Source organism: Phyllobates terribilis, unplaced genomic scaffold, assembly GCF_046119375.1.
Source record: "Phyllobates terribilis strain yellow unplaced genomic scaffold, ASM4611937v1 Scaffold_85__1_contigs__length_6476398, whole genome shotgun sequence".
Taxonomy (NCBI): Eukaryota; Metazoa; Chordata; class Amphibia; order Anura; family Dendrobatidae; genus Phyllobates; species Phyllobates terribilis.
In genome coordinates this window covers 4,834,160-4,978,338 of record NW_027362845.1, presented here as the reverse complement: position 1 = coordinate 4,978,338, position 144,179 = coordinate 4,834,160, and the positions used below count along the sequence as shown (strand labels likewise).

The following is a 144,179-nucleotide window of genomic DNA, read 5'->3' as shown; positions in this document are numbered from 1 at the left end:
GGATCGGGACAAGGCATCAGCTTTGACATTTTTGTCCGCCGGGCGGAAATGAAGGATGAAATCGAAGCGGGCAAAGAACAAAGACCACCGGGCTTGACGTGGATTAAGTCCCTGGGCATTTTGGAGATATGCCAGGTTCTTGTGATCCGTATAGATGATCACCGCATATAGGGCCCCTTCAAGCAGGTAACGTCACTCCTCCAGCGCCAATTTAACGGCAAGCAGTTCTCGGTCTCCTATGGAGTAATTGCGCTCAGAGGAGGAGAAGATTTTAGAGAAAAAGCCACAGGTTACCATTCTCCCGGAGGAAGACTTCTGGGTGAGCACCGCTCCGGCTCCAGAGGAGGAGGCATCAACCTCCAGGTAGAACTGTTTGTTGCAGTCCGGACGGTGCAGCACAGGGGCAGAGGAGAAGGCTTGTTTCAGGGAAAGGAAGGCCTCCTCAGCTTCGGATGACCATACCTTGGGATTTGCTCCCTTACGGGTGAGCGCAGATATGGGCGCAGTCCGTGACGAGAAGTGAGGAATGAAGAGACGATAGTAATTAGCGAAGCCCAGGAATCGCTGTATCGCCTTCAAGCCCTCCGGACGGGGCCACTTTAGGACAGCAGAGAGCTTCTCGGGATCCATTCACAAGCCTATCTGGGAGATAACATAGCCCAGGAAAGGAAGAGAGGTCTGCTCAAAAAGGCACTTCTCGTATTTAGCATAGAGGTGGTTCTGCCTGAGCCTAAGCAGGACCTGACGAACATCCCTCCGGTGTGTGGGAAGATCCGGAGAGAAGACCAAGATGTCTTCCAGGTATACCACCACGCAGGAGTAAAGAAGGTCACGGAAGATGTCGTTGACCAGTTCTTGGAAGACGGCGGGAGCATTGCAGAGACCGAAGGGCATCACACGGTACTCATAGTGTCCGTCCCGGGTATTAAATGCTGTTTTCCACTCGTCTCCCTGACGGATACGGACCAGGTTATAAGCTCCACGTAGATCCAGCTTGGAGAAGATCCTGGCGCCTTTAAGACGATCAAATAACTCAGAGATGAGCGGAAGGGGGTATTTATTTTTAACCGTGATCTGATTGAGTCCTCTATAGTCAATACAGGGGCGTAGCGAGCCGTCTTTCTTTTTGACAAAGAAGAATCCGGCTCCAGCCGGGGAGGTAGATTTCCGGATAAATCCCCTAGCCAGATTCTCTTCAATGTACTCAGACATGGCCCGGGTCTCGGCTGCAGACAACGGGTAGATACGCCCACGGGGAGGAGTGGTGCCAGGTACCAGGTCGATCGGGCAGTCATATGGCCTATGGGGTGGCAACGTCTCTGCTTCCTTCTTACCGAAGACGTCCGCATAGGGCCAGTAAGGAGCCGGGAGACCTGGTAAATTAGCTGGAGTAGGCGGAGGGCGAACTGGGCGGACCGGAACCAGGCAGGTCCTATGGCAGTCTGGACCCCATCGGAGTACTTCACCGGATCGCCAGTTCAATACGGGTTCGTGTGTCTGGAGCCAAGGTAGACCTAGCAACAGGGAGTGAGAAAGTCCGGACAACACATGGAATGAGATTTCCTCAGAGTGCAGCATTCCCACCTGCAGGGTTATGGGTTCAGTGACGAGCAGGATGGTCTCCGAGAGAAGTCTTCCATCCACGGAGGCGACTGATAATGGTTCAGCCAGGGAGTTGGTGGGAATACGGTATCTCTACCAGAGACTGGGAGATGAGGTTTCCAGCAGCTCCAGAATCCAGGTGGGCAAGTTCAAAGTGACGGTTTTCTCCCCAAGCAATAGAGACAGGTAAAGTCAGAGACGGAGAGGGCTTACTTTTGTCTAGGACGACCTCTGCGAGCGGTCCTAGACACTGGCGTTTCCCGGCTTCTCCGGGCAGGAAGAAGTGCTCCATACTGCCACAATAGAAACAGCTTCCCTCGGCTCGGCGAGATTCTTGGCGAGATTTGACCATCTTGGTCTGGTCGATCTGCATAGGTTCAGGCGAGGGCGCCCGCGGAGTGACTGATTGAGAGGCAGGTCTCAGGGAAGTAGGAGCAGAGCAAGAAAAGTCTTTCTCCCAGGTAGTCTCTTTGGCACGTTCTTGGAACCGGATGCCAATCCGGGTAGCTAGTGACACCAGGTCATCCAGAGTGATAGGAATGTCCCGACCAGCTAACTCGTCCTTAATCCGACCGGAAAGACCCTCCCAGAAGACGGACACCAGAGCCTCATTTTCCCAGGCAAGCTCAGAAGCGAGGGTGCGGAACCGTATGGCATATTGGCCCACGGTGAGACTCCCTTGGCGGAGACGTAGCAGTGAGGAGGCAGAAGAGGTTTTCCGTCCAGGTTCATCGAAGACTTTCCGGAAAGCAGCGAGGAAAGACGGCAGGTCGGACACCAGGGGATCCCCTCTCTCCCACAGGGGATTTAGCCATGCCAGTGCCTCCCCAGTAAGATGGGACATGATGAAGACCACCTTGGCCCGGTCGGAGATGAACTGGTATGCCAATAGCTCAAAGTGCAGGGTGCACTGGTTTATGAAACCCCGAGCTAAAGTAGGTTCGCCGGCAAAGCGTGGAGGTGCCAGAAGCCGAGGTCCATAGTCGGGTACCATGAAGGGACTGGATTGCGGTACCGCAGGAATGGGCACGGCTGGACCAGAGGTAGACATAGACAAGTCACACAATGCGCCTAGACGAGAGTTAACGGACCGTAGATAGGACAGTACCACCTCCTGCTGAGTTTTCTGACGTAAGACTTCCTGGTGCAGATCAGAGATCTGGGGGCCACCGGGTTCCATGGCCCGAGCAAACTGTAACGGGTCTGGGAGGTGGAACCTCTGTGCAACTATACAAGGGGGCAGTCCTTGTAAGGAAGCGGGTGGCTCCCAGGGAAGATGGGCAGGTAGTCACGGCAAGTGACAGGGACAGTCTCTGGGTAGAGGGGCAGGTAGTCACGGCAAGTGACAGGGACAGTCTTTGGGTAGAGGGGCAGGTAGTCACGGCAAGTGACAGGGACAGTCTCTGGGTAAAAGGACGGGTACTCACGGCAAGTGACAGGGACAGTCTCTGGGTAGAAGGACAGCAGGCAGGTGGCTGGTGAGCGCTCCCAGGTGAGCGGGCGAGAGTCTCTGGACGGGCAGGTGGTCACGGCAAGTGACGGCAGAGCCTCCAGGTAGGCTAGCAGGCAGGTAGCAGATGAGCGCTCCCAGGTGAGCGGGCAGGCTGGTCCATAGACAGACTGACAGGTGTCGGAAAGCAGACCGTCGGACCGCAGGCTTGCAAGCAGGTAAACGGATATCAGGCAGGAATCAAGCAGGAATCTGGCAGGTAACAGGCAGGAATCCGGCAGGTGACTGGCAGGTAACAAGCAGGAATCTGGCAGGTAACTGGCTGGTAACTGGTAACGGGACCTGAGGGCTGAAGCAGAGTGAAGGCTTTGCAACAACATTGCTCGGGCACCTCCATTTTGGAGGAGGTGCCTTAAATAATAATAAAATAAAATATTACTGGGGGTCTGCTATAAGCCACCAAATATAACAGAGGAGAATGAGAATCTGCTATTAGGACAAATAGACAAAGTAGCAAAACATAATGAAGTGATTGTAATGGGGGATTTCAACTACCTGGATATTGACTGGGAAACAGAAACCTGTAGATCTCAGAAAGGAAAAAGGTTCTTGACAAATATTAAGGATAATTATCTCTCCCAACTAGTGCAGGAACCAACGAGAGGGAAGGCCGTGTTGGACTTAATATTGACTAATAGGCCTGATAGAATAACTGAGGTACAGATAGGGGGGCACCTAGGTAATAGCGACCATAATATTATCGACTTCAAAATGCCCTTCAGTAGGGTTATCAATAAGGGAACAACAAAAACATTAAACTTTAGGAGGGCGAAGTTTGATCAGCTGAAAGAAAGCCTTCAACTTATTGACTGGGACAAAGTTCTTAATCAAAGGAATACGAATAGTAAATGGGAAACCTTCAAAAGAATTCTGAATACTCAGTGCGAGAGGTATATACCGTATGGGAATAAAAGGGCCAGAAATAAGAGGAAACCAATATGGTTGAACAAGAACGTAAAAGGGGCGTTAAATAGCAAAAAAGAGGCATTCAAGAGATTAAAACAGGAAAACAGTAAGGAGTCACTAATGTGTTACAAGGAAAAAACGAGAACCTGTAAAAAACAAATAAAAATAGCGAAGGAGGAAACAGAGAGACGTATTGCTAGGGAAAGTAGATCAAATCCCAAACTGTTCTTTACGTATATAAATAGTAAAAGGATTAAATCGGATAATATTGGACCGATAAAAAGTGAGGAAGGCAAAATCATAGAGAAAGATGAGGATAAAGCTAATCTATTAAATAATTTTTTTTCGACAACTTTCACAAAGGAAAAAGAACTAACAGGCGAAATGAGAAGGGACAAGCTTAATCCTCCACTAAGTATGACAAATCTAACCCAAGCTGGGGTACAGAAACGCCTCAGTAACATTAAAATAAACAAATCACCAGGACCTGATGGCATACACCCATGGGTACTAAGGGAACTAAGTAATGTGATAGACAGACCGTTATATCTTATATTTAAGGACTCTGTTGAGACTGGGTCTGTGCCACTTGATTGGCGACAGGCGAATGTAGTGCCAATATTCAAAAAGGGAGCGAAAAGTGACGCCGGAAACTATCGGCCGGTGAGTCTGACGTCCGTTGTGGGCAAAATTTTTGAAAGCTTCATTAAAGAGGCAATTACGGAGCATCTTGATGCTAATAATCTTTTAATCCCGAACCAACATGGATTCATGAGGAATCGCTCCTGCCAAACAAACCTGATTGACTTCTACGAGGAGGTTAGCTCTCGAGTAGATCAGGGGGAACCAGTGGATGTCGTGTATCTCGACTTCTCAAAAGCGTTCGATAGCGTGCCACATAATAGGTTGGTATACAAAATGAGAATGATGGGGCTGGGGGAAAATGTCTGCAAGTGGGTAGCTAACTGGCTAAAGGATAGAAGGCAGAGGGTGGTTATAAATGGAATATACTCAGATTGGGTAAGCGTCACTAGTGGGGTACCACAGGGGTCTGTACTAGGCCCAATGTTATTTAATATCTTTATTAACGACATAGTCAACGGGATAAATAGTAAAATATCAATATTTGCAGATGACACAAAGTTATGTAAAACAATTAATACAAAAGAGGACAGTGCAGACCTACAGAGGGATTTGGATAAGCTGGGTAGGTGGAGCATTAAATGGCAAATGAGGTTTAACGAGGAGAAATGTAAGGTCATACATATGGGAAGGAAAAATGGAAGTCACCAGTACTCACTGAATGGGAAATCATTGGGGAATTCAGAGATGGAGAAGGACTTGGGCATCTTGATTGATAGCAAACTAAATTGGAGTGCCCAAAGTCAGGCGGCTGCTGTAAGGGCAAACAGGGTAATGGGATGTATCAGAAGAGGTATAGCTGCAAAGGATGAGAACATTGTTCTTCCACTGTACAAAGCTCTGGTCAGACCACACTTGGAATACTGTGCTCAGTTATGGGCCCCAATATATAGAAAGGATATAAATGAGCTGGAAAAGGTACAAAGGAGGGCAACAAAATTAATAAAGGGAATGGAGGGACTGCAATACCCAGAGAGGTTGGCAAAACTAGGACTATTCAGCCTGGAAAAGAGAAGGTTGAGGGGGGACATAATAAATGTGTACAAATATGTTAGGGGACAGTATAGAGACCTTGCCCAGGATTTGTTCAAAAGGAGGGATATTACGGTAACAAGAGGGCACTCACTAAGACTGGAAGAGAAAAGGTTTCAGCACCAGCATAGGAAGGGGTTCTTTACGGTAAGAGCAGTGAGAATATGGAATTCACTGAGTGAGGAGACGGTAATGTCGGATTCACTAAACCAGTTCAAGCGGGGACTGGATGCTTTTCTAGATACCAGGCAGATTTCTGCATATACTTAACAATAGAATAAAATAGTAGGTTGATACAGGGATTTATTCTGACTGCTGGTTTCAGAGTCGGGAGGGAATTTTTCCTCAGGTGAAGATTGGCTAAATCATTTGGGGTTTTTGCCCTCCTCTGGATCAACTTTAGCAATTACAGAACTAACAGGTCGAACTTGATGGACGCAAGTCTTTATTCGGCTTTACTAACTATGTAACTATGTAACTATGGCTGAATACATACAAACATGTATATAACCATAGTGAGGTAAGTGAAGGTGCAGAGAAACTGACAGCTTCCTTCATGCACATACACTCCCATCATCATTCATCTTAATGACCCAGAACTCGCTCTATTCAGAGGGTGCAGATAGATAACTCGGGATACTCCTCTCCGTACACCTCGTACACACACGGCTCTGCTCCGTATACCTCGTATACACGCGGCTCTGCTCCGTATACCTCGTATACACGCGGCTCTGCTCCGTACACCTCGTACACACGCGGCTCTGCTCCGTACACCTCGTACACACGCGGCTCCGCTCCGTACACCTCGTACACACACGGCTCCGCTCCGTACACCTCGTACACACGCGGCTCCGCTCCGTACACCTCGTACACACGGCTCTGCTCCGTACACCTCGTACACACGCGGCTCTGCTCTGTACACCTCGTACACACGCGGCTCCGCTCCGTACGCCTCGTACACACGCGGCTCCGCTCCGTACACTTCGTACACACGCGGCTCTGCTCCGTACACCTCGTACACGCGCGGCTCCGCTCCGTACACCTCCCGTACACCTCGTACACACGCGGCTCTGCTAAAGTTGACGCGCCCCTGGGCCTGTGTCGCGCTGCGTTGCGCATGCGGGAGCTTACCCGGAGCCGGATCTCTTGAGGGTTGTAGTCTCGTGGCGGTGATCCGGTCCGTGCCCAGGGAGTCAGACTAAGTGGCGCTGTATTAGCGGTAGATGTTGGACAACTACGCCACCCGTTGAGTACAGCTAAGGAGCTGCTGCTGCAGGGCAGACCGCTGAGGCCGGTGGTAGGATTGTGCAGCGTGATAGTATAACCCCCAACGGGAGGGGTATGGCCTCAGGGCAGCCGACGTGGATGATGGGGGTAGCAGGAACCACTCAGAGACGGTACGGTGTAGTTCAGGGTCTTTACTGGTGACAACGATAGACCCTCCCGGAGTACTGGCTAGCGATTGGGGCCTGGTCAGTCCTTGAGCAGATGGGATCTCCCCTGGCCAGGCGGAGTTGTAGGCCTCCCAAACTAACGATACTCTTCTGGCTACCTTGCTAGAGGCGGGTATAAGTAGCCCACGTCCCTGAGTGTACCGTGTGGTGCTCACCCGTATGGCCGGTGACTCGGGGCCTTCTAGTAGCTTCCGCTCCACGACGGCGGTGCTGGTCCCACGCGTGTGACCGTGCCTTCGAGTTTCTGGGCCAGAGGACCTGCAATCCCCTGCCGGTCGGTTTCTGCTGCTGGATAGGAGTTAGTCCCCACAGCCTCGGACTCCGGGTCCGGTGATAACTTCTCAGTCAGGGCGAGCTCTGCAGCTGCCAGCCCCTGACTCCTTGTAGCACTGCTCCCACAGAGCTCCTGATGTTCTTTCCTATATCTGCTTCTCTTCTCTGTCTCTACTTCTTCTCTACTCACTAACCCTGCCTCAGCCCTAGGTTTATATAGGGGAAGTTCTTCCCCTCCCAGGACTGGGCAGGAGGTGTGGCATGCACAGGATCCCTGACCAAGAGACCTCCCACCTGCTCTCAGACATAACATTGCCGTTACTGTGGAAACCAGACCCCTGGGGTGCCACATTCCCCCCTAGTGAAATTTAGTACTCCGGGACTAAACATATTTTTAGAAAAACATAACAAGGTATAAACAATAATAATACAATAAGAAAAACACATAAAGATGGTCACGGCGTGTCCGCAACCGGGTGCAGTTTTTGAAGAAAAGCAAGGTGTCCATTTCACCAAAACAGGGAGACGTAACCAGGTAGGGGTCTGTCCTGCCCCGAGTCCTTAACAGTCTTTAGTCCATTCCTAGGTTACGCTCCAACCATGTACAAAGGATTCCCGGTAAATCCACCAAGGACTCCTATAAATAACTAGAAACACATAATTATACACAAGCAACAAGAAAAACAGGTAACCACAAATAAAACAATTTATACATTTCAAATCCTCCAACGTGCGGGTAACTGGCCTCTAGTGGCCCTAGTGGACCTACGGAGCTGACTGTCTAGCCCTGAACTACAGGGTGTAGGAGCTGTCAAGGGTAAACTGGGCAGCTGTCTACTGGCTCTTTGGCTCACTAGGGGTATGGCAGGCTCACTATAAGCAGAGGGTTGATCCTCCTGTTCTGCTTGTGTGGAGTCTTCTGCCTCCTGGACCGGCTGTTCTTCCAGCTGTACCTGTTGCTCCGTAGGTGCTTGGGATGCTGGTTGGAGGAAGGTGAGTACGGGTACCACAACTGCGCCATTGACTTGAGTCCAAGACCGAGGGAAGTCTCCGAACACAGTACTAACCATGTCTTCCCTTTCCTCTATGGGTCGAGGGTCTTCTTGTTCCTCTTCAGGGTTCCGTAGCTGTTCGGGACACTTCTTCAGGTGATCCCGGGATACAATGGTTGTGGTTTCCCCTTCGTCTTTACTGATGGTACAGACCTTTGGGTTGTCGTGGCTTGAGGGCAGTACGATGTACGGGTCCTTCTCCCACTGGTCGTCCAACTTGTGGAGCCGCCTTTTCCTCTTCAAGACCTGCTCTCCGGGTACCAGGGGAACAGCGGGAGCATACTGGTTGTAAGTTTTCTCTTGTCTTTCCCTAGCTTGACAGAGACTTCGCTCCATGCTCTCCTGTACTTTCCGGTACTGCTGCTGCCTCTCTGTGTCCCAGTCTGCTTCTGGTGAAGTGTCCTCGGGTGTCAGGACTCCCATCTCCAGGTCAACAGGTAGCTTACCAGGCCTTGCCCTCATCAGGTAAGCCGGGGTACAGTTGGTGGAACCTACCGGGATGTGGTTGTATAGGTCCACCAGATCGGGCAGCTTCTCAGGCCACAGACTGCGTTCTTCCAGGGGCAACGTTTTCAGAAGATCCATTACCACCTGGTTCATTTTCTCACAAAGTCCATTAGTTTGCGGATGATAGGGTGTCGTCCTTATCTTCCGGCAGCCATACAGATTGCAGAATTCCTGGAAGACCTCCGCTTCAAAGGCAGGTCCCTGGTCCGTCAGCACTTGGTCCGGGTACCCGTGTGGACGGCAGAAGTGCTGCTGGAAGGCTCTAGCTGCTGTTCGAGCTGTTAAGTCCTTGACGGGGACGACAACCAAGAACCGGCAGTAGTGATCCACGATGGTTAGTGCGTAAACGTAGCCACTTCTGCTTGGGGTCAGTTTTACATGATCCAAGGCTACCAGTTCCAACGGCTGCCGGGTGACGATGGACTGCAGGGGAGTCTTCTGGCTGGCACGGTCCTTCCTTCTTAGGTTGCACGGGCCACAGTCTCTGCACCACCTCTCGATGGTTCCCCTCATGCCTACCCAGTGGAACCGCCCGCGCAGCAGGAACTCCAGCTTCTTCCATCCGAAGTGTCCAGCCCCGTCGTGGTATGCCTCCATCACCATGGCTGCGTCTCTCCGTGGCACCACTACTTGCCAGATTAGTTCATGCGTCCGGGAGTTAACCATTCTGCGGCACAACTTCCCCTTGTAAAGGAACAGTCGACTCTTCTCAGCCCACAGTTGCTTGGCTTCCTCCGGAGCGTCTGGGTCAAGGCGAGCCTCTGGCCGAGTCAGCATCTCCTTCACCAGTCGGACGGCAGGGTCACTGTCTTGCGTTTCCTCCCAGTTGTAGTGAGGCAAGGGGTTAAACGTAGCGGCTTGCTTACTCCTTACCCGATGGGAATACTGGATAGTCCCATGACGGTGGAACGCGGGGAGTTCAACTTCTTCCAGTCCCTCTGGATCTTCTCCTACGTCCGGTAGGTTTGGCATCCTGGACAGGGCGTCCGCGTTGGTATTGGAGCGTCCTGCCCGGTATTTGATTGTGAACTCGTAGTTGGACAGACGGGCCATCCATCTCTGCTCTAGGGCACCGAGTCTTGCCGTGTCCAGGTGTGTCAACGGGTTGTTATCCGTGTACACGGTGAACCGGGAAGAAGCGAGGTAGTGCTTAAAGCGTTCGGTGACTGCCCACACCACTGCCAGGAACTCTAGCTTAAATGAGCTGTAATTCTCAGGGTTTCTCTCGGTGGGTCGCAGTTTTCGGCTGGCGTAAGCGATTACTCGTTCTTTCCCCTGCTGGATCTGGGACAGCACGGCTCCTAGCCCGATGTTACTTGCGTCGGTGTAGAGGATAAAGGGCTGGCTGTAATCAGGGTACGCCAGGATTTCATCCCCCGTGAGGGCCATCTTCAGCTGGCGGAAGGACTCTTCTTCTAACTTCTCCCATCTGAAGGGTGGCTTCTGGTTCTTGGCCTTCCGGGACTGGCCTATCAGGAGGTCCTGCATAGGAGCTGCCTTTTTGGTGAAACCGGGGATGAATCTGCCAACCCGAGGAACTGCCGCACTTCCTTTACACTGGAGGGACTTGGCCATTCCTTAATTGCGGTGATCTTATCAGGGTCGGGAGCCACTCCATCAGCGCTCACCACGTGTCCCAGGTACTGCACCTTTGGTTTCAGGAGGTGACACTTGGAGGGTTTCACCTTTAGGCCGTAGCTTGCCAGAGCTTCGAACACTTCCGCCAGGTGTTTCAGGTGGTCCTCATACGTCTTGGAATATACGATGACATCGTCCAGGTACAACAAGACCGTCTCGAAGTTTCTGTGGCCCAGACAGCACTCCATTAATCGTTGGAAGGTCCCTGGTGCGTTGCAGAGTCCGAACGGCATGCAGGTAAACTCGCTAAGTCCCATCGGGGTGGTGAATGCGGTCTTCTCCCGGTCCGCCTCTGCTACAGGAACCTGCCAGTACCCACTAGTGAGATCCAAGGTAGAGAAGAAGTTAGCAGATCTTAAAGCAGCCAAAGACTCCTCTATCCTTGGTAAGGGGTACGCATCCTTGTGTGTGATACGGTTGATTTTCCGGTAATCTACACACATCCTCATGGTGTTGTCTTTCTTTTTGACTAAGACTAGTGGAGCTGCCCAGGGGCTACAGCTATCCCTGATCACCCCAGCCTCCTTCATGTCTCTAAGCATCCCCTTGGCGTGTTGGTAGTGTGCAGGGGGTACGGGTCGATACCTCTCTTTTATGGGAGGATGGTCTCCCGTGGGGATGTGGTGTTCTACCCCCTTGACTCGCCCGAAGTCTAACGGGTGTTTACTAAACACTCTCTCGTACTCTTGCACCACCCGATAGACTCCCTGTTTCTGGTGTGAGGGAGTGGAGTCAGTACCCAAATGTAGTTGCTGACACCAGTCCTCCATTGTTTTCTGAGAGCCGTTACCTTCCTCCGGGGAAGATGGAGGCAAGGGTTCTACGGACTGTATGGAATCTTGATTGATGGTATACAATTTGGCTAGCGTGGCATACCGGGGCAGGTACACTTCCCTCTTCCCGATATTTATTATGCGAACGGGCACCCTCCCATGGCGTACATTGACCACCCCCCGTGCTGTCAAAATGGTGGGCCTACTGTCTGAGTAAACTGGTTCTACCATTGCCTGGTAATCTCTACCTCTCAGACCAATAGCTGCCCGGCACCAAATCATCATTTCACTTTTCGGGGGCATGGCAATAGGGAAAGGGTCACACATTCGCACGCTACCAATCTCACCACCGGAGAGTTCTAGCTGTTGCCGTCGCATCAGTGCCCGGATCTCTTTCTGGAGCACTCGCTGCTGGCCGGAGCTGGCGTTCTTGGCAACCTGCTGTAAAAGGAAAATCACCTCTGCAAGACAATTTTCAATTACATTAGTTCCTAGAGTTATCTTTGGGTGACTCTCGTGTTTGTCAATGTCTACAATGATCAGTCCCTGTGCTGCCAGTTCGACTCTACCGATTTTAATGGTCACCTCTTTAAATCCAATCTGTGGCACGGGCTGACCATTGCTGGCGATGATACTCAAGTCGTCGTCAGGGTAGCGGGTGATATCCGAGTCATTCCAGTACTGCTTGAAGAGCACGTACGGGATGGTGGTGACCTGTGACCCGGTGTCCAGTAGGGCACTCATAGGAATGCCATCCAGTACCACGGGTAAGACTGGACGTCCTCCCACATATTTGTCGCGCCAGTTCGATGGGCCTGGTGATCTTTTTCCTGGGGGTTGGCCCTCTACCCCAGGTTGTGCCAGTTTAAAGGACAGTACCTTGCCATATGTCCGGGTTGATTGCAGCGGCGGCAGATGGGTCGTCCGTCCTCGTTGTATCGGTCGCTGGGTCTTCCTCTGGCCGGTGGGGTCCTCCTTGGTCGACGCCATGGGATGTCCTCCGGTCCGGATGCCAGCTGGATCTTCCCTGGAGTGGAAACCTGTAAAGATTGCACAGTTCGGGTTAGCGCAGCAACGCTTTTAGCTAGCTCTTGGACCTGATGGTGCAGGTCTGGAGCCGGGTCATTGTTCAAAGCCTGTGCATCAGCTCCCACAGGCCCTGCCGACAAGGGCGCCGCCTCCTAGTGGTAAGTGGTAGTGGGGCGTCTGGGGGTCACAACGCCACCTGGTGCCGGTTCTCGAAGCACCCGGATGGCTCTGTCCTTGAACTGTGCAAATCCCAGATGAGGGTCCTGTAAGGCCATTGCCCGCAACTGGGTTCGGTGGGCATTGCAATATAAACCCTCTATAAATTGTTCAGTCAACAGCCTGTCCTCATCTCCCATGCCGTCAGGGTCGGTCTGCTTAATGGCTCTCAGGGCCTCTTGTAGGTTCAGGGCATAGTCCCTTATACTCTCATGTGCCCGCTGTTTGCACCCGTAGAATCTAAGCTTGATCTCGGCTGAGGTGCGGGTATCAAAGGTGTCCCTCAGCCGGGTTAGTATCCCTGCGACAGTCCTCCCCCCAGGTGGCCAGGACTTTACCTCCCTTTGGGCTGCTCCGGTTAATTGGGCCACCAGGATGCTCACTTTTTGCTCCTCTGTGAGGGGGTACACCTGGAAGAGGCTATCCAGCTTTTCTCTAAAGTCATGCAGGGTATGTGACTCCCCTGAGTACTGGGGTAGCCAGGCTGCCCCCGGGATATAGGGCATGGTGAAAGGCATGACCGCAACAGCGGTGGCGCTGGCGGGGGTTGAAGCGGTGAAGCTCTCCTCCGTATCCGACATCCTTCTCCCCCCTAGTGGACCGTGGCCTACCTTGCGATGATCCTCTTCCGTAGGCCGCGGCTCCGCAGTGGATCGTCAGGGTTGAGGACCTTCCGTCGCGCTCCTGTGACGTCGGCGTCTGCTGGGCTCCTTCCAGGACCTTACGCAACGTCCGGACGTGAGGCGGGGCTTCAGTTCTCGCGCGCTTTCGGAGTCCACGCCCCTCTTCTTCCCGCGCGGCGTCCTCAAGATGGCGTCCAATGGCGGGAAAACTCCACGTATGGCGGGAAGAAGGCCGAAGATGGCGCCGGATGGCGGGAAAACTCCACCGATGGCGGGAAGGAAGCGGAAGATGGCGCCGGATGGCGGGAATCTTCACCACAGGTAAGTTTGAACAGTCTTTTTCAGGCACGCAGTACCCGGTGGTTGCGGGCACGAAATCCTGCCGACTACGCCAAAAGTTGACGCGCCCCTGGGCCTGTGTCGCGCTGCGTTGCGCATGCGGGAGCTTACCCGGAGCCGGATCTCTTGAGGGTTGTAGTCTCGTGGCGGTGATCCGGTCCGTGCCCAGGGAGTCAGACTAAGTGGCGCTGTATTAGCGGTAGATGTTGGACGACTACGCCACCCGTTGAGTACAGCTAAGGAGCTGCTGCTGCAGGGCAGACCGCTGAGGCCGGTGGTAGGATTGTGCAGCGTGATAGTATAACCCCCAACGGGAGGGGTATGGCCTCAGGGCAGCCGACGTGGATGATGGGCGTAGCAGGAACCACTCAGAGACGGTACGGTGTAGTTCAGGGTCTTTACTGGTGACAACGATAGACCCTCCCGGAGTACTGGCTAGCGATTGGGGCCTGGTCAGTCCTTGAGCAGATGGGATCTCCCCTGGCCAGGCGGAGTTGTAGGCCTCCCAAACTAACGATACTCTTCTGGCTACCTTGCTAGAGGCGGGTATAAGTAGCCCACGTCCCTGAGTGTACCGTGTGGTGCTCACCCGTATGGCCGGTGACTCGGGGCCTTCTAGTAGCTTCCGCTCCACGACGGCGGTGCTGGTCCCACGCGTGTGACCGTGCCTTCGGGTTTCTGGGCCAGAGGACCTGCAATCCCCTGCCGGTCGGTTTCTGCTGCTGGATAGGAGTTAGTCCCCACAGCCTCGGACTCCGGGTCCGGTGATAACTTCTCAGTCAGGACGAGCTCTGCAGCTGCCAGCCCCTGACTCCTTGTAGCACTGCTCCCACAGAGCTCCTGATGTTCTTTCCTATATCTGCTTCTCTTCTCTGTCTCTACTTCTTCTCTACTCACTAACCCTGCCTCAGCCCTAGGTTTATATAGGGGAAGTTCTTCCCCTCCCAGGACTGGGCAGGAGGTGTGGCATGCACAGGATCCCTGACCAAGAGACCTCCCACCTGCTCTCAGACATAACATTGCCGTTACTGTGGAAACCAGACCCCTGGGGTGCCACACATCCACACTGTAAACCCCTCCTGACCCCACACATAAATTTCAGCTCATCCAGCACCATGACAACCAGCACAGCAGAGTCCTGCATCCACTGAGGCCCCTGATCATGTGACCCCTGACTCCTCCCCTCCTGTGACCTCATCAAAGCTCCTGTGCGCACAGAGCAGCCATCTTCCTTCCATTTAGGATCCTGTAGATTCAGTCGTTCTCATCATTATCTTCCATCTTCTCGAAAATTTACCTTAAACCTTAGTGGATGGAGAAGGACAAGAAGAAGATGGTGGAGAGGATATTCCACCTCACCCTAGAGATCCTCTTCCGGGTTACTGGAGAGGTGAGAGATTCTGGTAACGTCACATTACATCATTCTTATCTATGGGAATAACAGATGGACAGAACTGGAGAGGTGAGGACTCTGGAAATGTCTGTAGTCATATTTATTAATGTGTCTCTACATAACCAGGATTACACAGTAGTGAAGAAGACCTCTAGTGAGCGCTGTCAGGACCCTGTGTCTGAGGGATGGGGAAGACCCCTGAGCCCAATCACGGGGCCTTCACCTCACCCCCTGATACATGAGGACATCAATGACCAGAAGATCCTAGAACTCACCTACAAGATGATTGAGCTGCTGACTGGAGAGGTGACACTGCTGGGAATGCTGGGACATTATACAGTAACGCTATGGAGGGATCGGGGGGATGACGGTATCATTGTATGTGTCAGGTTCCTATAAGGTGTCAGGATGTCGCCATCTATTTCTCCATGGAGGAGTGGGAATATTTAGAAGGACACAAAGATCTGTACAAGGACGTCATGATGGAGGTTCCCCAGCCCCTCACATCACCAGGTAATAGACAGGACTAAATACACACGGCCTATAATTATCTGTATGTAAAGAATGAATTCAGTCCCTGTATGTGATTCCTCCGGATCTATCCAGTAAGAGGACAACACCAGAAAGATGCCCCGTCCTCTTCTTCCACAGGACTGTAAACAAGAAGATCCCAATGTTCCTCAGGATCATCAGGTAGATGGAGAGAAGGTGTCATGAGATCTCCCCTATGATGTGTAGACGGCTGTGAAGGTCTTATGCTCAGTCTTGTTTTATCCACTAGTATTATATGTTTTATACTTGTGTAATGAGAACGGTGGAGATGGCAGGATTAGAGCTGATCATAGATGGGACTTCTCCATCTGTTTGTGACTTTTATAATATTTGTTTCAGGGTGAAGATCTGACCCGTATTGATACTACAGAGACATATGTGAGGGGTGATGAGCGGTGTAAAGAGGAGATTCCTACATATGACCACCCAGGTGAGTAGTAACCACTAAATGCAGAGAAGTCTCAGATTAAAAAAAAATGTATTACATGTAATAATCTGTGTCCTGTCCGGATTTGTAATCTTTATATTAATTGTTTATTAACCCCTTACTGCAGGGGCGGACACAGACTGTAGTGGGCCCCTGTGCAAGAAATTTTGGGGGGCCCCCCCTGCCCTTCATAAGGCAACAAAGTTATGTAAACATAACTCCCCATGTGCATCTCTCACCCCCCCATGTGCAGCTCTCATCCCACCCATGTGCAGCTCTCACCCCCCGTGCATCTCTCATCCCTCCCATGTGCATCTCTCATCCCCCCCATGTGCATCTCTCATCCCCCCATGTGCATCTCTCATCCCCCCCATGTGCATCTCTCACCCCCCATGTGCATCTCTCACCCCCCCATGTGCATCTCTCACCCCCCCATGTGCATCTCTCACCCCCCCATGTGCATCTCTCATCCCCCCCGTGCATCTCTGATTCCCCCCACTCCTAGTTAATTAATTGTATTTAAAAAAAATAAAACTTGTTATACTTACCCCCATGCAATCCCTGCAGAATCCTGGCGCTCGTCCACGTCGCTGCCACCAGGTTCTCCTGACGTTCGGCCATGTGACGGCGCCACATACATAGCCATCAGCTTTTGTTTTGGCCAAAAGATTTTTAAAGCCGCCACCACGATAAGGTAGACTCTTCTGGGCGGGCCCTACTCTAACCTATTAAAATTTTCTTAAAATATCCAATACTCTTTTTAGATATATTTTTATTTAGTTTTCTTTAAGGGAATGTGTCATATACATTTTTTTTTTTAAATGACCAATAATACCACATACAGGGAACACCGCCACACCATGACCAGACCACATATTACCACAACATAGTGACCGAATAATACCACACAGAAGGGAGAAAAACTGCCACACCATGACCAGACCACATATTACCACTACATTACTAATATTACCACCAGTGTCATTATACACGGGAGCTCTATACATGGTATGTATAACGTAAGTGTCCAGGTAATCTAGTGATCACCAGTGAAATTATACACAGGAGCTCTGTATATAGTGTCAGTGTACAGGTAATACAGTGACATTATACACAGGAGCTCTGTATATAGTGTACAGGTAATACAGTGATCATCAGTGACATTATACACAGGAGCTCTGTATATAGTGTCAGTGTACAGGTAATACAGGGATCACCAGTGACATTATACACAGGAGCTCTGTATATAGTGTCAGTGTACAGGTAATACAGTGATCACCAGTGAAATTATACACAGGAGCTCTGTATATAGTGTCAGTGTACAGGTAATACAGTGATCACCAGTGACATTATACACAGGAGCTCTGTATATAGTGTCAGTGTACATGTAATAGACTGACTCACCGGTGACGTCTCTAGGTGAAGTCCTTCATCTTCTCTTTTCTCCTTCATCCAGCACAGACCGCCATCACGTCTTCCAGCCAGGACTCGTCTCTGCATAAAATAACACAGTTATCTAGAGCACATTCCCCAACTTCTACATTACGCAGCTGAATACAGACGTGCATCCACCATCAATATATGGTTAGTTATTAGGCAACCTACCATTCCAAATATAAATTGTAATCCACCACTGTGCCCCCATTAACTGTAAATAGGCACTTAATATATAATTTAATTAGAACCTCTACTCTTTCCGCCAATTTGTTACCAGTCACACTCCTGCATCCGCAACGCCCCCTACTCTATACTTCCTGCTCCCCGCATTCAATATTTACATGCACCCCCTGCCCCAATTCATTATATCATGTCCGTGCTCTCCCCACCCCATCATCATTTATCATTTACTCTCCCCCACCCCACATTCGTTATGTGCAGCTCATTATCCCCCTACTCCCAATTCCCCCATGTGCAGCTCTCATCCCCCTCCATGTGCCCCTCTCTCACCCCCTCCCCCCCACATGTGCCCCTCTCTCACCCCCTCCCCCCCACATGTGCCCCTCTCTCACCCCCTCCCCCCCACATGTGCCCCTCTCTCATCCCCCTCCCCCACATGTGCCCCTCTCTCATCCCCCTCCCCCACATGTGCCCCTCTCTCATCCCCCTCCCCCACATGTGCCCCTCTCTCATCCCCCTCCCCCACATGTGCCCCTCTCTCATCCCCCTCCCCCACATGTGCATCTCCCATCTCCCCCCCACACATGTGCATCTCCCATCTCCCCCCCCACACATGTGCATCTCCCATCTCCCCCCCACACATGTGCATCTCCCATCTCCCCCACACATGTGCATCTCCCATCTCCCCCCCCCACACACGTGCATCTCCCATCTCCCCCCCCCACACACATGTGCATCTCCCATCCCCCCCCCACACACACACATGTGCATCTCCCATCTCCCCCCCACACACACACATGTGCATCTCCCATCTCCCCCCCCACACACATGTGCATCTCCCATCTCCCCCCCACACACACACATGTGCATCTCCCATCTCCCCCCCACACACACACATGTGCATCTCCCATCTCCCCCCCCACACACACACATGTGCATCTCCCCCCCCACACACACACATGTGCATCTCCCATCTCCCCCCCACACACACACATACATACACACACACACACACACACATGTGCATCTCCCATCTCCCCCCCCCACACACATGTGCATCTCCCATCTCCCCCCCACACACACACATGTGCATCTCCCATCTCCCCCCCACACACACACATGTGCATCTCCCATCTCCCCCCCACACACACACATACACACACACACACACACACACACACACATGTGCTTCTCCCATCTCTCCACTCCTAGTTAATTGTATTTTAAAAAAAATAAAACTTGTTATACTTACCCCCATGCGATCCCTGCAGAATCCTGGTGCTCGTCCAAATCGCTGACAGCAGGTTCTCCTGACTTCCGGCCATGTGACGGCGCCGTCACATGACCGGAAGTCAGGGGAATCATGAAGGCGCTGCTGCAACAGCGCAGCTCAGCGCTGAAATGTCCCGGACCCGGCGCATAGCATGGGGCCGGGGGCCCCATGAGGAGAGAGACGCACAAGAGGGGGGCCCCAACCGGCCGGGCCCCATACTGGAGTCAGGGCAGTCATGCCCTGATGGCGGCCCTGCTGGAGGCTGGAGGGGCCCCCTCTCCCTCGGGGCCCCCGTTCAATGAACCGGCTGCACGGGCGGTAGTTCCGCCCCTGCCTTACTGACAATGTCAGTAATAGTACGTCCCTGTGCCCTGGGCCTTATGGCTAACACCCGGTAATATGTGCCAGGAGCGGTCCCACAGTGGCACATTAATCCCCAAAATGCTGCGATCGAAGTCGATTGCAGCATTCCGGGAGCAAGGGGAAGTAACCCCTCTTACCTTGTATCCGGGATCCCGCGCTGTGTCTGCTGGGTCTGTAAGTTGCCATGGTGGCCTGATGTCGTCATGACGACATCCGGGTCACCAGGCATCAGCAAGTTAGTTAGATCGTTCTCAGTGCACGTTCTAACTAACTTGTGCCAGTGCAGGACTGACAGCCTGCATAGCACAGAGATGCTCCTGCATCTCTATGCTATGCAAGTGATCCGGCTGCAAAAAGTGAAAGTCCCATAGTGGGACAAAGTGTAAAAGTAATTAAAAAAAAGTGCTAGAAAGTCGGGAAAATTAAAATAAAAATTGCAAAAATATTAAAAAAAATGAAAAATAATGAAAAAAAAAAATACTTTACCCATAAATAAATATTATAAAAAAACCAAAACATTAAAATTACACACATTTGGTATCGCCACATCCGGAACGACCAGACCTATAAAACTGTCCCACTAGTTACCCCTTTAGTGAACACGGTAAAAAAATAAAAAACGAAGAAAAAAATGATGCTTTATCATCATACCGCCAAACAAAAAATGAAATAAAACGCGATAAAAAAGACGAATGTTATTAAAAATAGTACTGCTGAAAACATCATCTTGTTCTGCAAAAAACAAGCCACCAAACAACTCCATCAGCCGAAAAATAAAAGTTATAGCCCTCAGAATAAAGCGATACAAAAAAATATTTTTTTCTATAAAATAGTTTTTATTGTATAAAAGCCCCAAACCATAAAAAACAATATAAATGTGGTGCCGCTGTAAACGTACTGACCCGAAGAATAAATTTTACCACACGTGGAATGGCATAAAAAAAAAACAAAACCAAAAAGCAATTCCTGAATTGTTGGTTTTTGTTTATTCTGCCTCCCAAAAATCAGAATAGAAAGTGATCAGAAAATGTCACGTGCCCGAAAACGGAACCAAGAAAAGCGTCAACTTGTGCTGCAAAAAAACAAGCCCTTACATGACTCTTCAGCCGAAATATGGAAAAAATATTTTTCTGCCCTTTAGGGTGTGACAGCTGCCAAATATAGAAACTCGATATAAATCTGGTATCGCTGTAATCGCACCGACCTGAAGAATAAAGTTGTGTAATCACTTATACCGCACGAGGAACGGTGAAAAAGATAAACTCTAGAGTTAGGGTTGTGCTAGGGTTAAGGTTGTGCTAGGTTTAGGGTTGTGCTAGGGTTAGGGTTGTGCTAGGGTTAAGGTTGTGCTAGGGTTAGGGTTGTGCTAGGGTTAGGGTTGTGCTAGGGTTAGGGTTGTGCTAGGGTTAGGGTTGGGTTAGGGTTGTGCTAGGGTTAGGTTTGTGTTATGGTTAGGGTTGTGCTAGGGTTAGGGTTGTGTTTTGACTGTGCTAGGCTTAGGGTTAGGGTTGGGGTTGTGTTAGGGTTGGGTAGGGTTGTGTTGGGGTTATGATTTTTTTAAAAATAAAGAAAAAAATGATGACTAGTGTTGAGCACAAGTGCTCGCTACTTGAGTTTGCATCGGGTGCTCGGGTATACACCGAGTATAGCGGGTGCTCTAGTGACATGCTCGAGTTTCTGCCCTATATGCTTCGCGGCCAAAAAAACCTTGCGGGGATTGCCTGCCATGCACGAGCGATCCCCACATGTTTTTTTTGGGTGTCTTAACAACCGTGAAACATGCGGGGCCTTGCACATGTTACTCGAGCACCCGCGATACATGGTGCATACCCGAGTACCCGATGCAAAGTCAAGTAGCGAGCACTTGCACTCAAGACTAATGACAACTTATTCAATATAATGACCTAATGTTATCAAATTCTGTGTCGTACCTCTGGGTTCAAAATGTTCACCATACCCCTTGATAAAATCCTTAAGGGGTCTAGTTTTCAAAATGGGGTCACTTGGGGGGGTTTCCACTATATAGGCGCATCAGGGGTTCCCCAAACACTACATAGCTTCCCCTCTTGATTCCAGCCAATTTTGAGTTCAAAAAGTCACACAGTGGTCCTCTCCTTCTGAACCCTGCCGTGCACCCAGTGTATTTTCCCCATATATGGGGTATCTGCATACTCAGAAGAAATTGCACAACAGTTTTTGGGGTAAATTTTCTCCTCTTACCCTTGTGAAAATAAAAAAATTGGGGCTAAAAGATCATTTTTGTGGAAAAAGTTAATTTTTTTTTCTTTTCACGGCTCCATGTTATAAACTTCTGTGAAGCACCTGGGGGTTCAGGGTGCTCAGCACACATCTAGAGAAGTTCCTTGAGGGGTCTAGTTTCGAAAATAGGGTCCGTTGTGGGCAGTTTCCACTGTTTCGGCACTTCAAGGACTCTCCAAACGCGACATGGCATCTTCTAATTATTTAAGCAAATTTTACATTCAAGAAGTCAAATGGCGCATCTTCCCTTCCGAACCCTGCAGTGCGCCCAAACAGTGGTTTTCCCCCACATATGGGGTATCGGCGTGCTCAGGAAAAATTGCACAACAAATTTTGCGGTCAATTTTTTTCCAGTCACCCTTGCGAAAATAAATAAATTTGGGTCTAAATTAACATTTTTGTGAAAAAAAAGTTAAATGTTCATTGTTTTCTTCCACATTCCAAAAATTCCTGTGAAGCACCTGAAGGGTTAATAAACTTTTTGAATGTGGTTTTGAGCACCTTGAGGGGTGCAGTTTTTAGAATTGTGTCACTTTTAGATATTTTCTGTCATAAAGGCCCCTCAAAATCACTTCAAATGTGATGTGGTCCCTAAAAAAAAAAATGGTTTTGTAAATTTTGTTGGAAAAATTAGAAATCGCTGGTCAACTATTAACCCTTATAACTTCCTAACAAAAAAAAAATTTTGGTTCCAAAATTGCTGATGTAAAGCTGACTTGTGACAAATGTTATTTATTAACTATTTTGTGTAAAATATTTCTCTGATTTAAGGGCATGAAAATTCAAATTTAGAAAATTGCAAAATTTTCAAAATTTTCTGATTTTTTTTTCACAAATAAACGCAAGTCATATCGAATAAATGTTGCCACTATCATGAAGTACAATATGTCATGAAAAAACAGTCTTGGGATCAGGGGGATCCGTTGAAGAGTCCCAGAGTTATTACCTCATAAAGTGACACTGGTCAGAACTGTAAAAATGTTCCCGTGATTAACGTGCAAACAACCTTTGGGGGTAAAGGGGTTAAAAAATACTGCCACTTAAATGACTTTTATGTTACACCGACATGGATACTGTTCTTGTGGCAAGTGCTGCAGGTCAAAAATATCTGGAATGAGTTCGTAAACTTACAGCGCACTTGCCAGCAGGATTGTGCTCCGTAAACTACATACACTGTCTGGTGGGTGACATTACACTGGTTAATACGATACCTTGGTTGATGAAATCTTGTGGTTCTTGTGTAATCTTTACTTTCAGTTTGGAGATAATGATATGTTTCAGGGCGGCCTGTGGGAGGCGCTCTATCTGGTGCTCTGCTTACATATTCATCTGTATGCTCTTATGACAGCTCACTGTGCCTTCACTGACCTGCCTCCTATTTTACCTAGGCCCGCACTACTAGATGTGACACGCCCCCTGGGCCGTGGGGTACACGGTGCTGGGCCGGTCGTTGCTAGGGGAAATGTCACAGTGGCGGTGACCCAGGGCAGTCAATCAAAAGGGGAATATTTATTTACCGGGGATTTATAGTTCTTAGATACAGTTCGTGACGCCACCTGTGGTATGCGGCTAAAGGGAGCCACCCCTGCGGAGCAGGTCCTCTGGAGGTGTTGGTAATGCAGCAGAGTTGGTTCAGCTCTCCACAGGTAGAGCTTAGCTCCAGGGCAGTGTAGATGTTGCTGTTATGGTGTAGTGCAGAGGATGGCGCAGATAATGATCACAGAGACAGTAAGGTGCAGTCCTCAGGGTTTACTCATGGTTTCTTAGACTTCCAGCTACCAGTACTAGAGTAACTTCCCACGGCGTTCTGTGCTTATTCAGGGAGGGGTTCAGCAAACTCCCAGGTCTCTCCGGAGTACGTAACAGGACCCCCTTCTGTGTGTTCCCTCTGGTCGTCTCCCTGCACCTCACACCCAGTGTCTCAGGCCAGTGGCCGTGGACCTTGCCGGGCGATGTCTTCTCTGTCCCCTGGGTCCTCTATGGCCACCTTTCTGGTGATTAGATGTGGCTTGTGGCTACAGTACCTGAAATACTGCAGCCTCCGGTTTCCTAGTTGAGGCTTAAAGAACTCTGCTAGTTTAGGGACCGGTCCTCTCTGTGCGACCTGACCCCTCCACCTCCTGGCAGATTCGGGTGTACGGGTGGCCTCCAGCACTACCCGTACCCCTGGGGTCCCTTCCACGTTCCTGGAGCCTTTCCTGTTCCTCCCTCTCTCTCTCTCTCTCTCTCTCCAGCCTTGTGCTTCTCTGGCTAGGCCCTCCTCCAGAGCAGAGCTTCTACAGAGCTCCTGCTCCTCTCACTGTCCTCCTCTGACTGACCTGATCTCTTCAAGATGGTTTCTCTCTATATACTATCATTAACAAGTGCCCTCCTGAACTTCTTCCTCCACCCACACCCACTACATGGTTCCCCCTCACTTTGGTTCCCCCCACTCCAGCCACGGACAGGGCTCAGCAGGAAGCGACGCATCTTGCCCCTCCTGCCGGTCTGGAGTAGTATAGTGTTGGATGGAGGTGTTAGGGTCCCGGGCAGTACTCCTTCCTTACCTGAGCGTGAGATACCACACCTCTGGGTGAGATGCAGTACCCTTGTGGCGACTGAACCCGCAGGGGCGCCACAGATGCATTATGTAAAATAAAATATAATTGATGAATTATATAAAATGAATTTTATCGATCACCCATGACAGCACCACGAGAGAGGAGATTCGTCCTTCAAGGACAGGATACCCACAGGCTTAAAATGGCAGCACCTCTCCCACAGATCAGTTGTTTTCCTGTCCTTGATGAGTGAACCTTTGTACCGGAAGATCATTTTCCCAGGCCCAGACGGACGGTTCAGGCAGCGGTATTTTCCCTGCCTTGGCCAGTCCAGGGTCCCTAGAAGCGCCACAGTGGGTCCAGGAGGACTTTCACGGTTGTGTGCGGGCGCAGGTGAGCAGCATCCTGGGCGAGGATAGCATGGCTCATCGGGTGTTGGCACGTGCCTGGAAGCGAGATACAGGGCAGCTGCATGTGCAGTGCTTCCTTGGAATTCACGCCAGCTGGCGTTTTCCGGTCTGAAGGCGCGCCTCTCTGATGCAAAGAAGACGTGTTCGATGCCAGGATGCGCCTGAACAGCATGTTAGCAGCGGCCGAGGCGTGCCCAGATAGCGCAACTAGGGCATGCCTGGATGAAGCGTGAGCCGCTTCATCGGAAGTGTGTGGGAACCGGGGGTTCCGGAAGGGCGTGGAGAGGTGGGGAATAGCGTTTCTCCGGCATCTAAAAGACGGCAGGAGCATGGATCGGTGCTTCCTTGCTCATTGTTCCCTCCAGAATAATGGATATCACTGAGCAGCAGCAGCCTGATAAGAAGCCCCAGAAGCAGGCGGAACAGCGTCGACCCCGTAGCAGTAGTTTTGGTGGCAGTGTCTGTGAGAGACAGAGGTCTGCAGGCAGTGGCGAATCCAGACAGAGGAGCTCCAGGAAAGTAGACGAGTTTTCGACCTCTAGAGATGGTCTTTTGGCTGAGGTGGGTTCCCCACTAAATCTCGTACTATTTGATTGCCTCATACTGGTAAGTGATCTTTGTGAAAGTTCGCTCAGTGATGTAGCCTTTCCCTTTTTTGTCAGTTATTGCCAGGGAAAGAAGTGTACAGCAAAGTCTAAGCACAAGGAGTGTGCGCTTTGCAGAAATCTTTTGCCTGACTCCAACCAAAAAAAATCTTTGCCAGTCTTGTATAGAGCAGACAGTAGCGGAGGAGACCACTAACTCTGCCACCGATTTAAGATCAATTATCATGGCAGAAGTCCCTTAAATCCCTTTCCCAGGAAGAGGTTCATAGAGGTAAGAAGAGTAAAAGGGCTAGCCAGTGGTCCCGGGGTTACATGTGTCTAGCGTTTCAAATAATGATGACGAATCCTCCTCAGACGGTAACGCTGGCATTCTTTGTTTTCCTATAGATGAGATGGACAAACTCGTAAAGGCAGTTTGGACCACAATGGGGATAGTCAAGTCCAAACTCTAGAAATCAGTTCAGGACATTATGTTTGGAGGCTTGGACCAAAAAAAGCATAGGTCATTTCCTATGAATGAAAAAATCTGCCCCCTAATTTAGAGGGAATGGAAAAGATCTGAAAAGAGAGGCTCCCTTCCCCCATCAATTAAGAGGCGATATCCCTTGTATGAGCCTTCCTTGTCAAACGGGGACAAAGCCCCAAAACTGGATGCAGCCATAGTAAAGGCGGCTTAGATGTACATTGGAGATGTTGACTGGTGCTCTAGAGCCAACAATGGCTGTTACATGTACAGCCAGATCCTTAATAATCTGGTTGGATCATCTGGAAACCCAGTTAAAAGACACAATGTCAAGACTATGTCAGGACACAATATCTTGGCCACTGTCCCACTTATGCGAGGGGCTGCAGCTTTTCTATCTTTTTTTCGGCTGATTCAAGTTTGTTTAGCGGCAAGGTCAGCAGACATTTCAAACACTTATGGTTAAAATGTTGGCCAGGAAAACTCCAGGCTAGAATGAAACTGTGTGCCATTCCATGTGAGGGGGAAAACCTGTTTGGCCCAGCTTTGGAAAAGGCTGGCGATGCTAAAAGGGGATATCCTAACTTGTCCATCCCAGCCTACAAGCGATCATTCTGGAAAAGAAGGTTCACTCGTTGGAAGACCTCCACAGATCAAGACAAATGGAAAGATCAAAGAAGAAAAGGTAGCAGCTTCATGTTCGGAACCTCCTCCCAGGATTCCGAAAGGTCAGTGATTTCCAGCCCAGGTGGGGGGAGACTTTCGTCCTTCTTCCCGGCCTGGGAAAAAAATATCGGGAAACAGTTAGATTCTCGGCCTGATAAAATCTGGTCTAGAAATGGAGTTCCGCTCAGTCCCGCATGGAAGATTCGTGGTAATACCCTCTAGGTCTTTGTCAGCAGGGCAATGGGTCCCAGAGGCTGAAGTCTCAGCTGGTGCAGAAGGCTGTCCTATTAGAAGTTTCAGTGTCAGAAAGATGGAAGGGGTTTTAATCCCCTCTCTTTCTAATCAAGAAACCAGACTGCTCTTTCAGGATGATAATAAATTTGAAGGGCTTTATTAAATTCCTGAGAATCCTTTCATTCAAAATGGAATGTGTAAAATCTGCAATAAAGTTACTCTTCCCAGAAGAGGTGATGGCCCGTTTCCGGGAGAAGAATGTATTGATTATCCTGTATTTGTATAATTTTCTGGTTCTAGGCAATTCGACCCGGCATTGCACTAGTCAGCTAGAGAAGGTGATATCCACCTAAGAATGTTTAGGTTGGCTATTGAACCTTAAAAAGTCAAAGATAGAGCCCCTAAAAATACAGGACTATTTTGGGCTTCTGCTGGACTCAGAGGTGCGGGAGTATCATTTCCCAGGCGATAAAAAAGAAAAGATCTGAGGCCAGATGTTAAGGGCCCTGAAATTCCCCATCATGTCCCTTAGAAGCGCTATGTCCCTTCTAGGTTTCTAACTTTGTGCCTCCCGGCAGTCTTGTGAGCCCAGTTCCATACTAGAGCCTTGTAGTGGGATGTGTTAAGAAATGACATTTCCTTTAGAGGACACCTGGAATGAAGGTTGACGCTATCCCCAATGTCAATGCAGTCCCTCCTTTGGTGGCTGAATGTCACTAATCTGTCCAGGTGGGCTCCCTGGGTAAATAAAGTCACACGGGTGTTCACCACGGATGCGAGTCACAGGGATTGGGGGGCTCATCTAGAAGACGTAGTAAACCAGGGCTTTTGGACAGGGGACAAGAGAGTTTTTTGTTCCTCAAACTTGAAGGAATTACTTGCAGCTGACTTGGCAGTAAGAAGACTCCTATGAAGACTACCATCATGTCAGGGGCTTTTCATGGTTGAGGACAATGTCTGTCACTGACTCGTGGGTCCTCCCGCAGATTCCAAATCTCCTCTCTGGGGCCAATTCACCATCCACAAGTAGCCAATCTTCATTTGATGGCATGGCCTCACCTTTGAAAGAAGGGTGCTCCAGGCTGTGGTCCCTCCCTAAATTCTTAATTTTCTCTATAATTCTGTCATGGTGCTGTCATGGGTGAGTCTGATGAGTTTTTTCGGAACCCATGACAGCACCCTTATAATCCCTCCTGTCACGTGTGTGTGAGCACTTCTTTCACTAGTGTTATAAGTTCACCTTTTTCGTTGTGATTTGTGGTGCGGGTAAGATTTGTGTTTTGGCAACAACCAATGGAGGTCCTATCGCGCGCTGTAATCCAACTGATGCGGAGGAGAGGTGCCAACCTTTTAAGCCTGTAGGTTTCCTGTCCTTGAAGGGCGGATCCCCTCGCTCATGGTGCGGTCATAATCCTGTTATCGGTAAGACTTTATAATGAAAAATCTGAGAACAAAAATTGAAATGCTGGGTGAAATTTTCTGGTTCCGCACTGTATTATCTCAATAATTAATTATATTATTCTGTAAATAAAGTCTAAAAAAAAGTGTTAAACAATGCAAGAAAAAAATCCCCAAATGGCCAATGCTGCCAATAAAAAATAGCTTAATTTGAAAGAAAAAAAACAAACCTGGCATATTTGGTATCACCATTTCCATAACAACTTGTATGTATAAAACGATTTCAATATTTATGTAGCACGATGAACAGACTTAAAAAAAAAGATGAGAAACTATGTCAGAGTTGCAGCTTTTGCTTATTCTGCATAATAAAAAAAAAAATCAAAAAGTGACCAAAACACAAAAAAAACACCATTAAAGACCACAGCTCGTTATGCAAAAATAATTCCCCATATACAAGTAATAGATCACGTAGGCAGAGACCTGTCAATCTAAGACAGCGGACGGAGAGAAGCCGGCGGGGACCCGCCTGTCCGACTAGTCTATTAAAGTATGAATTTCTCTAAAACGCCGCAGAGTTTCAGAATGAAACGTACCTGGCTGACATCATACAGTCAGTGTCTTCTGTACGCAGTCCGCGCATTGGGAGCCACTGGGGACCAACATGGCAGCCACGGGGGACTTTACCAGACCCACAGCTGCAATAATAACTCATGGGGGGAAGCGATGTGTACTTAACTATTTAAATGCCACTCAGCCACTGCTGCTAAAGGCAGATGCAGCCTGTGTAACAAAATTCCTACTTCGCCTCGACCGCATGACATAATTTTAGATTATGTCATTGCACATAGATTAATAAATTCAGTCTTGCATCTGGTTTATTGGCAGTGCTTCACTGTCCATTACCGTACTGCTCCACCGCGCTGCTCTGCCCCACCGCGCTGCTCTGCCCCATCGCGCTGCCCTGCTCCACCGCGCTGCTCTGCTCCACCGCGCTGCCCTGCTCCACTGCGCTGCCCTGCCCAACCGCACTGCCTTGCTCCACCGTGCTGCCCTGCTCCACCGCGCTGCTCTGCTCCACCGCGCTGCCCTGCTCCACCGCGCTGCTCTGCTCCACCGCGCTGCTCTGCTCCACCGCGCTGCCCTGCTCCACCGCGCTGCTCTGCTCCACCGCGCTGCCCTGCCCAAACGCGCTGCCCTGCCCAAACGCGCTGCCCTGCCCCACCGCGCTGCCCTGCCCCACCGCGCTGCCTTGCTCCACCGCGCTGCCCTGCTCCACCGCGCTGCCCTGCTCCACCGCGCTGCCCTGCCCAACCGCGCTGCCCTGCTCCGCCGCGCTGCCCTGCCCCACCACGCTGCCCTGCCCCGCCACGCTGCCCTGCTCCACCGCGCTGCCCTGCCCCGCCGCGCTGCCCTGCTCCACCGCGCTGCCCTGCTCTCTGCTAAAGTGCATTTAACGGTCAACACTGAAATCAGAAAACTGTGTAGTGTCCTAATATCAGTATCTTGCTCTATCGATAGATTGAGATCTATTTTGGCATCACAATTTTAGTTGGTTAATGACTGAATTTTGCTATTTCATATAGATATCCTAATAAATATAACATTAACAATATAAAGATACAGTTACATTATTACAAATATATTTGTTTTATTCTTGGCAGACATCTTTACCGGGAACTCAGAGAGACTTATGATATCCTCAGATTTGAAAGCAGATGATCATGGTATCACACCAGATACATGTGAAGAGCATGTCATTGCTTCAGATACAACATCAGCCCTTCACAACAAAGAACTATTTTATGATCAACAGGTCCTGTCTTCTGATTCATTACAGAATGCTGAGCACAGAAAGGGAGCTAAGAAGCGGAGAGCTCACTCAGGGGTGAAGCCATTTTCATGTTCAGAATGTTGTAAACGTTTTAATCATAAATCAGATCTTGTTATACATCAGAGAATTCACACAGGGGAGAAGCCATATTCATGTTCAGAATGTGGGAAATGCTTTACAGACAAATCAAATCTTCTCAAACATCAGAGAACCCACACCGGGGAGAAGCCTTTTTCATGTTCAGAATGTGGGAAATGTTTTATTCGGAAAGAGCACCTTGATAACCACCAGAAAACCCACACAGGGGAGAAGCCTTTTTCATGTTCAGAATGTGGGAAATGTTTTATTCAGAAAGAGCATCTTGATAACCACCAGAAAACCCACACAGGGGAGAAGCCTTTTTCATGTTCAGAATGTGGGAAATGTTTTATTCGGAAATCAGATCTTGATCGACACCAGAAAACCCACACATGGGTGAAGCCATTATCATGTTCAGAATGCTGTAAAGTTTTAATTGTAAATCAGATCTTGTTATGCATCAGAGAATTCACACAGGGGAGAAGCCATATTCATGTTCAGAATGTGGGAAATGTTTTATGCGGAAAGCGCATCTTAGTAACCACCAGAAAACCCACACAAGGGAGAAGCCTTTTTCATGTTCAGAATGTGGGAAATGTTTTATAGACAAATCAAATCTTCTCAAACATCAAAGAACCCACACCAGGGAGAAGCCTTTTTCATGTTCAGAATGTGAGAAATGTTTTATTCGGAAAGAGTATCTTGATCGCCACCAGAAAGCCCACACAGGCATGAAGCCTTTTTCATGTTCAGAATGTGGGAAATGTTTTAATTGGAAAGTGCATCTTGATTTCCACCAGAGAACTCACACAGGGATGAAGCCTTTTTCATGTTCAGAATGTGGGAAATGTTTTATTCGGAAAGCGCACCTTGATTACCACCAGAAAACCCACACAGGGGAGAAGCCTTTTTCATGTTCAGAATGTGGGAAATGTTTTATTCAGAAACAGCATCTTGATAACCACCAGAAAACCCACACAGGAGAGAAGCCTTTTTCATGTTCAGAATGTGGGAAATGTTTTATTCGGAAAGCGGATCTTGATCGACACCAGAGAACCCACACAGAGGAGAAGCCTTTTTCATGTTCAGAATGTGGGAAATGTTTTTATCAGAGATCAAATCTTATTGAGCATGTGAAAACTCACACAGGGGAGAAGCCATAGTGATGTTCAGAATGTGGGAAATGTTACAGGGGTAAAGTAGATCTCGTTAGACATCAAAGAAGCCACACAAGGGAAAAGCTATTTTAATGCCCAGATTGTGAGAAATGATTTAGTAGGAGATCAAGTCTTATAGACCATCTTAGACTGCAGGAGTCTAGAGGAACTGAAGAGGAGACGGGCTGGTATTGGAGGGAAGGGGGAGGGCAAACTGGGCAATTTCTCAAGGCTCTCACTCTTTTAGGGGCCCTCAGTATTTCTAGTCTGAGGTTAAGACTGCTAAAGACCTTTGGTGACATCACGGTCATGTTACCTTAATGTCACCAAGGTCCTTTAACAGCAGGAGTCTATAGGAACTGAAGAGGAGATGGGCTGGAATGTGCTGTATGTGTGTACCATGGGGAAAATAAGTATTTGAACCTACTTTAACAACTTCATCATCTTACTGTCCAATAATCCTGAACACCTCTATGACACTTTTCATTCTCTCCTTAATCAAACAACACAGGCCCCGACCACCGACCTCAGCGCTGACAATCTGGCCAACTATTTCAAAGAAAAATTTGACCATATCCGATAGGAAATTTTCTCCCAATCCCCAAATGTTATGCATGCTCCTCCCTCCAACATTGGTTCAAAGTCAGAAAATGAGCAAGATACAGTCACGGAAGAAGAAGTGACCAGGCTCCTTGCATCTTCTCGCCCTACCACCTGCACCAGTGACCCTATTCCCTCACATCTCCTTCAGTCCCTTTCTCCAGCTGTCACCACTCACCTACCTAAAATATTCAACCTCTCCCTCTCATCTGGTATTTTTCCCCTCCTCTTTTAAACACACCAGCATACATCCATTACTTAAAAAACTATCCCTTGACCAGAACTGCGCTGCTATCTACAGACCAGTTGCCAATCTTCCCTTTATCTCTAAACTCCTGGAATGCCTGGTCCACTCCCGTCTAATCCGCTATCTCTCAGATAACTCTCTTCTTGACCCTTAAGGCCCCGTCACACATAGCGACGCTACAACGATCCTGACAACGATATGACCTGTCAGGGATCGTTGCTGCGTCACTATGTGGTCGCTGGTGAGCTGTCAAACAGGCAGGCTCACCAGCGATCAGGGAGCAGCGACATCGTGGAAAGAATCTTTCCACGATGTCCTGCTCCTGGTTAGCAGCCTGCTGCTGAAGCAGGAGCAGGCTGGTAACCATGATAAACATCGGGTTACTAGGGGCACACGCGCTCCTAGTAACCCGCTGTTTATCATGGTTACTACTATGCTACCGTGAGCGGTAACCTGTTATCGGTAAGACTTTATAATGAAAAATCTGAGAACAAAAATTGAAATGCTGGGTGAAATTTTCTGGTTCCGCACTGTATTATCTCAATAATTAATTATATTATTCTGTAAATAAAGTCTAAAAAAAAGTGTTAAACAATGCAAGAAAAAAATCCCCAAATGGCCAATGCTGCCAATAAAAAATAGCTTAATTTGAAAGAAAAAAAACAAACCTGGCATATTTGGTATCACCATTTCCATAACAACTTGTATGTATAAAACGATTTCAATATTTATGTAGCACGATGAACAGACTTAAAAGAAAGATGAGAAACTATGTCAGAGTTGCAGCTTTTGCTTATTCTGCATAATAAAAAAAAAAATCAAAAAGTGACCAAAACACAAAAAAAACACCATTAAAGACCACAGCTCGTTATGCAAAAATAATTCCCCATATACAAGTAATAGATCACGTAGGCAGAGACCTGTCAATCTAAGACAGCGGACGGAGAGAAGCCGCCGGGGACCCGCCTGTCCGACTAGTCTATTAAAGTATGAATTTCTCTAAAACGCCGCAGAGTTTCAGAATGAAACGTACCTGGCTGACATCATACAGTCAGTGTCTTCTGTACACAGTCCGCGCATTGGGAGCCACTGGGGACCAACATGGCAGCCACGGGGGACTTTACCAGACCCACAGCTGCAATAATAACTCATGGGGGGAAGCGATGTGTACTTAACTATTTAAATGCCACTCAGCCACTGCTGCTAAAGGCAGATGCAGCCTGTGTAACAAAATTCCTACTTCGCCTCGACCGCATGACATAATTTTAGATTATGTCATTGCACATAGATTAATAAATTCAGTCTTGCATCTGGTTTATTGGCAGTGCTTCACTGTTCATTACCGTACTGCTCCACCGCGCTGCTCTGCCCCACCGCGCTGCTCTGCCCCATCGTGCTGCCCTGCTCCACCGCGCTGCCCTGCTCCACCGCGCTGCCCTGCCCAACCGCGCTGCCTTGCTCCACTGTGCTGCCCTGCTCCACCGCGCTGCTCTGCTCCACCGCGCTGCCCTGCTCCACCGCGCTGCCCTGCTCCACCGCGCTGCTCTGCTCCACCGCGCTGCCCTGCCCAAACGCGCTGCCCTGCCCCACCGCGCTGCCCTGCCCCACCGCGCTGCCTTGCTCCACCGCGCTGCCCTGCTCCACCGCGCTGCCCTGCTCCACCGCGCTGCCCTGCCCAACCGCGCTGCCCTGCTTCGCCGCGCTGCCCTGCCCAACCGCGCTGCCCTGCCCCGCCACGCTGCCCTGCTCCACCGCGCTGCCCTGCCCCGCCGCGCTGCCCTTCCCCGCCACGCTGCCCTGCTCCACCGCGCTGCCCTGCCCCGCCGCGCTGCGCTGCCCTGCTCCACCGCGCTGCCCTGCTCTCTGCTAAAGTGCATTTAACGGTCAACACTGAAATCAGAAAACTGTGTAGTGTCCTAATATCAGTATCTTGCTCTATCGATAGATTGAGATCTATTTTGGCATCACAATTTTAGTTGGTTAATGACTGAATTTTGCTATTTCATATAGAAATCCTAATAAATATAACATTAACAATATAAAGATACAGTTACATTATTACAAATATATTTGTTTTATTCTTGGCAGACATCTTTACCGGGAACTCAGAGAGACTTATGATATCCTCAGATTTGAAAGCAGATGATCATGGTATCACACCAGATACATGTGAAGAGCATGTCATTGCTTCAGATACAACATCAGCCCTTCACAACAAAGAACTATTTTATGATCAACAGGTCCTGTCTTCTGATTCATTACAGAATGCTGAGCACAGAAAGGGAGCTAAGAAGCGGAGAGCTCACTCAGGGGTGAAGCCATTTTCATGTTCAGAATGTTGTAAACGTTTTAATCATAAATCAGATCTTGTTATACATCAGAGAATTCACACAGGGGAGAAGCCATATTCATGTTCAGAATGTGGGAAATGCTTTACAGACAAATCAAATCTTCTCAAACATCAGAGAACCCACACCGGGGAGAAGCCTTTTTCATGTTCAGAATGTGGGAAATGTTTTATTCGGAAAGAGCACCTTGATAACCACCAGAAAACCCACACAGGGGAGAAGCCTTTTTCATGTTCAGAATGTGGGAAATGTTTTATTCAGAAAGAGCATCTTGATAACCACCAGAAAACCCACACAGGGGAGAAGCCTTTTTCATGTTCAGAATGTGGGAAATGTTTTATTCGGAAATCAGATCTTGATCGACACCAGAAAACCCACACATGGGTGAAGCCATTATCATGTTCAGAATGCTGTAAAGTTTTAATTGTAAATCAGATCTTGTTATGCATCATAGAATTCACACAGGGGAGAAGCCATATTCATGTTCAGAATGTGGGAAATGTTTTATGCGGAAAGCGCATCTTAGTAACCACCAGAAAACCCACACAAGGGAGAAGCCTTTTTCATGTTCAGAATGTGGGAAATGTTTTATAGACAAATCAAATCTTCTCAAATATCAAAGAACCCACACCGGGGAGAAGCCTTTTTCATGTTCAGAATGTGAGAAATGTTTTATTCGGAAAGAGTATCTTGATCGCCACCAGAAAGCCCACACAGGCATGAAGCCTTTTTCATGTTCAGAATGTGGGAAATGTTTTAATTGGAAAGTGCATCTTGATTTCCACCAGAGAACTCACACAGGGATGAAGCCTTTTTCATGTTCAGAATGTGGGAAATGTTTTATTCGGAAAGCGCACCTTGATTACCACCAGAAAACCCACACAGGGGAGAAGCCTTTTTCATGTTCAGAATGTGGGAAATGTTTTATTCAGAAACAGCATCTTGATAACCACCAGAAAACCCACACAGGAGAGAAGCCTTTTTCATGTTCAGAATGTGGGAAATGTTTTATTCGGAAAGCGGATCTTGATCGACACCAGAGAACCCACACAGAGGAGAAGCCTTTTTCATGTTCAGAATGTGGGAAATGTTTTTATCAGAGATCAAATCTTATTGAGCATGTGAAAACTCACACAGGGGAGAAGCCATAGTGATGTTCAGAATGTGGGAAATGTTACAGGGGTAAAGTAGATCTCGTTAGACATCAAAGAAGCCACACAAGGGAAAAGCTATTTTAATGCCCAGATTGTGAGAAATGATTTAGTAGGAGATCAAGTCTTATAGACCATCTTAGACTGCAGGAGTCTAGAGGAACTGAAGAGGAGACGGGCTGGTATTGGAGGGAAGGGGGAGGGCAAACTGGGCAATTTCTCAAGGCTCTCACTCTTTTAGGGGCCCTCAGTATTTCTAGTCTGAGGTTAAGACTGCTAAAGACCTTTGGTGACATCACGGTCATGTTACCTTAATGTCACCAAGGTCCTTTAACAGCAGGAGTCTATAGGAACTGAAGAGGAGATGGGCTGGAATGTGCTGTATGTGTGTACCATGGGGAAAATAAGTATTTGAACCTACTTTAACAACTTCATCATCTTACTGTCCAATAATCCTGAACACCTCTATGACACTTTTCATTCTCTCCTTAATCAAACAACACAGGCCCCGACCACCGACCTCAGCGCTGACAATCTGGCCAACTATTTCAAAGAAAAATTTGACCATATCCGATAGGAAATTTTCTCCCAATCCCCAAATGTTATGCATGCTCCTCCCTCCAACATTGGTTCAAAGTCAGAAAATGAGCATGATACAGTCACGGAAGAAGAAGTGGCCAGGCTCCTTGCATCTTCTCGCCCTACCACCTGCACCAGTGACCCTATTCCCTCACATCTCCTTCAGTCCCTTTCTCCAGCTGTCACCACTCACCTACCTAAAATATTCAACCTCTCCCTCTCATCTGGTATTTTTCCCCTCCTCTTTTAAACACACCAGCATACATCCATTACTTAAAAAACTATCCCTTGACCAGAACTGCGCTGCTATCTACAGACCAGTTGCCAATCTTCCCTTTATCTCTAAACTCCTGGAATGCCTGGTCCACTCCCGTCTAATCCGCTATCTCTCAGATAACTCTCTTCTTGACCCTTAAGGCCCCGTCACACATAGCGACGCTACAACGATCCTGACAACGATATGACCTGTCAGGGATCGTTGCTGCGTCACTATGTGGTCGCTGGTGAGCTGTCAAACAGGCAGGCTCACCAGCGATCAGGGAGCAGCGACATCGTGGAAAGAATCTTTCCACGATGTCCTGCTCCTGGTTAGCAGCCTGCTGCTGAAGCAGGAGCAGGCTGGTAACCATGATAAACATCGGGTTACTAGGGGCACACGCGCTCCTAGTAACCCGCTGTTTATCATGGTTACTACTATGCTACCGTGAGCGGTAACCTCCCGCTCATCGTAGCAGGCTGGTAACGATGTGTGCTGACCAGCGGGAGGGCAACGACCAAAAAATGGTCCAGGGCACTTTGCAGCGATCAGCGACCTCACAGCAGGTGCCTGATCGCTGCAAAGTGTCACACATAGCGACATCGCTGGTGAGGTCGCTGTTGCGTCACCAAAACCTTGACTCAGCAGCGATCTCGCTAGCGATCTCGTTATGTGTGACGGGGCCTTTACCATTCTGGTTTCCGCTCTTTAGACTCTTCTGAAATTGCACTCCCTAAAGTCTCTAATGATCTACTAACAGCTAAATCTAATGGTCACTACTCCCTGCTGATTCTCCTGGATCTCTTTGCAGCATTCAACACTGTGGATCACCAGCTCCTCCTCACTATGCTCCGCTCTATTGGCCTCAACGACACTGTTCTCTCCTGGTTCTCCTCCTACCTCTCTGACCGCTCCTTCTCTGTGTCTTTTGCCGGTTCCTCCTCCTCTCTCCTTCCCCTTACTGTCGGGGTCCCTCAAGGATCAGTCCTAGACCCCCTTCTTTTCTCCTTATACACTGCTCCTATTGGACAAACAATCAGCAGATTCGGTTTTCAGTACCATCTCTATGCTGATGACACCCAATTATACACCTCTTCTCCAGACATCACTTCTGCATTATTACAAAAGACCAGTGATTGTCTTTCTGCTGTCTCTAACAGTATGTCCTCCCTCTATCTAAAACTGAATCTGTTAAAAACTGAACTACTCGTCTTTCCTCCCTCCACTAACCTACCTATGCCCGATATTGCTATTTCCGTTTGTGGCTCTACCATTACTCCCAGCAACAAGCCCGCTGTCTTGGGGTCATATGTGATTCAGATTTTTAGTTCGCTCCTCATATCAAATCACTCGTTCGTTCATGTCATCTACACCTCAAAAACATCTCTAGAATCAGAACTTTTCTTACCTTTGACTTGTCAAAAACTCTTACTGTAGCTCTTATTCATTCTCGCCTGGACTACTGCAACTCTCTACTAATCGGTCTCCCTCTTTCTAAACTTTCCCTTCTCCAATCTGTCCTTAACGCAGCAGCCAGGATCATTTTCCTCTCCAACTGCTACACCGATGCCTGTTCCCTATGCCCATCCAATACAGAGTTCAATATAAACTTATCACGCTTACTCACAATGTGCTCCATGCTTCAGCACCGCCCTACATTTCCTCCTTCGTCGCAGTCTACCACCCTACCCGTGCCCTCGGTTCTGCCAATGACTTTAAACTAAAATCCTCCATAATCCGAACTTCCCACTCTCGTCTCCAAGATTTCTCATGTGCTGCACCAATTCTTTGGAATGCACTACCCAGGACAATTCGATTAATTCCCAATACCCACAGTTTTAAGCGTGCACTAAAAACCCATTTCTTTATACTGGCCTATTGCCTCAATATACTTATCTAACTGTCCTAGTTTAGCACATATTAAAATTTTCTTCAAATTCATGTTCATACCATTCATGCACTTAATAGTCTGTAATGTACACGTACTGACTGGCGAACAGTTCATGTAGTGTTATGTACATAACCTATTTAGTATATTATGGCTATATTATATAACATATGTACATGATACCTTTTGTGTCCCCCCTATGTCCTCATAGACTGTAAGCTTGCGAGCAGGGCCCTCACTCCTTTTGATATGAGTTATGCTTATTCTGTAACGTCTGTATTGTCTGTATAAGTCCCCCCTAAAATTGTAAAGTGCTGCGGAACATGTTGGCGCTATAAAAATAAAAATTATTATTATTATGGCAGTTATCACCAGCTGTAAACATTGCTACATACCCAGACATCGGTTTTGCCTCATTCCTGATAAATCTTAGCCCAGTCTTTATCGTTAGCTCCCTTCGGTTCATTAATATTCTTGTGTTCTCGAGAGTGGTCGAAAAAGTTGTGAAGAGACCATTGCTTATTGGAAACAAGGAAAAGAATACAAAAGGATTGCAAAGACATTGAAGTTGTAAAGACTGCTTCCAGCTGTAACTCTAAGAACATTCAAAGTCCCAGGAACACTGGCTACACTACCTGGACTTGAAGGAAACATGACCCATCTCCAAGCAGTACACCTTCACTGACCCAAAAGCACAAGAGTTGTCTGCTGTAATAGTGTCAAAATCATGTCAATAAGTCACAGAAATTTGGGGATTCTGTCCTGTCGAGCGATGAAACAAAGCTGAACATTTTCAGGCCTATGGATAAAAGTATTATTGAAAGAGGATGAATGAAGCAAATGCTAAAAAGAACACCCTGCCTACAGTGAAGCATGGTGGTGGCTGGGAGGCACTTCCAAAGATTTTACAGTACCAACCTTCAAAAATGATGGACACCTAGAAACTGTTGTGGAGTCATTCCCATTAAACCATCAGGAACTGTATGTGGAATGACTCTTTTGGTTGTACTTCATAAATAGCGGTCTTTGTGGGAGTCTAAGCAGGATTTTGCCAACTCCCTTCTCAGATTCACAGATTTACCATTCCAAATTAATCTGATTCAGGTTTCCTCTCATCCAATGGTACTAGATTTCACCTCTGCGAAGCATCAGTAATGAAAGTTACTATCTTAGCTATGACTACTTTCTGCTCTCTTGTATATGTTCTTGCCTCCTCTTGACGTACCATCCTACTCAAGTGAATGATATACCCATTACTATGAGAGAGAGTTCCACTGTGCAACTGATTCACTTAACCCTAATCAACATCTTCAATGGATATCGCGCTTTTCGCAAGGATTTTATGAACAAGTTTATTCGACCTGTACAGGCATTCGCACAATTTCTCCCTCTACATTTCCTCCCTCTGTCAGTCACTGCAATGGAGCTGAGCTGCTGTGGCCGCAAAGAATAGTAGCCGAGCTTAAGTAGCTGGTGTTATAAAGATTGTAAAGAAAAGACCCCGGTCCATCAAGTTCAACCTTCTTCCACCAGTTATACATTCTCTATCGCTAGATTATGTAAAACCCACAATGCCATTTGTTGTGATAAAAACATCCAGCCATTTTTTAAAAACTGTTCTAGTGTCAGCCATTACTACCTCTTGTGGTCGGTATTCCACAGTCTCACTGCTCTAACTGTAAAGAACCCTTTCCTATTTAGCTGCCGGAATCTCCTTTCCTCCAAACGTAATGAGTGCCCCTGGTTCTTGGAAGGAATAAGCCATGTGCAAGTTGTAGCGCCTGCCCCTCTCCCGCGGCAGAGACGCCGACCCCCTTACTGCCACGGCCCCCGGCTAGAGTGTCCCACTTCTCAGTCATCCTTACACACTGACACTGCTTGGGGTACACACACAACTAACAGATCCCTGAGTACTGTGCTTGGGGGAGCGCACGCACTTCCTGCCTCTTAAGGGGCCGCACGCCATTCTGAAGTGTCCCTGGCCAATGGTTGGATTACACTAAAAGGACAACATCTGCAAGGAGTTTGTGTGGGTTTCCTCCGAGTTCTCTGGTTTCCTCCCACACTCCAAAAAGACATAATGATAGGGAATGTACATTGTGAGCCCCAATGGGGACAGTGCCCATAATGTCTGTAAAGCGCTGTGGAATTAATGGCGCTATGTAAGTGAGTAAAATAAATAAATAAAATAAACTGCTTAAGGCACCTCCTCCAACATGGAGGTTCCTGTGCAACGTTGTAAATTTGTTTGCTAAACACTCTTGTTAGTTCTCAGGTCCCAGTGCATGTATCTCCATTTACCTGCCTGTCGGTCAGCCTGTCTGTCTCCCAGCCGTGCCCGCCTGCCAGTCTACCAGCTGTGCCCACCTGCCAGTCTACCAGCCGTGCCTGCCTGCCAGTCTACCAGCCGTGCCCGCCTGTTCCTGCCTCCTATCCCTTGGGGGTCAGCTGCTATCTTCCCAAGGTCAGACCCGGATTAGCACCTGGTCCACCTTCCTCGTCCCTTCTTGAGTCATGGAGTAGTCAAGCCGTTGTACATCCGAAGTCTGATATGCCCCGAGTCTCTCCTTGCACCACGGCACAGTGGTTCCACCACCCATCCCGTTACACAAGTCCTTTGTATTGATCTCACGTGTTTTATACATATAAGTGAGATCTCCTCTGAGGTTTCGTTTTTCTAAGCTAAAAAAGCCCAACTTTTCCAACCTCTCATCATATGAGAGGCCTCCATCCCTTGTAATAATCTAGCTGCCGCCTTTGAACTGACTCTGTTTTAAAATGTGAAGCCCAAAACTGGATCCCACATTCTAGATGTGGCCTCACAAGTAATTTGTAGTGACTACTACAGATTAAATGCAGCTATACTTTGCAGCTTTCTTCTTAGTGTTTCTAACCTGCAGACACCAAAACAAATAACAGGTGATTACGGGGTTGTTAGATGTTGGACCCTACCGATCTCCTATGGATGACCTATCCAATGAATCAGTATTCTGTGACCAAACAACCACTTTAATCATCTGTACTCCCCAGCATGCTGAGTCTTCACAAGTTGATTCACAAGCTGGTTTATAATGGTGATGAACATCATCTGAGCTTGCCCATCATCTGAAGCCTCAGTTTTACGCCACTGGACACAACTCTGGTAGACTCCATACTAAATAAGGAAGGAGTCACTGACTGTGGTGGCCCCTCCCCGGGCCGTGGCGATTGGTGACCCCCCTTCACTGCCCTTTACTAACCAGTGATCCTGAAGTCCCTGGAAGGGTCCAATAGAGCGGAAGGGATGGCTGCTACAAGCCGTCCCATGGATACATAAACACCGGGACATCCCACCTTCCTCCCTTTCTTTGTTGGTCCCGGAGCTGAACGTCGATATGGACAATCCTGGATCAGGTCAGATTGCTGGGGCCCTCCAGGCTGGGTTTGCACAGGGGGGCGAGCGCTGGTTACAGGCCCTAATGTCTGGGCTCAGCGCTCATCCCCCTGGCCCCAGCTTTAAATCCCCGGATCACCCTGCTCCAGGCCCTCAACCTCTCATGGGACTAGCTTGCTCCCCAGACCCAGTCCCCTCTCCCCTTGGGCCCACTCACCCACTCCAGCAGGAGGAATTACCCACAGTTCGCCGATTCCCACAACTGGGACTTGGGGCTTCATTGCTGCCGCGGCCCGGCCCTGTCCCCCGTTCTCGCCCGGCCACTGTAGCCACACAGCGGCAGAGGTCTCAGGTGGCTGCGCGCCCCGGCGCTGGGGAGCTGGTGGCCGTTTTGAAGCGTCGTGCGCCGCTGGCGCCGATCCGGTGAGCGCATGCCGGCGGGGGGGGGGCGCTCAGCTGCAGCGGTGCGACGGGCGCTGGCTGGCGAGGTGCTGGGGGGGTTTTGCGCAGCTGTCACGCGCAGGAACTGGGAAGCGGGCGCGTGACTCCTCTATGCTTCCTAGGTGAGGCGTGGCTAGAGAGCCTGTAGCGCATCACGTGACTCGGCAGGCCGTGCCCCCCAGTCCAGGATGCTGCGGGGCAGAGGAGGAGGCTGCTCCTCATGCGGCGGTGGGCCCTGCGCCTCACTCACAGCAGGTGCAGGGTTCCGCTGCACTAATACCTGAAGGTGTGCTGTCTGCAGGGTCTGCGGCGGGCGCAGAGCGGATTCAGGGCTCCCGCCTGCCACCGGCTCTGGGGACAGCACAGAGCCCATTGTTCCCCACCCCCAAGACCACTCCTGTCCCACATCCCGCCGAGGAGCGCCCTGGAGAGCAGAAGTCCAGCCGGCACTCCCGCCCTCCAGAGCACTTTAGGCACAGCACCCCGCAGCCTCACAGAAAAAGCTGCCGGCCAGATATTACACAGTCCTCGCCCCCTCAACACACAGCAGGGGCTGTGGTAGAGCAGAGCTCCAGACAGGAATCCTCTGCCGGGGGCTGTGCTCTGCCTACCCCCAAACACTCCCCCGCAGAAACCCCTCTAATAAAAATAACAGAAAAAGTTCCCAAAACAGAACACATGACATTACACAACCAGGGGACATAGCGGCCCCTGTAATCACCGCAGCCCATCTATCGCCCATTCCCGGTATCAATGTCCCCCTGATGGACACTACGCGCAGCTTAAACGCGTCAGCGCCCATCCTCGCCTCCTCCATGTACCCCTATAATAGCGCAGCGACGCACGCGCCTGACACAGCTATAGCATCGCAGCGCCCATTTGATCATTTATCAGTTAATGTTCCCCTGACGCCCTCCAGCTGGCCACAAATAGCACCGACATGTCCCGGCGGGATGCTTGTAAATGGCGCAGAACCCCCCATACACCCTCAGGCACAGAGAGACTCCAGGCATACTCGCTCCAGGCGAACTCGCTGTAGTTCCTCCTCCGACAGATCTACGCCATTGCACACAAGTCACCGGCGAAGGAAGCGGTCGTATCAAACAAAGCGCAGATCGGCATCCCACAGGACGGGTCGCAGGTCAAGGTCCTCAAGGTGGCGCTCACCATCCTCCATTTCAGACATGTCGGGCGCATCGTCGAGCCCCAACAGCCACCTGCACCGATCCCGTCCTCCGTGGGACAGAAATAGTACAATGGCACCCTCCAGAGCTTACAGCCTGCACGGTGCATCGATTTCACGCAGGTCTACGAGCAGAGGCACGCCGCTCACCCCGCTCGAGTCTGGTGCCGGAGTTCCTCCACACATCGGAGACCCTCCTCCAGCCGCAGGAATTGGTGAGTGCAATATGATGATAACTGAAATGGGAAATAGTAACACCAACTTAATAGCAGCCCTTAAGGCCCTGGTCGAACAACTATCCACGCCACCAGGCGCAATACAGAATTCTACGAAAACAAATCCACCATTAGCCAGCGTACACAAGGATGCATTCTTTTGCGGGATTAGCCCATTAGGCTCACATATAGATGAGGAAACTAGAATTAAAATTTGGAATAATGACTACATTGACATTTGGTCACTAATAACCGCTGACCAACATACTATAGACAAAGAGAGAAGGATAGCCGACAGACCATTCGACAGAAACAGGCAAAAGGTCGCAAAGACAATGAGTAACTGGTTACAAGCGTTTTCTGTGCTAGGTTGTATAATGGGCCAAAAGAATCCGGAACGCTGCCCGGAACTATTCATATACCAGGATACAGTGTATAACTCATACAAAGCCCACGGCGGTTCAGCATGGTGGCGCTACGATGAAGAGTTCCGGAGGCGGTTGGCCAACAACCACAGCTAGGCTGGTGGGTAAAAGCTACAGACGTATGGTTGCGATTAATGCTGTCACAGAAACACCACCCCTTTCCAACAACGGCTACTGGACAACCGACAACAGCAGGCCAAAATTCAGTGGTCGTACGTAAACCAGGGGCCTGCTGGCAGTACAACGAGGGACATTGTCGCTTTTACGCCTTATGGAGATACAAGCATGAATGCTCAGCCTGTGGAGGAGCCCACCCTGCAACGAGATGTTCTCGCCCCGCAAGCAAATTATCAATTAAACTCCCACAGTCAGAATCCAAGGACCCCGGTGAGCGTAAACGCGATGGGCCCCTGGCTAGACCAATTTCCTAAGAAAGACGTGGCGGGGCAGTCACGTTTTGGTTTCACATACGTTTTTTTCATCCCCTTCAAACTTAATAAAACGTCCACCTTTGCAAATAACCTTAAATCTGAAAGAGAGCACCCCGAAATACTTAGGAAAAAAATACAAAAAGAAGTAACCCTAGGCAGAGTAGCGGGCCCCTTCCCAACACCACCATTCAGTAACCAAAGAGTTTCCCCTCTGGGAATAATCCCCAAAAAAGAGACAGGTTCATTCCGTCTAATCCATCATTTATCTTACCCGAAAGGAGAGTCTGTGAATGACGTTATTACGTCTGAAGACGCCTCGGTCTCCTACGCATCGTTCGACAGAGCAGTAATGTTAGTACGCGATGCGGGGCCCGGAGCGCTGCTCGCTAAATCAGACATAGAATCCGCCTTTCGCCTACTTCCGGTACACCCAGATTGCTACCACATGTTGGGATGCCAAGTGGACAATGACTACTTCTACGACACTTGACTCCCAATGGGTTGTTCTATATCCTGTTACTACTTTGAGCTATTCAGATCTTTCCTAGAATGGGTGTTGAGGTACGAAACTGGCAGTAGGTCCGTCACACATTACCTAGATGACTTCCTATTCGTCGGACCCAAAAATTCAAATCAATGCCAATCATTACTCGACGAATTCACAAACATCTCGCGACGGTTCGGAGTCCCATTATGCCCAACAAAAACCATAGGCCCCACAACAAAGCTATCGTTCTTAGGCATCGAAATCGACACTACAGCAAGGTTGTTCCGCCTCCCAACAGAAAAAATTCAAAAAACATTTCACCTGATCGAGGGATTTTGCACAGTATGGAAAGTAACACTACAGCAGATGCAAAAGTGTTACTAGGCCTCTGTGTTTGCCAGCCGGGTGATGCCAGTCGGAAGGGTGTTTTCTCGTCGTTTATCCCTCGCAACAAAACGTGCATTAAAACCGAGTCATAGAATCAGAATCAGCAGGCAGCTTCGGGCGGACTTAGAGGTGTGGAAAACCTTCTTATAATCATTCAACGGTCACACGTTATTTATGTCAGCAGAACAGTCCAACATTGAACTAAGATTATTCACCGGGGCGGCAGAAGCGGGCGGAGATGCAGCGATACTAGATAACCAGTGGTGCACAGGCGTATGGCCTTCGTATTAGTCTGAACAAGGGTTTACAAATAACCACACACTACTAGAACTCTTCTCAATAGGGGTAGCAATAGAAATATGGGGCATGCGCCTGACTAACAAAAATATACGCTTCATAACAAGAAACACCAGCCTAGCGCACTGCATTAATAAGATGGCATCATCGTCTCTCCCAGTGCTAGGCCTACTACGCCGGCTAGCATTCCTGTGCCTAAAACACAATATATGGGTCCGCGCGAGCCACGATGCTGAAGGGTCTAATGCTGCTGCTAACGCTTTATCACAATTCAATTGGCAGGTTTTCAGACAGCTCCTCCCCAACGCCCACCCATCGGGTACCAGTTGTCCACCCTCCCTATGGGATCTAGTGGCGAACAGCTGATGCCATTAAACAGAGCGTCAGTCGCCCCGTCGACGTGGCAAGCATACAGTAAGGCATGGGAAGAGTGGCAACGACTAGTGGCAGGCAGACAGGTTGATCAATGTGAACAAGCCAGGTTACAAGTCACCATAGAATTTCTCCACTAGCTAATGATGAGGGTCATATCAGGGGCGTCGGCGCAGCGGTGGCTGACTGGAGTAGCATTTCACTTCCAACTACTGAATTGGGGAGACATGACAAAGAGATTCATTATTACACAAGCCTTAAAAGGGTGGAAAAGGGCTCAGCCAAGCAAGGAGTGCAGACGTCCCATTGAAATTGCTTTCCCGAATCATATCCCTAACACCATTAACATGACACTCACAATTTGAAGCAACACTACTGTCTACTGCATTTGTGATCGCCTTCTTCGGGGCGCTATGCATAAGCGAATTAGTCCCTCAATCCAAAATCATCACCAATGGAGGCTTATTACATCAGGACGTAGTCATAGCCAATAATGCAATACGCCTACGCATACGCAAATCCAAAATGGACGCAGCGGGCAGGGGCACTTGGGTACTTCTACAACCCACAAACAGTACATTGTGTCCGGTAACAATAGTAAAAACATATACAGCCATCAGGCCACAAAGTAATTTCTTCCTATCACACATTGATGGAGCGCCATTATCAAGATACCAGTTCCAAGCTATATTTAATAAATGCATAACATCGGCAGGGAACCACCCCAAAGATTACGGGACACACTCATTCCGCATAGGCGCAGCCACGGAAGCAGCAAGAGCAGGACTGTCAGAGACGGTAGTGCAGAGGATAGGCAGATGGCGATCCACGTGTTTTGCGAGATACATAAGACCGGACTTGTTATCCTAACGTGGTTTGTTTCTTTTACAGGTGACGCTAAGCCAACAGTGTGGGTGATAGGCCACTCGTACATATACTAGGCAGAAAAAAGGGCGAAAGTCCGCCCGGGCGGGAGGAATATGGGGTTTCATAACACATATTTCAACTGGAGAGGTATTAGAGGTCTGCGATGGCCACAGGTGCTAATGGAGGTAATCGACATAGGGAGAGAAGTGACAGGTCCGGTCATATTAGTGATACACGCCGGGGGAAACGACCTCGGTCATTACAAAAGTGCAGAACTAATGGCAATAATGAAGCTAGACACTGAACGCTTCAAATCATTTTTTAGAAAACTAACGATAGTATGGTCGGAGATGGTGCCGAGAGCGGTATGGCAAGGTGCGCGAGACATTACGGCCATCAAACGGACAAGGCGGCTAATAAATAATCGGATGGCAAAATTTGTAAAAGAAATAGGTAGTGTAGTGATACGACACCGAGAGCTGGAAGGAGAAAGAGCAGGCCTCATACGGCCCGATGGGGTTCACCTAACCGATATTGGACTGGATATATTCCTGCCAGGACTCCAGGACGGAGTGAAACAAGCGTTAATGACGATGGGTGGGGGACGGAGTCCTGCCTACGAGTATGCAGGATCCTCCGTGGCCTGGAAATAGAAAGGATATGTTGAACAGTTACACTTGTTGGCCAATTTGCCGGTGTGGAGACACGGGGCATGCTGCAACAAGCGGAATTATTGTGGAATAAAATGCCTTTCTAATGGAATGAGTGTAAAGAGTTAATAAATCTGTGACCGATCCTCACCCATCCAGTTGTAAAAGTTACATTATTGTATTGTTAAAGGGGGGAGAGCGATAGGGGGGCTGAGCGTCGGGGTTTGGCTGGGGGTCCTCACAGTCTCCATACTCACCCCAGTTCTTTTGACACAGAGGTAACTTGAACATTCTTCAGTCTTGTAGACATTGTGCAGGTTTGAGTCCTCTATCGGGGTCATTTCAGGAGAACCACTAAAGCTTATCTGAAGGTTTTATTATGGAAGGTATATGGTACAAGAAAACAAACTGGGACTCTATTGTTTAACCCCTTCTTGTGATGTGTATTACTAGATAAAGGCAGTTTGGCAAAGTACACTGCTCAAAAAAATAAAGGAAACACTTAAACAACACAATGTAACTCCAAGTCAATAACACTTCTGTGAAATCTACCTGTCCAGTTATGAAGCGACACTGATTGTGAATCAATTTCTCCTGCTGTTGTGCAAATGGAACAGACAACTGGTAGAAATGTTCGGCAATTAGCAAGATACCCCCTATAAAGGAGCGGTTCTGCAGGTGGTAACCACAGACCATTTCTCTGTTCTCATCCTTTTTGGCTGTTGTTTTGGTCACTTTTTCATATTGTCATTGCTCTCACCCCTAGAGGTGCAGTAGCATGAGGCGGTGTCTACAGTACAACCCACAGAAGTTGCTCAGGGAGTGCAGTTCATCCAGGATGGCACATCAGTGCGAGCTGTGGCATGTGTCTGCACAAACGGTTAGATACCGACTCCATGAGGGTGGTATGAAGGCTCGACGTCCACAGATGGGGGTTGTGCTCACAGCCCAACACCATGCAGGACACCTGGCATTTACCATAGAACACCAGGATTGGCAAAGTCGCCACTGGCGCCCTGTGCTCTTCATAGATGAAAGCAGGTTCACACTGAGCACATGTAACAGACGTGACAGAGTCTGGAGACGCCGTGGAGAGCGATCTGCTGCCTGCAACATCCTTCAGCATGACCGGTTTGGCAGTGGGTCAGTAATGGTGTGGGGTGGCATTTCTTTGGAGGGCTGCACAGCCCTCCATGTGCTCGCCAGAAGTAGCCTGACTGCCATTAGGTACCAAGATGAGATCCTCAGACCCCTTGTGAGACCATATGCTGGTGCGGTTGGCCCTGGGTTCCTCCTAATGCAGGAAAATGCCAGACCTCATGTGGCTGGAGTGTGTCAGCAGTTCCTGCAAGATGAAGGCATTAAAGCTATGGACTGGCCACCCGTTCCCCAGACCTGAATCCGATTGAGCACATCTGGGACATCATGTCACGCTCCATCCACCAACGTCACGTTGCACCACAGACTGTCCAGGAGTTAGCGGATGTTTTAGTCCAGGTCTGGGAGGAGCTCCCACAGGCGACCACCCGCAACCTCATCAGGAGCATGCCCAGGCGTTGTAGGGAGGTCATACAGGCACATGGAGGCCACACACAATACTCAGCCTCACCAGGAGCATGCCCACGCGTTGTATGGAGGTCATACAGGCACGTGGAGGCCACACACATTACTCAGCCTCATCAGGAGCATGCCCAGGCGTTGTAGGGAGGTCATACAGGCACGTGGAGGACACATACAATACTGAGCCTCATCAGGAGCATGCCCAGGCGTTGTAGGGAGGTCATACAGGCACGTGGAGGCCACACACAATACTCAGCCTCATCAGGAGCATGCCCAGGCGTTGTAGGGAGGTCATACAGACACGTGGAGGCCACACACAATACTCAGCCTCATCAGGAGCATGCCCAGGCATGGTAGGGAGGTCACACAGGCATGTCGAGGCCACACACAATACTCAGCCTCATAAGGAGCATGCCCAGGCGTTGTAGGGAGGTCACACAGGCACGTGGAGGTCACACACAATACTCAGCCTCATCAGGAGCATGCCCAGGCATTGTAGGGAGGTCATACAGGCACGTGGAGTCCACACACAATACTGAGCCTCATCAGGAGCATGCCCAGGCGTTGTAGGGAGGTCATACAGGCACGTGGAGGCCACACACAATACTCAGCCTCATCAGGAACATGCCCAGGCATTGTAGGGAGGTCATACAGGTACGTGGAGGCCACACACAATACTCAGCCTCATCAGGAGCATGCCCAGGCGTTGTAGGGAGGTCATACAGGTACGTGGAGGCCACACACAATACTCAGCCTCATCAGGAGCATGCCCAGGCGTTGTAGGGAGGTCATACAGGCACGTAGAGGCCACACACAATACTCAGCCTCATCAGGAGCATGCCCAGGCGTTGTAGGGAGGTCATACAGGCACGTGGAGGCCACACACAACCTCATCAGGAGCATGCCCAGGCGTTGTAGGGAGGTCATACAGGCACGTGGAGGCCACACACAACCTCATCAGGAGCATGCCCAGGCATTGTAGGGAGGTCATACAGGCACGTGGAGGCCACACACAATACTCAGCCACATCAGGATCATGCCCAGGCGTTGTAGGGAGCTCATACAGGCACGTGGAGGCCACACACAATACTGAGCCTCATCAGGAGCATGCCCAGGCGATGTAGGGAGGTCATACAGGTACGTGGAGGCCACACACAATACTCAGCCTCATCATGAGCATGCCCAGGGGTTGTAGAGAGGTCATACAGGCACGTGGAGGTCACACACAATACTGAGCCTCATCAGGAGCATGCCCAGGCGTTGTAGGGAGGTCATACAGGCACGTGGAGGCCACACACAATACTCAGCCTCATCAGGAGCATGCCCAGGCATTGTAGGGAGATCATACAGGCACGTGGAGGCCACACACAATACTCAGCCTCATCAGGAGCATGCCCAGGTATTGTAGGGAGGTCATACAGGCACGTGGAGGCCACACACAATACTCAGCCTCATCAGGAGCATGCCCAGGCGTTGTAGGGAGGTCATACAGGCACGTGGAGGCCACACACAATACTCAGCCTCATCAGGAGCATGCCCAGGTGTTGTAGGGAGGTCATACAGACACGTGGAGGCCACACACAATACTCAGCCTCATCAGGAGCATGCCCAGGCGTTGTAGGCAGGTCATACAGGCACGTGGAGGCCACACACAATACTCAGCCTCATCAGGAGCATGCCCAGGCGTTGTAGGGAGGTCATACAGGCAAATGGAGGCCACACACAATACTCAGCGTCATCAGGAGCATGCCCAGGCGTTGTAGGGAGGTCATACAGGTACGTGGAGGCCACACACAATACTCAGCCTCATCAGGAGCATGCCCAGGCATTGTAGGGAGGTCATACAGGTACGTGGAGGCCACACACAAAACTCAGCCTCATCAGGAGCATGCCCAGGCGTTGTAGGGAGGTCATACAGGCACGTGGAGGCCACACACAACCTCATCAGGAGCATGCCCAGGCGTTGTAGGGAGGTCATACAGGCACGTGGAGGCCACACACAATACTCAGCCTCATCAGGAGCATGCCCAGGCATTGTAGGGAGGTCATACAGGCACGTGGAGGCCACACACAATACTGAGCCTCATCAGGAGCATGCCCAGGTGTTGTAGGGAGGTCATACAGGCACGTGGAGGCCACACACAATACTCAGCCTCATCAGGAGCATGCCCAGGCGTTGTAGGGAGCTCATACTGGCACGTGGACGCCACACACAATACTCAGCCTCATCAGGAGCATGCCCAGGCGTTGTAGGGAGGTCATACAGGCACGTGGAGGCCACACACAATACTCAGCCTCATCAGGAGCATGCCCAGGCGTTGTAGGGAGGTCATAGAGACACGTGGAGGCCACACACAATACTCAGCCTCATCAGGAGCATGCCCAGGCATTGTAGGGAGGTCATACAGGCACGTGGAGGCCACACACAATACTGAGCCTCATCAGGAGCATGCCCAGGCTTTGTAGGGAGGTCATACAGGCACATGGAGGCCACACACAATACTCAGCCTCATCAGGAGCATGCCCAGGCATTGTAGGGAGGTCATACAGGCACGTGGAGGCCACACATAATACTGAGCCTCATCAGGAGCATGCCCAGGCGTTGTAGGGAGGTCATACAGGCACGTGGAGGCCACACACAACCTCATCAGGAGCATGCCCAGGCGTTGTAAGGAGGTCATACAGGCACGTGGAGGCCACACACAATACTCAGCCTCATCAGGAGCATGCCCAGGCATTGTAGGGAGGTCATACAGGCACGTGGAGGCCACACACAATACTGAGCCTCATCAGGAGCATGCCCAGGCGTTGTAGGGAGGTCATACAGGCACGTGGAGGCCACACACAATACTCAGCCTCATCAGGAGCATGCCCAGGCGTTGTAGGGAGCTCATACTGGCACGTGGAGGCCACACACAATACTCAGCCTCATCAGGAGCATGCCCAGGCGTTGTAGGGAGGTCATACAGGCACGTGGAGGCCACACACAATACTCAGCCTCATCAGGAGCATGCCCAGGCGTTGTAGGGAGGTCATACAGACACGTGGAGGCCACACACAATACTCAGCCTCATCAGGAGCATGCCCAGGCGTTGTAGGGAGGTCATACAGGCACGTGGAGGCCACACACAATACTGAGCCTCATCAGGAGCATGCCCAGGCGTTGTAGGGAGGTCATACAGGCACGTGGAGGCCACACACAATACTCAGCCTCATCAGGAGCATGCCCAGGCATTGTAGGGAGGTCATACAGGCACGTGGAGGCCACACATAATACTGAGCCTCATCAGGAGCATGCCCAGGCGTTGTAGGGAGGTCATACAGGCACGTGGAGGCCACACACAATACTGAACCTCATTTTGACTTGTTTTAAGGACATTACATCAAAGTTGGATCAGCCTGTAGTGTGTTTTTCCACTTTAATTTTGGGGGTGACTCCAAATCCAGACCTCCACTGGTTAATCAATTTGATTTCCATTGATGATTTTTGTGTGATTTTGTTGTCAGCACATTCAACTTTGTACAGAACAAAGTATTCAATGAGAAGATTTCATTCATTCAGATCTAGGATGTGTTATTTCAGTGTTCCCTTTATTTTTTTGAGCAGTGTATATTGGCCACATAGAGGATTAATTAAATACTAAAGGTGTGGTTGTGACGCCTCTACTCAGAAAGCCCGTGTTTTACCCTGGGTGTTGGGGGACTCGGTGTCGGGCCCTGCGTTGAAGAGATGGGATGCAGCCGTGGCCCGGGCCCGACCCGTGCTCAGGGCAGTCACATTAGAAAGAGATGCTGTGGGCTATTCCGGGTTCAGTGGCTGATTTTTACGACTACGCCACCTGTGGTGTCTGGTGAAGGGCCACCAGCGCCGCTAGCAGTCCACTGAGGCTCGATGTCATGGCGGCTAAAGTTATTACTGCTCCCCACAGGCGGCGCAAGGCCTCAGGGCAGGCAAACAGGAAGAAGGGGGGTTGCAGTAGCGCGGGGAATATGGGCACCGCGTCGCGTGGCATGGCGCGTAATGAACAGTCCGGAGGCCATAGGGGTGAACTTCCAAAGCTTTACTCACTCAGAGATGTTAGCGGGAAGGCGACTCCCTGCTCCTCACGGAGTCCTGCGGCCACCAGGGACGGGGGTCCGACTACCTCCGAGGAAGTCCAGTGTTAGGCAGCGACCCTACACCAGAGTGTTCCTGCACTACAGACTTCACCCTTTCCCGTCTGTGCGTGCGTAGATAGGCCGGGTCTCCCTCTGAGCTCCTCTCAGGTGTAGGGGTCAGGTGGCAATTCCTCTCCATCCGACGCCCGGCGGGATCCTCAGGGCCTAAACGGGCTTTCCCGTCCTGGACGTGGAGGAGTACAAGGTCGGGTGTCGGGGGCCGGTACCCCTCTTGCAGCCGGAATCCCTCTGAATAGATCAGGTAGGCGAGGACAGGTGGCGTGCTCCGCTCCGTCTGCATCCTCCCCGGGACCCATTTGCTAGGGAGCCACACTCTAAAGCTCCCGGGCCTTCTTGATCCTGGTCCTCGGCCGGGTTGAGACATTCCTTGTCTGCAACCTACCTCTCGTCCCAAAGATCGGGGTACGAGGGCTGTGTCCCTTGCCGGTGCAGGCCCACACAGGATCTGCGCTCCCGGAGGGAAGTCACATTACACACAGTATTTTGACAGCACAGAGACAGCCGACAGACTAGCAAAGGCTAGACAAAGGACGGACCACTTGACAGGCAGACTGCCAGAGACGAAGGACTAATAAGGACCAAAAAGAACCGAACCGAACCAAGATCAAAGATGGCATTCTATTAAATATGAAATTTGAAGTGTAACTAACTAGTGTTCCTCCACCCACACCCACTAACTGGTTCCTACCATTTTGTGTTCCCCAGTCTCCCTGTAACCAGGGGAGCAGCACCTAGTGCATACTAGCTCCCTCTGGTGGAAATGTGGTGTTGGATGCAAAAGGTTAGGTCACAACCATCACACTGGGCTTACCTCAGAGGAGGAACACTACACTCCATTGGAGAAGTGCAGCATTCCTGTGGCGGTCGAACCCTCAGGGGCGCCACATGCGGGTCCTATTTTTTTTGTATTATCCATTGTACAATATTCCACAGCTACGACTCTCTCATTTCATTCAACAGAAGCCGCCTATGTGGTCAACTTGTTTCATCATTTCTACCTTATTCAGGACATTCTGCAACAACTGGGCGTCGCCTTACTGGAAAGGGACGTGGTCTAGAGCGAGGCACCGCGCACTGAAAGATGCAGCAAAACGGAAGCACACATTCCTGGCACAAAGGAAGCGCCACCTAGTGGTTTGTGTAAACTTAGTCTAAACACGTGCACATTGATCAAACAGCATGAACCCGCGATAAATATGCCCCATCGTCTCCACAGCCTCAATGAAGAGCTCAGCATGGATGAAATAAAGGAGGCGCAGTGTCAGTCCTAGGCCTCGTTCACACCTCTGCTGTTCACGTTCATATTCTATCCATGTTTTTAACAGACAGAATATAAACACACACGGCTCCGCTCCGTACACCTCGTAGACAGCTCCGGTCCATACCTCGTACACACGCGGCTCCGCTCCGTACACCTCATACACACGCGGCTCCGCTCCGTACACCTCGTACACACGCGGCTCCGCTCCGTACACCTCGTACACACGCGGCTCCGCTCCGTACACCTCGTACACACGCGGCTCTGCTCCGTACACCTCGTACACACCCTGCTCCGCTCCATACACCTCGTACACACGCAGCTCCGCTCCGTATACCTTGTACACACACGGCTCTGCTCCATACACCTCATACACGGCTCTGCTCCATACACCTCGTACACACGCGGCTCTGCTCCGTACACCTCGTACACACGACTCTGCTCCGTACGCCTCGCACACGCACGGCTCTGCTCCGTAAGCCTCGTACATGCGCGGCTCCGCTCCATACGCCTCGTACACACGCGGCTCCGCTCCGTACACCTCGTATACGCGCGGCTCCGCTCCGTACTCCTCATACACATTCGGCTCCGCTCCGTACCCCTCATACACACGAGGCTCCGCTCCGTACCCCTTGTACACACGAGGCTCCGCTCAGTACACCTCGTACACGCGCGGCTCTGCTCAGTACACCTCGTACACGCGCGGCTCCGCTCCATACACCTTGTACACACTCGGCACCGCTCTGTACACCTCGTACACGCGGGGCTCTGCTCCGTACACCTCGTACACGCGTGGCTCTGCTCCGTACACTTCGTACACGCGCGGCTCTGCTCCGTACACCTCGTACACGCGCGGCTCTGCTCCGTACACCTCGTACACGCGCGACTCCGCTCCGTACACCTCGTACACGCGCGGCTCCGCTCCGTACACCTCGTACACGCGCGGCTCCGCTCCGTACACCTCGTACACGCGCGGCTCCGCTCCGTACACCTCGTACACGCGCGGCTCCGCTCCGTACCTCGTACACACGCGGCTCCGCTCCGTACAGCTCATACACGCACGGCTACGCTCCGTACACCTCGTACACGCGCGGCTCCGCTCCATAAACACCTCGTACACGCGCGGCTCCGCTCCGTACACCTCGTACACGCGCGGCTCCGCTCCGTACACCTCGTACACGCGACTCCGCTCCGTACGCCTCGTCCACACGCAGCTCCACTCCGTACACCTCGTCCACACGCGGCTGCGCTCCGCATGCCTCGTACACGCGTGGCTCCGCTCCGCACGCTTCGTACACACGCGGCTCCGCTCCATACACCTCGTACACACACGGCTCCGCTCCGTACACCTCGTACACACACGGCTCCGCTCCGTACACCTCGTACATGCGCGGCTCCGCTCCGTACACCTCGTACACACGCGGCTCTGCTCCGTACACCTCGTACACACACGGCTCCGCTCCGTACACCTCGTACACACTCGGCTCTGCTACATCCACACTGTAAACCCCTCCTGACCCCACACATAAACTTCAGCTCATCCAGCACCATGACAACCAGCACAGCAGAGTCCTGCATCCACTGAGGCCCCTGATCATGTGACCCCTGACTCCTCCCCTCCTGTGACCTCATCACAGCTCCTGTGCGCACAGAGCAGCCATATATGTGGTGGCGGCTCTGCAGGTGGAGGTATGTGGAGTCTCCATTACTCCCTATCAGGATTAGCAATTATTCACACTATGCGTCTATTTTGTGTCTGTTTTTCTTGCATGGTGAAATAAATCATCCCTCTGATTGACCGCTGGCTGCTCGCAGGGAGGCAGCTAACAATCAGTGTGATGCCGTCAGTCACGTCCCATCGAGAAAGCAGAGCCAAAGAGAAACCGCTGCTCCGTCTACGTGACTCATCAGGAGCCGCAGAGTCACCGGCAGGAGCAGTCCGTCACCGCTCTGCTGAGACACCGGCTCAGATATGGTTTCGTGGACAGTCCGTTCTTTTTCCTGGACCTGTTCTCTTGAATGAGCGAGTTTAGTCCACAAATCACCGGAGGGAAGAACAAGAGAATATTCCTAAATAATCTACTATGTCCTTGTTCACACCACGAGTGCAGCGTTCAGGCCCAACCTCCTCCGGTCCTCAGAGTGGAGCTCATTAATGGCCGCCATAAAAATCCACTTCTTCTTCTTCTTCCGGCATCATCCAGGATCAGATCCACAGATTACTGCTTTATACCGGAATCAGTAATTGTATTATTACATAGAATTATTGATGACATTACAACTTCTCATCTTCTTCTCATTCAGGTCTCTACAATATCGGATCCTCTCAGTGAAGATCTTCTATAGAAGAGAATTTTCCTCGAAGGATAGGGAGCGAGACAAGATGGCGGAGAGGATATTCCACCTCACCCTAGAGATCCTCTTCCGGCTTACTGGAGAGGTGAGAGATTCTGATGACGTCACATTACATCATTCTTATCTATGGGAATAACAGATGGACAGAACTGGAGAGGTGAGGACTCTGGAAATGTCTGGAGGGAGATTTAATAATGTGTCTCTCCATAACCAGGATTACACAGTAGTGAAGAAGACCTCTAGTGAGTGCTGTCAGGACCCTGTGTCTGAGGGATGGAGAAGACCCCTGAGCCCAATCACAGGGCCTCCACCTCACCCCCTGATACATGAGGACATCAATGACCAGAAGATCCTAGAACTCACCTACAAGATGATTGAGCTGCTGACTGGAGAGGTGACACTGCTGGGAATGCTGGGACATTATACAGTAACGCTATGGAGGGATCGGGGGGATGACGGTATCATTGTATGTGTCAGGTTCCTATAAGGGGTCAGGATGTCGCCGTCTATTTCTCCATGGAGGAGTGGGAGTATTTAGAAGGACACAAAGATCTGTACAAGGACGTCATGATGGAGGTTCCCCAGCCCCTCACATCACCATCTAATAGACAGGACTAAATACACACGGCCTATAATTATCTGTATGTAAAAAATGAATTCAGTCCCTGTATGTGTTTCCTCCAGATCTGTCCAGTAAGAGGACAACACCAGAGAGATGTCCCCGTCCTCTTCTTCCACAGGACTGTAAACAAGAAGATCCCAATGTTCCTCAGGATCATCAGGTAGATGGAGAGAAGGTGTCATGAGATCTCCCCTATGATGTGTAGATGGCTGTGATGGTCTTGTGGTCAGTCTTGTTTTTCCCCTTCTCCCATGACAGCACCACCTGAGAGAGAGGGTATCCACTAATTAAGGACAGGAAACCTACTGAACAAAAGGGGGGTACCTCTCTTTTTCATCAATATGGTTTCCGGTCCTTGAAGGAACCTAGAGAGTAAAGTAACGGTACAATTGAACTTACCCAAGTCTGGTTGGTGTCTGCAAGGATCTGGGATGCTGACAGATCTGGAGACACGACCGCTGGCCAGGACGTTGGGGTGTGCAGTTGCATGACCACTTTGTTGAACGTGGTTGGCGTGCCCCGTGTTGAGTGCGCTGGAGTTATGGCAACCCAGATCTGCGCAAGCGCGAGGCGCACTAGTGGGATTTCTAGCGCGCCCTGCTGAGGAAGTGTGCCAGAAAGCAATGCGGCAGTAAAATGCAGGGGCTGTTTATGCACAGGGCTCGCCGGTATGCTCCCTTCACACCGCTCGCTGGAAGGAAAAGTCTGACCCGGAAATAATGCGAGATTTCTGGGGGGAGGTCAGCAGCAGACGGAGCTGTGGCGTCCCTCCGGTATATAGTGGACGGTTGACCACCAGATGGTGGAGGCCGGCAGCTTTCCTCTTGATGCCATGGATATGCTGGAGTTCTTTGCTAGGAGGGGACTAAGAAGTGTAGCGCCAAGCTAAAAGATAAAGAATGTGCGGCGATAACTTACCCAGCACATATATGAAGAGATTCTTCTATTCTGAAGACCACCTCTGAAGAAACCCCCAACTTTGCCATGGATTTAAAATCCATAATTAGGATAGAAGTTACAGACTCCATTAATTCACTGATTCAGCAGGAAAGTGGTAAAAGGGAGAAAAGACCCAAACAGCAGGCCGCTGATTCAGAAGAGTCTGTAATATCTGAGGATAGAGACGAATCGGACTCCTCTTCTTCCTCATCCTCTGATAGTGATACAGGGGGTAGGCCGTGTTTTCCTACGGAAGACACAGATAAGTTGGTAAAGAACTACTATGGGCATGTCAGATACTAAAACCCCAAGAACAGTCCAGGACATTATGTTTCGGGGGTTTGGAATAAAAGAAAAATTGCATATTTCCGGTTAGTGAGAGAATTTAAATGTTCATTAATAGGGAATGAAGGAAGCCTGAGAAAAGGGATCCACTGCCCTCGTCATCCAAAAGCAGGTGTCTGTTTGATGAGGAAGAAGCAGCCATGTGGGACAAAACCCCTAAAATAGACATGGCGGTGGCCAAGTCAACCAAAAGATCTACCCTGCCCTTTGAAGATCCTCTTGATAAAAAAGTGGATGTGTATCTGAAGCAGATATGGAAGTCTTCAGAAGGGGCAATAAAACCAGCAGTTTGGGCAACCTGCATGGCCAGATCCATGATGATTTGGTTACAGCAGTTAGAGGATAAGATTAAGAACAACGTCCCTAAGGATATAATTCAAGGTGCAACTACTTTCCTCGCAGACGCCTCGACAGACTCAGTGATGTTTGCAAACAGATCGGCAAACCTATAAAATGCTGCACGTAGAGAACTATGGCTCAAAAGCTGGCCGGGGGATGTTCAGTCCAAGGTCAAGCTATGCCCAATTCCATGCGAAGGAGAATTTCTCTTCGGAGGGGCACTAGATGATATACTGGACTAGGCAGGAGATAAGAGAATTTCCCGGAGGTGCCAGTGCAGGAGCAGGGGAAGGGATTCTATTCCCCCTATTCCTAATAAAAAAAAACAGATGGCACCTTCAGGACCATAGTGAACCTGAAAGAAAGGGGTGAACAAATTTCTAGTCTACTGGCCCTTCAAAATGGAGACCATAAAATGCTATTTCCAGAGTGTTTTATATGAGATTGCTAGACATGAAGGATGCCTATGAACACATCCCAATCTATATGGAAGATCAGACATTCTTGAGGGTGGCCTTGTATATAAACGAACAAGTCGGGCACTTCTAGTACAGAGCGCTAGCCTTTGGCCTATCTATGGCTCTGAGGGTATTTACAAAAATTATATAGAAGTCGCAGCGCATCTCCGGTAGCAGAATACCCTAATAATCCTCTACTTGGACGATATTCTAGTGGTAGGCAGGTCAATAGAGCACTGCAGTTGTCAACTGATAACAATCAGAACCATTCTGACCAGGCTGGGATGACTGCTAAACCTATAAAAATCAAAACTGGAACCACAGAGGGTTCAGTCATTCTTAGGACTTGAGCGCAAGAAAGCAGACTTGTCTACTGCCGGAAAAAAAGAAGGTCAAGGTCATGGTTAGTGTTGAGCGAATTTGCTCAGCATGTCAAATTCGGGTTCGTATTCGGGGTTCCGACTTGTTCGCGCCAAAAAACATCCCTGATTTTCCATGCTGTCACACAGATGTTATCACCGGTGGGGCGTGATCTCGGCCTCCCAGGTTTCCTTGGAGATGTCTAGGAGACCCCTTGGATGCCGGCCATATAGAAGCTCGAATGGAGAGAAGCCAGTGGAGGCTTGGGGAACTTCTCTGATGGAGAAAAGTAGAAACGGAAGCAAGTAGTCCCAGTCTCGACCATCCTTCTCAATGACCTTTTTGAGCATCGCTTTCAGGGTCTTATTGAAGCGCTCCACCAGGCCATCAGTTTGCGGATGGCAAACGCAGGTTCGCAGCTGAGTAATCTAAAGCACTTTGCACAGCTCCTTCATCACCTTGCTCATGAATGGGGTTCCTTGGTCCGTCAGGATTTCCTTCAGCAGGCCGGTCCTAGCAAAGATGTTGACAAGTTCCCGAGCTAAGTTCCTTAAGGGTACCCCTTCGGGGTACCGGGTCGCATAGTCCATGACGACCAAGATGTATTGATGGCCCTGGGCCGATTTAATTAAGGGACCCACGAGGTACATGGCAATCTTCTCAAAGATAACTTCTATCACAGGTAGTGGAACTAAGGGACTACGGACGTGGGAGGTGGGCTCGGTTATCTGGCAGGTGGGGCAGGACCTACAATAGTTTAAGATCTCCCGGTAGCATCCTGGCCAATAAAACCTCCTCACTATTCGCTCCTGAGTTTTTTTCAACCCCTAGGTGTCCCCCCCAGAATATGTGAGTGGGCCATGTCTAATACCCTCCGACGGTATGGCCCAGGAACTAACAGCTGTTCCACTACCTATTCACCTTTCAGTTTGGTTACCTGGTACCCCCTGAATTGCAAAGTGTGGGTACCGCCCCCGACTCTTGGGCAACACCATTACAAACCGTAACATTGTCCCACGCCCCTTTCAAGGTCAAGTCCCGAACTTGAGCTGCCCCAAAGTTCTCTCCGGGCACCTCTAACTCAGGGAGGTCAACCTCCTCAGTCACAGTCTCGTCCTCCTCACCGACAAGGACACACAGTGGAAACCGATCCACTTCCAATGTCGACCGAGGTATTTCTAGGGTCCTGGCTTTTGTCTCCGTGATGGAGTCTGGATCCCTTCCCCCACAAATCCCAGAACAAGGGAAAATCACGCCCCAATATGATGGAATGTATCAGGTCCTTGACCAACCCGACCTCGTGGGATTGGGCGCCACAGTCTGTTTCGACTGTTACTCTGGCCACCGGGTAGTTCTTGGCATCCCCATGTATGGAGCGGATGCCCAAAGATCTGGCGGGGATCAGCTGGTGGGGAAGGGTGGCACTGATCGAGGTCACCAGAATCCCGGAGTCCAACAGCCCCAGGTTCATCACTCCTTTAACGGACACGGCACACACCTGCGGCCCCTCGCCGGGTTGACAGTCCACACTGCAGGCTGGGTAAGCATAGTATGAACATCGTCTTCCTAGACTGCAGTCCATTGGATCAGCAGATGTATGACACTGGGTGGCTACGTGTCCCGGATTGCGACATCGCCAACAGGTCACATCCTTCACAACAGACCTTGCAGCCCTTTCAGTGGAAGTGGAATGCCCCCCAGTTGTGGCTCTTAACCCTTTCCGTGGTGAACCCACTCCCTTTTGGGCACTCCAGTAAGGGGAGCTGGCTATCTCGGGTATCCCCAGGGATTTTTCGACCACTTGGAATCTCTCTACCAGACCTATGAGGTCGTCTGCATTCCGAGGGTCGCCCTGGGCAACCCAGGTCTGCACCGGCCTGGGTAGGGAATGGATGAACCTGTCCATTACCACACGCTCAACCATCTGGGCAGGAGAGGAAGACTCTGGCTGCAGCCATTTCTGGACAAGATGTAACAAGTCAAACATTTGTGAGCGTGGAGGTCTGTCGCCAGCATACGCCCAGTGGTGGACCCTTTGTGCTCTGACAGACATAGTCACTCCTGAGCGTGCCAATATTTTGGTTTTTAATTTGGCATATTCCTTTGCGTCCTGTAATGTCAAATAGTAATAAGCCTTCTGCGGGTCCCCAGTCAAATATGGCGCCAGAACCTCCACCCACTGCTTCAGCGGCAATTTCTCCCGTTCCGCTACCCTCTCAAAAACAGTCAGGAACACCTCAATATCATGCCCCGGGGTCATCTTCTGTAACGCTTTCCTTACCGTCTTCCTGATGTATGCATCATCACTTGGACTTGACGGAAGCCGTCGCCTTGCCACGGATCACCTCTAAAAGTAACTCGATCTGCTGTTATCGGTGATGCTGATCCTGTTGCTGCTGTTTCTGGAGCTGAACTTGTTGTATCAGCAGCTTAGTGGTCTCTTGTTGCTGCTGTAGCTGCTCACGGTGCTGCTGTTGCATTCTCTGCTGCATGCTCTGCAAGTGCTGCTACTGCATGGTCTGCTGGCTCTGCACCAGGTGCTTAATTAGCTCTTCCATGGTGCCGGACGTCTCCTGCTGGCTGGCAGCCTTCACCCAAGACATCCACCGGTCTCTGTAGCAGGTACACGTGTTCCTGGAATCTTGCCCGCATTCTCCACCAGCTGTGGTAAGATAAGACGCCTCACTCGGTCGCTTCCGGAAGTAGACTCAGGAACCGTGTTTTCTCTGCAGGCTTTATTTAGTGGCATAAAGCTCCGCAGCTCCAGCAAAACTAAACACAGCCTTACTGGCAAAACAACAAAACAAAACAAAAGATAAACGAAAGCACAGTCCATAGCAGTGTGGGATTAGCCACACAGGTTGTAGTCCCAGCATTCAGCTCCTCTCTGAGCTGTGGTCTTCCAGTCTGGAGTCTTTGCCACTACAAACTCACAACAGAGAAAAAAAAACAGGACTGAACATTTAAACATTGTTCAGCCACACCCTGAGGTGGAGGTATGGGGAATGACATCCCTCCCATCTCTATGTCATTCCGATAAAACCACGCTTTTTAAGAGTTAACCCCCCAGCATATAAAATGCTGGCAGAAAGTTTATTGGTTCTAGTTCACATAGGCTAGCAACCAGTGTGACACATACCTCCCTTCTTATACCATACCAGTGACTCTGGCACAACAATAGTTAGATCTTTGTCTCAACACTGCTCCAAGTCTCACGCTATGGGAGGAACTTGTCAATCACTGGGAAAGTCCTGGGCCAAATCTTCTTTTTATTTTTTGGGGGGGGGGGAGTGTGAAGACACGAGGGTCTGTGGGTGATCTCATTCACTGGCCCGGCTGTCTTTAGATAGACCGCATGGGCCAGGGCTCATCCCATTATCCCATTGAACTCCCACACTCCTTCCCCATTTGCATAATATTACTGAAACAGCATAGGGTAGGGTAAAACAGTGTGGCAATACTTTATTGAACCACCAAACAGACAATAATAAATAGGACAGTCCCAGCAAATACACAAGATGGTGCAAAAGACAGAGTCTCACCCTTCCGCTGGCTCGCCGGAATTAGAGCAGCTGTGACTTCAGGGCATCCAAGGCCTACTAACCCAACCAGTAGCACCCACAGAGAGGACGTAGCGGCAAGTTTAGGAAGCTAACCGAGTGCAGTGAGGTATGTGGCCAGGTGACCTGATTGTCAAAAAAAACATCACAGAAAAAGAAAAAAACAGCCTTACCAACACCAGGTCAGATCACCAAAGCACAAGCCGGTCGCGGCAGACTCCATGATAAAGGCGGGGGCCGCACAGGTGCAAAACAACGCATCCATGAATTTTCAGATATGTGAGTGGCTGTGTAGCATCAACATTGCACACAAATGCAGCCTTTGGTGATCTGACCTGATTGTCCCAACCTGGATTCTTCAAAACATTTTTGAGGGTTAGGTGATGGTCAATTGAGCAGATATGAATTCTTCCAGCTAGGGCTGTGGTCCCTTAAGCTGGCGTCCTGTAGATTCTCTGTCTGGGGAACAGAGGCAGATCCCCCCCCCCCTTCAATAGGTCACAACTATCCTTCAGGCCATCATCCACAGGTCCGGGGGAAGGTGAGATGTGGTCAACTCTCATTGTTTGAGTATTTAATCAATCTGCATAGTTTGTCCTTCCCTGCTTGCAAGTAAACAAGTTGCCTGGACTGATACAATGGTAGCAACATATTAGCAAAAATCAATTGTTCAATGACCTGCGTTCCTGTCATCCAAGGATAGCAAGACAATATGCTGAAACAAACGTCAACTCAAGAGTCAACGTTAAGGCTCATATAACAATGGCCTATGCTTCTTGACCCACCGAACAAACATGTCTGGCCTAATGAAGAACAAATGCTGTGTTGTCACATTGGGGAATATGAGAAAATCACTGATGTTTAAAAGTTGTACAAGAGCGAAAGTGCGATAGGGACTTATCCGGTATGAAATAAAATATTTTTAACAGGGTTATGCTAACCTGGTATGGCTGTGTTCACAAAACAGTTATCAAGACGTGGGTAATAAGCTGCTGCAGATCCACAGGTTGTCAGACCAAACCAAAGTAGATGGAGGAAAAACATGGATGGTCCACGCTGCTGGTAGATTGGTGAAAGGATCCAGGATACACAGAACTGTATTAATTGCCGTTTTATTATCGACACCTTTCGAAGTTGACACTTCTTAAGGATATAACCACATGTAGACACATATAACAGTCAGACAGCTTTATAAGAGGGGCATTCAAATAATGGCGCCAAAGAGGCCCATGATGTGTCAAAGTTCACCTTTTACCGTTATGACAACTCTGAAAAACCAAACGCTGATGAAAATCTGATCCAAAACACTGAGGAAAATAAGACTGAATTGTTAAGTATGAGAAAAATCACTGATGTCTGAATGAGGCCCTACACTGAAAAACCTGTGAGCTTTTACAAAGCCTACCTGAGATAAAATGGACGATGCTCGGTTTTCATCGGGTACAATGGAAGATGTGCTCTATTTCAGTGTACCTCAGATAAAATGGAGGAGGCTCTCCCGGTGTACCTCAGGTAAAATGGAGGAGGCTCTCCCGGTGTACCTCAGGTAAAATGGAAGAGGCTCTCCCGATGTACCTCAGGTAAAATGGAGGAGGCTCTCCCGGTGTACCTCAGGTAAAATGGAGGAGGCTCTCCCGGTGTACCTCAGGTAAAATGGAGGAGGCTCTCCCGGTGTACCTCAGGTAAAATGGAGGAGGCTCTCCCGGTGTACCTCAGGTAAAATGGAGGAGGCTCTCCCGGTGTACCTCAGGTAAAATGGAGGAGGCCCTCCAGGTGTACCTCAGGTAAAATGGAGGAGGCCCTCCCGGTGTACCTCAGGTAAAATGGAGTAGGCTCTCCCGGTGTACCTCAGGTAAAATGGAGGAGGCTCTCCCGGTTTACCTCAGGTAAAATGGAGGAGGCTCTCCAGGTGTACCTCAGGTAAAATGGAGGAGGCTCTCCTGGTGTACCTCAGGTAAAATGGAGGAGGCTCTCCCGATGTACCTCAGGTAAAATGGAGGAGGCTCTCCAGGCGTAAGTCAGGTAAAATGGAGGAGGCTCTCCAGACGTACCTCAGGTAAAATGGAGGAGGCTCTCCAGATGTACCTCAGGTAAAATGGAAGAGGCTCTCCCGGTGTACCTCAGGTAAAATGGAGGAGGCTCTCCCGGTGTACCTCAGATAAAATGGAGGAGGCCCTCCAGGTGTACCTCAGGTAAAATGGAGGAGGCCCTCCCGGTGTACCTCAGGTAAAATGGAGTAGGCTCTCCCGATGTACCTCAGGTAAAATGGAGGAGGCTCTCCCGGTGTACCTCAGGTAAAATGGAGGAGGCTCTCCCGGTGTACCTCAGGTAAAATGGAGGAGGCTCTCCCGGTGTACCTCAAGTAAAATGGAGGAGGCTCTCCAGGTGTACCTCAGGTAAAATGGAGGAGGCTCTCCTGGTGTACCTCAGGTAAAATGGAGGAGGCTCTCCCGATGTACCTCAGGTAAAATGGAGGAGGCTCTCCAGGCGTAAGTCAGGTAAAATGGAGGAGGCTCTCCAGACGTACCTCAGGTAAAATGGAGGAGGCTCTCCAGATGTACCTCAGGTAAAATGGAAGAGGCTCTCCCGGTGTACCTCAGGTAAAATGGAGGAGGCTCTCCCGGTGTACCTCAGATAAAATGGAGGAGGCCCTCCAGGTGTACCTCAGGTAAAATGGAGGAGGCCCTCCCGGTGTCACGGGTGTGTTGCCACGAAGATCGTCACGAGTACACAGCCTGACTTCTCGCAGCTGACTTGTTGGTGCTTTGTGTTTTTTCGGCAGTGAAGGAGTTAATTCTCTCTCTCTCTGGGCTAGCTGAGGTCCAGCCTCGCCCAGCTGCAATCAATGCTTCTTTAGTGAGACTCCTTCATATTCCTGCAGGTCTGTTTGGGAGGTGTCGGTGAAAGCTTTTCATTCAGACTTACAGAGCGGATCGTGGTGTTTGGAGTTGCTGAGATAAGTGTATTTGGAAGTGTTTTTTCCCTTTCCTCGCTTTATCATTTATCTCCTTTCCCGTTGGTGTTCCCTCTGTTGTAGTTGTGTAGAAGTTGTATGCAAGGTGGTTTTGGTTTTTCCCTTGCACTGTCTCGTTCGTCTAAATACTGTGTGTGGGCATATTATTTCTGGTTCCCAATTGTTGTGATCGGGGTCCTTCTCAGGACTAGATTACTGAGGTGCAGGGATCCTCAGGAGGTAGGGGTTACGCTGGCGGCCTGGACCTCTGTACCTTTAACAGTACCTCCAGGTTGAGGGATTAGTCAGGGCCCCAGCTTAGGGTCAGCTTAGGCCCCCTACCTCCAGTATTCTGTGACAGTGACATTTTCACCGACCAACTTAGTTTTTCTCCAGCTACCATGGATCCAGTAGCCGGTCTAGCTCGGCAGTTGCAGAGTTTGTCCATGGGGCTGGCGGACGTTAGGTCCAAGGTTTTGCATCCTCTGGAGCAAGCCGGACCAGAACCTAAAGTAGCTCTCCCTGACAGGTTCACTGGGGGGCGGGACAAGTTTTTTGTTTTCCGGGAGGCATGCAAATTGTACTTTCGGCTGCGGCCTCGGTTATCGGGCAGCGAAGAACAAAGGGTGGGAATTGTCATCTCGCTCCTACAAGGGGACCCACAATCTTGGGCGTTCTCTCTTCCCCCAAGCTCCCCGGTTCTCCAGTCAGTGGATAGGTTTTTTGCTGCTCTGGGACTCGTATATGATGACCCAGATCGGATCTCCCTTGCTGAGTCTAAGTTACGTAGGATTCAGCAGGGAGATCGTCCGGCGGAGGAATTCTGTTCGGAGTTCCGTAGGTGGGCCACGGACACCCAGTGGAATGACCCGGCTCTTAGGAGCCAGTTTTGTCATGGTTTATCCGACAAATTACAGGATGTGTTGGCACAGTATGACTCTCCCGCGTCACTGGAAGCCGCTATGGCCCTTGCCATTCGCGTTGACAGACGGCTTCGGGAGAGGTGCGGGATAACTCTACCCCCTGTAATGTCTCCACCTCCTTCAAGGTCCCCTCATATGGTGGTTCCCCTGGTCAGTCCGGAGGAGCCTATGCAATTAGGAGGGACATCATTTCGGGGAAGGGGACCGGTGGAGCGCCATAAGACAGGAAGGTGTTTCCTCTGCGGGAAAAAGGGACATTTTATTGGGGGGTGTCCATCCCGTCCCTTGCAGAGTAAAGAGTCGTCGAAAAAACTGTTGATCCCAGGTTGTGTGGTGGACGGCAATCTGGGAGTAGGTATTTCGTCCCTAGGTTCGTCTCAGTTTCTCGTACCGGCGGAGGTGGTGGTGGGTGCGAGAACTGAGAGGATATCTGTTCTTCTGGATAGTGGGGCCGGGGCTAATCTGGTTGATGCTCGGTTTGCCCGGGTTCAAGGTATGCGATTGAGTGAGTTGGCTAAACCCATCCCCATATTCTCGATCGATGCCAGGCCTCTCGGTCAGGGAAGTTTTTTGCAAGCTGTGCATGGCGTAAAACTTCAAGTGGGGGCAATACATAAAGAACTGTTGTCTTGCTACGTGTTGGAGGGTCTTCCCACTCCTATAGTGTTGGGCATTCCTTGGTTAGCTAAGCATAACCCGGTTATTAATTGGCAAACCAGAGAGATAAGCCAATGGAGTAAATTCTGTAATAAAAACTGCATGAACACGGTCATCGGTGCGGTTACTCCTTGGGTCTTACCTCCATTTCTGGCGGACTTTGAGGATGTATTCTCGGAGAATGGGTGTCAGGAACTACCTCCTCATCGCGAGTATGACTGTTCTGTAAAACTGCTCCCTGAGGCCAAGTTACCTAAAGCTAGGTTGTATAACCTTTCTGGTCCTGAGAGGCAGGCCATGAAGGATTATATTTCTGAAAGTCTGGCTAAGGGGCATATTAGACCTTCATCTTCACCGGTGGCCGCGGGGTTCTTCTTTGTTAAGAAGAAAGATGGAGGCCTACGCCCTTGCCTGGATTTCCGTGAACTTAATCGGATTACGGTCCGAGATCCGTATCCGCTCCCACTTATTCCCGATCTCTTTAATCAGATCGTGGGCGCCAAATGGTTCTCTAAGTTGGATCTCAGGGGGGCGTACAATCTGATTAGGATGAAGGAGGGGGATGAGTGGAAGACGGCTTTTAACACTCCGGAGGGGCATTATGAGAACCTTGTCATGCCATTCGGTCTGACTAATGCCCCGGCGGTGTTTCAACACTTTGTTAATGATATTTTTCGCCACCTGGTGGGACAGTTTGTTGTCATATATCTGGATGATATCTTAATTTACTCGCCGGATCTGGTGTCTCATCAGGAGCACGTTAGACAGGTGTTACAGATCTTGCGGGATAATAAACTGTATGCCAAGTGGGAAAAGTGTGTGTTCGCCGTACAGGAACTCCAGTTTTTAGGCTTCCTGGTTTCAGCGTCCGGTTTTCGTATGGACCCTGGGAAAGTGCGGGCAGTTCTTGAGTGGGATCGGCCGGAGAATCTTAAGGCACTACAACGTTTCCTGGGGTTTGCTAACTATTACCGGAAGTTCATTCGTAATTTCTCGTCCATGGTTAAGCCTCTCACAGACATGACTAAAAAGGGGACGGATTTTTCTAGGTGGTCTGACAAGGCTTGTCAAGCATTCTCCTCCTTGAAAAAATGTTTTGCCTCGGCACCCATACTCATTCAACCTGATGCGTCTCAGCCATTCTTTGTAGAGGTAGACGCTTCCGAGGTAGGGGTGGGAGCAGTATTGTCACAGGGTTCGTCCCCTGGTAAGTGGCATCCGTGCGCCTTTTTCTCTAAAAAATTGTCGTCCGCTGAGAGGAATTACGATGTCGGCAATAGGGAACTCTTGGCCATTAAGTTAGCTTTTGAGGAGTGGCGCCATTTTTTGGAGGGGGCAGTTCATCCGGTCACCGTCATCACCGATCACAAGAACCTGCTATATCTGGAGTCCGCTAAACGTCTGAATCCCAGACAAGCTAGGTGGTCATTGTTTTTTACCAGGTTTAATTTCGTCGTTACATATCGTCCTGGGTCTAAAAATGTAAAGGCGGATGCCTTATCTCGTAGTTTCCCTGGGGCCGGGAATACGGACGACCCGATTCCTATTCTTCAGGAGGGGGTGGTGGTTTCGGCAGTATGCTCTGAGCTGGAGGAGGAGATATTGGAGGCTCAGGGGGACGCCCCTGTTGGACCTCCGGGGAGACTGTTCGTTCCAGATCAGTTGCGACAAAAGGTGATCGAGGCACACCATAACTCAGTTTTTGCAGGACACCCGGGGAGTAAAGCAACTGTGGATCTCCTCTCGCGTCGGTTTTGGTGGCCTAACTTACATAAAGAGGTGGTAACTTTTGTCGCGTCCTGTGGGGTTTGTGCGCGCTCTAAGACCTCACATACCCGTCAGTCTGGGGCCCTTTTACCTTTGAAGATCCCGGAGCGTCCTTGGACTCATCTGTCTATGGACTTTATTACGGACCTCCCTCCGTCTTCGGGTAAAACGGTCATACTCGTTGTAGTGGACAGGTTCAGCAAGATGGCACATTTTATCCCTCTTCCGGCTCTCCCTAATGCTAAAACTCTTGCGCAGGTGTTCATTGGGGAGATTGTGAGGCTTCACGGGGTACCCTCCGAGGTGGTGTCTGATCGGGGGTCTCAGTTTGTGTCCAAGTTCTGGAAGGCGTTTTGTGCACGGCGGGGGATGCATTTGTCATTCTCGTCGGCTTTTCATCCTCAGACCAATGGTCAGACGGAACGTATGAACCAGAGCTTGGAGACATATCTTCGGTGTTTTGTGTCAGAGAACCAGGAGGACTGGGCTTCTTTCCTACCTCTGGCAGAGTTTGCTCTCAATAATAGGCGGAGCGAGTCCACTGGTAAGTCCCCGTTTTTTGGGGCATATGGTTTTCACCCCCAGTTTTGTACTTTCAGTAGGGGGGGCTCTTCGGGGGTTCCGGAGGAGGAACGATTTTCCTCATCTCTCGCTTCAGTATGGAGAGGGGTGCTGAAGAATCTGAATACTATGGGGAACCGATACAAACGTATGGCTGATAGGAGGAGAGTGTCTGGTCCGGACCTAAGTGTGAACGATCAGGTATGGTTGTCTACCAGGAATATTAAACTTAAGGTTCCCTCCTGGAAACTGGGTCCCAGGTTCATCGGGCCGTACAGAATCAGTTCTATTATTAATCCGGTGGCATTCCGTCTTGACCTCCCCCCTACGTTTAAAATTCACAACGTGTTTCACAGATCATTGCTTAAGAGGTATGTGGCGCCGGTGGTACCGTCACTTTTACCTCCCCCTCCTGTGGTTGTCAATGGTAACTTGGAGTTCCAGGTATCGAGGGTCATTGATTCACGCTTTAATCGCCGGTCCCTTCAGTACTTGGTTCATTGGAAGGGGTATGGTCCTGAGGAGAGGATGTGGGTTCCTGCGTCGGATATTAACGCAGACCGATTAGTTCGGGCCTTCCACACGACTCACCCGAATAAACCTGGCCCTGAGGGTCCGGAGGCCCCTCGTAGAAGGGGGGGTACTGTCACGGGTGTGTTGCCACGAAGATCGTCACGAGTACACAGCCTGACTTCTCGCAGCTGACTTGTTGGTGTTTTGTGTTTTTTCGGCAGTGAAGGAGTTAATTCTCTCTCTCTCTGGGCTAGCTGAGGTCCAGCCTCGCCCAGCTGCAATCAATGCTTCTTTAGTGAGACTCCTTCATATTCCTGCAGGTCTGTTTGGGAGGTGTCGGTGAAAGCTTTTCATTCAGACTTACAGAGCGGATCGTGGTGTTTGGAGTTGCTGAGATAAGTGTATTTGGAAGGGTTTTTTCCCTTTCCTCGCTTTATCATTTATCTCCTTTCCCGTTGGTGTTCCCTCTGTTGTAGTTGTGTAGAAGTTGTATGCAAGGTGGTTTTGGTTTTTCCCTTGCACTGTCTCGTTCGTCTAAATACTGTGTGTGGGCATATTATTTCTGGTTCCCAATTGTTGTGATCGGGGTCCTTCTCAGGACTAGATTACTGAGGTGCAGGGATCCTCAGGAGGTAGGGGTTACGCTGGCGGCCTGGACCTCTGTACCTTTAACAGTACCTCCAGGTTGAGGGATTAGTCAGGGCCCCAGCTTAGGGTCAGCTTAGGCCCCCTACCTCCAGTATTCTGTGACAGTGACACCCGGTGTACCTCAGGTAAAATGGAGTAGGCTCTCCCGATGTACCTCAGGTAAAATGGAGGAGGCTCTCCCGGTGTACCTCAGGTAAAATGGAGGAGGCTCTCCCGGTGTACCTCAGGTAAAATGGAGGAGGCTCTCCCGGTGTACCTCAAGTAAAATGGAGGAGGCTCTCCAGGTGTACCTCAGGTAAAATGGAGGAGGCTCTCCTGGTGTACCTCAGGTAAAATGGAGGAGGCTCTCCCGATGTACCTCAGGTAAAATGGAGGAGGCTCTCCAGGCGTAAGTCAGGTAAAATGGAGGAGGCTCTCCAGACGTACCTCAGGTAAAATGGAGGAGGCTCTCCAGATGTACCTCAGGTAAAATGGAAGAGGCTCTCCCGGTGTACCTCAGATAAAATGGAGGAGGCGCTCCCTGTGTACCTCAGATAAAATGGAGGAGGCTCTCTTAGTGTATCCTTAGATATAATGGAGGCTCTCTCCTGATGTAAAACCAGCTCACCATAAAAGCCAGTAAAGTAAATAATATAATTAAGTGGAGGAGGCTCTCTTTCTTTCTTTGAGCACCTCAAATAAAATCTCTCTGTTTCCAATTGAAAGAAAGAAGGAGGCAACGTAACTTGGCTCCGCTCCGTCCGCCTCGTACACGCGCGACTCCGCTCCGTCCGCCTCGTACACGCACGGCTCCGCTCCGTCCGCCTCGTACACGCGCGGCTCCGCTCCGTCCGGCTCGTACACGCGCGGCTCCGCTCCGTCCGGCTCGTACACGCGCGGCTCCGCTCCGTCCGGCTCGTACACCTGCGGCTCCGCTCCGTCCGCCTCGCACACGCGCGGCTCCGCTCCGTCCGCCTCGTACACGCGCGGCTCCGCTCCGTCCGCCTCGTACACGCGCGGCTCCGCTCCGTCCGCCTCGTACACGCGCGGCTCCGCTCCGTCCGCCTCGTACACGCGCGGCTCCGCTCCGTCCGCCTCGTACACGCGCGGCTCCGCTCCGTACTCCTCGTACACGCGCGGCTCCGCTCCGTATTCCTCGTAAACGCGCGGCTCCGCACGCCTCGTACACGCGCGGCTCCGCACGCCTCGTACACACGCGGCTCTGCTCCGTACGCCTCGTACACACGCGGCTCTGCTCCGTACGCCTCGTACACACGCGGCTCTGCTCCGTACGCCTCGTACACACGCGGCTCTGCTCCGTACGCCTCGTACACGCGCGGCTCGGCTCCGTAAGCCTCGTACACGCGCGGCTCCGCTCCGTCCGGCTCGTACACGCGCGGCTCCGCTCCGTCCGGCTCGTACACCTGCGGCTCCGCTCCGTCCGCCTCGCACACGCGCGGCTCCGCTCCGTCCGCCTCGTACACGCGCGGCTCCGCTCCGTCCGCCTCGTACACGCGCGGCTCCGCTCCGTCCGCCTCGTACACGCGCGGCTCCGCTCCGTCCGCCTCGTACACGCGCGGCTCCGCTCCGTACTCCTCGTACACGCGCGGCTCCGCTCCGTATTCCTCGTAAACGCGCGGCTCCGCACGCCTCGTACACGCGCGGCTCCGCACGCCTCGTACACGCGCGGCTCTGCTCCGTACGCCTCGTACACGCGCGGCTCTGCTCCGTACGCCTCGTACACGCGCGGCTCTGCTCCGTACGCCTCGTACACGCGCGGCTCGGCTCCGTAAGCCTCGTACACGCGCGGCTCGGCTCCGTAAGCCTCGTACACGCGCGGCTCGGCTCCGTACGCCTCGTTCACGCGCGGCTCGGCTCCGTACGCCTCGTTCACGCGCGGCTCGGCTCCGTACGCCTCGTACACGCGCGGCTCGGCTCCGTACGCCTCGTACACGCGCGGCTCGGCTCCGTACGCCTCGTACACGCGCGGCTCGGCTCCGTACGCCTCGTACACGCTCGGCTCGGCTCCGTACGCCTCGTACACGCGCGGCTCGGCTCCGTACGCCTCGTACACGCGCGGCTCGGCTCCGTACGCCTCGTACACGCGCGGCTCGGCTCCGTACGCCTCGTACACGCGCGGCTCGGCTCCGTACGCCTCGTACACGCTCGGCTCGGCTCCGTACGCCTCGTACACGCGCGGCTCCGCTCCGTACGCCTCGTACACGCGCGGCTCCGCTCCGTACGCCTCGTACACGCGCGGCTCGGCTCCGTACGCCTCGTACACGCGCGGCTGCGCTCCGCACGCCTCGTACACGTGCGGCTGCGCTCCGTACGCCTCGTACACGCGCGGCTCTGCTCCGTACGCCTCGTACACACGCGGCTCTGCTACATCCACACTGTAAACCCCTCCTGACCCCACACATAAACTTCAGCTCATCCAGCACCATGACAACCAGCACAGCAGAGTCCTGCATCCACTGAGGCCCCTGATCATGTGACCCCTGACTCCTCCCCTCCTGTGACCTCATCACAGCTCCTATGCGCACAGAGCAGCTATATATGTGGTGGCGGCTCTGCAGGTGGAGGTATGTGGTGGCGGCTCTGCAGTCAGGGCTGCCACCAGGAATTTCGGGGCCCCATACTGTCAAAATTTTCAGGCCCCCTTGAGACTCTGCCCAGGCTCCACCTCCATCCCTCGAACCTTCTACAGTCCCACCGCCTACTCTTGGAAAAACTCCACTTCTGCACCCCGTCCTCAACAATCTCACAACAGTTCCCAGTGATCACCAGATCACATAACGTGGGGAAAAAAGTATTTAGTCAGCCACCAATTGTGCAAGTTCTCCCACTTACAAAGATGAGGTCGACCTGTAATTGACATCATAGATCGAACTCGACTATGAGAGACAAAATGAGAAAACAAATCCTGAAAATGACATTGTCTGAGTTGTAAAGAAATTTTTTTGCAAATTTTGGTGGAAAATAAGTATTTGGTCAATTACAAAAGTTCATCTCAATACTTTGTTATTTATCCTTTGTTGGCAATGACAGAGGTGAAACGTTTTCTGTAAGTCTTGACAAGGTTGGCACACACTGTTGCTGGTATGTTGGGCCATTCCTCCATGCAGATCTCCTCTAGAGCAGTGATATTTTGGGGTCTGTCGCTGGGCAACACGGACTCTCAACTCCCTCCAAAGGTTTTCTACAGGGTTTAGATCTGGAGACTGGCTAGGCCACTCCAGGACCTTGAAATTCTTCTTACGAAGCCACTCCTTTGTTGCCCTGGCGGTGGGATCATTGTCATGCTGAAAGACCCAGCCACGTTTCATCTTCATTGCCCTTGCTGATGGAAGGAGGTTTGCACTCAAAATCTCACGATACATGGCCCCATCCATTCTTTCATGTACACGGCTCAGTCGTCCTGGTCCCTTGGCAGAGAAACAGCCCCAAAGCATGATGTTGCTACCCCCATGCTTCACAGTAGGTATGGTGTTCTTTGGATGCAACTCAGCATTCTTTCTCCTCCAAGCACGACGAGTTGTGTTTCTAACCAAACAGTTCAACTTTGGTTTCATCTGACCATATAACATTCTCCCAATACTCTTCTGGATCATCCAAATGCTCTCTAGCAAACTTCAGACGGGCCAGAACATGTAACGACTTAAGCAGGGGGAACCATCTGGCACTGCAGGATCTGAGTTCCTGGCGGCGTAGTGTGTTACTGATGGTAGCCTGTGTAACGTTGGTCGTAGCTCTCTGCAGGTTATTCACTAGGCCTCCCCCTGTGTGGTTCTGGTTTGCTCACCGTTCTTGAGATCATTTTGATCCCACGAGGTGAGATCTTATGTGGAGCCCCAGATCGTGGGAGATTATCAGTGGTTCTTGTATGTCTTCCATTTTCTAATTATTGCTCCCACAGTTGATTTCTTTACACCAAGCTGCTTTGGTCTTCACCATAGTGGAGTTTGGAGTGTGACTGTTTGAGGTTGCGGACTGGTGTCTTTTATACTGATAACAAGTTCAAACAGGTGCCAGTACTACAGGTAATGAGTGGAGAACAGAGGAGCCTCTTAAAGAAGAAGTTACAGGTCTGTGAGAGACAGAAATCTTGCTTGTTTGTAATTGACCAAATACTTATTTTCCACCAAAATTTGAAAAAAAAATTCTTTCCAAATCAGAGAATGTGATTTTTAGGATTTGTTTTCTCAATTTGTCTCTCTTAGTTGAGATCTAACTGTGATGTGAATTACAGGCCTCTCTCATATTTTTAAGTGGGAGAACTTGCACAATTGGTGGCTGACTAAATAGTCTTTTTTCCCCACTGTACATAGCCAGCAGCTTTTGTTTTGGCCAAAAGATTTTTAAAACTACCACCACGATAAGGTAGACTCTTCTGGCCAGGCCCTACTCTATTCTAACCTATTAAAATTTTCTTAAAGTACCCAATACTCTTTTTAGGTATATTTTTATTTATTTTTCTTTAAGGGAATGTGTCATACACATTTTTTAAAATGACCAATAATACCACATACAAGGATCAAATACCACCACACCATGACCGGACCACATATTACCACCACATAGTGACCGAATAATACCACATACAAGGAATACCGCTGCACCATGACCAGACCACATATTACCACCACATAGTGACCGAATAATACCACACAGAAGGGACAAAAAATGCCACACCATGACCAGACCACATATTACCACCACATTGTCACCGAATACTACAATACTGATCATTAATAAAAAGAACATAATACTAATATTACCATAAGTGCCATTATACACCGGAGCTCTGTACATGGTATACAGTGTATAATGTAAGTATACAGGTAATATAGTGATCATCAGTGACATTATACACTGGAGCTCTGTATATAGTGTCAGTGTACAGGTAATACAGTGATCACCAGTGACATTATACACAGGAGCTCTGTATATAGTGTCAGTTTACAGGTAATACAAGGATCACCAGTGACATTATACACAAGAGCCCTGTACATAGTATATAGTGTCATTGTACATGTAATACACTGACTCACCAGTGACGTCTCTAGCTGAAGTCCTTCATCTTCACTTTTCTCCTTCATCCAGCACAGATCACCATCACTTCTTCCAGCCAGGACTTGTCTTTGAATAAAATAACACAGTTATGTAGAGCATATTCCCCAACTTCTACATTACACAGCTGAATACAGACGTGCACCCACCATTAATATATAATTAGTCATTATGCAACACACCATTCCAAATATAATTGTAATCCATCCCTGCGCCCCAAAAAACTGTAAATAGCCACTTTCCCCACCTAATAAATATGTAAATTAATTAGAGCCTGTACTCTTTCCCAGAATTTATTACCAGTCACACTCCTGCATCCGCAACGCCCCCCACTCTGTACCTCCTGCTCCCCCGATTCATTATATTTACATGCACCCTCTGCCCCAATTCATTATTTCCTGCTCTCCCCACCCCCACCCTCTATTCATCATTTACTCTCCCTCATCCCCCATTCACCATTTGCTTTCCCCACCCCACTCCCAATTCATCATGTGCTTTCCCCACTCCCATTTTTCAATCCACCATTTGCTCTCCCCACCCCTAATTGACCGTTCGCTCTTCCCACCCACCACTCCCAATCCGCCATGCGCTCATCCTCCCCCCACTCTCAATCCTCCATGTGCAGCTCACCCCTCCACTCCCAATTCCCCATGTGCAGCTCACCCCACCCACTGCCAATTCCCCATGTGCAGTTCATTCTCCTATCCACTCCCAACATTCCCCCCACTTCCAACTCATCATTATGTGCAGCTCATCCACCCCCCACTGGCAATTCCCCATCACGTGCAGCTCATCCTCCCCCACTGCCAATTCCCCATCACGTGCAGCTCATCCTCCCCCCACTGCTAATTCCCCATGTGCAGCTAATCCTCCCCCACTGCCAATTCCCTATATGCAGCTCATCCTCCTCCCACTCCAAATTCCCCATCATGTGCAGCTCATTCTCTCCCCACTCCCAATTCCCCATCACGTGCAGCTCATCCTACCCCCACTGCTAATTCCCCATGTGCAGCTCATCCTCCCCCACTCCAAATTCCCCATCATGTGCAGCTCATCCTCTCCCCACTCCCAATTCCCCATCGCGTGCAGCTCATCCTCCCCCACTGATAATTCCCCATGTGCAGCTCATCCTCCACCACTGCCAATTCCCCATGTGCAGCTCATCCTCCTCCCACTCCAAATTCCACATTATGTGCAGCTCATCCTCTCCCCACTCCCAATTCCCCATCACATGCAGCTCATCATCCCCCCGCTGATAATTCCCCATGTGCAGCTCATCCTCCCCCACTGCCAATTCCCCATGTGCAGCTCATCCTCCTCCCACTCCAAATTCCACATCATCTGCAGCTCATCCTCTCCCCCCTTCCAATTCCCCATCACGTGCAGCTCATCCTCCCCCCACTGCTAATTCCCCATGTGCAACTCATCCTCCCCCACTGCCAATTCCCCATGTGCAGTTCATCCTCCTCCCACTCCAAATTCCCCATGATGTGCAGCTCATCCTCCCCCACTGCTAATTCCCCATGTGCAGCTCATCCTCCCCCACTGTCAATTCCCCATGTGCAGCTCATCCTCCTCCCACTCCAAATTCCCCACCATGTGCAGCTCATCCTCCCTCCACTCCCAATTCCCCATCATGTGCAGCTCATCCTCCCCCCACTCCATTTAATTTTTTTTTTAAAAAATAAAATTGTCATACTTACCCCACATACGATCCCTGCAGCATCCTGGCACTCCTGTTGCGACGAGGAGATGCACGCCGCCACCGGGTCCTCCTGACTCCTGAAGTATGAAGGAGCTGCTGCAGCGGCGCAGCTTCAGTAAGGAACTCGGTGCCAATATATGCGCCGTCTAAGGCGGTGTGCGCCCCAGTGCTCGGCACTTTATTACAGCATGGAGTGCCGTGCATGGAGCGCCGTGAGCATACGCACAAGAGGGGGGCCCTGACTAGACCCGGCCCCTCTCTGTACTGCTGCTCACGGGGCCCCAAACAGCAGTAAGGGCAGTGATGCCTTGATGGCGGCCCTGTCTGCAGGTGGAGGTATGTGGAGATTCCCCATTATTGTCTCTCAGAATTTGCCGTTATTCACACTATGCGTCTATTTTGTGTCTGTTTTTTTTGCATGGTGAAATAAATCATCCCTCTGATTGACCGCTGGCAGCTCGCAGGGAGGCAGCTGACAATCAGTGTGATGTCGTCAGTCACGTCCCATAAAGAAAGCAGAGCCAAAGAGAAGCCGCTGCTCCATCTACGTGACTCATTAGAAGCCGCAGAGTCACTGGCAGGAGCAGTCCGTCACCGCTCTGTTCCCGCAGACATTGAGGCAGGGCAGGCAGGCAGTTAGGAACTATCTGCCTTTTACTTCTTCTGACCATAGTTATAAAAATAATATAGTCCTGGATAAACTCTTTAACACACAGATATCATCCGTGGACAGGCTGTTCTTTTTCGTGGACCTATTCACTTGAATAAGCGAGTTTAGGGCAGGACAAGAAAATATCCCTAAATAATCTACTATGTCCGTGTTCACACCACGAGTGCAGCGTTCAGGCCAAACCTCCTCCGGTCCTCAAAGCGAAGCTCATTAATGGCCGCCATAAAAATCCACTTCTTCTTCCGGCATCATCCAGGATCAGATCCACAGATTACTGCTTTATACCGGAATCAGTGATTGTATTATTACATAGAATTATTGGTGACGTTACATCTTCTCATCTTCTTCTCATTCAGGTCTCTACAATATCGGATCCTCTCAGTGAAGATCTTCTATATAAGAGAAGTTTCCTGTCAAAGGTTGATAGGGAGCGAGACAAGATGGCGGAGAGGATATTCCACCTCACCCTAGAGATCCTCTTCCGGCTTACTGGAGAGGTGAGAGATTCTGATGACGTCACATTACATCATTCTTATCTATGGGAATAACAGATGGACAGAACTGGAGAGGTGAGGACTCTGGAAATGTCTGGAGGGAGATTTAATAATGTGTCTCTCCATAACCAGGATTACACAGTAGTGAAGAAGACCTCTAGTGAGTGCTGTCAGAACCCTGTGTCTGAGGGATGGGGAAGACCCCTGAGCCCAATCACAGGGCCTCCACCCCACCCCCTGATACATGAGGACATCAATGACCAGAAGATCCTAGAACTCACCTACAAGATGATTGAGCTGCTGACTGGACAGGTGACACTGCTGGGAATGCTGGGACATTATACAGTAACACTATGGAGGGATCGGGGGGATGACGGTATCATTGTATGTGTCAGGTTCCTATAAGATGTCAGGATGTCGCCGTCTATTTCTCCATGGAGGAGTGGGAGTATTTAGAAGAACACAAAGATCTGTACAAGGACATCATGATGGAGGTTCCCCAGCCCCTCACATCACCAGGTAATAGACAGGACTGAATACACACGACCTATAATTATCTGTATGTAAAGAATGAATTCAGTCCCTGTATGTGTTTCCTCCAGATCTATCCAGTAAGAGGACAACACCAGAGAGATGTCCCCGTCCTCTTCTTCCACAGGGCTGTAAACAAGAAGATCCCAATGTTCCTCAGGATCATCAGGTAGATGGAGAGAAGGTGTCATGAGATCTCCCCTATGCTGTGTAGACGGCTGTGAAGGTTTGTGCTCAGTCTTGTTTTATCCCCCAGTATTATGTGTTTTATACTTGTGTAATGAGAATGGTGGAGATGGCAGGATTAGAGCTGATCATAGATGGGACTTCTCCATCTGTCTGTGACTTTTACAATATTTGTTTCAGGGTGAAGATCAGACCCATATTAATACTACAGAGACATATGTGAGGGGTGATGAGCGGTGTAAAGAGGAGACTCCTACATATGACCACCCAGGTGAGTAATGACCACTAAATGCTGAGAAGTCACAGATCCTGTGGTCATTATATTATGAGTTTGATCACACAAGTAATTGACGTGCATTTTACTTGCAGATAGATTTGATGCATAACAAAAAAAGCTTTTCTTTTTTACACCTTTTTTGATTAACGCGTTTTGGTAGCAAAGTTGCATTGATTAAATGGGATTTTATTTGCTGCAGAAAGGTGCCATGTCTCCAATTGTAATGTAGTTGTGAGTTGCCAGATTACAGCTGAATGTCAAGAAGAGAGCCGGGTCACACACAGAAGTCAGGCAGGTGGACATCTAAGCTGGAGAAGCCAAGGTCAATATCTAGCAGCAGTACACGTCCCGGAAGGGCAGTCAAGTGAGAAGCCAAACCATTCTGAGGTCAACAAGAAGTATGTAGACAGATCTGGAAAGGGTTTAGAAGTAGGGTCAGGTAATAATCTGGTCAAGGTCCAGTTTTGATTCTCCATTGAACATTTCACTAGAAAAGATCAGTGACAATACACACAAAGGAAATAAACGTGTCTATAACAAAACAGGTGTAATTGCAATAATGTTCTAGGAGAAATACTTCATTTTCTGGAACAATTTTAAGGGCGCCAACTATTTCAACCATGACTGTGTACAGAGAAATGTGAGACAATATAGAGATTAAAAATACAATTTATTAGATCGGAGTTGAAAACACATAAAAATACAAAAAGCCATTTAAGAGGGATAAATGTAATCACAAAAAAACAATGGAATGAGGCATCTGGATGAGTCCTGGATAAGTCCTAAGCATACAGCCTTGAAGGGGTATTCCCATCTCCAAAATCCTATCCCAAAATATAGTAGGTGTGATAATAATAATAGAAAATACCTCCAATTAGAAATGTACTCCGAGTGTCCTGGGATCACCACGCTGACGTACCGACCCCCATCCCCTTACAGCAGAAGCACAAGGTGGCAGAGATAACATTCGTGACTGTTCCGCACACCGGATTGTTATTGTCGGGGAAGTTCCGAATTCGGACCTCGGCCCCCATCAGTCTCCAGGTTGGTGTGGGTGCACAAGTCACTATTGAAGTCTGTGTCTTTGTTCTCATCGATGGCATTCTTAGCCAATATGCTCCTGGTGGCATACGGATAGTCCGACACCTGGGAGGCCACTCCGGTCCTTGCTATGTTTGTGGCTGCAGGTGCAGGAGCAAATCCCAGAGCCAGAACCACAGATCCCAGTAGAATCAGAGAAGATACAAGATTCATCCAGATTGTGCAGGAGCAGCTCCTGTGAGTACAGACTGCAGGGAATAGTCACTGATTACCAGGGAACCAGCATTTATCAGATGTGGAGATTACACAGGACCTTCACTTACATCTCCATGGAGGATGAATCTTGTATCTTCTCTGATTCTACTGGGATCTGTGGTTCTGGCTCTGGGAGCCTGCACCTGGAGCCACAAATATAGCAAGGACCAGAGTGGCCTCCCAGGTGTCGGACTATCCGTATGCCACCAGGAGCATATTGGCTAAGAACGCCATTGATGGGAACAAAGACACCGACTTCAATAGTGACTTCTGCACCCACACCAACCTGGAGAAGGATCCCTGGTGGAAGCTGGACCTGGGCCAGAGCTACAAGATATCCAGCGTCGCCATAACCAACAGGATGGACTGTGGTCTGGAGCGACTGATGGGGGCCGAGGTCCGAATCGGGAACTCCCCCGACAATAACATTCCAGTGTGCGGCACAGTCACGAATGTGGTCTCTGCCACCTTGTAGCGACCCTCCATCCCCTTACAGCAGAAGGACGTCAGCGTGGTGATCCCATGACACTCGGAGTACCTGTCGATGTGTGAGGTCGAGGTTTATTCAGACTCCAATTAGAAATGTGGTATAGTTCTCCTGATTCTTTGTCACTTACCCCATGTGCAGAGCATTGCAGTAGCTTAGGTATCCATAGTTATGACCACTAGCAACTAACTTGCAATGCCCTGAACATGGGGTAAGCAACATAGCGAATCAGAAGAACTATACATTTCTAATTGGAGATATTTGCTAATCTTATTTTTATTACACCTACTACATATTGGGATAGTTTCTCGGAGATGGGAATACTCCATCTTACATGTTTTGGCGTGTATTTTTATCTGTAGATTGTAATGTAATAAAGCTTATTTTTAATCCTCCCTTTATTGTCTCAAACGTTTCTGCCTGTATGTATTATGTTTGTCGATTGTATATTAGGGGTTGAGTACCATGGGATTTGTGAACAGGTGGCTCACCACTGTCTTAGGTCATAGTTTCATTATACTTTGATTTGTAAAGAATTATGTATAGAGAAATGTTATAAAATATAAGGCATTGATATTAAAAAATAATAAAATCAGATTTATTCTTGGCAGATGACTGTGGTGTCAAACCAGATAGCCATGAAAAGCGTGCCATTATTCCAGCTATACCTCCAGCCCTTCAGAGCAGAAATCAATCATCTGAGCCTTTTCAATCCATCATCTACTTGGATTCATCACAGACTGTTAAGCAAAATGAAAGCCAGAGAAGGGATGTCGAACATCAAATAATTCCCACAGGGAAGAAACCATTTTCCTGCTCAGAATGTGAGAAATGTTTTAAAAGTAAATATAAATTGCTTACACATCAGAGAAGTCACACAGGAGAAAAGCCATATTCATGTCAAGAATGTGGGAAATGTTTTGAACATAAATCTAAATTGCTTATGCATCAAAGCAGTCACACAGGAGAAAAGCCATTTTCATGTTCAGAATGTGCGAAATGTTTCAGCAATAAGTCAGATTTGCTTAAACATTACAGAAGTCATACAGGAGAGAAGCCATATTCATGTTCAGAATGTGGGAAATGTTTTATCCAGAAATCAGATCTTCATAAACATCAAAGAATTCACACAGGAGAGAAGCTATATTCATGTTCAGAATGTGGGAAATGTTTTATCCGGAAACCAGATCTTCAAAGACATCAAAGAATTCACACTGGAGAAAAGCCATATTTATGTCCAGAATGTGGGAAATGTTTTACCCAGAAACCAGATCTTTATAAACATTACAGAAGTCATACAGGAGAGAAGCCATATTCATGTTCAGAATGTGGGAAATGTTTTATCCGGAAACCAGATCTTCAAAGACATCAAAGAATTCACACTGGAGAAAAGCCATATTTATGTCCAGAATGTGGGAAATGTTTTACCCAGAAACCAGATCTTCATAAACATTACAGAAATCATACAGGAGAGAAGCCATATTCATGTTCAGAATGTGGGAAATGTTTTATCCGGAAACCAGATCTTCAAAAACATCAAAGAATTAACACTGGAGAAAAGTCATATTCATGTCCAGAATGTGGGAAATGTTTCACCCAGGGTTCATGTTTAATACAGCATATACAGTTACACAAAATAAAAAGGGATTAATAGAAGGACTTACTAGACCGATCGCAGAGACGATTCAGTTTAGCTGGAGGGAAGCACTCAAACGAACCATTATGGAACAGGACCCCCGCTTACACAAATATGTATAACCCAGCATGAGTATAGATCAATATTCGGCCTGATCTTTTATGCCGACGGGGGCGCTGCCCACACACTCCCCTGTGATGACCTCACGTGGGCTGGTCTCCGCCCTTCTTGGTTTTATTCAATCTCTAATTTTCTGCGATAACTCCTCACTGGTTGATCGCAGAAGTTAGCAAGTGATGCCATCTTTTTTATTGCAAATTTACCTGTGACGGATCAACCCCGTACTCCAAGATTTTGCCACATGGGGGTTGTCGTAGTGCCTATGCAGCTAATGGGACATAATGTTACAAAGTGGGGCGAATATTGTGGATCACATAGCCTGTGTGATTCTCTATAAAACCTGCTTGTAAGAATAAAAGTTTTAGTCCATCTTGGAGACACAGTGCAATAGTCATATTTTATATATCCCAGTGTAAGAAAAGCCTTTCCATGTCAGGGGCCAGCAGAAGAAGATTGGACATCTGCGGATGGGGTAACTAGCTCCCGTCACACTACCTTTACTTAGAGACCACACATTACATGACTGCTGTCTGCTATTTTCATTTTCAGAAAGGCTCTAACTTGCTTCTTTAAGAGTGGTCTTGGCCAGTTTTGGATTGCATCTACTTTACTGATCTGGGGTTTGATCTCGCCTCTACCTACTACATATCCTAGTTATTTGGCCTCTTTATTTCCCATGGCAAAATGTTTTCAGATTTATAGAAAACCCTGCCTTCCTGAGAGGATCAAACACCGACTGGACCATTTGCAGGTGACATCTCCAATCTGGGCTGAAGATTACGATATATAAAGTATGATGCAGTGTAATTCTTACGGATTGCGAGGATCCAGTCCATGGCACTCTGGAAGGTGGCCAGGGCTCCCTGCAGACAAAACAGCATCCGGACATATTGGAAACATCCGTTGGGCATAGAGAAGGCAGTCTTCTCCTTGGCTTCTTGTGACATGGGGATTTGCCAATAATTCTTAGTTAAATCCAAGGTGGTTATGTGGCACCCCTGAGAGTTCAGTCGCCACAGAGGTACTGCACTTCATGGAACGAGGTGTGGTATCTCCTCTCCGAGGTAAGGATGGAGCACCACACAGGGCCCCACCACACATCCAACACTACACACTCCCATTCTGAAGGGGGTTTAGAGCACAATGTGCTACCCCAGTCCTGAATGGAGGAGTAAGGGGGGGACCAAAAGTAGGGGGAACCTTGTAGTGAGTAGGGTGGAGGAAGCACTTTACGGTTATACTAATACATCCATATAAATATGGATGCCATCTTTAATACCGGGTCTTTTGTCGCAGTTCCCTGGAGGTGACAGTTAGTACAAGCTGCAGCTGCCTCAGGAGGCTGTGATTCCCGGTCTCAGGCCTTGAGATTGGGGGCTGGGGCAGAGTTGAGTTACAGCTGGCTGTGTCCTATGTCTTAGTCCACACCAGAAGGCCTAGGAGGGGAGCAGAGGAGAAGAGCTCCACAGGCGAAAGGATCTCAGGGGATGTGGACGGAGCAGAGTTGCCACCTGCTACCCTTATTCTGGCCCCGCCAGAGAGACTCCTGCCGCAAGAGGGGGTACCGGTCCCCGATTATCTGACTTTGTACTCCAGGTCTCTGTCAGAAAAGTCCGAAGGCTGAAGTGGATCCCAGGGGGAATATAGATGGAGCGGAGTCGCCACCTGTATCCCCTTAATCTGCGTCTATCCAGAGGGACCCCAGCCTTACGCCACGTTTACACCCCAGTCACCAATAAGGGACCTAGGCGGTCCGGGGTCTACAAGCCACCTTCAGCGGACATTGCGGTACCCGTACGGGACTTAGTAGGGGCACGAGGCGGTTCTAGTACAGCAAGTGAGAGGAACATACTGGTGGAGGGGTTTTGTCTGGTGCACCCGAGCTACCCGGAGTGAGCTGAACCCCATCCTGGTGGCCGCAGCGCGCCGTGAGGAACAAAGAGAAGCTTTGTGGCTGAAAACAAGTCTACCGTGAGAAAAACCTGGATGACTTCATACACCGCCTCTTCTCTCTCATTTCTGTGCGGCACCGCACCCACCATTCCTCTGCACTGCACTTCTTCTACTCTGCCCTGAGGCCTGGCTCCACTTGCGGGGAGCTATTCCATCCCAAGCTGCTAGAACACCGGCCTCAGAGGACTGGCGCAGCGCTGGTGGTCCTCAGCAGAAACCACAGGTGGCGTAGCCGACAAATAACCACTCATCCACTACCCCATATTTTTAATGTGTGCGCCCTGGCCACGGACTGGGCCAAGGCCACCACTGCATCCCCCTCTACCACCGGCCCGCAGTCCGAGTACACCTTTCCCAGGGAGGGCTAACGCTACCTGAGTAGTAGTGGGTCACACAGTTATATACTTTGCCAGCCCACGTCTCGCGATCAGGTCATCGACACACGGCATCTGATATGCGTTGAACTTGGACTTCATTCAGCTTCCTATAATCGTTACAGAACCTCCATTCGCCATCAGGTTTTGGAACCAGGACAATAGGGCTACACCACCCTCTCTGATTCCTCAAATACTCAGAGATTCCTTGGAGAATAGCTCTCGCCAGGCCTCAGGAATTAGATAGGGCTTCAAGTTCACCCGCACATGGGATTAAATCAGAACCTCACGTTCTATGACCTTTGTACAAAATAGCAAATCTAAGAACAGGTCCCTGTTCTGCTGCAACAACTCCCACACTGCTATTTTTGAGCTTTCAACGGCATCTTTGCTATTATGACTCTTTCAACATCTGCTTCAGGCTTGTCCAGAAAACACGGAGTTTCAACTGGCTCCCTATCTTGCCACATATGTACACTTTGTACAGTTTTAGTCTTCTTGGTTATTATTATTAATTAATATAGCGCCATTAATTCCATGGCGCTTTACATGTGAAAAAGGGGTATACATAGCAGACAACAAGCACAATAGTTTAAACAAAAACAAGTCACTGACTGGCACAGGAGGCGAGAGGACCCTGCCCGTGAGGGCTCACAGTGTAGAAGGGGGGGTGAGGATACCGTAGGTGAGGGTACAGCTGGTCATGCAGTGATGGTTACTGCAGGTTGTAGGCTTGTCGGAAGAGGTCGGTCTTCAGGTTCCTTTTGAAGGTTTCCACGGTAGGCGCGAGTCTGTCGTGTTGGAGTAGAGAGTTCCAGAGTAGGGGGGATGCATGGGAGAAATCTTGTATGCAATTGTGGGAAGAGGAGAAAGGAGCAGAGTAGAGAAGGTGGTCCTGTGAGGATCGAAGGTTGCATGCAAGTAGGTACCGGGAGACTAGGTCATAGATATATAGAGGAGACAGGCTATGGATGGTTTTGTATGCCAAGGTTAGGGTCTTGAACTTGAGTCTCTGGGCAATGGGGAGCCAGTGCAGGGATTGGCAGCGGGAAGAGACAGGAGAATAGCGGGGGGACAGGTGCATTAGTTGGGCAGCAGAGTTTAGGATAGATTGCAGGGGTGCGAGAGTGTTAGAAGAGAGACCACAGAGCAGGAGATTGCAGTAGTCGAGGAGAGAGATGATGAGGGCACGCACTAGTGTTTTTGCAGATTCATGGTTGAGGAATGTGCGGATCCGGGAAATATTTTTGAATTGGAGTCGGCATGAAGTGGAAAGGCCTTGGATATGAGGTTTGAAGGAGAGATTAGAGTCAAGGGTTACCCAGAGGCAGCGAGACTGGGGAGAGTGGGTGGCCATTGACTTTGATAGATAGGTCAGGAGGGGGGTTGAGTGAGATGGTGGAAATATGATGAATTTGGTTTTATCCATATTAAGTTTTAGGAATCTAGCAGCGAAGAAAGATGAAATAGCAGACAGACATTGTGGTATTCTGGTTAGTAAGGAGTTGATATCGAGTACAGAGAGGTAGATCTGTGATGGACTTTGTAGTTCCCTTCACCAAGCTTCTCTACCACCTCATAGGGGTCTTACCATTTGGCCAAAAACTCTCCACTGTGGGAATTAGTACAAGGACTCTGTCCCCGGGGCTGAACTGCCTCACCCTGGCTGACCAGTTGTAGACCCTAGATTGAGCCCCTTGTGCCTGGAGGAAATGTCCTTTTATGATGGGCATCACCTTCGCAATCAACTCCTACATTTTAGTGACATCCTCAATGATGCTCCGATTGGGGCGTAACCTCGGCTTCCCAGGAATCCTTCGCTATATCAAGGAGACCCATTGCATGTCGACCATATAGAAGTTCAAATGGAGAGAATCCGGTCGAGGCTTGTGGAACCTCCCGGATAGAAAACAACAGATACGGGAGGAGACAGTCCCAGTCTTGACCGTCCTTCTATATGACCTACTTAAGCATACTCTTCAATGTTTTATTTAACCTTTCCACAAGGCCATCCATCTGGGATGGTACATGGATGTCTTCAGTTGTGTAATTTGCAGGGCCTTACACAGTTCCCTCATCACCTTACTCATAAAGGCTTTTCCTTGGTCGGTAAGTATCTCCCCCGGTAATCCGGTCCAGGAAAAAATGTGTACCAACTCGTGTGCTTTACTTACCACAGAGGAGTTTCTCAGGGGAACTGCTTCAGGGCACCACGTAGCATAGTCAAGGATGAACAATATGTATTGATGCCCACAAGCAGATTTAACCAGGTGATGGACCCATTCCATGGCAATTCGTTCAAACGGCACTTCTATGATGAGTAATGGTACGAGGGGACGTCGAAAGTGAGAGGAGGGGCGATTATCTGGCAGGTGGGACAGGACCTGCAATACATTAAGATTTCCTGGTGACATCCAGGCCAATAGAACCTCCGCACAACCACTTATCCACTTTTATCCACATCCAAATGGTCAAGACATGTAAATGGACCATGTCCATCATCCTTCATCTACATGGTCAGGGTACCAACAATTGCTCCACTATTTCCTCTCTGACCTTAATAACGCTGTACAATAACTCCCCACTCAACATAAAATAGGGAAACCTGGTGTCAGCCCCTGGCTCTTGCGCTATACTGTTTAAGACAGTTACATTATGTAATGTCTCCTTTAGCATTAGCTCCCTATCACGGGCGGACCTAACATTTTCACCGGTCACCCCTACATCAGGTATGTTGGCCCCAAGGGACACTACCTTGTCATCCCCCACAAGGACACAGAAGGGAAACCCGTCAGACTCTCAGTGTGGTAACAGTTCTTTAGGGGTGACCCGTCTCTTAATCGAGCACTGTCGCCCTCCTCCAAAAGTCCCAAAACAAACAAAAGTCCTGGCCTATAATAATGGGGTGCAGTAAGTCCTAGACCACACCAATCTCGTGGGACTCAGTACCTTGGCCCATTCCAATGTCCACTCTGGCCACTGGCTAGCCTTTAGCATCCTCGTGAAAGCAATTGACGTCAACCTTCTTTCCAGGGATCAGCTGGAGAGGAAATGTGGCCCTCACTAGGGTCAACAAACTTTCTAAGACTAGCAGTCCAGTCACTTGCCAACCATTCCCCATTACGGGACAAGCTTGTGGCCCCTTATTGCATGGAAAGATCGCACTGCAAACTGGATACACATAGTATGAACAGTGGCAACCCAGGCTACAGTCCATTTGCTCGGAAGTCAGGGGACAATGGGGTGCTATATGGCCTGGGCCGTGATATTTCCAGCATATGTTGCCAGCTGGAACCTTTGGTATAACCTCCCCTGAGCCTTTTGATCTTGGACGACCCACCCCTTTTTGGGGGTCCCCAAGGAACCATCGACCCCGTGATATCTTTCGAACAGTCTGACCAGGTCATCCGTATTCCGGGGATCCCCCTGGGCAACTCAAGTCTGTATTGGCCTCGGAAAGGAGTGCACAAACCGGTACATTACCACTCGCTCTACCATCTGCACAGGGGTAGAGGTCTTTGCCTGCAACCATTTTTGAACGTGGTTCAGCAAATCAAACATTTGGTAGGGCGGGGGTTTGTCACAGTGATATGCCAAGCAGTGGACACGTTGTACCCTGACAGTCATTGTCACTCCTAAGCGCATCTTTTAAGGCTAAGTCAGAGTAGGCCTTCTGGAGCTCCCCCGTTAAGTATGGCATCAGCACATTGCCCTGGTGAGAGTTTCTCCCTCTCGTCGAATCTTTCAAAAATGGCCTCTGTGTCGTCACCCTTGGTCATTTTCTGCAGGGCTCTCCTTACTGCCTTCTGGATGGAGACATCATCAGCTGACCTTGGAGTCGAATCTACCGCCATGCCACGAACCTCTGTTGCATAAGCAGCTTATTTGTCTTCTGTTGCGCCAGCTGTTGTCGGTACTGCTGCTACAGCTGGGCTTGTACCAGGTGTTTCACTAGGTTCTCCATGCTATCTGATGTTATTTGCTGGCTTATGGCCGCCTTTGTCCAGGGCATGCAGTACCTCTGTAGCAGTCACACGTGTTCCCTGGGAACTCTGCCCGTATTTCTAACACCCATTGTGGGAATGGTACTCACTTGGGTGCGTGGTGAGGTAACACGGGAACCGTTTCCATTTATATGCCCTTGCTGGGTTATTGGTTCTTCATAAACCACATCACAAGCATAGGAAAATAAACGGCCTTCAATGGAGGCAAAACAAAGTAAACCGTTCCAACAAGGGCACTTTAGAGACAGTCTAGGGGTCTCAAACACGCAGCCCGATGCGGCCCCTCCGGCTGCTTCTTGCGGCCCGCAGGCACATAGACCCCGTAATGATCGCGGCTCTCTCCAGCAGCCGCCGATATCAGCGCTGTATTGCAGTGTATTGCCGCGCAGAGACCGTCTCTCTGCACAGCAATATCAGTGCCAGCCACCGGCCTATCAGAGGCCAGCAGCTGACCTCTGCGTCCCAGCGCGGCGGCGTGTGACGTCACTGCCATGTACAGATGTCAGCTGCTGGCCTCTGATAGGTTGGCGGCTGGCACTGGTATTGCTGTGCAGAGAGCCAGTCTCTGCGCGGCAATACACTGCACTACAGCGCTGATATCGGCGGCTGCTGGAGAAAGCCGCGATCGTTACGGGGTCTGTGCCTGCGGGCCACAGGTGCAGAAAGGACGCCGAGGGAACGGAGGACAGGTGAGAATATATATATATTTTTTTCTCTGTCATGTCAAATACAGCACAGGGGACCTGTGCTCAGTATAGGGAGGGGGGCACCGTGTGCAGTATGGGGGGACGGGGACCCTGAGCGCAGTATAGGGGGACGGGGACCCTGAGCGCAGTATAGGGGGACGGGGACCATGAGCGCAGTACGGGGGGGGGACCCTGAGTGCAGTATGGGGGGACGGGGACCATGAGCGCTGTATGGCGGGGGACGGGGACCCTGAGCGCAGTATGGGGGGGGACGGGGATCCTGAGCGCTGTATGGGGTGGGCTGGGACCCTGAGCGCTGTATGGGGGGGACGGGTACCCTGAGTGCAGTATGGGGGGATGGGGACCCTGAGTGCAATATGGGGGGACGGGGACCCTGTGCGCAGTATGGGGGGGGGAGGCCCTGTGCGCAGTATGGGGGGGACACCTGGATGGGGGACATGTCTGCAACATGGGGACCTGGATGGGGGACATGTCTGCAACATAAGGACCAGGATGGGGGACCATGTCTGTAATATGGGGGACCATGTCTGCAATATGGGGGACCTGGATGGGGGACCATGTCTGCAATATGGGGGGACCTGGATGGGGGACCATGTCTGCAATATGAAGGCCATGTCTGCGATATGGGGGACCTGGATGGGGGACCATGTCTGCAATATGGGGACCATGTCTGCAATATGAAGGCCATGTCTGCAATATGGGGGACCTGGATGGGGGACCATGTCGGCAATATGGGGGACCATGTCTGCAATATGGAGGACCTGGATGGGAGACCATGTCTGCTGGATGGGGGACCTGGATGGGGGACCATGTCTGCAATATGAAGGCCACGTCTGCAATATGGGGGACCTGGATGGGGGACCATGTCTGCAATATGGGGGACCATGTTGGCAACATGGAGGACCTGGATGGGAGACCATGTCTGCTGGATGGGGGACCTGGATGGGGGACCATGTCTGCAATATGGGGGACCTGGAGGGGAGACCATGTCTGCAATATGGCGGACCTGGAGGGGAGACCATGTCTGCAATATGGGGGACCTGGAGGGGAGACTATGTCTGCAAGATGAGGACCAGTTCAAGAGGTGTATAGAAAATAAAATGGTATCACTAAAAATGTCACTTTGTTATGCAAATAATGCGGCCCCCCAAATTAAATGTTTTTCCATGTGCGGCCCATATGCCCAGCTGAGTTTGAGACCCCTGGTCTAGGACAACCACCTCTGTGATACATACCTCCCATCAACTATGTGTCCGGAAGCCACCTTACATCATCTTAGACCGAACAAGGAGTTAATGGCTGAAATACATACAAACATGTATACAGCAATAGTGAAGTAAGTGAAGGTGCATAGAAACTGACAGCTTCCTTCATGCACATACACTCCCATCATCATTCATCTTAGTGACGCAGAACTCGCTCTATTCAGAGGGTGCAGATAGATAAATAGGGATACTCCTCTCCGTACACCTCGTACACACGTGGCCCCGCTCTGTACACCTCGTACACACGCGGCTCCGCTCCGTACGCCTCGTACACGCGCGGCTCCGCTCCGTACGCCTCGTACACGCGCGGCTTTGCTCCGTACGCCTCGTACACGCGCGGCCCCGCTGCGTACGCCTCGCACACGCGCGGCTCCGCTCCGTACGCCTCGCACACGCGCGGCCCCGCTCCGTACGCCTCGCACACGCGCGGCCCCGCTCCGTACGCCTCGCACACGCGCGGCCCCGCTCCGTACGCCTCGCACACGCGCGGCCCCGCTCCGTACGCCTCGCACACGCGCGGCCCCGCTCCGTACGCCTCGCACACGCGCGGCCCCGCTCCGTACGCCTCGCACACGCGCGGCTCCGCTCCGTACGCCTCGCACACGCGCGGCTCCGCTCCGTACGCCTCGCACACGCGCGGCTCCGCTCCGTACGCCTCGCACACGCGCGGCCCCGCTCCGTACGCCTCGCACACGCGCGGCTCCGCTCCGTACGCCTCGCACACGCGCGGCTCCGCTCCGTACGCCTCGCACACGCGCGGCTCCGCTCCGTACGCCTCGCACACGCGCGGCTCCGCTCCGTACGCCTCGCACACGCGCGGCTCCGCTCCGTACGCCTCGCACACGCGCGGCTCCGCTCCGTACGCCTCGCACACGCGCGGCTCCGCTCCGTACGCCTCGCACACGCGCGGCTCCGCTCCGTACACCTCGCACACGCGCGGCTCCGCTCCGTACACCTCGCACACGCGCGGCTCCGCTCCGTACACCTCGTACACGCGCGGCTCTGCTACATCCACACTGTAAACCCCTCCTGACCCCACACATAAACTTCAGCTCATCCAGCACCATGATCATGTGACCCCTGACTCCTCCCCTCCTGTGACCTCATCACAGCTCCTGTGCGCACAGAGCAGCCATCTTCCTTCCATTTAGGATCCTGTAGATTCAGTCGTTCTCATCATTATCTTCCATCTTCTAGAAAATTTACCTTAAACCTTAGTGGATGGAGAAGGAGAAGAAGAAGATGGTGGAGAGGATATTACACCTCACCCTAGAGATCCTCTTCCGGGTTACTGGAGAGGTGAGAGATTCTGGTGACGTCACATTACATCATTCTTATCTATGGGAATAACAGATGGACAGAACTGGAGAGGTGAGGACTCTGGAAATGTCTGGAGGGAGATTTATTAATGTGTCTCTCCATAACCAGGATTACACAGTAGTGAAGAAGACCTCTAGTGGGCGCTGTCAGGACCCTGTGTCTGAGGGATGGGGAAGACCCCTGAGCCCAATCACGGGGCCTCCACCTCACCCCCTGATACATGAGGACATCAATGACGAGAAGATCCTAGAACTCACCTACAAGATGATTGAGCTGCTGACTGGAGAGGTGACACTGCTGGGAATGCTGGGACATTATACAGTAACGCTATGGAGGGATCGGGGGGATGACGGTATCATTGTATGTGTCAGGTTCCTATAAGATGTCAGGATGTCGCTGTCTATTTCTCCATGGAGGAGTGGGAGTATTTAGAAGGACACAAAGATCTGTACAAGGACGTCATGATGGAGGTTCCCCAGCCCCTCACATCACCAGGTAATAGACAGGACTAAATACACACGGCCTATAATTATCTGTATGTAAAGAATGAATTCAGTCCCTGTATGTGTTTCCTCCAGATCTATCCAGTAAGAGGACAACACCAGAGAGATTTCCCCGTCCTCTTCTTCCACAGGACTGTAAACAAGAAGACCCCAATGTTCCTCAGGATCATCAGGTAGATGGAGAGAAGGTGTCATGAGATCTCCCCTATGATGTGTAGACGGCTGTGATGGTCTTGTGGTCAGTCTTGTTTTTCCCCTTCTCCCATGACAGCACCACCTGAGAGAGAGGGTATCCACTAATCAAGGACAGGAAACCTACTGAACAAAAGGGTGGTACCTCTCCTTTTCATCAATATGGTTTCCGGTCCTTGAAGGAACCTAGAGAGTAAAGTAACGGTACAATTGAACTTACCCAAGTCTGGTTGGTGTCTGCAAGGATCTGGGATGCTGACAGATCTGGAGACACGACCGCTGGCCAGGACATTGGGGTGTGCAGTTGCATGACCACTTTGTTGAACGTGGTTGGCGTACCCCGTGTTGAGTGCGCTGGAGTTATGGCAACCCAGATCTGCGCAAGCGTGAGGCGCACTAGTGGGATATCTAGCGCGCCCTGCTGAGGAAGTGTGCCAGAAAGCAATGCGGCAGTAAAATGCAGGGGCTGTTTATGAACAGGGCTCGCCAGTATGCTCCCTTCACACAGCTCGCTGGAAGGAAAAGTCTGACCCGGAAATAATGCGAGATTTCTGGGGGGAGGTCGGCAGCAGACGCTGGAGCTGTGGCGTCCCTCCGGTATATAGTGGACGGTTGACCACCAGATGGTGGAGGCCGGCAGCTTTCCTCTTGATAGCAGAAAACTTCGGCACTCCATACATGAATATATAAGAAATACAGTATCTAGACTAATGTCACTTTGAAAAATGAAGGTTCTTTGCGCATAATTTGGCCAATTTATGTGTGCCCATCAACCGCGACAAGGTCACCTTCGTATGATGGGTAACTATACTACACTACCACTGGATATGCCACTCTTGGGCTGCAAGCCTGCATGGACAATATGTCTCTGCTGGGCTTTTAACCTACAATGTAAGGGCTGGTAGAGCTAGTTAAAACCACCTGTGACTGAATGGGAGGGACACATGGTCAGAAAAAAGGCTGTCAAGCTTCTAATAGTGTGAACACGTACCTGCTGCAATGCTCCAGGAGCGGGATCCCAAAATTGATTAATAGAAAAGAAAGGGGTCGCTCACTGGTCTATTCGGGTGCTCTGAAGAAAAACATAATCTAAATAGCAGAAAACTTCGGCACTCCATACATGAATATATAAGAAATATAGTATCTAGACTAATGTCACTTTGAAAAATGAAGGTTCTTTGCGCATAATTTGGCCAATTTATGTGTGCCCATCAACCGCGACAAGGTCACCTTCGTATGATGGGTAACTATACTACGCTAGATTTCCTCTTGATGCCATGGATATGCTGGAGGCGTAGCAGCAGCCACAGCCACCACGGCAGCTGCGTTATCGTCAGAGACGCAGCAGTGACAGCTGTACAAGTGACAGATTAACCAGAAGAACAAGGCAGTTTGTGAGTCGACCACCTCCAGGGGAGAACGGTCATGTGAACTGATCCAGCCTCCATCTCCGGTACCCTAGACTGAACGGCAGAGTGGTGAGTGATCTTCGTATATGTTCATCATGTTGAATAGGTCCTTTTCTCTCTGTGTTCTTTGCTAGGAGGGGCCTAAGAGGTGTAGCGCCAAGCTAAAAGATAAAGAATGTGCGGCGATAACTTACCCAGCACATATATGAAGAGATTCTTGTATTCTGAAGACCACCTCTGAAGAAACCCCCAACTTTGCCATGGATTTAAAATCCATAATTAGGATAGAAGTTACAGACTCCATTAATTCACTGATTCAGCAGGAAAGTGGTAAAAGGGAGAAAAGACCCAAACAGCAGGCCGCTGATTCAGAAGAGTCTGTAATATCTGAGTATAGAGACGAATCGGACTCCTCTTCTTCCTCATCCTCTGATAGTGATACAGGGGGTAGGCCGTGTTTTCCTACGGAAGACACAGATAAGTTGGTAAAGAACTACTATGGGCATGTCAGATACTAAAACCCCAAGAACAATCCAGGACATTATGTTTCGGGGGTTTGGAATAAAAGAAAAATTGCATATTTCCGGTTAGTGAGAGAATTTAAATGCTCATTAATAGGGAATGAAGGAAGCCTGAGAAAAAGGATCCACTGCCGTCGTCATCCAAAAGGAGGTGTCTGTTTGATGAGGAAGAAGCAGCCATGTGGGACAAAACCCCTAAAATAGACATGGCAGTGGCCAAGTCAACCAAAAGATCTACCCTGCCCTTTGAAGATCCTCTTGATAAAAAAGTGGATGTGTATCTGAAGCAGATATGGAAGTCTTCAGAAGGGGCAATAAAACCAGCAGTTTGGGCAACCTGCATGGCCAGATCCATGATGATTTGGTTACAGCAGTTAGAGGATAAGATTAAGAACAACGTCCCTAAGGATATAATTCAAGGAGCAGCTACTTTCCTCGCAGACGCCTCGACAGACTCAGTGATGTTTGCAAACAGATCGGCAAACCTATAAAAAGCTGCACTTAGAGCACTATGGCTCAAGAGCTGGCCGGGGGATGTTCAGTCCAAGGTCAAGCTATGCCCAATTCCATGCGAAGGAGAATTTCTCTTTGGACGGGTACTAGATGATATACTGGACTAGGCAGGAGATAAGAGAATTTCCCAGAGGTGCCAGTGCAGGAGCAGGGGAAGGGATTCTATTCCCCCTATTCCTAATAAAAAAAAAAAACAGATGGCACCTTCAGGACCATAGTGAACCTGAAAGAAAGGGGTGAACAAATTTCTAGTCTACTGGCCCTTCAAAATGGAGACCATAAAATGCTATTTCCAGAGTGTTTTATATGAGATTGCTAGACGTGAAGGATGCCTATGAACACATCCCAATCTATATGGAAGAACAGAAATTCTTGAGGGTGGCCTTGTATATAAACGAACAAGTCGGGCACTTCTAGTACAGAGCGCTACCCTTTGGCCTATCTATGGCTCTGAGGGTATTTACAAAAATTATATAGAAGTCGCAGCGCATCTCCGGTAGCAGAATACCCTAATAAATCCTCTACTTGGACGATATTCTAGTGGTAGGCAGGTCAATAGAGCACTGCAGTTGTCAACTGATAACAATCAGAACCATTCTGACCAGGCTGGGATGACTGCTAAACCTATAAAAATCAAAACTGGAACCACAGAGGGTTCAGTCATTCTTAGGACTTGAGCGCAAAAAAGCAGACTTGTCTACTGCAGGAAAAAAAGAAGGACAAGGTCATGGTTAGTGTTGAGCAAATTTGTTCGGCATGTCAAATTCGGGTTCGTATTCGGGGTTCCGACTTGTTCGCGCCAAAAAAATCGGCTCTGCCCACGAACATCCTTGATTTTCCATGCTGTCACGCAGATGTTATCTCCGGTGGGGCGTGATCTCGGCCTGCCAGGTTTCCTTGGAGATGTCTAGGAGACCACTTGGATGCCGGCCATATAGAAGCTCGAATGGAGAGAAGCCAGTGAAGGCTTGGGGAACTTCTCTGACGGAGAAAAGTAGAAACGGAAGCAAGTAGTCCCAGTCTCAACCATCCTTCTCAATGACCTTTTTGAGCATCGCTTTCAGGGTCTTATTGAAGCGCTCCACCAGGCCATCAGTTTGCGGATGGCAAACGCAGGTTCGCAGCTGAGTAATCTAAAGCACTTTGCACAGCTCCTTCATCACCTTGCTCATGAATGGGGTTCCTTGGTCCGTCAGGATTTCCTTCAGCAGGCCGGTCCTAGCAAAGATGTTGACAAGTTCCCGAGCTAAGTTCCTTAAGGGTACCCCTTCGGGGTACCGGGTCGCATAGTCCATGACGACCAAGATGTATTGATGGCCCTGGGCCGATTTAATTAAGGGACCCACGAGGTACATGGCAATCTTCTCAAAGAGAACTTCTATCACAGGTAGTGGAACTAAGGGACTACGGACGTGGGAGGTGGACTCGGTTATCTGGCAGGTGGGGCAGGACCTACAATAGTTTAAGATCTCCCCGTAGCATCCTGGCCAATAAAACCTCCTCACTATTCGCTCCTGAGTTTTTTCAACCCCTAGGTGTCCCCCCCCCCCCAGAATATGTGAGTGGGCCATATCTAATACACTCTGACAGTATGGCCCAGGAACTAACAGCTGTTCCACTACCTCTTCACCTTTGTTTGGTTACCTGGTACCCCCTGAATTGCAAAGTGTGGGTACCGCCCCCGACTCTTGGGCAACACCATTACAAACCGTAACATTGTCCCACGCCCCTTTCAAGGTCAAGTCCCGAACTTGAGCTGCCCCAAAGTTCTCTCCGGGCACCTCTAACTCAGGGAGGTCGGCCTCCTCAGTCACAGTCTCGTCCTCCTCACCAACAAGGACACACAGTGGAAACCGATCCACTTCCAATGTCGACCGAGGTATTTCTAGGGTCCTGGCTTTTGTCTCCGTGATGGAGTCTGGATCCCTTCCCCCACAAATCCCAGAACAAGGGAAAATCGTGCCCCAATATGACGGAATGTATCAGGTCCTTGACCAACCCGACCTCGTGGGATTGGGCGCCACAGTCTGTTTCGACTGTCACTCTGGCCACTGGGTAGTTCTTGGCATCCCCATGTATGGAGCGGATGCCCAAAGATCTGGCGGGGATCAGCTGGTGGGGAAGGGTGGCACTGATCGAGGTCACCAGGTTCATCACTCCTTTAACGGACACGGCACACACCTGCGGCCCCTCGCCGGGTTGACAGTCCACACTGCAGGCTGGGTAAGCATAGTATGAACATCGTCTCCCTAGACTGCAGTCCATTGGCTCAGCAGACATATGACACTGGGTGGCTACGTGTCCCGGATTGCGACATCGCCAACAGGTCACATCCTTCACAACAGACCTTGCAGCCCCTTCAGTGGAAGTGGAATGCCCCCAGTTGTGGCTCTTAACCCCTTCCGTGGTGAACCCACTCCCTTTTGGGCACTCCAGTAAGGGGAGCTGGCTATCTCGGGTATCCCCAGGGATTTTTCGACCACTTGGAATCTCTCTACCAGACCTATGAGGTCGTCTGCATTCCGAGGGTCGCCCTGGGCAACCCAGGTCTGCACCGGCCTGGGTAGGGAATGGATGAACCTGTCCATTACCACACGCTCAACCATCTGGGCAGGAGAGGAAGACTCTGGCTGCAGCCATTTCTGGACAAGATGTAACAAGTCAAACATTTGTGAGCGTGGAGGTCTGTCGCCAGCATACGCCCAGTGGTGGACCCTTTGTGCTCTGACAGACATAGTCACTCCTGAGCGTGCCAATATTTTGGTTTTTAATTTGGCATATTCCTTTGCGTCCTGTAATGTCAAATTGTAATAAGCCTTCTGCGGGTCCCCAGTCAAATATGGAGCCAGAAACTCCACCCACTGCTCCAGGGGCAATTTCTCCCGTTCCGCTACCCTCTCAAAAACAGTCAGGAACACCTCAATATCATGCCCCGGGGTCATCTTCTGTAACGCTTTCCTTACCGTCTTCCTGATGCATGCATCATCACTTGGACTTGACGGAAGCCGTCGCCTTGCCACGGATCGCCTCTAAAAGTAACTCGATCTGCTGTTATTGGTGATGCTGATCCTGTTGCTGCTGTTTCTGGAGCTGAACTTGTTGTATCAGCAGCTTAGTGGTCTCTTGTTGCTGCTGTAGCTGCTCACGGTGCTGCTGTTGCATTCTCTGCTGCATGCTCTGCAAGTGCTGCTACTGCATGGTCTGCTGGCTCTGCACCAGGTGCTTAATTAGCTCTTCCATGGTGCCGGACGTCTCCTGCTGGCTGGCAGCCTTCACCCAAGAAATCCACCGGTCTCTGTAGCAGGTACACGTGTTCCTGGAATCTTGCCCGCATTCTCCACCAGCTGTGGTAAGATAAGACGCCTCACTTGGTCGCTTCCGGAAGTAGACTCAGGAACCGTGTTTTCTCTGCAGCCTTTATTTAGTGGCATAAAGCTCCGCAGCTCCAGCAAAACTGGCAAAACAACGAAACAAAAGATAAACGAAAGCACAGTCCATAGCAGTGTGGGATTAGCCACACAGGTTGTAGTCCCAGCATTCAGCTCCTCTCTGAGCTGTGGTCTTCCAGTCTGGAGTCTTTGCCACTCCAAACTCACAACAGAATAAAAAAAACCAGGACTGAACATTTAAACATTGTTCAGCCACACTCTGAGGTAGAGGTATGGGGAATGACATCCCTCCCATCTCTATGTCATTCCGATAAAACCACGCTTTTTAAGAGTTAACCCCCCAGCATATAAAATGCTGGCAGAAAGTTTATTGGTTCTAGTTCACATAGGCTAGCAACCAGTGTGACACATACCTCCCTTCATATACCATACCAGTGACTCTGGCTCAATAGTTAGATCTTTGTCTCAACACTGCTCCAAGTCTCACGCTATGGGAGGAACTTGTCAATCACTGGGAAAGTCCTGGGCCAAATCTTCTTTTTTTTTTTGGGGGGGGGGGGTGTGTGAGGACACGAGGGTCTCTGTGGGTGGTCTCGTTCACAGCCCCGCTGTCTTTAGATAGACCGCCTCGGCCAGGGCTCATCCCATTGAATTCCCACACTCCTTCCCCATGGGCATAATATTACTGAAACAGCATAGGGTGAGGGTAAAACAGTGTGGCAATACTTTATTGAACCACCAAACAGACAATAATAAATAGGACAGTCCCAGCAAATACACAAGATGGTGCAAAAGACAGAGTCTCACCCTTCCGCTGGCGCGCCGGAATTAGAGCAGCTGTGACTTCAGGGCATCCAAGGCCTACTACCTCAACCAGTAGCACCCAGCTTTTGGCGGGCACCCACAGAGAGGAGGTAGTGGCAAGTTTAGGAAGCTAACCGAGTGCAGTGAGGTATGTGGCCAGGTGACCTGATTGTCAAAGAAAATCACAGAAAAAGAAAAAAACAGCCTTACTAACACCAGGTCAGATCACCAAAGCACAAGCCGGACGCGGCAGACCCCATGATAAAGGCGGGGGCCGCACAGGTGCAAAACACCGCCTCCATGAATTGTCAGATATGTGAGTGGCTGTGTAGCATCAACATTGCACACAAATGCTGCCTTTGGTGATCTGACCTGGTGTTGGTAAGGCTGTGACCTGATTGTCCCAACCTGGATTCTTCAAAACGTTTTTGAGGGTTAGGTGATGGTCAATTGAGCAGATCTGAATTCTTCCATCTAGGACTGTGGTCCCTTAAGCTGGCGTCCTGTAGATTCTCTGTCTGGGGAACAGAGGCAGATCCCCCCCCTTCAATAGGTCACAACTATTCTTCAGGCCATCATCCACAGGTCCGGGGGAAGGTGAGATGTGGTCAACTCTCATTGTTTGAGTATTTAATCAATCTGCATAGTTTGTCCTTCCCTGCTTGCAAGTAAACAAGTTGCCTGGACTGATACAATGGTAGCAACATATTAGCAAAAATCAATTGTTCAATGACCTGCGTTCCTGTCATCCAAGGATAGCAAGACAATATGCTGAAACAAACGTTAACTCAAGAGTCAACGTTAAGGCTCATATAACAATGGCCTATGTTTCTTGACCCACCAAAGAAACACGTCTGGCTTAATCAAGAACAAATGCTGTGTCGTCACATTGGGGAATATGAGAAAATCACTGATGTTTAAAAGTTGTACAAGAGCTCAGGAGCGAAAGTGCGATAGGGACTTATCCGGTATGAAATAAAATATTTTTAACAGGGTTATGCTAACCTGGTATGGCTGTGTTCACAAAACAGTTATCAAGACGTGGGTAATCAGCTGCTGCAGATCCACAGGTTGTCAGACCAAACCAAAGTAGATGGAGGAAAAACATGGATGGTCCACGCTGCTGGTAGATTGGTGAAAGGATCCAGGATACACAGAACTGTATTAATTGCCGTTTTATTATCGACACCTTTCGAAGTTGACACTTCTTAAGGATATAACCACATGTAGACACATATAACAGTCAGACAGCTTTATAAGAGGGGCATTCAAATAATGGCGCCAAAGAGGCCCATGATGTGTCAAAGTTCACCTTTTACCGTTATGACAACTCTGAAAAACCAAACGCTGATGAAAATCTGATCCAAAACACTGAGGAAAATAAGACTGGATTGTTAAGTATGAGAAAAATCACTGACGGTTTTCATCGGGTACAATGGAAGATGTGCTCTATTTCAGTGTACCTCAGGTAAAATGGAGAAGGCTCTCCAGGCGTACCTCAGGTAAAATGGAGGAGGCTCTCCCGGTGTACCTCAGGTAAAATGGAGGAGGCTCTCCAGGTGTACCTCAGGTAAAATGGAAGAGGCTCTCCCGGTGTACCTCAGGTAAAATGGAGGAGGCTGTCCAGGTGTACCTCAGGTAAAATGGAAGAGGCTCTCCCGGTGTCCCTCAGGTAAAATGTTGGAGGCTCTCCAGGCGTACCTCAGGTAAAATGTTGGAGGCTCTCCAGGCGTACCTCAGGTAAAATGTTGGAGGCTCTCCCGGTGTACCTCAGGTGAAATGGAAGAGGCTCTCCCGGTGTACCTCAGGTGAAATGGAAGAGGCTCTCCCGGTGTACCTCAGGTGAAATGGAAGAGGCTCTCCCGGTGTACCTCAGGTAAAATGGAAGAGGCTCTCCCGGTGTACCTCAGGTAAAATGGAAGAGGCTCTCCCGGTGTACCTCAGGTAAAATGGAAGAGGCTCTCCCGGTGTACCTCAGGTAAAATGGAAGAGGCTCTCCTGGTGTACCTCAGGTAAAATGGAAGAGGCTCTCCCGGTGTACCTCAGGTAAAATGGAAGAGGCCCTCCCGGTGTACCTCAGGTAAAATGGAGGAGGCTCTCCAGGTGTACCTCAGATAAAATGGAGTAGGCGCTCCCTGTGTACCTCAGATAAAATGGAGGAGGCTCTCTTAGTGTACCTTAGATATAATGGAGGAGGCTCTCCTGGTGTAAAACCAGCTCACCATAAAAGCCAGTAAAGTAAATAATATAATTAAGTGGAGGAGGCTCTCTTTCTTTCTTTGAGCACCTCAAAGAAAATCTCTCTGTTTCCAATTGAAAGAAAGAAGGAGGCGACGTAACTTGGCTCCGCACGCCTCGTACACGCGCGGCTCCGCTCCGCTCCGTCCGCCTCGAACACGCGCGGCTCCGCTCCGTCCGCCTCGAACACGCGCGGCTCCGTCTGCCTCGAACACGCGCGGCTCCGTCCGCCTCGTACGTACACGTGCGGCTCCGCTCCGTCCGCCTCGTACACGCGCTGCTCCGCTCCGTCCGCCTCGTACGTACATGCGCTGCTCCACTCCGTCCGCCTCGTACACGCGTGGATCCGCTCCCTCCGCCTCGTACACGCGCGGCTCGGCTCCGTACGCCTCGTACACGCGCGGCTCGGCTCCGTACGCCTCGTACACGCGCGGCTCGGCTCCGTACGCCTCGTACACGCGCGGCTCGGCTCCGTACGCCTCGTACACGCGCGGCTCGGCTCCGTACGCCTCGTACACGCGCGGCTCGGCTCCGTACGCCTCGTACACGCGCGGCTCGGCTCCGTGCGCCTCGTACACGCGCGGCTCGGCTCCGTGCGCCTCGTACACACGCGGCTCTGCTCCGTACACCTCGTACATGCGGCTCTGCTACATCCACACTGTAAACCCCTCCTGACCCCACACATAAACTTCAGCTCATCCAGCACCATGACAACCAGCACAGCAGAGTACTGCATCCACTGAGGCCCCTGATCATGTGACCCCTGACTCCTCCCCTCCTGTGACCTCATCACAGCCATATATGTGGTGGCGGCTCTGCAGGTGAAGGTATGTGGTGGCGGCTCTGCAGGTGGAGGTATGTGGAGGCGGCTCTGCAGGTGGAGGTATGTGGTGGCGGCTCTGCAGGTGGAGGTATGTGGAGGCGGCTCTGCAGGTGGAGGTATGTGGTGGCGGCTCTGCAGGTGGAGGTATGTGGTGGCGGCTCTGCAGTCAGGGCTGCCACCAGGAATTTCGGGGCCCTATACTGTCAAAATTTTCAGGCTCCCTTGAGACTCTGCCCAGGCTCCACCTCCATCCCTCGAACCTTCTACAGTCCCACCGCCTACTCTTGGAAAAACTCTTCTGCACCCCGTCCTCAACAATCACACATCAACAGTTCCCAGTGATCACCAGATCACATAACGTGGGGAAAAAAGTATTTAGTCAGCCACCAATTGTGCAAGTTCTCCCACTTACAAAGATGAGGTCGACCTGTAATTGAAACCATAGGTCGACCTCGACTATGAGAGACAAAATGAGAAAACAAATCCTGAAAATCACATTGTCTGATTTGTAAAGAAATTTTTTTGCAAATTTTGGTGGAAAATAAGTATTTGGTCAATTACAAAAGTTCATCTCAATACTTTATTTATCCTTTGTTGGCAATGACAGAGGTGAAACGTTTTCTGTAAGTCTTGACAAGGTTGGCACACACTGTTGCTGGTATGTTGGGCCATTCCTCCATGCAGATCTCCTCTAGAGCAGTGATGTTTTGGGGTCTGTCGCTGGGCAACACGGACTCTCAACTCCCTCCAAAGGTTTTCTACAGGGTTTAGATCTGGAGACTGGCTAGGCCACTCCAGGACCTTGAAATTCTTCTTACGAAGCCACTCCTTTGTTGCCCTGGCGGTGGGATCATTGTCATGCTGAAAGACCCAGCCACGTTTCATCTTCATTGCCCTTGCTGATGGAAGGAGGTTTGCACTCAAAATCTCACGATACATGGCCCCATCCATTCTTTCATGTACACGGCTCAGTCGTCCTGGTCCCTTGGCAGAGAAACAGCCCCAAAGCATGATGTTGCCACCCCCATGCTTCACAGTAGGTATGGTGTTCTTTGGATGCAACTCAGCATTCTTTCTCCTCCAAGCACGACGAGTTGTGTTTATAACCAAACAGTTCAACTTTGGTTTCATCTGACCATATGACATTCTCCCAATACTCTTCTGGATCATCCAAATGCTCTCTAGCAAACTTCAGACGGGCCAGAACATGTAACGACTTAAGCAGGGGGAACCGTCTGGCACTGCAGGATCTGAGTTGCTGGCGGCGTAGTGTGTTACTGATGGTAGCCTGTGTAACGTTGGTCGTAGCTCTCTGCAGGTTATTCACTAGGCCTCCCCCTGTGTGGTTCTGGGATTTTTGCTCACCGTTCTTGAGATCATTTTGATCCCACGAGGTGAGATCTTATGTGGAGCCCCAGATCGTGGGAGATTATCAGTGGTTCTTGTATGTCTTCCATTTTCTAATTATTGCTCCCACAGTTGATTTCTTTACACCAAGCTGCTTTGGTCTTCACCATAGTGGAGTTTGGAGTGTGACTGTTTGAGGTTGCGGACTGGTGTCTTTTATACTGATAACAAGTTCAAACAGGTGCCAGTACTACAGGTAATGAGTGGAGAACAGAGGAGCCTCTTAAAGAAGAAGTTACAGGTCTGTGAGAGACAGAAATCTTGCTTGTTTGTAATTGACCAAATACTTATTTTCCACCAAAATTTGAAAAAAAAATTCTTTCCAAATCAGAGAATGTGAATTTTAGGATTTGTTTTCTCAATTTGTCTCTCATAGTTGAGATCTAACTGTGATGTGAATTACAGGCCTCTCTCATATTTTTAAGTGGGAGAACTTGCACAATTGGTGGCTGACTAAATAGTCTTTTTTCCCCACTGTACATAGCCAGCAGCTTTTGTTTTGGCCAAAAGATTTTTAAAACCACCACCACGATAAGTTAGACTCTTCTGGCCGGGCCCTACTCTATTCTAACCTATTAAAATTTTCTTAAAGTACCCAATACTCTTTTTAGGTATATTTTTATTTATTTTTCTTTAAGGGAATGTGTCATACACATTTTTTAAAATGACCAATAATACCACATACAAGGATCAAATACCACCACACCATGACCGGACCACATATTACCACCACATAGTGACCGAATAATACCACATACAAGGAATACCGCTGCACCATGACCAGACCACATATTACCACCACATAGTGACCGAATAATACCACACAGAAGGGACAAAAAATGCCACACCATGACCAGACCACATATTACCACCACATTGTCACCGAATACTACAATACTGATCATTAATAAAAAACCATAATACTAATATTACCATAAGTGCCATTATACACCGGAGCTCTGTACATGGTATACAGTGTATAATGTAAGTGTACAGGTAATATAGTGATCATCAGTGACATTATACGCTGGAGCTCTGTATATAATGTCAGTGTACAGGTAATACAGTGATCACCAGTGACATTATACACAGGAGCCCTGTACATAGTATATAGTGTCATTGTACATGTAATACACTGACTCACCAGTGACGTCTCTAGTTGAAGTCCTTCATCTTCACTTTTCTCCTTCATCCAGCACAGACCACCATCACTTCTTCCAGCCAGGACTTGTCTTTGAATAAAATAACACAGTTATCTAGAGCATATTCCACAACTTCTACATTACACAGCTGAATACAGATGTGCACCCACCATTAATATATAATTAGTCATTATGCAACCCACCATTCCAAATATAATTGTAATCCATCCCTGCGCCCCAAATAACTGTAAATAGCCACTTTCCCCACCTAATAAATATGTAAATTAATTAGAGCCTGTACTCTTTCCCAGAATTTATTACCAGTCACACTCCTGCATCCGCAACGCCCCCCACTCTGTACCTCCTGCTCCCCCGATTCATTATATTTACATGCACCCTCTGCCCCAATTCATTATTTCCTGCTCTCCCCACCCCCACCGTCTATTCATCATTTACTCTCCCTCATCCCCCATTCACCATTTGCTTTCCCCACCCCACTCCCAATTCATCATGTGCTTTCCCCACTCCCATTTTTCAATCCACCATTTGCTCTCCCCACCCCTAATTGACCGTTCGCTCTTCCCACCCACCACTCCCAATCCACCATGCGCTCATCCTCCCCCCACTCTCAATCCTCCATGTGCAGCTCACCCCTCCACTCCCAATTCCCCATGTGCAGCTCACCCCCCCCCACTGCCAATTCCCCATGTGCAGTTCATCCTCCTCACCACTCCCAACATTCCCCCCACTCCCAACTCATCATTATGTGCAGCTCATCCACCCCCCACTGGCAATTCCCCATCACGAGCAGCTCATCCTCCCCCACTGCCAATTCCCCATCACGTGCAGCTCATCCTCCCCCCACTGCTAATTCCCCATGTGCAGCTAATCCTCCCCCACTGCCAATTCCCTATATGCAGCTCATCCTCCTCCCACTCCAAATTCCCCATCATGTGCAGCTCATTCTCTCCCCACTCCCAATTCCCCATCACGTGCTGCTCATCCTACCCCCACTGCTAATTCCTCATGTGCAGCTCATCCTCCCCCACTGCCAATTCCCCATGTGCAGCTCATCCTCCCCCACTGATAATTCCCCATGTGCAGCTCATCCTCCCCCACTGCCAATTCCCCATGTGCAGCTCATCCTCCCCCACTGCTAATTCCCCATGTGCAGCTCATCCACCCCACTGCCAATTCCCCATATGCAGCTCATCCTCCTCCCACTCCAAATTCCCCATCATGTGCAGCTCATCCTCTCCCCACTCCCAATTCCCCATCACGTGCAGCTCATCCTCCCCCCACTGATAATTCCCCATGTGCAGCTCATCCTCCCCCACTGCCAATTCCCCATGTGCAGCTCATCCTCCTCCCACTCCAAATTCCACATCATGTGCAGCTCATCCTCTCCCCACTCCCAATTCCCCATCACGTGCAGCTCATCATCCCCCACTGATAATTCCCCATGTGCAGCTCATCCTCCCCCACTGCCAATTCCCCATGTGCAGCTCATCCTCCTCCCACTCCAATTTCCACATCATGTGCAGCTCATCCTCTCCCCCCTCCCAATTTCCCATCACGTGCAGCTCATCCTCCCCCACTGCTAATTCCCCATGTGCAGCTCATCCTCCCCCACTGCTAATTCCCCATGTGCAGCTCATCCTTCCCCACTGCCAATTCCCCATGTGCAGTTCATCCTCCTCCCACTCCAAATTCCCCATGATGTGCAGCTCATCCTCCCCCCACTACTAATTCCCCATGTGCAGCTCATCTTCCCCCACTGTCAATTCCCCATGTGCAGCTCATCCTCCTCCCACTCCCAATTCCCCATCATGTGCAGCTCATTCTCCCTCCACTCCCAATTCCCCATCATGTGCAGCTCATCCTCCCCCCCCCACTCCATTTAATTTTTTAAAAAAAAATAAAATTGTCATACTTACCCCACATACGATCCCTGCAGCATCCTGGCGCTCCTGTTGCGATGAGGAGATGCACGCCGCCACCGGGTCCTCCTGACTCCTGAAGTATGAAGGAGCTGCTACAGCGGCGCAGCTTCAGTAAGGAACTCGGTGCCAATATGTGCGCCGTCTAAGGCGGTGTGCGCCCCAGTGCTTGGCACTTTATTACAGCATGGAGTGCCGTGCATGGAGCGCCGTGAGCATACGCACAAGAGGGGGGCCCTGACTAGACCCGGCCCCTCTCTGTACTGCTGCTCACGGGGCCCCAAACAGCAGTAAGGGCAGTGATGCCCTGATGGCGGCCCTGTCTGCAGGTGGAGGTATGTGGAGATTCCCCATTATTCTCTCTCAGAATTTGCCGTTATTCACACTATGCGTCTATTTTGTGTCTGTTTTTTTTGCATGGTGAAATAAATCATCCCTCTGATTGACCGCTGGCTGCTCGCAGGGAGGCAGCAGGGAGGCAGCTGACAATCAGTGTGATGTCGTCAGTCACGTCCCATCAAGAAAGCAGAGCCAAAGAGAAGCCGCTGCTCCGTCTACGTGACTCATTAGAAGCAGCAGAGTCACTGGCAGGAGCTGTCCGTGACCGCTCTGTTCCCGCAGACATTGAGGCAGGGCAGGCAGGCAATTAGGAACTATCTGCCTTTTGCTTCTTCTGCCCATAGTTATAAAAATAATATAGTCCTGGATAAACTCTTTAACACACAGATATCATCCGTGGACAGGCTGTTCTTTTTCGTGGACCTATTCACTTGAATAAGCAAGTTTAGGGCAGGACAAGAAAATATCCCTAAATAATCTACTATGTCCGTGTTCACACCACGAGTGCAGCATTCAGGCCAAACCTCCTCCGGTCCTCAAAGCAAAGCTCATTAACGGCCGCCATAAAAATCCACTTCTTCTTCCGGCATCATCCAGGATCAGATCCACAGATTACTGCTTTATACCGGAATCAGTGATTGTATTATTACATAGAATTATTGATGACGTTACATCTTCTCATTCAGGTCTCTACAATATCGGATCCTCTCAGTGAAGATCTTCTAGATAAGAGAAGTTTCCTGTCAAAGGTTGATATGGACAGAGACAAGATGGCGGAGAGGATATTCCACCTCACCCTAGAGATCCTCTTCCGGCTTACTGGAGAGGTGAGAGATTCTGATGACGTCACATTACATCATTCTTATCTATGGGAATAACAGATGGACAGAACTGGAGAGGTGAGGACTCTGGAAATGTCTGGAGGGAGATTTATTACTGTGTCTCTCCATAACCAGGATTACACAGTAGTGAAGAAGACCTCTAGTGGGCGCTGTCAGGACCCTGTGTCTGAGGGATGGGGAAGACCCCTGAGCCCAATCACGGGGCCTCCACCTCACCCCCTGATACATGAGGACATCAATGACCAGAAGATCCTAGAACTCACCTACAAGATGATTGAGCTGCTGACTGGAGAGGTGACACTGCTGGGAATGCTGGGACATTATACAGTAACGCTATGGAGGGATCGGGGGGATGACGGTATCATTGTATGTGTCAGGATGTCGCCGTCTATTTCTCCATGGAGGAGTGGGAGTATTTAGAAGGACACAAAGATCTGTACAAGGACGTCATGATGGAGGTTCCCCAGCCCCTCACATCACCAGGTAATAGACAGGACTAAATACACACGACCTATAATTATCTGTATGTAAAGAATGAATTCAGTCCCTGTATGTGTTTCCTCCAGATCTATCCAGTAAGAGGACAACACCAGAGAGATGTCCCCGTCCTCTTCTTCCACAGAACTGTAAACAAGAAGACCCCAATGTTCCTCAGGATCATCAGGTAGATGGAGAGAAGGTGTCATGAGATCTCCCCTATGATGTGTAGACGGCTGTGAGGGTCTTGTGCTCAGTCTTGTTTTATCCACCAGTATTATATGTTTTATACTTGTGTAATGAGAGCGGTGGAGATGGCAGGATTAGAGCTGATCATAGATGGGACTTCTCCATCTGTCTGTGACTTTTACAATATTTGTTTCAGGGTGAAGATCTGACCCATATTAATACTACAGAGACATATGTGAGGGGTGATGAGCGGTGTAAAGAGGAGATTCCTACATATGACCACCCAGGTGAGTAGTGACCACTAGATACAGAGAAGTCACAGATCCTGTGGTCATTATATTATGAGTTTGATCACACAAGTAATTGACGTGCATTTTACTTGCAGATAGATTTGATGCATAACAAAAAGCTTTTCTTTTTTACACCTTTTTTGATTAACGCGTTTTGGTAGCAAAGTTGCATTGGTTAAATGGAATTTTATTTGCTGCAGAAAGGCGCCATGTCTCCAATTGTAATGTAGTTGTGAGTTGCCAGATTACGGCTGAATGTCAATTAGAGAGCCGGGCCACACACAGAAGTCAGGCAGGTGGACATCTAAGCTGGAGAAGCCAAGGTCAATATCTAGCAGCAGTACACGTCCCAGAAGGACAGTCAAGTGAGAAGCCAAACCATTCTGCGGTCAACAAGAAGTATGTAGGCAGATCAGAAAAGGGTTTAGAAGTAGGGTCAGGTAATAATGTAGTCAAAGCCCAGTTTTGATTCTCCATTGAACATTTCTCTAGAAAAGATCAGTGACAATACACACAAAGGAAATAAACGTGTCTATAACAAAACAGGTGTAATTGCAATAATGTTCTAGGAGAAATACTTCATTTTCTGGAACAATTTTAAGGGCGTCAACTATTTCAACCATGACTGTGTACAGAGAAATGTGAGACAATATAGAGATTAAAAATACAATTTATTAGATCGCAGTTGAAAACACATAAAAATACAAAAAGCCATTTAAGAGGGATAAACGTAATCACAAAAAACAATGGAATGAGGCATCTGGATGAGTCCTGGATAAGTCCTAAGCATACAGCCTTGAAGGGGTATTCCCATCTCCAAAATCCTATCCCAAAATATAGTAGGTAGGATAATAATAATAATAGAAAATGACTCCAATTAGAAATGTACTCCGAATGTCCTGGGATCACCACGCTGACGTACCGACCCCCATCTTCTCTGATTCTACTGGGATCTGTGGTTCTGGCTCTGGGATGCGCTCCTGCACCTGGAGCCACAAACATAGCAAGGACCAGAGTGGCCTCCCTGGTGTCGGACTATCCGTATGCCACCAGGAGCATATTGGCTAAGAACGCCAACGATGGGAACAAAGACACCGACTTCAGTAGTGGCTTCTGCACCCACACCAACCTGGAGAAGGATCCCTGGTGGAAGCTGGACCTGGGCAAGAGCTACAAGATATCCAGCGTCGCCATAACTAACAGGATGGACTGTGGTCTGGAGAGACTGATAGGGGCCGAGGTCCGAATCGGGAACTCCCCCGACAATAACATTCCAGTGTGCGGCACAGTCACGAATGTGGTCTCTGCCACCATGTCCTTCTGCTGTAAGGGGATGGAGGGTCGCTACGTCAGCGTGGTGATCCCATGACACTCGGAGTACCTGTCGATGTGTGAGGTCGAGGTTTATTCAGACTCCAATTAGAAATGTGGTATAGTTCTCCTGATTCTTTGTCACTTACCCCATGTGCAGAACATTGCAGTAGCTTAGGTATCCATAGTTATGACCACTAGCAACTAACTTGCAATGCCCTGAACATGGGGTAAGCGACATAGCGAATCAGAAGAACTATACTACATTTCTAATTGGAGATATTTGCTAATCTTATTTTTATTACACCTACTACATATTGGTATAGTTTCTCAGAGATTGGAATACCCCATCTTCATTGTTTTTATGGCGTGTATTTTTCTCTGTTGCTTTAGACTGTAATGTAATAAAGTTTATTTTTAATCCTCCCTTTATTGCCTCAAAAGTTTCTGCGTATATGTATTATGTTCGTCAATGGTACGTTAGGGGTTCAGTACCATGGGATTTGTGCACAGGTGGCTCACCACTGTCTTAGGTCATAGTTTCATTATACTTTGATTTGTATAGAATTATGTATAGAGAAATGTTATAAAATATAAGGCATTGATATTAAAAAATAATAAAATCAGATTTATTCTTGGCAGATGACTGTGGTGTCAAACCAGATACCTATGAAAAGCGTGCCATTATTCCAGCTATACCTCCAGCCCTTCAGAGCAGAAATCAATCATCTGAGCCTTTTCAATCCGTCATCTACTTGGATTCATCACAGACTGTTAAGCAAAATGAAAGCCAGAGAAGGGATGTCGAACATCAAATAATTCCCACAGGGAAGAAACCATTTTCCTGTTCAGAATGTGGGAAATGTTTTAAAACTAAATATAAATTGCTTACACATCAGAGAAGTCACACAGGAGAAAAGCCGTTTTCATGTTCAGAATGTGGGAAATGTTTCAGCGATAAGTCATATTTGCTTAAACATTACAGAAGTCATACAGGAGAGAAGCCATATTCATGTTCAGAATGTGGGAAATGTTTTATCCAGAAACGAGATCTTCATAAACATCAAACATTTCACACAGGAGAGAAGCCATATTCATGTTCAGAATGTGGGAAATGTTTTATCCAGAAACGAGATCTTCATAAACATCAAAGAATTCACACTGGAGAAAAGCCATATTTATGTCAAGAATGTGGGAAATGTTTTGAACATAAATCTAAATTGCTTATGCATCAAAGAAGTCACACAGGAGAAAAGCCATTTTCATGTTCAGAATGTGCGAAATATTTCAGCAATAAGTCAGATTTGCTTAAACATTACAGAAGTCATACAGGAGAGAAGCCATATTCATGTTCAGAATGTGGGAAATGTTTTCTCCAGAAATCAGATCTTCATAAACATCAAAGAATTCACACAGGAGAGAAGCCATATTCATGTTCAGAATGTGGGAAATGTTTTATCCGGAAACCAGATCTTCAAAGACATCAAAGAATTCACACTGGAGAAAAGCCATATTTATGTCCAGAATGTGGTAAATGTTTTATCCAGAAACCAGATCTTCAAAAACATCAAAGAATTCACACTGGAGAAAAGCCATATTCATGTCAAGAATGTGGGGAATGTTTTGAACATAAATCTAAATTGCTTATGCATCAAAGAAGTCACACAGGAGAAAAGCCATTTTCATGTTCAGAATGTGCGAAATATTTCAGCAATAAGTCAGATTTGCTTAAACATTACAGAAGTCATACAGGAGAGAAGCCATATTCATGTTCAGAATGTGGGAAATGTTTTATCCAGAAATCAGATCTTCATAAACATCAAACATTTCACACAGGAGAGAAGCCATATTCATGTTCAGAATGTGGGAAATGTTTTATCCGGAAACCAGATCTTCAAAGACATCAAAGAATTCACACTGGAGAAAAGCCATATTTATGTCCAGAATGTGGGAAATGTTTTACCCAGAAACCAGATCTTCATAAACATTACAGAAATCATACAGGAAAGAAGCCATATTCATGTTCAGAATGTGGGAAATGTTTTATCCGGAAACCAGATCTTCAAAAACATCAAAGAATTAACACTGGAGAAAAATCATATTCATGTCCAGAATGTGGGAAATGTTTCACCCAGGGTTCATGTTTAATACAGCATATACAGTTACACAAAATAAAAATGGATTAATAGAAGGACTTAGTAGGCCGATCACAGAGACGATTCAGTTTAGCTGGAGGGAAGCACTCAAACGAACCGTTATGGAACAGGACCCCCGCTTACACAAATATGTATAACCCGGCATGAGTATAGATCAATATTCGGCCTGATCTTTTATGCCGACGGGGGCGCTGCCCACACACTCCCCTGTGATGACCTCACGTGGGCTGGTCTCCGCCCTTCTTGGTTTTATTCAATCTCTAATTTTCTGCGATAACTCCTCACTGGTTGATCGCAGAAGTTAGCAAGTGATGCCATCTTTTTTATTGCAAATTTACCTGTGACGGATCAACCCCGTACTCCAAGATTTTGCCACATGGGGGTTGTCGTAGCGCCTATGCAGCTAATGGGACATAATGTTACAAAGTGGGGTGAATATTGTGGATCACATATTGTTGGACATTTTGTGATGTGACCAAAGCACTCCTGGCCCCCACCTTCCTGTGCTCACTTAGCAGGGGCAAACAGACAATGTGCTGATTAATGGGTTGTTGCCTAACTGCTGTCTGGGAGCCTACTGTGGGTATTATCTGGTGAGAACAATGGGTGCTAAAAATAGCCTGTGTGATTCTCTATAAAACCTGCTTGTAAGAATAAAAGTTTTAGTCCATCTTGGAGACACAGTGCGATAGTCATATTTTATATATCCCAGTGTAAGAAAAGCCTTTCCATGTCAGGGGCCGGCAGAAGAAGATTGGACATCTGCGGATGGGTGTAACTAGCTCCCGTCACATTACCTTTACTTAGAGACCACACATTACATGACTGCTGTCCGTTATTTTCATTTTCAGAAAGGCTCTAACTTGCTTCTTTAAGAGTGGTCTTGGCCAGTTTTGGATTGCATCTACTTTACTGATCTGGGGTTTGATCTCGCTTCTACCTACTACATATCCTAGTTATTCGGCCTCTTTATTTCCCATGGCAAAATGTTTTCAGATTTATAGAAAACCCTGCCTTCCTGAGAGGATCAAACACCGACTGGACCTTTTGCAGGTGACATCTCCAATCTGGGCTGAAGATTGCGATATATAAAGTATGATGCAGTGTAATTCTTACGGATTGCGAGGATCCAGTCCATGGCACTCTGGAAGGTGGCCAGGGCTCCCTTTTGACAAAACAGCATCCGGACATATTGGAAACATCCGTTGGGCATAGAGAAGGCAGTCTTCTCCTTGGCTTCTTGTGACATGGGGATTTGCCAATATTTCTTAGTTAAATCCAAGGTGGTTATGTGGCGCCCCTGAGAGTTAAGTCGCCACAGGGGTACTGCACTTCATGGAACGAGGTGTGGTATCTCCTCTCCGAGGTAAGGATGGAGCACCACACAGGGCCCCACCACACATCCAACACTACACACTCCCATTCCGAAGGGGGTTTAGAGCACAATGTGCTACCCCCGTCCTGAATGGAGGAGTAAGGGGGGGACCAAAAGTAGGGGGAACCTTGTAGTGAGTAGGGTGGAGGAAGCACTTTACGGTTACACTAATACATCCATATAAATATGGATGCCATCTTTAATACCGGGTCTTTTGTCGCAGTTCCCTGGAGGTGACATTTAGTACAAGCTGCAGCTGCCTCAGGAGGCTGTGATTCCCGGTCTCAGGCCTTGAGATTGGGGGCTGGGGCAGAGTTGAGTTACAGCTGGCTGTGTCCTATGTCTTAGTCCACACCAGAAGGCCTAGGAGGGGAGCAGAGGAGAAGAGCTCCACAGGCGAAAGGATCTCAGGGGATGTGGACGGAGCAGAGTCGCCACCTGCTACCCTTATTCTGGCCCCGCCAGAGAGACTCCTGCCGCAAGAGGGGGTACCGGTCCCCGATTATCTGACTTTGTACTCCAGGTCTCTGTCAGAAAAGTCCGAAGGCTGAAGTGGATCCCAGGGGGAATATGGATGGAGCGGAGTCGCCACCTGTATCCCCTTAATCTGCGTCTATCCAGAGGGACCCCAGCCTTAAGCCACGTTTACACCCCAGTCACCAATAAGGGACCTAGGCGGTCCGGGGGCTACAAGCCACCTTCAGCGGACATTGCGGTACCCGTACGGGACTTAGTAGGGGCACGAGGCGGTTCTAGTACAGCAAGTGAGAGGAACACACTGGTGGAGGGGTTTTGTCTGGTGCACCCGAGCTACCCGGAGTGAGCTGAACCCCATCCTGGTGGCCGCAGCGCGCCGTGAGGAACAAAGAGAAGCTTTGTGGCTGAAAACAAGTCTACCGTGAGTAAAACCTGGATGACTTCATACACCGCCTCTTCTCTCTCATTTCTGCGCGGCACCGCACCCACCATTCCTCTGCACTGCACTTCTTCTACTCTGCCCTGAGGCCTGGCTCCACCTGCGGGGAGCTATTCCATCCCAAGCTGCTAGAACACCGGCCTCAGAGCGCTGGTGGTCCTCAGCAGAAACCACAGGTGGCGTAGCCGACAAATAACCACTCATCCACTACCCCATATTTTTAATGTGTGCGCCCTGGCCACGGACTGGGCCAAGGCCACCACTGCATCCCCCTCTACCACCGGCCCGCAGTCCGAGTACACCTTTCCCAGGGGGAGGGCTAACGCTACCTGAGTAGTAGTGGGTCACACAGTTATATACTTTGCCAGCCCACGTCTCGCGATCAGGTCATCGACACATGGCATCTGATATGCGTTGAACTTGGACTTCATTCAGCTTCCTATAATCGTTACAGAACCTCCATTCGCCATCAGGTTTTGGAACCAGGACAATAGGGCTACACCACCCTCTCTGATTCCTCAAATACTCAGAGATTCCTTGGAGAATAGCTCTCGCCAGGCCTCAGGAATTAGATAGGGCTTCAAGTTCACCCGCACATGGGATTCCATCAGAACCTCATGTTTTATGACCTTTGTACAAAATAGCAAATCTAAGAACAGGTCCCTGTTCTGCTGCAACAACTCCCGCACTGCTATTTTTGAGCCTTCAACGGCATCTTTGCTATTATGACTCTTTCAACATCTGCTTCAGGCTTGTCCAGAAAACACGGAGTTTCAACTGGCTCCCTATCTTGCCACATACGTACACTTGGTACAGTTTTAGTCTTCTTGGTTATTATTATTAATTAATATAGCGCCATTAATTCCATGGCGCTTTACATGTGAAAAAGGGGTATACATAGCAGACAACAAGTACAATAGTTTAAACAAAAACAAGTCACCGACTGGCTCAGGAGGCGAGAGGACTCTGCCCGTGAGGGCTCACAGTGTAGAAGGGGGGGTGAGGATACCGTAGGTGAGGGTACAGCTGGTCATGCAGTGAGGGTTACTGCAGTTTGTAGGCTTGTCGGAAGAGGTCGGTCTTCAGGTTCCTTTTGAAGGTTTCCACAGTAGGCGAGAGTCTGACGTGTTGGACTAGAGAGTTCCAGAGTAGGGGGGATGCATGGGAGAAATCTTGTATGCAATTGTGGGAAGAGGAGAAAGGAGCAGAGTAGAGAAGGTGGTCCTGTGAGGATCGGAGGTTGTATGCAAGTAGGTACCGGGAGACTAGGTCATAGATATATGGAGGAGACAGGCTTTGGATGGTTTTGTATGCCAAGGTTAGGGTCTTGAACTTGAGTCTCTGGGCAATGGGGAGCCAGTGCAGGGATTGGCAGCGGGAAGAGACAGGAGAATAGCGGGGGGACAGGTGCATTAGTTGGGCAGCAGAGTTTAGGATAGATTGCAGGGGTGCGAGAGTGTTAGAAGAGAGACCACAGAGCAGGAGGTTGCAGTAGTCGAGGAGAGAGATGATGAGGGCACGCACTAGTGTTTTTGCAGATTCATGGTTGAGGAATGTGCGGATCCGGGAAATATTTTTGAATTGGAGTCGGCATGAAGTGGAAAGGCCTTGGATATGAGGTTTGAAGGAGAGATTAGAGTCAAGGGTTACCCAGAGGCAGCGAGACTGGGGAGAGTGGGGAGAGTGGGTGGCCATTGACTTTGATAGATAGGTCAGGAGGGGGGTTGAGTGAGATGGTGGAAATATGATGAATTTGGTTTTATCCATATTAAGTTTTAGGAATCTAGCAGAGAAGAAAGATGAAATAGCAGACAGACATTGTGGTATTCTGGTTAGTAAGGAGTTGATATCGAGTACAGAGAGGTAGATCTGTGATGGACTTTGTAGTTCCCTTCACCAAGCTTCTCTACCACCTCATAGGGGTCTTACCATTTGGCCAAAAACTTACTCTCCACTGTGGGAATTAGTACAAGGACTCTGTCCCTGGGGCTGAACTGCCTCACCCTGGCTGACCAGTTGTAGACCCTAGATTGAGCCCCTTGTGCCTGGAGGAAATGTCCTTTTATGATGGGCATCACCTTCGCAATCATCTCCTACATTTTGGTGACATCCTCAATGATGCTCCGATTGGGGCGTAACCTCGGCTTCCCAGGAATCCTTCGCTATATCAAGGAGACCCATTGCATGTCGACCATATAGAAGTTCAAATGGAGAGAATCCGGTCGAGGCTTGTGAAACCTCCCTGATAGAAAACAACAGATACGGGAGGAGACAGTCCCAGTCTTGACCGTCCTTCTATATGACCTACTTAAGCATACTCTTCAATGTTTTATTTAACCTTTCCACAAGGCCATCCATCTGGGATGGTAGATGGATGTCTTCAGTTGTGTAATTTGCAGGGCCTTACACAGTTCCCTCATCACCTTACTCATAAAGGCTTTTCCTTGGTCGGTAAGTATCTCCTCCGGTAATCCGGTCCAGGAAAAAATGTGTACCAACTCGTGTGCTTTACTTACCACAGAGGAGGTTCTCAGGGGAACCGCTTCAGGGCACCACGTAGCATAGTCAAGGATGAACAATATGTATTGATGCCCACAAGCAGATTTAACCAGGTGATGGACCCAGTCCATGGCAATTCATTCAAACGGCACTTCTATGATGGGTAATGGTACGAGGGGACGTCGAAAGTGAGAGGAGGGGCGATTATCTGGCAGGTGGGACAGGACCTGCAATACATTAAGATTTCCTGGTGACATCCAGGCCACTAGAACCTCCGCACAACCACTTATCCACTTTTATCCACATCCAAATGGTCAAGACATGTAAATGGACCATGTCCATCATCCTTCGTCTACATGGTCAGGGTACCAACAATTGCTCCACTATTTCCTCTCTGACCTTAATAACGCTGTACAATAACTCCCCACTCAACATAAAATAGGGAAACCTGGTGTCAGCCCCTGGCTCTTGCGCTATACTGTTTAAGACAGCATCCTCGTGAAAGCAATTGACGTCAACTTTCTTTCCAGGGATCAGCTGGAGAAGAAATGTGTACCTCACTAGGGTCAACAAACTTTCTAAGACTAGCAGTCCAGTCACTTGCTGACAATTCCCCATTACGGGACAAGCTTGTGGCCCCTTATTGCATGGAAAGATCGCACTGCAAACTGGATACACATAGTATGAACAGTGGCAACCCAGGCTACAGTCCATCTGCTCGGAAGTCAGGGGACAATGGGGTGCTATATGGCCTGGGCCGTGATATTTCCAGCATATATTGCCAGCTGGAACCTTTGGTATAACCTCCCCTGAGCCTTTTGATCTTGGACGACCCACCCCTTTTTGGGGGTCCCCAAGGAACCATCGACCCCGTGATATCTTTCGAACAGTCTGACCAGGTCATCTGTATTCCGGGGATCCCCCTGGGCAACCCAAGTCTGTATTGGCCTCGGAAAGGAGTGCACAAACCGGTACATTACCACTCGCTCTACCATCTGCACAGGGGTAGAGGTCTCTGCCTGCAACCATTTTTGAATGTGGTTCAGCAAATCAAACATTTGGTAGGGAGGGGGTTTGTCACAGTGATATGCCAAGCGGTGGACACGTTGTACCCTGACAGTCATTGTCACTCCTAAGCGCATCTTTTAAGGCTAAGTCAGAGTAGGCCTTCTGGAGCTCCCCCGTTAAGTATGGCATCAGCACATTGCCCTGGTGAGAGTTTCTCCCTCTCGTCGAATCTTTCAAAAATGGCCTCTGTGTCGTCACCCTTGGTCATTTTCTGCAGGGCTCTCCTTACTGCCTTCTGGATGGAGACATCATCAGCTGACCTTGGAGTCGAATCTACCGCCATGCCACGAACCTCTGTTGCATAAGCAGCTTATTTGTCTTCTGTTGCGCCAGCTGTTGTCGGTACTGCTGCTACAGCTGGGCTTGTACCAGGTGTTTCACTAGGTTCTCCATGCTATCTGATGTTATTTGCTGGCTTATGGCCGCCTTCGTCCAGGGCATGCAGTACCTCTGTAGCAGTCACACGTGTTCCCTGGGAACTCTGCCCGTATTTCTAACACCCATTGTGGGAATGCTACTCACTTGGGTGCGTGGTGAGGTAACCCGGGAACCGTTTCCATTTATATGTCCTTGCTGGGTTATTGGTTCTTCATAAACCACATCACAAGCATAGGAAAATAAACGGCCTTCAATGGAGGCAAAACAAAGTAAACAGTTCCAACAAGGGCACTTTAGAGACAGTCTAGGGGTCTCAAACACGCGGCCCGATGCGGCCCCTCCGGCTGCTTCTTGCGGCCCGCAGGCACATAGACCCCGTAATGATCGCGGCTCTCTCCAGCAGCCGCCGATATCAGCGCTGTATTGCAGTGTATTGCGGCGCAGAGACCGTCTCTCTGCACAGCAATATCAGTGCCAGCCACCGGCCTATCAGAGGCCAGCAGCTGACCTCTGCGTCCCAGCGCGGCAGAGCATGACGTCACTGCCATGCGCAGATGTCAGCTGCTGGCCTCTGATAGGTCGGCGGCTGGCACTGGTATTGCTGTGCAGAGAGCCGGTCTCTGCGTGGCAATACACTGCAATACAGCGCTGATATCGGTGGCTGCTGGAGAGAGCCGCGATCATTACGGGGTCTGTGCCTAAGGGCTACAGGTGCAGAAAGGACGCCGAGGGAACGGAGGACAGGTGAGAATATATATATATTTTTTTCTCTGTCATGTGAAATACAGCACAGGGGACCTATGCTCAGTATATGGAGGGGGGCACCGTGTGCAGTATGGGGGGACGGGGACCCTGAGCGCAGTATGGGGGTACGGGGACCCTGAGCGCAGTATGGGAGGACGGGGACCATGAGCGCAGTATGTGGGGGGACCCTGAGTGCAGTATGGGGGGACGGGGACCATGAGCGCTGTATGGCGGGAGACGGGGACCCTGAGCGCAGTATGGGGTGGGACGGGGATCCTGAGTGCTGTATGGGGTAGGCTGGGACCCTGAGCGCTGTATGGGAGGGGGGGGCGGGGACCCTGAGTGCAGTATGGGGGGACGGGGACCCTGAGTGCAATATGGGGGGATGGGGACCCTGTGCGCAGTATGGGGGGGGGGCGGCCCTGTGCGCAGTATGGGGGGGGACATGTCTGCAACATGGGGACCTGTATGGGGGACATGTCTGCAACATAAGGACCAGGATGGGGGACCATGTCTGTAATATGGGGGACTATGTCTGCAATATGGGGGACCTGGATGGGGGATCATGTCTGCAATATGGGGGGACCTGGATGGGGGACCATGTCTGCAATATGAAGGCCATGTCTGCGATATGGGGGACCTGGATGGGGGACCATGTCTGCAATATGGGGACCATGTCTGCAATATGAAGGCCATGTCTGCAATAAGGGGGACCTGGATGGGGGACCATGTCTGTGTGTCACCCTACCTGGATGCCACAAGTGTAATAAAGCTGTGTCTGAGAGCAAGGGGGAGGTTCTCTGGTTAGGGGAACATTAGCATGCAATGCCTCCTGTCTCAGGCCAGTAGGGGGAGCAGGCTGCCCCTATAAAAGCTGGTACTGGGGACAGGGTTAGGGAGAACTGGATTGCCTGTCTCAGCTTTGAGACGTGTCCCAGAGTGGAGCAGGGACAGAAAGTTGATTGCACCTAAGAGGAAGTGTGGCAGTAGGAGAGAGCCACAAGCCAGAGACAAGAGGCGAAGAGAGCCTGTCTTGGCAGAGAAAAGACTTAATCTTACCAGACTTTGGTGTCTGAGGCTGGAAGGATTCCACATCCCCCAGCAGAGAACCAGTCCGCAAGGGACTATACATTCCTTGGCCTAAGAAGTCTGGAGGCCCTGCCACAACCGAAGGGACCAGTAAAGCCGTACAAGGCTGGGAGCAGAAAGGAACCCACGTCGCAGGCCATACAGGCGAGAATACACGGAAAGCTTGGAAACGTGGGCTGTTACCCTATCAGGAGGAGATAGCCAGAAGGAGCACAGAAAGCACGGTAGGCCTACACCCTCACCCTGACCAGGGCCAATTTCCCCGTTGCTCTCAGACATCCAGGTCCCATCCTAGCTGGGACTGTTTGTGGGTCAGTTTGCCTGTTTAGTAAAGACCCTGGACTGCAACCTGTTGTCTGTGTGCTCCTTGCTCCCCAAGCACTATCAGCACTGGGACTCTCACTACCATCACTCCCACCATCCACTATACTGCCCTGGGGCCGCACTCTTCCCGTGGGGAGTCACACTACCATAGCTGCACACCTCATCAGCCCCAGCGGTCTGCATGCAGCGGCGGTTCCTAATAACCGCAAATCCACGGGTGGCGTAGTCGGACATAATCAATAACAAATAACGGACTACCACTGGCCTGACCACCCTGAGCCACGGAACCGGGTTGCCACTACTACTCCCATCGTTTCCCTAATTGCCCGGATCCGAGTGCCCCACGGCCCAGGGGGCGAGTCAGCTTTGGCGTAGTCGGCAGGATTTCGTGCCAGCAACCACCGGGTACTGCGTGCCTGAAAAAAAAGACTTTTGTAACTTACCTGTGGCGAAGTTTCCCGCCGTCCGGAGTCGTTTCCCGCCATCCGGAGCCGATTCCCGCCATCAGACGCCATCTTGGACCTTTTCCCGCCGTCTTCTGCCGTCTTCCCGCCATCCGCAGCTGCTTCCCGCCATCGGACGCCATCTTCAGGACACCGCGCGGGAAGAAGAGGGGCGTGGACGTCAAAACCACGCGAGATCCGAAGCTCCGCCCCACGCACCGACGCTGCGCAAGGTCCTGGAAGGGAGAGAGAGCGACGCTGACGTCATCGGAGTGCGACGCCAGGTCCTCGTCCATAGCAGCAGCAGCGGAGCCGCGGCCTACAGAAGAGGATCGTCGGAAGGTAGGCCACGCTTGACTAGGGGGGAGGAAGATGTCGGACACAGAGGCGCCCACTACCACCAAAGCAGCTGCAGCAGCAGTGATGCCCTTTTCCTTGCCCTACATCCCTGGAGCGGCCTGGCTGCCCAAATACTCAGGGGAGCCCCATGCCCTAACTGACTTCAAGGAAAGACTGTATAGTTTGTTCCAAGTTTACCCCCTGACAGAGGAACAGAAGGTCAGCATATTGACAGGGCAGTTAACTGGCGCAGCCCAAAGGGAGGTAAAATCATGGCCCATTGAGGAGAAAGGGACTGTGAAGGGTATTCTGGCCCGGCTGCGGGGTACCTTTGATACACGTACCTCCGCTGAAATTAAAATGAGGTTCTATGGATGTAAGCAGCGGGCACAGGACAGCATCAGAGACTATGCCCTAAATCTGCAGGAAGCCTTGAGGGCTATTCAACAAACTGACCCTGGCAGTGTGCAGGAAACCGATAAGCTGCTAACAGAACAATTCATAGAGGGTCTGCTGTCCAGCGCCCACAGGGCCCAGCTGCGCCTCATGTTCTTCCAGAACCCCGACCTGACCTTTGCCCAATTTAAGGACAGGGCCATAAGGGTGCTCCGTGAATCTGCAACCAGTGGCGCTATAAACCCCCGGCGCCCTGCTATCACCTACCACCAGGAGGCGGCGCCTTCCTCTATGGACTCCGTGGAGGCTGATGCACAGGCACTGAACCAAGCCCCGTCGAAAGGCCTGCACCACCAAGTCCAGGAGCTGACCAGGAGCGTCGCGGCGTTGACCAGGACCGTCCAGGCGTTGCAAGTGGACCCGTCAAGACCCATCAAGCTGGCTTCAAGTCCGGAGGATGTCCCGTGGTGTCGACAGAGGAGGATCCAGTCGTTCCGAGGGAGGCCCACAGACCGCTACGCAGAGGATGGACAGCCCATTTGCCGTCGATGCAACCAGCCCGGACACATTTCCAGGTACTGTAATTTAAACAGGTCCAACCTGGGGCAGAGGGCCGACCCCCAGGCATAAGATCACCAGGCCCTTATAATTGGCGTAATAAGTACGTTGGGGGGCGCCCGGTTTTACCCGTGGTGCTGGACGGTATCCCCATGAGCGCCTTGCTGGATACTGGGTCGCAAGTAACCACAATCCCTTATGTACTTTTTAAGCAGTATTGGACTGATGCTGATATCACACGGTATCCAGACAGTAACTTGAGCATCATCGCCAGTAATGGCTTACCCGTGCCGCAGATGGGGTTCAAGGAGATGACCATTAAAATTGGTAAAGTTGAACTGCCGGCACAGGGAGTGATTATTGTGGACATTGACCGTCATGAAAGTCACCCTAAAATAACTGTGGGTACTAATGTAATTGAAAATTGTCTTTCAGAGGTAATTGTAATTCTACAACAGGTGGCGGTGAATGCTAGTTCCAGCCAACAGAGAGTCCTCAACAAGGAGATAAAAGCCCTGATGAGACGGCAGCAGGTAGAACTGTCTGGTGGTGAGATCGGTAGCGTAAGACTCAGTGATCCATTCCCCATTTCCATACCTCCCAAAAGTGAAATGATGATCTGGTGTCGGACTGCAATCGGGTTGAGAGGTAGAGACTACCAAGCTATGGTAGAACCCGTGTACTCAGACAGCAGGCCCACCATTTTGACAGCCAGGGGGGTGGTTGATGTCCGTCATGGGAGGGTGCCCGTCCGCATCCTCAACATTGGGGAGAGGGAAGTACACTTACCCAGGTACGCTACACTCGCCAAACTGTTTGTTGTGGAACACAAAGCTATCAGGGCCGTGGAACCCTTGCCTCCATCTCCACAGGCGGAGGGTAATGGCTCCCAGAAACAAAAGGAGGACTGGTGCCAGAAACTCCACGTGGGTGCTGACTCCACTCCCCTGCACCAAAAACAAGGAGTCTACCGGGTGGTACGGGAGTACGAGAGAGTCTTTAGTAAGCACCCGCTAGACTTCGGCAGAGTAAAAGGGATAGAACACCACATCCCCACAGGGAGCCACCCACCGATAAAAGAAAGACACAGACCTGTACCCCCTGCACATTATCAGAACGCCAAGGGCATGCTAAGGGAGATGAAAGAAGCTGGGGTCATTAGAGACAGCTGTAGCCCCTGGGCGGCCCCCTTGGTTCTGGTCAAAAAGAAAGACTGCACCATGAGAATGTGCGTGGACTATAGACAAATCAACCGTATCACCCACAAAGACACATATCCGCTGCCTAGAATAGAAGAGTCTTTAGCCGCACTAAAATCTGCTAACTTCTTTTCTACTTTGGACCTTACTAGCGGGTACTGGCAGGTTCCTGTGGCAGAGGCTGACAAGGAGAAGACCGCCTTCACCACCCCGATGGGACTGAGCGAATTCAACTGTATGCCTTTCGGGCTCTGCAACGCACCAGGGACCTTCCAGCGGCTGATGGAATGCTGTCTAGGGCACCGAAACTTCGAGACGGTCCTCCTTTACCTGGACGACGTGATCGTCTATTCGAAGACCTACGAGGACCATCTCAAGCACCTGGCTGAGGTGTTCGAAGCCCTGGCAGGCTATGGCCTGAAGGTAAAACCATCGAAGTGTCACCTGCTGAAACCAAAGGTCCAGTACCTAGGGCACGTGGTAAGCGCGGAAGAGGTGGCCCCCGACCCTGACAAGGTCACGGCAATCAAGAGCTGGCCAAGCCCCTCGAACATTAAAGAGGTGAGACAGTTTCTCGGGTTGGTAGGCTACTACCGAAGGTTCATCCCCGGGTTCACTAAGATGGCAGCTCCTATGCAGGACCTCCTGATCGGACAGTCCAAGTCCAGAAGTCAAAAGCCACCCTTCAAGTGGGATAAACCGGAAGAGGAGTCCTTCCGCCAGCTAAAGATGGCCCTCACGGGGGATGAGATCCTGGCCTACCCTGATTACGGCCAGCCTTTCATTCTCCACACAGATGCCAGTAATGTGGGACTGGGAGCCGTACTGTCCCAAAACCAACAGGGCAGAGAACGGGTGATCGCATACGCCAGCCGGAAGCTGAGGCCCACCGAAAGGAACCCGGAGAATTACAGCTCCTTCAAGCTAGAATTCTTGGCGGTGGTGTGGGCCGTGACGGAACGCTTCAAGCATTACCTGGCCTCCGCAAAGTTCACCGTGTACACGGACAACAACCCGTTGACACACCTGGACAATGCAAGACTGGGTGCCCTGGAACAGCGGTGGATGGCCCGTCTCTCCAACTATGACTTCGTGATCAAGTATCGGGCAGGCAAAACCAACGCCAACGCGGACGCCCTATCAAGGATGCCTCACTTACCTGAAGGTGACGAAGACCCAGAAGAGCTGGAAGAGGTAGAACTCCCCGCGTTTCACCGGTATGGAGCCGCTCAACACTCTCACCGCGTGAAGGAGGAGGATCTAACAACTGTGATGATGAATCCCCTACCTCACCACATCTGGGCCGAAACCCAAGATAGTGACCCTGCTGTCCGCCTGGTGAAAGATCTGCTGACCCGGGAAGGCGCCCGCCTAGATCCAGATGCCCCAGAGGAAGCCAAGCAGCTATGGAAGGAGAAGATCAAGCTGTTCCTCTACGAAGGCAAGTTGTGCAGAAGGATTGTCAACCACCGGACGCACGAGCTGACCTGGCAAGTCGTGGTCCCAAAGCGAGATGCAGCTATGGTCCTGGGAGCTTACCATGACAGAGCGGGACACTTCGGTTGGAAGAAACTGGAGTTCCTACTAAGAGGAAGGTTCTTTTGGGTCGGCATGAGAGGAGCAGTAGAAAAGTGGTGCAGAGACTGTGGCCCTTGCCACCTGAGGAGGAAGGACCGCACCAGCCAGAAGACACCCTTGAGGCCCATCATCACCACGCAGCCTCTTGAGCTGGTAGCTCTGGACCACGTCAAATTGGCTCCCAGCCGGTCAGGATACATCTATGCCCTGACAATCGTGGACCACTATTCCCGTTTTCTAGTGGTGGTCCCGGTAAAGGACTTGACAGCCCAAACAGCGGCCAGAGCCTTCCAGCAATACTTCTGCCGTCCACACGGGTATCCGAAACAGGTCCTGACAGACCAAGGTCCAGCGTTTGAAGCTGAAATCTTCCAGGAGTTCTGCAACCTCTATGGCTGTAAGAAGATTCGGACAACGCCTTACCACCCCCAAACCAACGGGATGTGTGAGAAGATGAACAATATAGTCATTGATCTCCTGAAGACGTTGCCCCTGGAGGAACGCAGCCTGTGGCCAGAAAAATTGCCGGACCTGGTAGACATGTACAACAACATCCCGGTGAACGCTACAAACTGCACCCCGGCTTACCTGATGTGAGCCAGACCGGGTAAGCTGCCCGTAGACCTGGAGATGGGAGTCCTAATACCTGAGGACACCTCCCCGGATGCGGACTGGGATACGGAAAGGCAACTGCAGTACAAGAAGGTACAGGAGAGTGTGGAGAAGAGCCTGGCCCAGGTGAGAGAGAAGCAAGAAAGACTCTTCAATCAACACGCCCCTGCTAGTCCCCTAGAACCTGGTGAGCAAGTCCTAAAGCGAAAAAGAAGGCTACATAAGTTGGACGACCAGTGGGAAAGGGAACCCTACACCGTACTGCAGTCTGACCACGACAACCCAAAGGTGTGCGTAATCACCAAGGACGGAGGAGAAACCACTAGTGTCGTCTCCAGAGACCACCTCAAAAGGTGCCCCGAGCAACTCCGTAGTGCAGAAGAGGATCAGAGTGACCTTGAACCCGCAGAGGACAAGGAAGAAATGATCAGCACCGTTCTCGGAGAGTTCCCTCAGTCCTGGACTCGCATAAATGATGCCATAGTGGTACCCGTCCTGCATTTCCTGCAACCAGTACAGCAACAACCAACACCAGAGCCGGAAGGTGAAGAGGAGCAAGCGGTTCCAGAGGCAGAAGAGCCTGTTCCAGCAGCCCAGGAGAGTCAACCCTCTGCTGACAGTGAGCCTGCCATGCCTGCGGTAAGCCAAAGAACCCGCAGACAGCTGCCTGCCCTACCTGTACACCCAGCTGGTAGCTGTACCCCTAACGCTAGTGGGGAAAGCCAGGTTGGTCCACCACCAGACAGTGGGTTAAGGAGGTCAACCAGGAGCACAAAGGGACAGATACCCGCTCGCTGGAGAATATAGAGTGTACTAAAAGTGTAAATAACCCTGTTGCCAAATGTTGAATCATTTGCAAAGTTACATGCATGTTTGGTAATACTCTGTTTCAGTTTCTTGCAGCTACCGTAAGGACTCACAGGTTATGGACTTTCATAACCGGGACCTTGTATGGACTGCATTCTGAGCCTAACCCAGGAATGAACTAAGACTGTAAAGGACTTGGGGTAGGACAGACCCCCACCTGGTTAAGGCTCCCGTTGTTTTGGTGATATGGACACCCGGTCACAGACCACACTGTGACCTAAAGAACTCAATTTGTGCGTCGTCTGTCTATTAATGTTTTATTGATTATGCATATTGTCTTTGTTTACTGTTTAGTCCCGGAGTACTAAATTTCACTAGGGGGGAATGTGTCACCCTACCTGGATGCCACAAGTGTAATAAAGCTGTGTCTGAGAGCAAGGGGGAGGTTCTCTGGTTCGGGGAACATTAGCATGCAATGCCTCCTGTCTCAGGCCAGTAGGGGGAGCAGGCTGCCCCTATAAAAGCTGGTACTGGGGACAGGGTTAGGGAGAACTGGATTGCCTGTCTCAGCTTTGAGACGTGTCCCAGAGTGGAGCAGGGACAGAAAGTTGATTGCACCTAAGAGGAAGTGTGGCAGTAGGAGAGAGCCACAAGCCAGAGACAAGAGGCGAAGAGAGCCTGTCTTGGCAGAGAAAAGACTTAATCTTACCAGACTTTGGTGTCTGAGGCTGGAAGGATTCCACATCCCCCAGCAGAGAAGCAGTCCGCAAGGGACTATACATTCCTTGGCCTAAGAAGTCTGGAGGCCCTGCCACAACCGAAGGGACCAGTAAAGCCGTACAAGGCTGGGAGCAGAAAGGAACCCACGTCGCAGGCCATACAGGCGAGAATACACGGAAAGCTTGGAAACGTGGGCTGTTACCCTATCAGGAGGAGATAGCCAGAAGGAGCACAGAAAGCACGGTAGGCCTACACCCTCACCCTGACCAGGGCCAATTTCCCCGTTGCTCTCAGACATCCAGGTCCCCTCCTAGCTGGGACTGTTTGTGGGTCAGTTTGCCTGTTTAGTAAAGACCCTGGACTGCAACCTGTTGTCTGTGTGCTCCTTGCTCCCCAAGCACTATCAGCACTGGGACTCTCACTACCATCACTCCCACCATCCACTATACTGCCCTGGGGCCGCACTCTTCCCGTGGGGAGTCACACTACCATAGCTGCACACCTCATCAGCCCCAGCGGTCTGCATGCAGCGGCGGTTCCTAATAACCGCAAATCCACGGGTGGTGTAGTCGGACATAATCAATAACAAATAACGGACTACCACTGGCCTGACCACCCTGAGCCACGGAACCGGGTTGCCACTACTACTCCCATCGTTTCCCTAATTGCCCGGATCCGAGTGCCCCACGGCCCAGGGGGCGAGTCATCTGCAATATGGGGGACCATGTCGGCAATATGGGGGACCATGTCTGCAATATGGAGGACCTGGATGGAAGACCATGTCTGTTGGATGGGGGACCATGTCTGCAATATGAAGGCCACGTCTGCAATATGGGGGACCTGGATGGGGGACCATGTCTGCAATATGGGGGACCATGTCAGCAATATGGAGGACCTGGATGGGGGACCATGTCTGCAATATGGGGGACCTGGAGGGGAGACCATGTCTGCAATATGGCGGACCTGGAGGGGAGACCATGTCTGCAATATGGGGGACCTGGAGGGGAGACCATGTCTGCAATATGGCGGACCTGAAGGGGAGACCATGTCTGCAATATGGGGGACCTGGAGGGGAGACCATGTCTGCAAGATGAGGACCAGTTCAAAAGGTGTATAGAAAATAAAATGGTATCACTAAAAATGTCACTTTGTCATGCAAATAATGCGGCCCCCCAAATTAAATGTTTTTCCATGTGCGGCCCATATGCCCAGCTGAGTTTGAGACCCCTGGTCTAGGACAACCACCTCTGTGATACATACCTCCCATCAACTGTGTGTCCGAAAGCCACATTACATCATCTTAGAACGAACAAGGAGTTAATGGCTGAAATAAATACACACATGTATACAACCATAGTGAGGTAAGTGAAGGTGCATAGAAACTGACAGCTTCCTTCATGCACGTACACTCCCATCATCATTCATCTTAATGACCCAGAACTCGCTCTATTCAGAGGGTGCAGATAGATAACTCGGGATACTCCTCTCCGTACACCTCGTACACACGCGGCTCCGCTCCGTACACCTCGTACACACGCGGCTCCGCTCCGCACGCCTCATGCACGCCCGGCTCCGCTCCGTACGCCTCGTACATGCGCGGCTCCGCTCCGTACACCTCGTACACGCGCGGCTCCGCTCCGTACACCTCGTACACGCGCGGCTCCGCTCCGTACACCTCGTACACGCGCGGCTCCGCTTCGTACACGCGCGGCTCTGCTCCGTACACCTCGCACACACGCGGCTCTGCTCCGTACACCTCGTACACGCGCGGCTCTGCTACATCCACACTGTAAACCCCTCCTGACCCCACACATAAACTTCAGCTCCTCCAGCACCATGACAACCAGCACAGCAGAGTCCTGCATCCACTGAGGCCCCTGATCATGTGACCCCTGACTCCTCCCCTCCTGTGACCTCATCACAGCTCCTGTGCGCACAGAGCAGCCATCTTCCTTCCATTTAGGATCCTGTAGATTCAGTCGTTCTCATCATTATCTTCCATCTTCTAGAAAATTTACCTTAAACCTTAGTGGATGGAGAAGGAGAAGAAGAAGATGGCGGAGAGGATATTACACCTCACCCTAGAGATCCTCTTCCGGGTTACTGGAGAGTAGTGATGGGTAGCTCCTGAACGAGCCGGCTCTTTATAGTGAATCATATGAGTCGGCTCCTTGCAGGGAGCCAATTGAAATTTAAACGGCTCTTTGCCAGTTCAGGTTCCACAGTCAGTCCCTTCTGGCCCCACCCCACCCCACCCCTCCCCTCTGGCCCCGCCCCACCCCTCCCCTCTGGCCCCGCCCCACCCCTCCCCTCTGGCCCCGCCCCACCCCTCCCCTCTGGCCCCGCCCCACCCCTCCCCTCCGGCCCCGCCCCTCCCTCCCCTCTGGCCCCGCCCCTCCCGGCAGTAGTCACTCTGATCTTATCCAGGAGACTGAGAATGCCTGCTCCTCCTGCTGCCGCACATAGCACTGACTCACAGCCCCGCCCCCTCCAATCTGTGACAAGCAAGCAGCAGTCAGGCAGTCAGGCACTTTATTAAAGGAACACGGACATCTGGATTTAGCCTGATTATAGTTATTTACCGCCAGCTTGTAAATCCTCGCTGAGCGAGGGAGAAACAGCGGATGTAAATGTGCGTCTCTTGTTCTCTCCCATTCACTTGAATGGAAGAGAACAAATGATCCAGGGATGCATATGGGCAGGGCAGATAAGGATCTCCTCTGCAAACATACCATCGCTGGATTGAGCATCACTGGATCGCAGGCTCGGGTGCTGCATGGTCCATGCGGTCAGTCAGCGAGCGCTGGCCGACAACATGGTCGCATCCTGTGTGTCTTTTGCTGAATAGGGCTCCGGCACAGGACAACTTCCATGGAAACCCATGTAAACAGTTACATAGGTTTTTATGGAATACCAGCAGGATTGAAGCAGAATTTTTAAAATAAGTATATGGAGAATATACCTATTTTAAAAAGTTCTCTTCAATTAATGGCACTAATGCCCATGTGATCCAACCCCTTTAATGACATTATATTAGTGATGGCAAAAGACATTGGTCCTTGATGGGACACCAAAAAAACAGTCTTTTCCAAAACAGATAATAACAGAAGAAATAAACTGAATCAGTCCATCCAAGCTATGGCACTTAGTTTATCTATCCAATGGGCCCTAAAGACAATTTTAGGCTGCCTTCACACTTTGTGGATTTGCAGCGGAGTTTCCATGCAGATCATCAGCGTGGAAATTCCATGGCATTTACAGAAGCCAACAGTGGCAATGGTCTTTATCCAAAACACATTCTCACTTCGTGGAAAAATTCAGAATCTGACATGAGGTGCGAAATTGGCTTCAGCAGCAGCATGTCAGTATGTGCAGAATATCCGATATGCGAAATTCATTGCAGTCAATGGACGGGTGAATTCCGCAGCAAATTCCTTATCTAAATCCGCCTGGATGCAGATGCCACATTTGACACTGCAGTTTTGCTGCAGACTGTTTGCAGCAGACAGCCCACAGCGAACTTGCCAAGTGTGAAGGTAGCTTTAAAATGTGGCACTGATAATTAGGATCTTGTTGGTATTTTGCATGTTCATTTTGTGTTTGTTAAAGTTTTTACAGCAAATAATATAAAATCTGGTTATTCTGGAAACTATTCTGTTTTATGTCATAAATTGGCACATGTGTAGATTTTTACTAATCATGGGTTAAAACATACCAGAATTTGGCTTCAAATTTAAAGCCAAAGGTAATAGGAAATGAAGAGCCGTTTTCGGAGCCAAAAGAGCCGGCTCACCAAAAAATCGCATTTTACCCATCACTACACCACATATATGGCTGCTCTGTGCGCACAGGAGCTGTGATGAGGTCACAGGAGGGGAGGAGTCAGGGGTCACATGATCAGGGGCCTCAGTGGATGCAGGACTCTGCTGTGCTGGTTGTCATGGTGCTGGATGAGCTGAAGTTTATGTGTGGGGTCAGGAGGGGTTTACAGTGTGGATGTAGCAGAGCCGCGTGTGTACGAGGTGTACGGAGCAGAGCCGCGTGTGTACGAGGTGTACGGAGCAGAGCCGCGTGTGTACGAGGTGTACGGAGCAGAGCCGCGTGTGTACGAGGTGTACGGAGCAGAGCCGTGTGTGTATGAGGTGTACGGAGCAGAGCCGCGTGTGTACGAGGTGTACGGAGCAGAGCCGCGTGTGTACGAGGTGTACGGAGCAGAGCCGCGTGTGTACGAGGTGTACGGAGCAGAGCCGCGTGTGTACGAGGTGTACGGAGCGGAGCCGCGTGTGTACGAGGTGTACGGAGCGGAGCCGCGTGTGTACGAGGTGTACGGAGCAGAGCCGCGCGTGTACGAGGTGTACGGAGCAGAGCCGCGCGTGTACGAGGTGTACGGAGCAGAGCCGCGTGTGTACGAGGTGTACGGAGCGGAGCCGCGTGTGTACGAGGTGTACGGAGCAGAGCCGCGTGTGTACGAGGTGTACGGAGCGGAGCCGCGTGTGTACGAGGTGTACGGAGCGGAGCCGCGTGTGTACGAGGTGTACGGAGCGGAGCCGCGTGTGTACGAGGTGTACGGAGCGGAGCCGCGTGTGTACGAGGTGTACGCAGCAGAGCCGCGTGTGTACGAGGTGTACGCAGCAGAGCCGCGTGTGTACGAGGTGTACGGAGCGGAGCCGCGTGTGTACGAGGTGTACGGAGCGGAGCCGCGTGTGTACGAGGTGTACGGAGCGGAGCCGCGTGTGTACGAGGTGTACGGAGCGGAGCCGCGTGTGTACGAGGTGTACGGAGCGGAGCCGCGTGTGTACGAGGTGTACGGAGCGGAGCCGCGCGTGTACGAGGCGTACGGAGCGGAGCCGCGCGTGTACGAGGGTACGGAGCGGAGCCGCGCGTGTACGAGGCGCACGGATCGGATCCGCGCGTGTACGAGGCGTGCGGAGCCGCGCGTGTACGAGGCGTGCGGAGCCGCACGTGTACGAGGCGTACGGAGCGGAGCCGCGCGTGTACGAGGCGTACGGAGCGGAGCCGCGCGTGTACGAGGCGTGCGGAGCCGCGCGTGTACGAGGCGTGCGGAGCCGCGCGTGTACGAGGCGTGCGGAGCCGCACGTGTACGAGGCGTACGGAGCGGAGCCGCGCGTGTACGAGGCGTACGGAGCGGAGCCGCGCGTGTACGAGGCGTACGGAGCGGAGCCGCGCGTGTACGAGGCGTACGGATCGGAGCCGCGCGTGTACGAGGCGTACGGAGCGGAGCCGCGCGTGTACGAGGCGTACGGAGCGGAGCCGCGCGTGTACGAGGCGTACGGAGCGGAGCCGCGCGTGTACGAGGCGTTCGGAGCGGAGCCGCGCGTGTACGAGGCGTACGGAGTGGAGCCGCGCGTCTACGAGGCGTAGGGAGCGGAGCCGCGCGTCTACGAGGCGTAGGGAGCGGAGCCGCGCGTGTACGAGGCGTAGGGAGCGGAGCCGCGTGTGTGCGAGGCGTACGGAGTGGAGCTGCGTGCGTACGGCGGCCGATAGCTAAGCCCACTCGTGAAGAACATACGACCCCCTAAAGTGACCCCATTTCGGACACTCGTTTGTGTGTAAATAATATTACATTTGCTCAGAGCCGCTGCAAGGGGTTCAGCCAGGGGTGGACACACAACTGATGCACCCGGGCCCAGAGGTGGAGGGGGGCCCATGCAGGAAGGGGCGCAGTGCTCAGGCAGTAGACCACGCAGCTGTTATGGGGCCCCTTGACTGAGGGCTGATGCTGCTTAACCCCTTCCACTCCCACCCGTAATGATTTTTGATACCCTGAGCAGAGTGCGGGCATTGAAAAAGGGGGCGTGTCATGCAGGAGAGAGGCCGCTGGCCAATGAACGCTTCCCCATCAGACTGATAAGAGCGCTCATTGGCTGCTGTGTCTGTCATCCTGCAGGGTCTTACAGGGGGTCTTCTGCCTCCTGCGGTTCCTTTCCCAGCAGCATTTTCTCAAAGAGTAGAGGGTGGGGGAGGAGAGTCCACAGCACGCAGGGGCAGGAAGCTGAAATCAGTCCTGTCTGCTGTGTCCCCTCCTCCACAGTGGGTTCTGCAGCCCTCTCCAGAAGACCCCAATATCATAAAAGATTAGTATTCGAGTGTATGTATATGTGTGCAGGGCTGCCACCAGGAATTTCAGGCCCCATAATGGCAAAAAAATTTCGGGCCCCCTTGAGACTCCGCCCAGGCTCCACCCCAGCTCCACCTCCACTCCTCAAACCTTCCACAGTCACACCGCCCACTCTTGGAAAAACTCCACTTCTGCACCACATCCTTATCAATCACACATTAAGGGTATGTGCCCACACTCAGGAGGCGTCTTCGGCCCCGAAGCTGCGGGATAGCCGTGCAGCTTCGGCCCTCAATTTATGTAATTGAGTGGCGCAATTTTTTTTTTTGTACATGCGGAGTTTCCTCATAGATGTTAGTCTGTGGAGAAAGTCCACATGTGGACCCGCAAGAGAAATTGACATGCTGCGGGTGGGTGATCCACAGATGCAACAGAGTCGCATAGTGGACATGAGATTTCTAGAAATCCTATCCACTATGCTCTAACACCTGGCTGCTGCAGGTTTGATGCTGCATAAGTACGCAGTGTCAAACCCTGCAGCGGCTCCTGACCATGTGCACATACCCTAACAGTTCCCATAGAACACCACATCACATACATAGCCAGCAGCTTTTGTTATGGCCAAAAGAATTTGTAAGCCGTTGCCACGACAAGGTAGACTTTTCTGGCCGTGCCCTACTCTACTCTAACATATTAAACATTTCTTAAAATATCCAGTACTCTGTCTAGGTATATTTTTATTTATTTTTCTTTAAGGGAATGTGTCACATACATTTTTTAAAATGACCAATAATATAATATACAAGGGACAAATACCGTCACACCATGGCCAGACTACATATTACCACCACATAGTGACCGAATAATACCACCTACAAAGAATACCGACACACCATGACTAAACCACATATTATCACCACATAGTTACCGAATAATACTACATACTAGGAACAAATACTACCACACCATGGCCGAACCACATATTACCACCACATAGTGACCGAACAACACCACATACAAGGAACAAATACCGCCCGCCATGACCAGACCACATATTACCACCAGATAGTGACCAAATAATACTACATACAAGGAACATAGAATTAAATCTCATACTCTTGTTCATGCATATTTGTATCCCACCCTGTATATAAACTGTTTATTGCAGGAAATTTGTGTGAAAACCACCGATCTTAGAAAATACACCCGCATCTGATCTGGTGGAAAGCATAATATCCTGGCAAAGGATCATAGAGCCGCAGATATATCGAGCATTATCAATCATATCAACTGGAGGCAAATAGATGCATCATTGTAAAACAGACGAAAACAAGTATGTACAAAACACTGGTGAGATTACTGTGGAGCATTGCAATAGTGAATCAGATTAGATGGAATGTACAAATCCATGCTATCCAGGAGTTGGATGTATAACAGATCAATTGCAATGGGATACGTCTGCATAGAGTCTCATGCAAAACTTGATCGTGAGGCTATAGGTATAGCAAGCATTTCTATCTGTATCAATGAAAAACAGATTGTCATGGAAATATTGAAAATCTTTTCTTCTCCCTTGTCATAGATATTAAGAAGTCTCTCTCCCAGACCCCTCTTCCCTCCTCCCCTATAGTAATTGTCCACTGGAGAAGAGCTGACACTTTGGCCAGTGGCCTCTATGCAAATTAACACACACATGAGAAGAGCCTTGTAAGCAAATGCTGGCCCAAAAGTTGCTACCAAACCCAATTAACACAGGCTTGTGATAGATTTACAGCTAACTGAAAAGGTTGTATTCCCAGTGCTTCAAAGGGAATGTAACAAAGGCCTGCAGACGGCTCGAAGCCAATACGGAATATGGAATAACTAAAGTTCCATATGTCCAATAATAATGGGGTCTATATTTTGGGTGGCAGGGTCAGCTAAGGAACAATATGGATATTTTCTCATCGCTGTAAGCCCCTCGGGGAGCTGTGGCGCAAAAGTAACAAAATATCAGACGGCAGTTATACAGTATGTGGTCTCTGGAGAAAGGTAAAATCATAACGGAAAATATGGTATCACTTTCGGGCCTCTACGATCAACCCACAATAAGTTATCACAAAAAACAGATATGTAACAAAAATATGAAGGCTGGAGACTAGCCCCCGTGATGTCATCACAGGGGGTATGTGGACAGGTCTCCCCTTAGGCATAAAAGAATCCATGGAGGATGGTTCAGCACTTATGTTGGAAGTTAAATATTTTGTGTAGCACGGGTCACATTCTCTGAACTGGCATCGGAGTGCTTCTCTCCAACTATACTGAGTCGCCCCTGCGAACTGTATAGAGTAAGTTGAGAATTGGAAAACAACAGTAATGTGTTGCCTGAAAAAGGTTTTCTAGTTTTCTATAGAGTGTGGTGTCCACTTTATGAGATGTTACTATCCCTGTCAGGAAAATATCCAGAAATGGAGTGGAAATCATAGGTTCGCTGACAGTGAATTTTAAATTTAAGGAATAGGAATTCAAATACAAAACAAATTGTGACACTAACTGGGGGTCACCTCTCTATACCAAAAGTACATCATCAACATATCTACCAAAACAAAAAATGTGCTAAAAAAATGGATTATCATCAGAAAAAATGTAAATTTCTTCCCACGACGACATGTACAGAACAGCCAAAGATGGTGAGAATTTGGAGTCCATGGGGGCTCCAAATACTTGTAAATAATATTTAGAATCAAACATAAAATTGTTGTGGGACAACAAATATTTTATGTTATAATGAACCTTTTTAAATTCACAGAATATCCTCTATATTTATTTAAATGGTGTTGAACGGCAATGATGGCCAATGCGTGAGGGATGGAGGAATACAGGTTGACAACATTGCTGGTGACAAACCTAAATTCTTCCTGCCACGCGAACCTGTCAAAAACCCTCAGGACAGACGTAGTATCTTTCACATAGCCTGGTGTTTGAATAACCAGAGGATACAAATGTTCACCAGCCATTGGTTAAATTCTCATTCAATGAACCCATACCCTAGATAATAGGGTGAAGGGTGGGGGGCGGAGATACCCTTGTGTGTTTTGGGGAGCCCATGAAAAATGGGATAATCAGGTAACAGCCAGCGCTGAATTTTGTTATTAAACCCCGACAAATAAATGCCTTCCTCCAGAATAGTGCACAACATTGTTTTATACAAATTGGTAGGATTCATAGAGAGCACCGGAGCAGATTTCATACATCAACAGTTCTAATAGCACATACTCTGGGGCATCAAAACATTGTGTCCATAGAGAATAATGATCTCATACATTTTTCTTTCTTTGGTCTTGTAAAAGTTAATTATCCGGTAAGGGGTGGAAACAGAGAGAAACACCTTAATATGCGTGAAGCCTTCTGGATCTGACGTGTAAATACTAAATACCCTTCGGGTAATGAATTTCCGCAATGACCTGTTTTACATCTATTGATGAAATTCATACTGGTTTATTCCTAGCAGACATCTATATGGTGACATTCCAGGTTTTCTGAATTTATTTTGTGTTTTTCCAGTTATTATTTGCCGGTGTACTTATTTGCCTTTCTGTATATTGCGCTATCATTGCAGATTCATCTTCGCAGAACGCACATAAATGATGCAAATATCTTAAAGATTTTCAGCAATGACGGAGTATTTCCATTGCAATGTTCTGCAGCTTATTTATCTTCCATTTCTCATATATTTATTTTTGTCCGTTTTTTCGCAATATAATTCAATTATTTGTTTTTCGTTGATAGATAGAAATTCCCGCTACATCCACAGCTTCGCGATTCAGTTCTGCATCAGATATTTGTTTTTGTCAGTTTTATTATAATGTAATTACCTGTTTTTCGTTGATACAGATAGAAATGCTTGCTCCATCTATAGCCTCACGATCAGGTTTTCTATCAGACTCTATGCAGACGTCTCCCATTCCCATTGATCTGTTATACATCCAGCTCCTGGATATCATGGATTTGTACACTCCATCTAATCTGATTCGCCATTACAATGCTCCATCTAATCTGATTCGCCATTACAATGCTCCATCTAATCTGATTCGCCATTACAATGCTCCACAGTAATCTGATTCGCCATTACAATGCTCCACAGTAATCTGATTCGCCATTACAATGCTCCACAGTAATCTCACCAGTGTTCTGTACTTGTTCTCGTCTGTTTTACAATGATGCATCTATTTGCCTCCCGGTGATATGACAGATAATGCTCGGTATATCTGCGGCTCTATGATCCTTTGCCAGGATATTATACTTTGCACCAGATCAGATGCGGGTGGATTTCCTTGTAAATTTTCTACTATGTAATCAGTTTTGATTTGCATATTTTTTTCCCCTTTATATGTTCATTGTTATAGGTTTATAGTCTCTCCATATTGGTTATTGTGCATATTATTTTATATTATATTTTTACGTGTGTCAGATCGATAAGAACAATATTTCTATTCACAATTTAGACATTGATATGCGTTTTATGTTTATTGGACATTGTTATTGCGATGCTCTATACTGAATCTATCATCCATCTCATGCATACATGTTCCTGTCCCTCTATAATCAGTATATCCTCCCACCTTCCGTTGCTATAGTTGATGGCATTTGCGATGTTTTAACCCTGTGATCTCCCACCTGTACACTTAATCCCGGTGTTGTGTTCCTATATGGGATAATCCCCTGGCAGCTAACACCGGTGGTCTTCACACAAATGTCCTGCAATAGACAGTTTATATACAGAGGGGGATACAGATATGCATGAACAAGAGTATGAGGTCTAATTCTGTCTTATTTTTCACCATCATGGTGTTTTGCATTTCTGGCTTGTTGTGTGACGCTTGCAATGATCACCTTGTCTGTATTTGATCTCGTTGCCTTCAATGTGAACTGTGGCTGGGATTTTCTTGTCACCTTTTGCATGTCTAATTGATTTCTCATTTCATGTCATGTGACTCCATTGTGCTTGTATCTATATGACTTCATTGTCCTTTTCTCATCTGCTATAACTAAGGGCGCAACCCTAGCGTCAGAAACACGTAAGAATTTTACTTTTTTTTTTTTTTTAAATGATACATTTTTTTCATATTTTACCTGTTGGAGTGCCGATTTTCTCCTTTTCGTTTTCTTCATATGTCTGTGCTCACCAGCCGGACCGGCACCCTTCAGTGGACTATCTTCACCCTGTTTGGATTCAGCGTTGTAGCTCCCTAACCCTCCCTCCTGTTTCTTCACAATATTTTAACACGTATCCTAGGCCTCGATGTTCCCCATACAAACTTGCTCTTAGAATTGTTGAGACGGGAGAAAAAGGTATGAGGAACGCAGACCGGAACGGTCTGAAATATATAAAGAAGATCTGGTAAAATGTCCATTTTGATCACACTAATACGACCAAACCAGGACAAGAGTTTCAAGTTATAGTTCATTCGATTTTTAACCATTTGTTCAAGGATGGGGGATATCATTTAAACAATACAGATCATCCAAGTTCCCCAGAATTTGTATACCCAGGTACTTAATTGTGTCTTTTTGCCACTTAAAGGGGAAGTTAGAAATTAGTTATTGGGTCAGTTCAGGGTTAAAAGTTATGTTCATGGCTTCTGTTTTAGAGTAGTTGACTTTAAAATTGCTTACATGGCCGAGATATTCGAATTCCTTTATTATAGAGGGAAATGAGATCATTGGGTTTGAAACATAGAGCAACAAGTCGTGTGCATGTAGAGATAGTTTATGGTGATGTGAGTCTATAGTAACTCCACTAATATCTGGATTTTTGTGTAATGCTACCACGAAATGTTCCATCACCAATGTGTATAGGAGAGGTGATAAAGGGACACCCTTGTCTCGTCCCCTTTTTAATAGAAAATGTGTCAGATAGAAGGCCGTTTACCCTATCGCTTTAGGGTCAGTGTAGAAGGATAGAATTTTAGATAACAAGAAAGAGTCCAACCTAATTTGTGGTAGGGTGCTCTTCAAGAAAGTCCAATGCACTGTGTCGAACGCTTTTTTAGCGTAGACAGAAACCAGGTACATTGGGATCCCCTGTTTTTTGCATGTGAAATTAACGTTTTATTTTTATTATGATGAGCTTCTCTGCCCTTGAAGCCAACCTGATCGTTGCTGACAATTGAGGGTAGATAGTGGGAGAGCCATGATGTAATCACTTTAGAGAATATTTTGACGTCTACATTATTTAATGATATTGGATGAATATTAGGGCAGGTATTTGGTCCTTTTCCAGGCTTTGATAAAACCGTTATATGAGCCTTAAGTGATTGGGGGTCAAAAGGGAGAGTCTTCTGAGATATTATCAAACACTTTGGCTAAAAATGGTAATAACTGGGGGGAAAACATCTTATAAAATCTATTATTGAATCCATCTGGCCCAGGGGTCTTCCCGACAGGGAATGATTTATTGGCCTGTCCTATCTCTTGTTCAGTGAAAGCTTTGTCTAGTATCTCCTGCTCAGGGGTCTGTAAGGAAGGAACGGCAGTGTCCATAATATATTTGTCATTTTTAGTTTCAAGAATATTAGGTGGCATGTCGTGGTATTGTCCATGAATATTATATAGCGAACTATAAAAGAAACTAAATTCTTCCGCTATGTCAATGGGGTTATGAGTTTCTGGCCTGGGTGCCCCTTTTATTTTGGATACGTATGTCCTTTACACGTGTGGATGTAACCTCCTTGCCAATGAGCAACCACATTTATTTGCAAATTCGTACGAGAACCTTCACATGTGATCTTGGCATTTTGTATACGTTTGATTTAGTAAAGACCTTCGCTCCTTTCTTTTTTTCAATCAGATCATTTTTATTTTACAAAACAAAGAATTACCAACATTTTCTTTTTTTTAAATAAACTTTGACAAAAAAAATAAAAATAAAACCAGTAACAATACAAGAACCAGTTTACAATGATATAAATCCCAATACCGCTCTATAGTGCAATGGTTTGGAACAGTAATTTTACATTTGTACATAAATATCTGAATACTTCCTGACTGCTTATTTTTTTCCCTATTGAGACATTAATAGAAAATGAATATATCTAAGAAGGGGCAATTGTGTGGACTGAGACAATTATTATTTGCTGACACCTTGGGTATAAGGATATACATTCCTGGTTTACTGTAAGGAAATGGACAAACGATCCAGTATAGTATTTCTGTGAAGGTTCTTTGAAGCAATACATGGGGTAATTAACCATTGCTCCCATATTTGTATGAATTTCTTGAGAGCGTTCCTTTAATATAAGATCCACTTTCCAACCATAGAGTGTTATTTATCCTGGATTTTAGTTCTGTTATCATTGGAGGAGAATTGTCTATCCAATGTATTTCCAACAATTTTCTGGCTTGGAATAATATTCTTGAGCGACCTATTGCCATATGGAGTCTGGATCTACGTCTTCTCCCAGGAGTCCTAGGATACAGATTTTAGGTTGCAACTGAAGTTGATTCCCAAATACAGATAGTACAAGAGCAATCACCCCCTTCCAGTAGTCGCCAATATTCCCACATCATATGCATCAGGTGGGCGTCATTTTGACCACATCTAGGACATGTGTCATCCGTTTCTATTTCAATTTTAAATAAAATACTTGGGGATCTATATACTCTATGAATGAGAAGAATTCGGGACAATCTTTGTGACTCTGACAATAAAAGATTCGGTGTCAAATCCAGTATTTCCCCCATTGCTCCTCAGATAACGGACCCACATCCTCCTCCCATTTTGTCTTAACTATCAATATTATACAAATGTAGGGCCAGTAACTGCCTATAAAAAAAGGCCCCGTCACACTTAGCGACGCTGCAACGATCCCGACAACGATACGACCTGTCAGGGATCGTTGCTGCGTCGCTATGTGGTCGCAGGTGAGCTGTCAAACAGGCAGGCTCACCAACGATCAGGGGAGCAGCGACATGGTGGAAAGAATCTTTCCACGATGTCCTGCTCCTGGTTACGAGCCTGCTGGAGCAGGAGCAGGCTGGTAACTATGGTAAACATCGGGTAACTAGGGGCACACGCGCTCCTAGTAACCCGTTGTTTATCATGGTTACCACTCTGCTACAGTGAGCGGGAGGTTACCGCTCACTTTAGCAGGCTCATAACCATGATAAACAACGGGTTACTAGGAGCGCGTGTGCCCCTAGTAACCCGATGTTTACCATAGTTACCAGCCTGATCTCTGCTCCCGCTGGTCACACACAGCGATGTGTGCTGACCAGCGGGAGAGCAACGACCAAAAAATGGTCCAGGACACTTTGCAGCGATCAGCGACCTCACAGCAGGGGCCTGATCGCTGCAAAGGGTCACACATAGCGACATCGCTGGTGAGGTCGCTGTTGCGTCACCAAAACCGTGACACAGCAGCGATCTCGCTATGTGAGACGGGGGCTTAAGGGTTATTAGACATTTTGAATCCATTGCTTTAGCAATGGTATCTATTGGGTGATGTCTATCAATCAGTAGGACGTTTATTCTAGTACCCCTATCCTCCCACTCACTAATATTATTTAGTTTCTGTTGCTCTGGTAAGTTATAGTTGTGCCATAAAGGAGTATAATTTGTGTACTTTCCAATCCCCAGAATATTTTTACCCCTATCCCACACCTTATATATTAACTTTAGTGTAGGACATTTTAACTAATTTTCTGAACAAGGCCCCATATCTAGTACCGAGAATGGAAGCTTCCACTTGGTTCCTTCCATAAGTAAATGCCCTGAAATTACACAATATTTGTGAGTACCCCATCCATGAAACTACTTTAGCTCCCTTCTAGCGTTAAGCAGGTCTGCGTATACCTGGAGGGAAGCAGATCGTTTATGTTGTTTGTCAAGGAGATCAATCCGCTCAAGCAAATGAGACTTTAGCTGTTCTCTCCTTTTTTTTTAGCTTTTATCTATGTTTTATTATTATACATCTGAGGACACATGTGAGTGCTTCCCATTTAAATGATAAGGCAGTTTCATCATGCTCATATATTTGAAGGAGTCTATAGTCTCAAGAAGGTCTGAGCACAGAGTGAGTCTTTCAGCAGATTATCATTTAGGTTCCAACATCTGAAGCCTTGGTGGAGTCCGGCATAGTCAGATCTATAATACAACAGGAGATGCGTGTCTCTGTCTTTATAGACCTTTATAGACTGCGCAAGTGCGACACGCCTGCGCAGACCGGCTCCAGACAGAAGCAGGCATGGAGCCGTTGCAGGTAAGAGGAGTGTGTATGGAGTCGGAGATCACGGTATGCGTAGACACTGAACGCATACCGCGATCTCCGGTGCCATACTTACATACCTGACCGGGAGGAGCGTTGCCGCGGCGCCTCTCTTCGCCGGAGACCGAGGCAGGAGTGAAGGTGTCGGAATCAGCACATGCACATAGCGCTATTTGCAGTGTGTCTTCA

The 144,179-nt window shown here is 49.5% G+C and overlaps 1 protein-coding gene, 1 long non-coding RNA gene and 2 pseudogenes across 2 annotated transcripts; all 4 read left to right on the top strand.

The window, feature by feature from the left end:
* Window positions 1–29,481: 29,481 nt before the first annotated feature.
* On the top strand, window positions 29,482–34,772 carry LOC141197636 (uncharacterized; annotated as a pseudogene).
* Window positions 34,773–58,487: 23,715 nt separating this feature from the next.
* Window positions 58,488–114,291, top strand: LOC141197635 (uncharacterized). The gene is made up of 9 exons (XM_073662719.1): window positions 58,488–58,739; window positions 79,376–79,499; window positions 79,583–79,665; window positions 80,914–81,018; window positions 81,162–81,390; window positions 81,432–81,710; window positions 82,369–83,405; window positions 110,064–110,151; window positions 112,108–114,291. Exons 1-9 carry the CDS (start codon window positions 58,488–58,490, stop codon window positions 113,649–113,651), a joined length of 3,741 nt encoding a protein of 1,246 aa, XP_073518820.1. The 3' UTR covers window positions 113,652–114,291.
* LOC141197673 (uncharacterized) lies at window positions 93,325–93,792 on the top strand. Its single transcript, XR_012269847.1, has 3 exons — window positions 93,325–93,424; window positions 93,508–93,631; window positions 93,715–93,792. It is a non-coding gene; the product is annotated as an uncharacterized lncRNA (long non-coding RNA).
* Window positions 111,038–111,577, top strand: LOC141197622 (pentraxin fusion protein-like; annotated as a pseudogene).
* Window positions 114,292–144,179: the final 29,888 nt, after the last annotated feature.

Excerpts from the sequence above, each read along its gene's own strand:
- LOC141197635 (XM_073662719.1), top strand. The coding sequence starts at position 58,488 with ATGGCGGTGGCCAAGTCAACCAAAAGATCTACCCTGCCCTTTGAAGAT. Across the intron at positions 79,666-80,913 it reads AACAAGAAGATCCCAATGTT|CAGAAGCACAAGGTGGCAGA; the intron begins CCTCAGGATCAT and ends ATCCCCTTACAG. Across the intron at positions 81,391-81,431 it reads TGATTCTACTGGGATCTGTG|CAAGGACCAGAGTGGCCTCC; the intron begins GTTCTGGCTCTG and ends CCACAAATATAG.